Source organism: Rhopalosiphum maidis, chromosome 3, assembly GCF_003676215.2.
Source record: "Rhopalosiphum maidis isolate BTI-1 chromosome 3, ASM367621v3, whole genome shotgun sequence".
Lineage (NCBI taxonomy): Eukaryota > Metazoa > Arthropoda > Insecta > Hemiptera > Aphididae > Rhopalosiphum > Rhopalosiphum maidis.
The window spans coordinates 67,921,794-68,065,972 of NC_040879.1; the positions used below are offsets into that span (position 1 = coordinate 67,921,794).

The window sequence follows — 144,179 nt, forward strand, 5'->3', positions numbered from 1 at the left end:
GACATTGAATCGTATATGATGATTATTGTATAGCAATATCGATAATGCATAATAATATAAAACGTGATAACACATTAAAATCGGACAATAAAAACTGATTTAAAAATTATTTTCCAGTTAAAAGTTTTACAGCCGTTATAAACCATTCGACGATACACCGATATCGACTTGTAAGTCATAGGTGAAACTAGACCTCTAAAACGTGGGGTACTAAAACTGTTGACAGTTTACCAATCGATGGTATTTCACTTAAATAATACTTGTTAGGTATAAAAAAAACAAGGGGTGCTAAAGACCTTTTTGTAACCCCCCAGTTGCGCCACTGTTGTAAGTTATATGTTATATTGTTAGCAACAAGTAGTTTAACATACCAAATTACACAATAATATGTACTTGTAATAGAATATTAACTATCTTAAGAAACGAATAGGTGCTTTTCTTTTCACTCAGAATCAAAACTCAAAACATTCATTATGGTGACTTATCAACGACCGGGTATACTTGATATACCAACAACACAGCAAATTTCCTAACTTCATTTATTTATTTCTACTGTTTATATTAAACATTTGAACAGGTAGGTAATCCATGAAAGTATAAATCGCATAAATCAGAAAAACAGCATTAATAGACTAAAATATACTTAATTTTTTTTTACACATTTAACTCCGCAGTAGCACGAATCAAGTTCGTATCTCATTTAGATTGTCTAAGGTTATAAGGTGATCTGATAATTTAGAATAAAATACAACGTACAAGTGTTTTTATTGCGTGTAGTGGGTTAGCTGTATACTTAATAATTGCAAAAATGCAGTCACAGACAAAATATATACACAATAAATTGCTGTTGACAATATAGTTGCGTATAAAAGAATCTCATCCAAATTACAATTGAAAATTATTTCTTGTGATAACACATAGCAATACATAATATAAAATGTACATATTATATTATGTATAATATATGTTTATCTTCTTAAACGTGTAGGTACATCTTTTTTTTTATTATTACATGTTTATTATAATAATAATAATGTTAAAATAATACACAGTGCGTTTTAACATAATTAACAACGGCAATTAATAAGACGTGCATCACATGTACATGTACTACTTTATTAAAAAAAAAAACTCCGTAAAGTTGCGCAATTTTTTGATGTCTGGAATGCATCGATAAGTCGACACCTGGATAAGTCCGAAATTATTGAATTTCGACTCGACGAGGTTTCACTGTACTACCTCCTACCCAGGGCCGCATTTAAGATTTTGGCGCCCGGTACAAATTAAATCGTACACCGCCCCTCCCTCTAGGGCATAATAGGGAGATATGTTTGGGTATTTGCCCCCCCCCCCCATGAAAATATAAAATATACACTTTAATATAATTACTTTCAAATTTTATAAAACAGGAATAATTTATAATTTATTGAAACAAAAAAAAATATTTATTTTAACATTTCATGATAGTAATAAAATAACTTTATTAGTACCTACTAAATATATATCATATATTATTATGTGTATGTATAAACTATAAACTAATTCTATGTTATATGTGTATTTAAAAATAATACTTAGTAGATTTATACTTATAAAGATATAATTAGGTATAATTCAAGAAATATCCAAAATATTTTTTTTTTTTATTTATTTACATTTCGCAGGCCACGCGTACATCGCGACGTCGCGATTTCCACCGAATATTTTGTGCGACGAATCCTCTTAAATCGTTTCGAGACGTGCGGCGGAAATCGCACGCGGCAGGTGCCGGACGAATTATCACCGTCGTATAGTATTGTTACATAAAACCATCATATACGCACCTGCCCACGACAATAATATAATAGCAATCACATTATATCGTATACGTCATATTATATTGCACATGTGGACGTGCGATCGACCGCGGTCGTGTTCGTTTGTTCGCCGTACAATAATATCGAACGTGAGTCGCCGTACCTTCCCGTCATACATAACATCACTATAATAATTATTATTATCGTACCCGCACACAGCTGTATAATAACATGTGCGTACGCGAGCGCGCGCGTGTAGGTCGAAATCGTTTCCTACTTTTTGTCTCGTATTATTTATTTATTATTATTATTATTATTATTTTCATCTCGCCGCTGCGGCGACCGTGTGAATCCGGTGATCACATTAAATATTACTATCATCGTCGTCGACAGCCACCGCCGCCGATGCAGAAACACGACCGCGACGACGACGATGCGTGCGTTGCACGGGGACCAGCGTATGCAATTTGACTACAACGCGAAGGGAAAGGGAGCTTCGGTGGCCGTGAGCGACGAGCGGATCCGCGTATAGTGTGGCACCCGGTAAACGAACCGATACTCCACAGGCTGCAGTCATTGTTCGGTGCCCGTTGGCTCTATCTGTCCTGTTCTGGTCAAACGCTAACTGCGATAATAACATATCGATACACACGCATTGTGTGTGTGTGTGTGTGTGTATATATATATATATATATTTACATATATTTACGATTTATATCACGTGTGCGTGCGTATATTTTTTTCATTAAATTTTAACGCAATACCGCACACGATATTATAGATTTTTTTACAGACCGGAACCGGGCCGGGCACCTGCAGACGACGGACGAAACGACGTTTTCCTGTGAAATTTCGTGCGTTTTTGATTTTTTTGATTTTCCGTTTCGCTCGCATTTATATTGTCATTATTGTTATTGTTCTCGCGAAGACTGTAAACTACGCGCGCGATACGCTAATATTAGTATTATTATATCCGCCGTTATTCGCCGCCCGTTTTCGTCTGTATGTACATACAGCACGACGTCGAAGTCCGGACAACAGCGTGAGTGTACACACACGATATTATCATCACCAGCTGTACAATATTATACGCTTTTATGTACGTAACAACAATTAATTTTTGTCCAGGAATTTTTCTCTCATTGCGCTTTCTGTGCACGCAGAAACGCCGTGTTTGTACTTAACCGCGGGGTTCGGTGTAGAACCGCGAACCGATGTGTCCTCCTGTTATATTACATTATATCGTTATAGACAGTCGTATTCATTCGTCATATCGTAATATAATGTATATATTGTGCTTAAACGCGTGATATCGATTATTATACGTTTTATTATTGTCCGCACAAAAGTCACAGTCACAATTATTATGATATACTACACTCGTCTTCCTATATGTTGAGTCATAAATTATGCGTCTAATCATCAGCGTGATTACATAGTTACGGTGTACGTAAATCGGCTAAGGAATAAACCGAAAGAAAATATCAATGTCTGTATTGAAATTTTTTTTTCTTATTACATAAATATACTGACTAAGTGCGTTACATTTGTAAAATAAAAAACAGAAATGTATAAATGTCAAAATCGTAATGTGATTTGTTCGTTACCGAGTCGAATGACTTAATATTGGTAATTTAAAAATCAACCTATAATTATTTTTTAACTCAATGTAGTCCACGTTTCAATTTTCAATCAAAACCGTTTAGAGAACTAGATTTTAGTGAATTATTGCATTTCTTCGTTTACATATACTATGTATACTATGTATTGTTTTTGTTTTATGGTAGATTTCTTAAACGTTATATATCTATTTTTACACCTACGTAATCTTTATTAAAACCACTTAGTTTTTTTTTTTCATATATATTTTAATACAACGGTATATTCAGTAGGCAATTAACTTAAATTAATTATGCGTATGTCCTTACAATTAATCATAAATATTATACATTTTTACGTAATATATAACTAAGGCATTATATGAACTCAATATATTTATGTACTTAATACGTATACAATATTTTAAAGTATTAAAAATAGGTTTATTAAAATTCGATAATATTTTAACAATGTTTAAATTTAAATCTTTAATTTGCTTTATTTTTTTTTTTTTTTTTTTATAAAATCTGCTAATAAACGTATGATGTTACGTCTCGTGCAAATTTAAAAAAATTAGTAATTACATTAACTATAAGTCTGATAGACTGAATTTATTGAAACCGACGATAATAATAATAATAATAATAATTAAAAAAAACTATTAATTCATATTTTTTTAATATAGTTGTCAACGAGATTTATTATTTCTCCTCTCTCTACGATCGCCGACGTAGGTAATGAACGAAAGTAGTATTCTTGCGGTTCGCCTTGTAATATAAAATGTATTTTACATTAAACCGTTCCGTTCGCAATACATAAACGACCAATTATTTAATCATAAAAAAAATGTATTATCACCCGCGAGCTTTATCGTCTGTGTCAATTTTTTGTTACAGATCTTTGTGACAGCATATAGAAAATAATGGTACGAAGTTAGATTGTGCATCGGGATATCGGATATCTCAATTGACTCATTTACTGTTCATTCGCTATTTTATTCGCCACCACTGCACAAGCCAGACGGAGGCGGACGATATGGATCAAAATCAGCGGAATTATTACAAAACCAACATAGCTGCTCTGAATTTGACCGCAGCACTGGTGAAAAGTGAGCCGCTCAACGAAAAAGAGGATGACGCGAAATGGCCTTGTCTCGAAACGGCCAGTGGCAAAGGCTTATCCACGGAGACGTCTTCCACAACCTCCAGAGGCGAAACGTCCAATACGTCTAATCACAAAAGGAAACCGCTGTGTACCATAGGTATGTGTTATATTATATTGTTATTAAAAACATAAAACCGTATAGATAATAATATATATTATAATAAATGTTCGACGAGCGCGAAAAGATTATTCCACTCAGCGATATGTAATAATCCGAAAAAATATTTATTTATTAATTGTCATATTAATGATTATTATATTACTGTGGCAGACCATAATTTATAATAATATTATACCAGCTGTATTGCTATAATTTAATCTTTTAAAACTTTTTTTTAAAAACAATGATGATTACGGTTTATTGTCATCCGACCGGAGTTCTCTTAAACCGTCCAAACTTTAATTTTCAGATAATACTTTTATACGTCAAATCAATTATTAAGTCAGGTAAATGATTAGTTGTAAATTTTGAAAAAAATTAACTGTAAATATATTATTGGTCACAAAAATCGTATACGATGTTATTTTTATTATTAGTCTTAAATATCAGATTTGTATAATATCTAAGTGTCTATATTCTTCATGATATTTCGGAGCAGTCGTATTTCGTCGTTAGATGATTTTATTTAAACGTCTAAAGTCATATTATTATTATCTAATGAGTTAGAGATTATCTTTTTTTTCAAATTAAAAAAAAAATATATTATTATATTATTTACATAATAATACATTTTTTTTAATATTTTATCACTCATAATGTACTTTAGCGATTTTTATGGTGAAACAAGCCTTATATACTTTAAGTGACTAATACCTTATAATTTAAATAAATATCTGTGTACCTATGGTTAAAATAACCTAACCATCTTTTGTACCTTCAGTTTCGACATACATCAAGGTTGTATGGTGTTCTTTAAACCACGTCATATTTAAAAAGACCACAGAGGGTAAAATTATGGTTTAATAAAATTTCTATTTTAACCCAATTTCGAACTTACGTCATACAAATTAATTTAAAATGAACGTTATTTGAATTGTATTTTAATGAGTATAGTAATAGAGTAGGTCTGCAAATATTGGAAAATTCTAAGACTTATTATGTGTATTTATTATATTTTTTAAGGTGTTATACATACATAAAATATATATGATAGATAGTATCTACATTAACTAAAACTAATTTTTTACTCAACACTAATTCCAACATTATTTTACATTTGAATTCTGGTAATTAGATTAAATTAATTAGTTTTTGACCTAGTCTACTAAAATAAAAATCAATTAAAAAAATTAAATAAACTATTATTTTGACTAAATTTCTCTGGGGAAACAAACAACAAACTTATGCTAAAATACTATTTAACGACGTGATTATTTTCCACATCACCGTTTTGCACTTTTTATTTGGCTATTTGGAAACACAATAATTATAGTTGAGAAAGGTCAACATAGTAGATCGCAAAAAAACATCGTTTACTATTAAGTAATACTTTAAAGTTATAATAATAATAATAATAATACGATTTTTATATATTATTTAGTCATACTATTTTGCATTTCACATTTTGCAAAAACCTACTACTATGGGTGATAGGAATTTTTCACCAATCTTTAAAAGAAGCGGTCAGCCTTGGTAATCGGTTTGTTTTTAGTATTGCGTATGCGATAGAAATTGAAACTAAATCAACCTTGCATCCCACCGGTTCCCAAACAAGCCGAATTAACAATTGCAACTTGTTTATTGGGTTAAATGAAATCGCTAACATATGGGAATTAAAATGATAGATATATTAGACAACGAATAGAAATTATAGAGTTGACGATACTCTATAGAAAGCTATAACTGCAGCAATTATCCACCTGGTGATTTATTCACTGTACGCAATCGTAATTACTAATTGTTTAGAAATATACATATTTTAAATTGTATTTTTATAGTTATGGACTCGCACAAATATAACATAGTTATTTAAGTAATTAAATAATGCAACAATATTTTATTGAATTATATTATAGTCAAATCTTCAGTTTCATTTTCAGTTTACATAACTTAACTTCATGATCACGGCGTAACCTCATTACCTCAATATAATTGATTATTTAAAAAATTTATCTGTATTATGTGAATTGAAATAATGAAAAAGTTTTTGAAAGTAAAACTACGAATAAACTGTATTAAATTCTGGGAAATTGCTAAACTTCTCAGTTAAAAATTGAAATATTTAAATAATAATTATACTTTATAGATGCCCGATAATTAATAAAATTTGGAACATCAATTTAATACACGTATTATGTTACAAAATTTACAAAAATATAGCACTTAAAATAGATTAAATATTTCATTCGTTACTTTGATTGACATTTTTAAATTGTTAATTTGTTTTTAATTTAGAATTGTTATCAACAAAAAAATAATAAACACATTATTCGATATAGTATGTCAAAAAAATTGACAAGATAGGGTAAATATTGAAAATAATTTTTAAAAAAAATATTAGAAATTAAAATAAAGTAATTAATATTATATCCCGATTATCGTATTTAAATACATATACAAAAAACGCGTATACGGCAAAGTACTTAAATGTATATTTACGTTTAGAAAAACAAATCATTTTGAATGTTTTTAAACTCATTAGACACAAAATAGAAAAATATAGCATTAAATATAAACATTTCGTTAAATATTAATGAGATCCTATGAAAATACGATTCGAATGTAAATTTAATGTGTTTGTGTTTCTAAACGCGTACTTTCTGTTCGGGAAAATGCAAAAAAAGTTACATAATTATTATTTTGTAGTTTGATATATTTTGTTGTTACTTTTATCAATGTCAAGGTGAATGCGAACACGATTTCGTCTTGCTAAAGACCAAAATAAAAATTAGGAGGTGTAATCATTGTATTAAATGTTTGTATAATATTACAAGTTCTATGCATTTTATTGAATTGTTGCTAACAAAATAGGTAATGCATTTCCTATAGCTATACGTGTATTGTTATTGTTATTACATATCAAAACTTTGCGTACTATTTAATTATTGTTACTTAAACAATGAACCAAAAAAACTACATTATTCACAGTGTATAAATAGTTAAATTGCTAATGTTTTTTGTACTCATTAACAATTATTATTATAGTTGGAGACGATAAAATGTTAATAATTATAGTCCGTCTCTGATTTTATTATGTGTTGTGTAAATACACGCCACTTACTAGTTTATTGAACTCGAATAAATGAACCGAATGGTTGGCTCCTGTTGATATTTTTGGTGCGAAAGACCATCGTCACTGTTTGCTGTCTGAAGATTTTTTTATTTGAGTAAAATAATCATTAAAATTAATTACCTGCGTTGAAAAGTACAAATATTAAAATACGCACATTGTGTTGTCATACGTGTATAATATACAATATAATATATAATACATTAAAATATAGATATTTATTGCACAGATGTATTATAGTAATTAATTCATAAAATATGCAATTATGAAATACCTACTCGATATTTAAAAAGAAAACAGTGATTTTGCGTACATTTATCAATATAGTGATGGTTTTCTTTAATACTATAAAATGATTTAAACAATTTTTATATTGACAAAAACATGTATAATTTTTTTAGTATTGAAGTAAAAAACTAGTATTTTTTATAATCTATAATATAATGTCTACGTGTTAAATGCAATAGGTACAATGGGATGGGTTTTAAAGACAATAATTCATAATATTTAATGTAAAATTTAACTTGGAGCATCCGAGTGCTGTACACAAGTTGGATGTGTTATACGGTTTTGGTGTTCCAAAGTCACATTTTTTCTTACGCATAACAAATTAAAAATACAAAATAAGAACTAGGAAAGACGTTCTTGCTTATAATTAGTTTCGGTTTCGATTGTACCTAGCCAGTCGTCATTGAGAATAGGTCATTGTAATGAATGTATCCAATTCAATGATAAATTATTGCACACATAAAACGGTCCTGAGCAGAGACGGACACGCCGTATTTATATAACTACTTATTAGTAATTTGTTATTATTATATTAGTAATACAGTAGGTTCAATTAATATTTTTGTTAATCATATCGTACAATCCTACTCATCCTATACAACGATAATTATAACGTTAAATGTATTATTGTTCTTACTTATAAATGAATACCTATTTAAATATTTTTAGAACAGTGTGAATAGGATCGCAATATAGATTGATTGAAATACAACTGAATATTAAATTACAACAAAACTACTTAAATTATTGTAGGAAAAATACCATATAAATCCGTCGACATTTTAACTTCAAATGTCTATAAAAATAAATGTTATGAATGTGTTTTTGAAATTACTGAAAAACAGTACGAATCAAATATACTTGATTTACATTTTGAGATTTAAGTAATAAAAATTAAAAACTTTACGAATTTACAGCTATAAAATGTTTCGCATATTATCATGGTTTATAAAGATTTCGTCGATATTTGAACTTCAAATAACGCTCATTACATTTTTTTTTTTTTTTAATTCTGATGAATGACCATGTACAGCTGCTAATGACGAGGAAAAACATTTTTACTGCTCCAAAAGCCGACGACACACAAACGAGAAAAAAAAAATTATACACATCATCGTATAAGACCAACACGCGTTAATGGCTCGTTCGGTCCACTCAGAATCTTAAACGACGTGTTTTCATTGCCACAACCGTCGTACCTCGTCTCGGGAATTTCGGAGTGGGTATATAACACTGTTATTATACTCGCCGTCCTCCACGTGGATATTGCGCAATCGCTCGCGTCCAACGCCGGTATAAAATATAATATCGCCTAGAAAACCATAACGAGTGATTCCGGGTATTTCCAGAACCGCATCCGAGTAGAGATCCGCGCGACACCACCCACATCGTGCGCAACACACATGTCATCGTATCACATGGCGCACAACGATAATATTATACGTCGTTACAATAATAATAATAATAATAATAATATATACGGCGGGGCCCAGGATGCGATGACGTTGGCGGTTTTCGAAGTTTTCACGAATATTTATTTTTTTCATCGCGCGCCGCAGCCAATATATCCCGCCCGCGGCAGACTCGTCGCCGTATATACCTGTACAATAGTATGGCAGTGTTGTAGGTATACACGATCTCACTTGTCTGTCTTGTCACGTGTCCGCCGGGCCGACCCGAATTTCAATGGACTCTCCCGTGGCGTGCGGTTAGGCTGGCGCGCGGTGACTAAGTTCACGGATCTACTCGAGTGCGTCAATGGGACCTTTTCTATATAATGTATTATATTATTATTATATTGTATATGTGCGCGGGACGTTCGCCGAATGCTTAATGCGCCTCCTCCTCCGCCGCCGTTGCCCGTTTTCGTTTTAACGTTGACCAACTGTTGACCTTGCGGGCGACGACGACGACGACGACGACGACGAATAACGACGTGTGTACTTAAACACTTTAACGCTACCGCGGATCCCGCCGACCGGGGAAGTCAACGTCGTCTCGACCGTCTGCTGCGGCGCGTGAGCGGCCACCGCCGCCGCCGTCGTCGTCGGTTCACCATGTACGTACGTGTATTATGATACTATAGGTACACCGGCTGTATTATCTATACACGCCTACTGCAGCCGGAACAGATACTATAGACCGGTCGTATACCCAAAACACTGTAGTGTTGACTATATGACGCGGTTCGACGGGACCGACGGTTATATTACGCGTTAGTTATCGAAGCTGTGTTGGTGCATTAGTCGTACCTCTTTTTTTTTTTTTTTTAAAAGAGAATTAAGGATTCGACGACAAAGGTTATTAGCCCGTGATACGATTATACATGGTAATATTTTTTTTACAATTTTTTAATTAGTCTTGCGGTACTTAGAAATTCAATTATTTTCAGGGCTTGGTCTTCATCGAGTGCTTCCGCTACGTTGGGTGGCGTGTTCAGGTGTATCGTGTGCGTTCCTCCAGTATGGGTTTGATGGTTAGAGTTTGGTCGCATGTGCCGCATATTGGTTGAGGATTTTTGTTGATTAAGTATGAGTGTGTTAGGAAGGGTACGTCCGATTCTGATGCGAGTGTTTGCGGTGTCTTGACGATCTGTTGAAATAGGTAGGGGTGTACCATATTTTGATTGTTTTTTTAATTTCTTTAAGTTTGTTGGATGGCGGTATTGCAGAATTCCAGTGGTTTTGCCAGGATGCAAGAATTTTTTTTTTTTTTATTGAACTTTTTACGTCGTTTGAGGGGACGTTATTTATTGTAGGATTTGGGATGTTTTTCGTTGCAAAATCGGCATATTTGTCTGCCTTCTCATTTCCTGCGATGCCAAAATGGAATGGTACCCACACGAATTCAATATTTTTTTTAATTCGGATTAGTTTAGCTTGGATGATGTTATTTTATTTTTTGTGGATGGGATTTTGAGAGCTAATAAGGTGCTTAGGGAGTCACTGATTATTAGTATATCCTTTGATTGAAGTGTATTGGCAAGTTTTATAGCTTTATGGATTGAGTAATTTTCGGCAGAGAAAATGCTGGTTATTATTGGAAATTTGTGTTGAATGATTGTGTTCTCTTTAATTACAGCAAAACCTACTCCATAATCAGATTTGGATGCATCCAAATATCTCTTTCTAAAGGCTTTCGTTCGACGAATCCTAAAAATGTTAAAGAAAAGTACCTATATATTGCAGGACTTTACAGTTCTTTCGAAGTTTTAGACAGTTTGAAACTCGTTTTTTACTGGTTTCGAATTATATACAGCTTTTATAATCATTCGATAACGGTACATTATCACCGTATATATTGAAAACGTACCTAAAATAAGTTCAGAAAAAATAATCCAAAATGTGTGTACGGATTTCTGTTAGTCCCGGATAATTATTTGTTAAGCGATGACCCATTTGACCGGTACCCTATCTTTCTACATAGTTGCACATCAGGAAATCAAAAACAAAACGCGAAGAGTCGTATTTAATTACCTAATTGACTTGTTGGCAGTATCTAAACATAATTTTAATTATCTATTACGACGATGTTATCTTATTCGATGGAATTCAGGAAAAATTACCTATCAATAATATGGAAATAATAATTATTATAATTATAGGTATATACATTAAAAAAAAAATCGATAAATTAATACTTGATAGATTAATTATTTATTATATATAATATAATAAATATCTAATAAAAACATGAGTAATTTTTTAAATATATAGGTATATATATATTGTAGGTACATCATCATTCATAATAAATTTAAACAAACAAAACAAAACCATAAAACACAAGTAATTACTAGAAGGGTACATAAAAAATCCATTACAAAAATATTTAATTTAATTTTGTTTTTAAAGATTTTTGACAGATTCAATTACAGTCTTTTCAAAATCGACATTTATTTATAATTAATGTTTCAGTATTTAAATTATGCTTTTCATATTCAGTCATTTCAGTTTTATACAAAGTAGATTGGGTTTTCCTCTCGAACAAACAGTATATGCCATACTTGTAAATAATACTGTTTTGATTTTACTTCTAATAACATGTAGCTGTTGGAACTGCGGAGGTGCAATGGTAAAATTTCCATCCATATATTAAGTGTTAACTTCAGTTAAATTTTGAAGACAAGCGTCAATGAAAAATATTATTATTCTTTCATTAGAATTATTAGGACCATTATTATAAAGTAAGAATCAATTCGATGACCGTCAAGCTCACTCGCTAGCTGCACGGCATTCGCCTATAATAACATAATATAAATATAATTTTAAAAAGAAGTATCAAATAGATATTAAATCAAAAATACAAATACACGAGACTTATAAATCCGGGTTACACGAACGGTTTTATTAAATTAATGGAATAATTTATGTACAATAATTTTCAAAATAATGACGTAAACAAATACGCTAGAAAAATTACTAAACCTTGAAATTAGCCGAAAAACCTATCAATATATAGTATATTATGGTAATATAATCATTTAACTTAAATACCTTCTATTATTAATTCATTCAGTTGCGTGGGACTACATCATCGCAGATCGCAGATATAAAAACGATAGATAAATATCAGTCTGGCAGACGATTATACGCGAAGTATAACTTAATAAGCTAACAGAGCTAAAATAATATAACTAATGGATGAAACCTACGCATTGAAAAATATTAGGAAGTATCAAGTTTGTAATTATAAAGGTACAATATATATATATATATATATACAACGGAAACAAGCTGTATTCTTTTTACTGCAGTATATTGCAATCATTTATAATAGGTGTACATTCAGTATTAAACATACTAACTTATATAGTACTCATGTGTCCCAAAAATTGTTATTGTTTTTTCTGTTTATTCTGTTTTCGGTATTATTTCCGCTTTCCACGAGTATTTTTTATATTGGATATTTTTATCGCCGATTACCTATTCGACGTGACGTCTTAATTTTAAAATTCCGAAGTTCAGCTTTTTAATAATTTCTATAGTCAAACGATGGTCGAACACACTTTACCGAATTAAATTACATTCCGATTTACAATGGATCGGTAAAACGAAATTTATAAATATTTGAAAATAATTTAAGCAAGACATGCGTGTACTACTCCATGGGTTTCAATTATGCGCAAGACATATAGCGGATGACTGTTTTATTGAGTGTTAACGTTTAAATGTTTAAAATATACGTAGCGATATTCATAAATTAGTGTTTGAACAATATCGTTTTATTTTTATTAATAATATTTTATTATAATTTGTTGAGTGTTGACATATTTTTATATTTACACGTTACCGTAAATACAATACATAATATATATGAAGTACCTATTTATCATCCGCACACCACATATAGGTATCACTGGATTGATGCATCATATATTAACATATTATTATTAAACACCACTAACCGCAAACCGTTGTTTTCATCTCACGTATTACCCGAACAAAAGCTAACAATCTTTGATGCCATCATCATATCTATAAAATAAACTTAATTATAAATTACAAAATTCTCATCGGTTAACGTCATACGTGCTTAGTGCTTAATATATAATATGTATATACATGTACCTATGTAGTCTTAAAATGTATACATTATGTACGTGTGTATTACCAAAGATGTTTTTCTCTTAAATTATAATTTATATTATTGTTCGCTACCTGTGACGTATCTAAGGAAATATTGAAATTTATTGATGTACATGCAAATTGAAGGTCACGAGGACGAGGGTTATGTCTTTAGCGTACAGGATATACATTGATTTCTTGATTAACACATTTTCAGAAAAACTTTAATAATTAATACAAAACTGCGATTTCAAAGTAAATGTATTTTTTTTATATGTCTATAATAAGGCTATAAAATACATATCATATATTTTTCTTATTTAAACACTAGGTTAGTACCCAATATATTTCATTTTTAACGTTATTTATACATATAGTATGATAATATAGTAGCTACGGTTCAGTCACCGAGGCCGAGTTTGTATTCATGATCAATAAAAAAAAAAAAATTTAATTAATTTCATGTCTTAAGAATATTGTAAATGGAGTGGATCGCACTATAGTTAGTTATAGAACGTCTATTTTTAGTGTTCTACTGCAGCTGCTACTCATTATGATTTATTATTATGCTTAAATTAAAAAAAAAAAAAATCACTGACAAAGTTTGTTACACGATTTCCATTATTCCATCATTACAAATCAAAGAGCTACTTCATTACATAGTTTTTTAATGGTAAATATCTAATATTATTTGCTGTAAATTTTGATTTTTGAACCATTCGAATAATATGATATTTTAGTCGCCTAATAAGCCGTTTTCCTGGTTCGAAATCGTTCCATATCATTTATAATAATACTCGTCATGACGTGTAATGCCGGAATAGAAAAAAACGGCCCACCGGGATTTCAATTCGTCTATTGGTATTTCGTGAGTGGTGTGTGATAAAAATAAACGTTAGTCTTTAAATATCACTGCAAAAAAAAAAAAAGTCTCATGCTGGCAGATCCGGTAACTTTGATGGTTAATTAATGTCACCATACATATTATAAAGCAGTAACGAAACTATAATTTTTTTTTTTTTTTTATGAAAAGCTTCTGTAAAAAAATATCTCGTTGTGCATCGTCGCAACTATTTGTGTGCTTAGTAGTAAATGAAATATGGTTAAAAATACGATACCGAGACGCGAGGTGCACTAAACATACCTAGCACAATGTCGTAGATAATTCGACACGCCCGGCAAACGATTGGTAACGGAAAAAACCCTGCGTTTACGACCGCTTACCAGCAATAAGCTCCGTCAATGCCGCGTACAACCCATAAGCCTAATAAGTCTTGGAGAATCGGCATGATATAACGTTTATCGATAAGACATATTATCTACTAGGTTGGTGACATATAATATACTTCGATCACCTCTACTCGTAGGTATACCATTCGTTCTCTACTGCGGTAGAACACGTAGAATATTGATTATTCGAATCATTCCTATTCGACTAATTAAAGAGAAACAATAAGGACAAAGGTTTAATTGATATGAAATCGATTTTTTTTCTCACGGAAATACAATATAAATTAATATTTAACTATGATGTACGTAACACGGCCAGAAGGTTGAATTTTCCAGTGTGTGTATTGGAATATTTAATTAATTCAAACGTCGTTTTGAAGAACACGCGCGCGCACGTCATAGGTTTTGGCCGGTATAATATATATATAGGAAGGTTGAAATTAAACAAGTGCAATCAATTTCTAAAGTATCTATAGTTTTGGATTAAAACGAACTTTTAAATTCACAAAACGCAACACATGGTTGATTATCGCATGTATAGATTTGAGAACCTATAAAAAAAAAAAAAGAATAAATAAAAAACACTATTAATATTTACACGCACAGATTATGCGTTTTATCATATTATTGAGTTATAACTAGTAATTTATTACAATCATTGATTTTCACGTAATAATGCGTAGGTATTATCCATCATCCTCGTTTTATATATATTAATATACCTATTTATGACGTGATGTCGCAATATATTTTCCAGTAGACGTTTTGTGTGTACGCGGTGTACCTACTACTGTTAAGGACGACGTTTTTACTATAAATGCAATATGCAAATAAATGAATACTACACCATTGCCAAAGTACGTGATTTTAATATTTTTCAGCGTACCGATAATTTTTTTTCATAAATTGCATCCTAGAAACTTCTATCATGCACGATATATATGGTTTACCTTCGTCTATACAAGACCATCAAACTTGTCTAACGATTTTAGCTGGATTTTTTTTCCTACTTTGCATTCGAAACTATTGCTAGCAATCTAACGTTTATTTTAAATAAATTCGATAGGAGTAAACACTATATGGACAATCTGGCTTGCATTCCTCTCCGAGTGTCAATGGACACGCTATATCTATGTATAAGTAGATTCTCACACTTCGCCGCCGTCTGATTTATCGGTCTGTAAATGTATTGTAAACTAGTCGTTTAAACATATACACTATTTTATTTACAAGAATGGACAGCAGTGTTCCATTATAAAGTAAATAAATAATAATTTCGTTGATAACACTACTTAATATAGTTTCATCGTTACGAATATATACATTTATCCGTAATATAGGTGTCTACATATCGGATTACGTTTTTAAATCAATTTATTTCGTTTAGTTTTAAAATATGTGCGTGCAATAAAAAAATAATAAAATCTATAAGCTCATCTCGAACAGAGTTCTGTTGAATAGTTTCTGTTCTCGGAGCGGGTAAATAATTATACGTTTACTTTATAATATTTTATATGGCATATTGATGGGTATCTCATATTGAAACGTATGTACCTACTAGCAACTAAATATATACGGCTAGAAAAATACACGGATATATACTATTAGGCGATAAGTCCGTGATTCGATAGAATACACAACCATATAATAATATTCAACTCTGTGAATAGGCAGTCGAGTGCAATCCTATAGACATTCTATATAGTATATGTCCTAGACAAGGTTACAACACACACACGCGCATATATAATATGTATATTGCATTATATACTCGCGGTGGTCTTATACGATGTTTCCGATTGAGTGTTCGTCTTAACCAATTGAAATGGAATGGGTACATAGAGGTAAAAACATCACACGCGCGCGAGATGGGCACGCATTACGCGTTAAGTTTACACACAAGAGGCATCTAACACGTCCTCAGCACGATTTTGCGTTCCCGGTTTTGGTCCGATAGTGATTCGTATTACAATAGTGCGTGCGCGACTATGAAATATTGGCACGTCCTTGCGCCATACATATTAGCCGGTGCCTATACGTTATATACACTTATACATATGTATCGTACATTATATGTACCTATTGTACTTGTACACACACACGTACATTTATATATATATATATATTATTCATATATGAAATAAAATAAAATATTTGAATTCTTCCTTTTTCCTATGTACTTGTGTGGTTCAGTGTCTGCCGCGCGTGTTGTACGATTATTATTATATTTATCTGCGTGGCGAAAATATAATTAAAAACTATGACCGTTAGCCGAAAAATAGTAAAAGTTCCTGTTCTTTTATTGTATGATTTATGATTTATGTTGTTATTATTGTTGTCGTCCGTTGTTGTTGTCGTCGTTATATGTATTATATATATATATATATATATAAATATGTATAATGTAATCATTCAGTGTATAAAAAAAGGTTAAGGCCGTGGAGGTCTCGCACATGTACATGGATAGAGAAGCCTATTCCATAATAATGCTCTATAGATCTTTTAAGATGTGTGCGATTTGTTCATGACCTTAACATTTTGACACTACGCGTTTGGGTTTTGGCGTTGGAAATTTGAGCGTCGTCATTGACAACATGTGTCTAAAATCGGTGGGGTCTAATGAAAAAAAAAAAAAAGAAAACTAATATAATTTATTTTAATGCCTTTTAATTATGATTGCACCTATTAGATCCGTGTTAATCATATGTGTGTTTTCTTGTATTTAATCACGGCCAATCGCAGTAAACAGCCAAAGTCTTTATGAAGACCGCATACACAGACCGCGCCATCCTTATAATAATATACCATAATTCATATTAGTAGCTAAACGACGACGACTGTACTATATAATACACAACTGTCGACCGTATTATATATAAATAAACTTTAAACGATACACATAGCTGCGATACGAATACGAATATAGTCGGCCCTTGACCGACTGATGGATCGATCGACTAAAAGGCCATAAGTACTTAATTAATTGCAGATGCACCGTATTATCGTATTATATCGCGCATACAAATATCGATGTCCGTATTAAAATATCAGCCTTGGGCGTAATAACGATATTATTACTCCTCAAAATCACTGTACATCTGTATAGAAGTCAAGATCTCTGATCGGAACAAATATAGTTTTGATTATAATATTACCTCTGACGTTGTGGCCGTGCATCTGTATTCAAATCACCAACAGGTTGTTGTTATCGTCGTCGTCTATTTGCAGATGTTATCGTCAAGAAAACCTAATATATATATATATATATATACATATATTATTATATCATATTGTACAATAATAATTAATATTCAGTTCATATTTCGACACCTATATATTGTACGACAACACGGCATTGTAAGTACATGTCCCGCAATGGCGATGCCACCAATTTTCAATTCACTGTTAAGTGATAATTAATACGATTCGAAAAAAAAGTCCGCGTGGGTACACAAATCAATAGTGTTTATTGAGCTTATTCAGATAAAATGCATTTATTTTTTACATAGCGTACTCATCGAATTTGCAGTATTCGGTACCTATTTAGGTGCTTACATACCATATACATATAATGTTATACTTGTAAATAGTTATAATTTAAGTATAAAAAATAATACGAACGATGAAGTATAATATGAGCGACTCCACGAACTTTGTCTGAGGGTTATTCGACAAAGAAGACATTTTCTTAAATGTCCTCGATTGCAACACTCTTGCTCAAGTTTTGCATAACAGCGGCTTATTGATTAATTAATAATTAGATATTAAATAGGTAATAATTATTACGTACTTACACGTTGTAACCGATTAGGATACTGTTCACTACGTTACTCGGCACATATCGTGATCGTAGTTAAGTCTTTCGAATGCTTCGCGAAATAAGTATAATTTGTTAAATTAAAAAAGGGTTTTTTTTTTTTATTATATTATTTATTGTGCGCACATATTATGTATATACATATGGTTTGATGCGACCATTGCGGCGAATGAGTCTATTTACTTTTCTAATATAATTAATCTCTGTGTATTGATTAGCAAACAAATGATATCAGTCATGATGCATACACTTTTTTCCAATACACATTGTCACAAGAATCGGTCTTGTTGACCAATTAGTCGTAATGTATATATACTAATGTTTATACGCTTAATGCACCCGATCAAAGTCGATCGTTTTCAACTAAGGTCAATGCAATTTAAAATAACTCGGTGTAAAAATTCGACCGAAATGTTTATCGTTTACCCCTCACTCTTTTCGTGTACAATGTTCTATTACGCGTGGTTATTTCTTTTGTTGACTATGACTATGTACATTCCATTCATAAAAAATGAATAAGTGCGTACACAGGTAGTATTATTGGTTGTCAAATAGAAATAATCTACCTAATGCATTTACGTATCCACAACAACGTTTTAAAAATCTATATTTTATTCGAATTTATTTCCTGAATAAAAACAAGTACCTAATAGAAACATCAGGTATCTATTACATATTTACAATTGACTTTAAATCGTGATATTTCTTATAGCTTAATTTTGTACAATATTGGAGGTACAATAAAAGTTTTTAATAATTAAACATACAATATCTTATAGTATGATTGATTTGTAAAGTGCATTATAAGCATCTAGTCATAATTCAAACAATTTCGGTACAATTATTTTTTTTTAAATACAATTATCCATGTACAGTAGTTATAACTGTATAGGATTGTGGACAAATTAGATACTGGTAGACGTATATTATTTACTTAAACGTTTTTCTCGCATTTCAAAAACTCTAATTTAAAAACCTATTTAAGAATTAATACTATTTATAATTTCTATTACAGCCGCAATATATAATTTTAATTTTTACTGATTTAGTATTATGGTATTTCCTCTTTCGTTTTATAAAGTTTCAAATGTCAAGTTTAAACAAGTTTTTTAATCTCAGCCTAACCTCTTTATTTTCTAGAGTTTTGGAATGAATGAAATCTGGTTAGGCCTGCTGTTTTAGAAATGCATGTGATGCAATAGCAAATATACATAAATTTAAAATATATCTTGAAAACGGATTCATAGCTATATCCCATTTCCCAGGACCACCCGGAGTTAACGAATTATAGGGCAATAAAAATAAATAATGCATTATATTATTATAATCATCGGTTAACCTTTCTACGTTTTACTAACCGAACGCGTTTTATTTCCCAACACACTTTTAGGATACGGAAATGATTATTTTTAGGCCTAAGGTCAACGCGTAAATAATAATTACGTCAAGACGGTGCTTAATTTGTTATGCAAAGTTGCTGCGGCAATCAAAAGGGCTACAAAAATCCATTTAAATCCTAATCCCAAATAAGATAATTACCTATATATATATCATTAAAAATTATGTAAATTGAAAAACATTTGGCAACAGACGTTAAATTATACCTTTGAGAAGTCGTCGATCACATTTTTTGGTATTACCGCCTTCAGTGTTCAACAATTATACCTATTATAGACTATAGTTATCTCAACATTGAATTAGCACTTACTTAAATTATTCGTCTATATTAGTTTAGGATTTAATAACAATTGAAAACTTCAATTTAAGGTAAAAAATCATGGAAATGCAGTATACAAAAAATAATTTTGCCCAAAAGTGTATTTATAATGAAATAATGACTGAAAAAACAATGATATTCAATAAGGACTATTTAAATAAAATTCGATTTATTGCTAAAATTGGTCTACCTAGTAAAATTTTATTTTAATAATTGTTTTTTAATGAAAGTTTTAAAATATTGTAATACTGGAAACACAATTTATACTGAATTTATAAGCGAGTGTCTTTTATATGAGATATATATATATATATATATAAGTATTCAACTATTGAAGTATTGGGTACCTAATTGTTTATTTAGTGCATAAAAAAAAAAAAACGAAGAATTCACTTTACTTCATACCAGATTTTTAGTATACATCATTGTCATTGATTCAGTCGTAGATTATGAATATAAATCATTGTATTCAATTTAAAATATTCTGAACAGAGCTTTAGTAGTTTAGTGTAATATACATAACAATAAATTAATGTTAGTACCTATGTGTTTAGTTTTCAATATGTTTAACATTGTATACTATCATAACAACAAAATAAAAAATAAATAATAAATTTAGCAAGTAAAATCCTCAAAATTTAAAATTTATTTTTATAATTCGCAAATGGTGAGCCGAAGCAGTTTTTAAGTCTTCAATATTGAAATGAGTAGCAAACAATGAATTAAGTGTGATAAAAAGCTTTTAATCGTAATATTTATACTATTAAGTTTAAAAAAAAATAGATTAAAAGAAGCTTAGAAAAGCCATATATGTATATTTGCTTCAGATCTGAAAATTGTTCAACATGCCACTACAAGTATCCCAAACTTTGAAAAAAAAATTGAAATCACCTAATATAATTTTAAATTATATATTCCGGTTTCAGTTTATACCTTAGAATACAAGAGTAATTTGTGTTATACATTACGGAGAAATAACAATACTCGAATATTAGACGAAATTGTGTTTATACCATTTTCCTGTTATTGCTCAATTGTTTTTTCTTTACGCACTTTTCTAGATTACCAAAAATGACCTAACCATTTAAAGTGTCAATTTGATCAAAAATTGCTGCTTTGAAATCGATAATACTTCAAGTACCGAAGGGATCAAATCTTTTGGTTAAAAAATTGTTTTCCTAAAAATTGAAAATAAAGACCATTGTAAAACTACTATAGCTCCCTCGCTCAGCTCAGAATCTAAAGTAAAAAATAATTTATAATTATGTATGTATCAAACTAAGTTTTTGCACTCTGTTTCGTGTTTCGGACAAAATATCATAGAATTTGATTAAAAAATGTAACTAACTGAATTATGTCGTAACATAATATCACGTGGTGTCTTAAAAACGTATCAAATCGTCAATATAGTTCGGTTTCTTGTATTATTTATACTGATCACCTATTATATGTGAGTATGAAAACACACCTTAAGTACGTCGTTTTTTTCTCAATAGGAATAATTTTTTCAGTTCTAACATTACATAAATTTAAGACATAATTACTATAATAATATCTATATATTTTTTTTTCGTGGAATCGAAAACGTCTGACCCCACTGGCCATATTATCAAAATTTTAATTAAAGACGAACTTTCCATCTAGAATATAAAAATGTGCATATTATTCTGCTGGCAATCCTGTAGGCCGGATTTTTGACATTTAAATGTTTCAAATAAAAATATGCTAATAAACGAGTTATGAACATGTTATCCCAATAACCAACATAATTGACCGCCGTAGATGTAGACATGCCGCATATTATTCAAGTTTCGTACTACTATATTAATATATAATATAATAAACGCGCCTATATAATATGATGACCGTCTGTATACTGCAACGTGTGCTCGCGTGTTTAGCCTTGACTCTTTGTGCATGTGCATAGTAAAAACCAGCGTCGTTCGAACCTTGCGAAGTGTTGCTTTGTAGATCGTATTTCGGTTATTATTGTTATTTTTTTTTTTCGTGACATATATTTTTCGAACGTTTCCTTATTCGTTTTTAGGACCGACGAAATAGAGCATATTATGAATAAAATAATGATATCGAAATCAATACAAACGTTTCTCATTAGGTTTTTCAAAAAACTCCATATCATTAAATTTAATGATAGTTTCATTAACCATGACCTTTGCAATTGTGTATAGCTATATTATATGTTTCACGCGCATTAAAAATGTATTTTTAAAATAATTTTGCTTGTTAGTTTTTCAACAAAAATATAATAATTCGTGAACAGTATTAATTTTTATCGTGCATGCCAAAATTATTACGAATTATTTCAATTATTATTTAAATTCATGATGCGTTTCAATAGGTACAATACTGTAGTCTATACGTTTTTATTAGGATCACGTTTTTTTTTTTTATTGTGATTTACACGAGTAGTTTTTAGTTGTAAATTATATTTTAACTATATTTTGTTCAATTTTTTTTCATTTTTTTAATGGTTTTACAATTACGTGTATTGTATGCAATTATTTTTTCCGGTCATAAATTTACTAAAAAATTATCATAACATAATTCTTCAATAAAATAGATACAGATGGAACTTTAAAGTGTCGTTTTTTAAATTACATATTAGTAGTAGTATTTACCTATACAATTAGAAATGATTATTGAATTTTTATTTCAATTATTATTATTATAAATTATAATACACTTATCCTGCAATTATAATATATGGATTTAAATTTTTTTTATTTATTTGAATAAACTCTTTAAATTTTTTTTTCTTATATATAGTTAACAATTTTAATTTCAACCAAAATGCAATAAGCACATTTCATTATTCTTATAAAATCATTAAGTTTATGTACTTATTTATATATATATATATGTATATACCGTACCTATCCATAATAATATAATGAAATATAATAATTTGAAGAATAATTTTATCTAGTCCCCACACTTTACTTATTTTTAGTATTTTTATAATAATTTACGAGCCAAATATTATTCGAAAACACATATTTTAAAATATTTATATTTTATAGGGATAAAAATCGTAAAAAATATTACATTATTACATTATTAGGTCAAGGTATACATTTTAAATTTGAATATATAATTAAATATAGAATAACCATTGAAGATAAATATTTTATAAACTATAAATAAACCTACGGATGAACAAACAAATAAAACAACAAATACAACAACTTTTAATGATCCGAAAAACAATAGGCAAAGAAGATTTTTTTGAATTTATTTTATTTTTGTTGATTCAATTTTTTTCAATAATAATTTAATCGCAATAAAGTCAATCGCGTGCGTGTCTTACGATTAAAAGTGTGGTCGTACTGTGCGCCAGACATTTATTCAAAGAAAGTGCCACTGGTTTTTACGGGGAGAAAAAGTAATTCACCTTGATTCGGGTCTATGCACTGCTGCAAAACGTGTATGCTATTTCGTTATTAGATCATATAGGTTAAGGGCAATCAGATTCAGGTGAACTCACGATAGCTAGTGGTTTTAATGTAGCTATAAAAACAACAAAGACAATATTTTTTCTTTGAGCAGAAATAAGCAATACAAAAAATTGCTCTTCATTACAATACATTGACGAGTGAAGCATCACGCGCGCGATTTTAAAATGATCGAAACAAATCGTGCGACGATGAATTCAAGTATCCATTATACTTTGAATATAATTATAGGATACAATGCCCCTTTCTAAGAATTTCAAGATTTATTTCGAAAACAACTCATTGAACTTACACGCTGATATTTAGGCTTGACTCAACAATACGTTGGTTAAGGGGCAATAGAAGTAGGTACCTACCTATTAGGTATGTTTTAATAAAAACACTAATTTTTTCAGTTAAATTAAAAAAAAAAAAAATACATTCTTAATATTGAATCGTATAATAGACATAAAATAATATATCTTCATAATAAAGACATACTTTTTCAATAAAATGAATTACAAACACTATTGTTTCCGAGGAGTCAAATTAACATTGATATTTGAAAATATAGATGTGCCAATAAAATAAAAGCTCTCTGCAAACGCCAAAACTCTGCTCTGCCGATGTTATAACCTCTAACGTTACTATTACTACACCTATCATAAAATAATATTCAAGTTTTTTTTTTTTTTTATGAATGGGAATAACTGATGTTTTTGAGTCACACAATCACATCAGTAAAGTGTACAATGAATATATTGTGTATCGTACCTATATAGGTATAAATGTTTAGATTTTTGGTTTACATAATGTTCGGGTAATGGGCATATATTATTCGTGTACAATATTTAATTGCAAATGTGTGCGCATTAGTCGATTAGATACTATACTTTATTGACGATGACTAAAACACATAACACGGTATACCTGCCTTTACAAATACAATACACGTACATTGCAAAAGAAATCAAATTTGTGTGACTAAACGGGCTACGATTCGGAATTGATTGAATGGCTAATTATTTAAGTGCCGTCTTTCCTGATTTCGTCATCTTAGTTGGTCACTTATTTATCGTTGTTGATATTTTGGAATATAATATTATAATCTCGCGGAGAATAACGTTAATTATATAGTTTTAATTATATTATCAAACGAATTAAATTATCTGGTGCTAAGTTCCATGTATATTATGGACTATATATAACATTTTTGTTAGTATTTATCATGCATAATTAATCGATATAATATAATCGTTTTAGAAACTTCAATTACTATGCATAACGCATCAAATTTAAAAGCTATATGGGTAATTATTGTTTATATTTTACTATAATAGACTCTTAAACATTAGCGTTCCTATAATATAAGCCACTGCATGAGTAATGACTATGCATAGAGTGTATTTGTATGTATATTAGTTTACATACATACAAATTTGTATATGTTTTAATATAAATAATATAATATTCGAATAGTCATTTTATTTTTGACAATATCTATCGAGTCGTCTGTAATAAGCTTGAGAAATGGTTTTTGAAATCAAATATTTTTTTAAATTCGAATAATGACCTAGGTATAACACCGACGTGAGTCTAAAAATCATTATAAAACGTGACCGATTGAGGATGCCCCATTCTGCACCTCACCTCGCTGTGTCGTGCCTACCACGGTTTAAGATTTCCATATAATATATAATACAATTCAAAACTTTACAATACTAAACATGCTAAATTCAACGGTGTTTCTTTGAAAGTAAAATCAACTAGGTATAATCTTTGAAATCATAATTACTTGCTATGTTCACAGCTTAAGTTGTTAAAATTAGTAATGTCGTTTAACACGGTTTCGACCTTATTTTATTGATTTGAAAGAACGTGAGAACATTATAATAATAAAGCTTATAAATATTGAAATAGTTAATCAAAAATCGATAACACAATTGTTATTAAACATCATATTTGCTGTATCATTTAGGAGTGCCAGCATTATCATTAAGATAATTATATTTGACGCATTACTTAGAATTGCAAAACTATCTTGAACCTAAATTACAACACATATACAGTCTTAGTCTTTACCACAATAGTTATCTTATCTTTTTAACACGAGGGAAAGTCTCAATACATAATTGCATCATATTAAATAATAGTGTAATATTGATGTAGGTATTTATCATGTACGTATACATTTCAGTTTCTATGGACAAATTAATTTATCTGATTAAAACATAATAATTTGGAAATACATATTTGGAAAATTGCTCAAATTCTGCATTAATTTGCTTGGTGTTTCGTTAGTTTATACATAAGAAAATCCATGTCCACTAAGCGCATCAATTTGTTAAAAAACAAATTTTATAGTATGATCATTAATTTTTTTATTCGTTAAAAATGTATATTTACGTACAAATTTTAAGGTAAATAAAATCAATATATTTTCAAGAAACTAATAATTTTAGTATTATCTTGGTTTTGCGTGGGTGCGATTTAAATTATTATTTATTACTTATAAACTCATTAAAATCATAAGATGTAAGAAAGAAACATAATATCCTGGTGTATCTTCACAATAAACTACGCATAAAATAAATAATCAACAATTTAATATGATGTTCCTAAAATTTCCCCGCATATTTTGATTCAAAAATCGTGCTCACGTGATATCCTTATCGTGTCTACTTGATATTTTGTTTATTAATAACACAGTAATAGTGTGTTATTAAACTTGTAATCATTACGATTGAAGGTGAGATTGGATGACCTTTAACTTTACAAACGACGAAATAACGATTAAAAAAATATTTAACAATAACACCCACGCCAAAATGTGTGATTAATTGACGGCTCGTGTGTAAAAACTTCCTTTAATAGTTTAACACTCTCTTGGAACAGGAACTAGTCATTATCCAGGACATTTTGAAGGGACCTACTAATATCCAAAGATAAAACTGGGAATTAAATACGTCAACTGTTTTTTAAATACATTTTATCTAAATTTCAAAATTCGTTAAACGTTAATTTTAACGTACAACTTTTTTTTTTTACAAATAATTTTTATTGGAAAAATAACTATCTTTGTACAAGTTGTTTATAATATTATTAAATTAGATACGTATCTACATATCAATCATAATATTATCAGTAGGAAGTATATCGGATTTTTTAAATAAAAAAATTAGGATCTGATAATAGATAAAATGCACGCTATGATTATAACAATGAATAATGATTAATGCAAAAATATGAAGTTATACATCAATTATATTAATTAATTTAATGAGTAATGACATAATACAACTAATATGAATTCATATTTATTACCTATCCCAAAATTATATCCAACTAGAAGATACTAATTTCAAACGTAATTTGCAAAAAGAACGAACTTGTTTAACGATCCATATGATTCATTAGAAATTACTATCAATAATGAAGAGTACTTAGTACCCCCCCCCACTACAATCGAGCACTACGCAGCAAATATTATAACGATTTTATACAATTACCAGTATATTTTGTTCATCTCTTTTTGGAATACTCCATCAAGTTGGTCAACTGGTCAAGGGCACTTAACATATTATGCTATTTTTTTTTTTTTCATAAAACTCCGTTAAATTTCCATTTCACTAAGCAACTGGAAATTATTACATCATAGCACTGCCGTTGACCCCGAGCATTACTTACCTATAATAGATTATTATTACAAGACACTGTAACTTGAAGTTCGACATAATCGAATATGTTTATAAACTTGACATAGTTTACAGAACTAAAAACTAAATTTCAATTTATTGTTTTATGTATAAAATATAAAAACACAATTTATTGTCATAAACTTATAGTAATATATAAGTGTTAATTTTTATGTGTCTGTTAGAAAACGACTAATTCATATTTAAAATAATGTACCTTACTTATTAAATCGTGCTTTCATCGACTTACATTATAAGTAAATAAAAAACATTACCAATCAGTAAGACTCTTTTATGCCGTTTGCTGATGTACGACATGATATGTAAATCATAACTCAAATTCCTACCGATTCCTTGTTAACTGATAAAATATTACCAATAGATATAATATATTTATTAATGTATTTTTACATATTTTGTTAATGTAATTATTTTGTAAAACTACCTTTTCAAGCGTAAATAAATGTACCTATATAATAATAATAAAACCATAACACGATTACACACCAAAACTTATATACAAAATAGTATACATTAATTATACTATAATAGGTTATACTAGAACTTTATAATATAATTATTATTATTACTTAAATAACGCAATAACATTGCAAATTGTGATTTATCAATCATCTGCATGTTACTGTTTTACTGCAATTTCTTACCAACCCACATTATAGATAAAATACAGTCAAACATTTAAATAGAATTATATGAAATTTAAATTTCATGAATTGTTGTATTTATATAATATATTTTAACTTAGTTACACAATATACAGCAGTTAGCAAAAAATAACTTTTTTAAAAAATATATATATTATTCTCAGTACATATTGTGAAAAATTAATTATAATATTTAGTATGTTGTACGTAGGTATATGATACATAAATAATTTGCCACGCTATCGTGTTGAGATTTTATCATGTAAAAATGGAAAAGTGTGCAATCGTGATGCACCACTCTTAATGGTTGCATAAAGAACCTCAGCAGACCTAAGCTTCCGCTCGAGCTAGTATTTATATTAAATACAATATTTGTCATTATTTTTAAAACACTTTATAATCGATTGAAAATATTAGTGATATTCGCATGACAGTTATTAATTAATAATGGTTAAAAAAATAGACAAAGATATTTTTGGATGTTATAATAATAATTTCAGTTACTGAAAGGAGCTTTTACTAATTACTATTTACTAACATTTATTAATAAAAAACATAATTCAAGTAGCACAATTTTCCTTCGACTTGGATTGATATTATTGATTTCACTCTAAAGTCCATGCAAAGTCTTTATGCTTAATATTTTCAGATTTATTTCCCTTTATTTGTTTATTTCTCAGTGTTATAGAGTTTTTTTTTTATTAGTTTTATTAGTTTTTTTTTTTTTTGCATTTATTCTAAACCATCTATCCTGAGAATAGTCTTTATTTGTAACTTATTCAAAACTATGAAGTTTCGCCATAATCCAATAATAATAATATTGTAATCAGTTCAAAAGTTCAAATTCCAAGCCATCGGTGATAATTGAAAACGTTTTTACATACGATTATATAACTTTCGTGAAGTCTATAATTTATAGACGACCCATTTCAATATTGTATACGTATTATAATAGTCGACATTAAATTGATGAATCATTAGTGTACGGCGGCCAACGGCTACGGGTTAACCATTAGGCCGGTCTATACATATAGGCACCGCGTATAATATAATGTCGTGTAGGAGCGCCCGTAATCCATCTCAATTGCAGGGGATTTTAAAATAGGAATCGTCTTGTGAAAAATAATTAAGAAACGTCGACACATATGTTAGCCCAAGGGCAAATCACAGGCTGAATATAATTTTTTATTTTTTTTTTCTAATAGTGCTTATAAGTTAAAATAATAATAGGTTCATACACGTATAAATATTTTAATTACATACGTTTTACGCGTTTGTAATGCTTATAATAATATCGTTAAAATGGCGGATACTGACATAATATTATCTAATAATAATATCGTGTAAGTACTGAAAAAGTTAAGATTTCTTAAAAAAAAAATAACTATTCTAATCCGTTGATGAGGTTTTTTTTTGTGAAAATATTTATTCTATTAAATATTCAATGTTACTTAATAATAGGTAATTTGTCCATCTAAAAGTCACCTATAATTATATAATATGCTCACTATCTTACTAACCGTCCTATCATTATACATTTTTCCCGATACGAGAAACTTAACATGATTTAAAATTTGTATTTATTTTTTTATAAGCCTCAAAACATTTTTTCTTTAAGTATCGTTATTATTTTTATTATCAATTTGGTTTTTTACCGTAGATTTTTGTTGGAGAGTATAATACGAGACATAGGTGTAACGTGTAACAAGAACCACATTTTTGGAGGCCTGTAACACTTATACTTAGTATTTTTTATATTTTGTAATGTGTATAAAAATCGTTCTTTACCCCTACGAGTTCGTACAAAATATAAACTTAAATTAACAAGTATTTATATATAATAATATTTTAATCAAAAAACTGTCTGTCTTATAAATTATTTATTTCCAAAATAATATTTTCATTCTTTAATAAGTAAAGTTAACACCATCTCTTTTGATATTGAAAATAATCAAAATTGAAGTCTTATTTCAGAAATTCTTATCCGATTTTTTTAGTTATTTGACTCCCTCTCTAGAGCTTCACATAAAAAACTCCTAAATATGTCATAACTAAATATTGGAAATTAATTATTAGTTTTTTGATTAGTTGAAGGAATATGTTGCATTACGTATTATTGATGAGATATTTTTTTTTTTTATATTTATCTGTAGTTTTTGGAAAATTTTTAGGTAATTAGTGCAAAGTAACTGTGAATCTACAAAAAAAAACTTAATTTATAAATCTAGCTCGACTTTTAAACGCAATAATTTGTTTGGCACTGGCGCATACAGTACATATATATATATATATAATGAATTACTAAAAATAGAAATTGTAAATTTTTTATTTAACTAATATTCTAAATTGATTAATCGTTCATAAACCGAAAGAATTTTTGATTGAAAACATGGAGATATTAATTATTAATATTTATAGTAAAAAATATAACCTAAATTTACGCATAATGTTGCAATAGAAAAACTAAAAATAACTACAAAAAACGAATTGAAATATGACATAAAATAATTTTAGTCGCCAACGCTCGTTTATTGTAAATAACGTTTTTCATTGATTAATTCGTATAGATAAATAAAGTTCATATTTTATTAATAAATTTCACATTTCACATTACTTTTTATGAAAATATTAATGAAACGACCAAAATATGACCAAAAAAAGGTAGTACAGTTCTTTAAGTTGGAAAATTATAGTATGTAGTCCCGATTAAGATCAATATATATCTGATTTCAGATATTATTATAATATAATAACACTTATTATAAATTGTGTTCTCTTGTTTTGGAAGATTAGAGTTCATTTTTACAAATCGTGAATCAAAATAAAAAAAAAACCCGATTGCCTATACTTATTTTATAAACAATAAATTTAAATTAACGTACCATACTCCTATGCGGATTATGTTATATTATATGATAATGTTGAATGTACATTTTATTCAATGAAATAAAATATTATTACACTCGTTTGGGCAACTAAGTACAAAATATGATAAATCTCATAAAAAAGTACATAATAATATTAAATAATATTAACTGCCTTATACTTTCGTATAAATATATAGTTGTGCAAAAGAAAAATATGTTTTTCAAGTAATTTTCAACTATGATTTTATCTTTTTTTTATTATTATTATTACCTACGTAATATTTACATTCTATTTATTATTTACAAATAAATACGTAATACTAAGGTAAATACGATAACATGTAACTATATATTTTTAAAACATGACGACGTGATAGAACCGATGATAGAAGACGTCATCGTTCATTGACAAATGGCATAACTTAAACAGATTAATTACCAACATTTGTCATTAAAATTGTTCTAATGCACATAAATTAGTTTAATTTGTTATAATTTACATAATGTAATGGTTTATGTTACACAATAGAATTGTAGACAGCAAATCAAACCTTGATAACGTGGAATTTTTGCAATTATTTTTATTATTATTAGTATAAATGAATAATAATTACAATTTATTTTCAATATTTTTTTTCATTTAAACAAAAGAGTTTATTTTACAATCTGTAATATTAATGTACAATAATTAAATTTGGTAACAAAAATAACAACATGAATAACGTAAGAAGGGAGGCCCACCAGTGTGGAAATCTTTATTGTCGATCTTATACATAAAAAGGTACAAAAAGTAGTTTCGATTATACGTAAATAAATGATGAGAATAATTAAATTTGGAAAGCACTTCACAGGAGTATCACCTGATTCTCGTTACTCCGGACAAAAAGTTCCTTTTAACTATCTAATAATAAATAATCAGGATCAATTCGAAATTTTCAATAATACGAATTTGTTCATTTACTTTAAACTTGAAAATTCCGAGTAAACCAAATGCGAAGTATAATAATATGTATACATCACTTGTAAAATATTTAATTTACATATATAAATTAGCGTATATTAGCTATAATATGTTTATTTTTATAAATAACAAAAATGACAATAAAACAAAATATTTATAAAATATTCACTTTTATGAAAAAACTTAAAGCGTATTTCTATTTGATTCTTAATTTAAAAAATAATATAGAAGAATTAAGTAACTTAAACATAATATGCATTTCAATAAAATATAAAAATGTCGACATTTATATTAATTTTTTAAAACAATATAGTGACTTGTATTTGACTTTATAAAGTACCTAATAGTTATATGTCCGAGAGTATAATCCGAGCTTTTTTAGTTAGATGACAAAAATATTATTGTTAAAATTATTTGTTGGGTTATACACGCAGTTTTCTCTCCGACTGCAACCGCACATATCTTAAAAGAAATGTCAATGACTTTTATTAACAGAACACGTGTTTTCGTTTTACTAATATTAAAATATTTATTTTGTTTTCAGGAAACTCGTTCTACATATTCTCAGCATTAGTGTTGTTCCTCGTGGGTAGTATTACAATAGTATACACACCATTTAACATATTAATGAATGAGGTAAGTACTTATTAGTTATTTTGTAATATTTTAGAATATTAGATAAATACACGCATTGCCTATATAGTCATATAAGTAGACACTAATTGTAAACATACCAAACCAAAATATTAATTTATTGCTTACGCAAAAAAAATATTACTGATATATTATCTTTAACAATATTTGGTCACATAATATTGATTTTTGCACTAAATACTCGACGTATTGATGTTTAACAACACCATGTTTGTATTTTAAAGAAAATAAATTACTAATTTATAGATTATTTTGGAAGGTCATTTTTAGTTTTTTTTTCACATAAACGTAAAAATATTATTTATGGAAAAAGCAATAATTATTTACATGGTGAATATGGATATTTAGTGAGCATCTATTGCGATTATCGATGGAATAAAATTAAAAATTAAAAAAATACACTATTATAACGCAATGAGGATTCAAAAGACTATTTTATTTTACAAGTACATTAACACATACATTATACTTCTCACAAAAATTGAAAATCCACAAACTTAGTTACAATTAAAGAGTCTGAGATATGTCATCATTTTTATAACATTTTGAATACAGCAGAGTAGCCAATAACTAATAATATCACGGGGAAAGATATTTAAAAAATAAACTTAGTGCAAATTTATGATTTATATTTATTTCTATAAACAGTATAATGGTGGGCCACTTATTAGATTATTTTATTATGTTAACTTTGTGGAAAACACGAATAAACCGATACCTATAACGTGAGAACATTAAAAATTTGATTATTTTATAGTTTTCCAGTACTGACCACAAAATACTCTATTTTGAATAATAACTATAGAATTGAAAAGCAATGTGATGATCGGCGCTAACTGAAACAAAAAATTGTCTAAAAAAAAATTCAAATTTATAATTAAGAATATAAAATTTCCAATGATTTCTAAATAAATTTTTATAATATTCCTCACTTATATACATATAGTGCTCCACTAGTATATTTCTTCCGTGGATTGTATATTTATATCTGAGGTTTTGGCGTACCACGCATTAATTTAAGTAGCGTGCTTTTTTTAGGAACACCACAATTAACAATATTTTCTTGTTATTCGATCTTCCGACAACCATTTTCACTATTTTAATGGACGTACATTAATTTCGTATTCGAAGAATACGCCCATAGGAGATTAGAAACGTGTAGGATCTTAATCAGTTTGATATTTATATTATTTACTATACGTATATATATATAAACACTACCGCTATATATTATATTATACGAAAATCCGACTCAGCTGGTGTCCACTTCGGGATACGCTGCAGCAGACAGCGTGGCGTGTTCAGAATATATTGCATGCACTTTAATGTGATACACGTCCCGTGTGAATCAAACCGTAATAAAATATGCATTTAAATAAATGGATACGACAGTCGACATAAGGCCTACAAGACACGTTAACAGCCCACTGATAATCCATCGAAGATGTCTTGAATACATCATAGTAACCGAATATTTTTCTTTTCTACTATACACTATCTGTACATAATTTTTTATTTTTTTTATCCAAAGAAAACCTGTATTGCCCACGGGTGTGTTGTTAATTCAGTACTGCTATTATAATACTACTATATCTATACCACCGCCAATACTATTACCTTTTACTACTTTATTATATATATATATATATATATATTGTATATAGTTATACGACTACTACAACTCCAACTCCTGCTGTATTAGATCGGCTGAACTGGAATATCATTCAGCCGTTATAATAATATTATACAATTGTGCAACTCATTTTAATGACAAACGCATTATACACACGTATATATATATATATATATACATATATAATATGTATACACACGATACGCACAGACATAGCGACGTTTGGCTCTTTTAGGCGTACACTTTACTATATATAGTATAATATATAGTGCATGCGTACACTGTAGGTATAGCCTTGTTAAATTTGATTTAATTTTTTTTTTCTATTGTTTTTTAATTGTCGGTGTATACTGTGTGTACATATTATATATACCTACTCTTACTACAATATACTCTTATATATGTCTGCCAATAAAACGTTATTCTCATAGTGATAAAATGAACGTCTTAATAATATTTTTATTGTAAGACAATTCAATGTATTTATATACACGCAGTAGTTAACAACAATCATTTGTTAATCGTGTCGCTAGCTGTTCATCGCACAATATAATGATATAATACATTAAATCAACTAAAACAACTTTATTATTATTTTTTTTTTTTTTGTGTGTTGTATAAATAATTTCCGCAGTCTTAGGTCCGTACTTCGTAACGATAATATATCACTATACCACATACCATACAACACGATCTATATACGCGTGTACCGAAAGTCAACGAACTTGCCAAACTACATTAAAAGGCATTTCGTGTTAAACTCCACTATAATAACTACTCCAATTCACTCATACAAATTATGTAATTCGTCATCAGTTTGTCCTGTGTCGGAATACAAAACATTTACCTAAGGTTACAATAGATATTGTTCCAAGGACATTTATGCACAGTTTGATAATTCAAAGTTTATCTTAAAGTCTATTCTGATTAGTCAGAAAAATCACCTTTAGTCATTCGATTGAATTGTATTTATTTCAATCATGTATTCGTGTGGTTATAAATAATACATGCGATTACTACTGTAAATACTAAAAAATTATCATGGTAATAATGTCTACAAAAAAAACATATCAAATGGTTTACAAAATAATTTTTATAATTGTACGGCAAAAAATTCATCTTTTATACGTCATAAATAGTTTTGAAATTTATACGGTAGTATATTTACATGTATCTATATATTATTATAATTTTAAAATCAAAATATAGCGACCTGTATTAAATAACAAAGTTACTAAAAACAGTATAAGGTATGTAAAATAAAATCAATTAATAATTAATTTTTTACTAAATCATTAATACTGCTATAATAGTGAAAAACGCATTTAATTATTATTAACTTGGAACATTTATTTTATAGACATAGATACATCTGTACGATTTTTTAATCATTTCCTATATTACATATATTACGTTTATAGGTATAACTAATTTAGTGTGTTAGTATAGCTAGTTGGGCTAAATATATTCACCCACTTATTTGATTTGAAAACAATAACAATTTGAATTATTTAAATTAACATTAATGTAGTAAAAATTATATTATATTAAATTAATAATTATCATTGTAACTAGAATGAACACACTTCATGAATCTTATTCTGAAACTATTAAATATTCATCGCAATGTACTAAAACTTTTCAAACACGTGGTAAAATACATATGTATAAAAAACACCACAATTTGTCTTCTTTTTATTATTATTTAAGGTAATCCTCGACAGTAGTGGTTATTTTCTACTGGAAGAGATTTTTAGAGATAATTAGATTATATTCATTAGAGTTTGTTGAGTAAATTATCAGAAATTATGGATTTTATAGTGGCAAATAGTGATGAATTGGGTCAACGATTCTAGAAGTTTTAAATGTTTTCTAACATGAGCACATTCGTATATATAAAAAATATTTTGAATGAAATATTGAAATAATTATTTATGAATCTCTCCTGAAAAACGTCTACATTGGAACGTACTCTTAAAACCAAAATAATTCTTATTAACGATTTAATAATCGTACCTAACTTATGTAAATATTTTTAATTTTATTCTGACAATTTATATTAAAAAAGCTTTTACGTAAACTCTATTACTTAAAATTATAAATAGTAGCTACAAAGAAACTATTATTTTTACAATTTATTATTAATTTGAGCTTGCTGTATGTGGGTTCATTATTTTTTTATGACGATACTTTTATATTATAAATATGTTTTCTATTGGTATATATGCAATCTACGGTCAATATATTACTTTACTTTATTTTTTTTTTTTGATTTCTTAGAGACTGAAGATGGTTCGTGGTCTGCCAGCATATGAATGGTGGAAGAATCCTCCCGATGAAGTTTTGCTTAGAGTGTACCTATTTAATGTAACAAACAGTGAGCGATTTGAAAACGGAATCGATAGTAAACTAGAGTTAAACGAAATCGGCCCAATAGTATTCAGGTAAGCAATAATATCTATAAGAAAATGATTCAATTTTACAATTGATAACAAATGTAGGTAGAATATTTTTTAATTTTTTTATCGAGAAAGAAAGAAAATTTGAAATTTTCAAAATAACAATGATTGAAACAATAATATCGTATAGATATACGTCGTATATCATGCATGTATGAATATTTTAGTGTCAAACATAATAATACGCATGTCAAATCAAAACTAAACGATTCTCGTATTTCGGTTTATGTATTTTAAATCGAATTATTCAAATGAAACTAATAAAATAAAATCGAATAAGTGTGATATTATATTGTGTTAACATTTAAAAAGCTTACGATTAATAAATATAATAACATGGTCTTACGACATTAGTCGAATTACGCATCTTCTAATAAATTAGTACCTACATTTTATTGTTTTCTATATTTCAATATGTATGATTCGTAAAAATAACGAACACGGACAATCAGCTGATTAAAATAATTATTAATCAATAGAATCATACTGCAGCTGTACTATAGTAATAAATAATTAATTGTATGACTTCGAACCATTGTGGTGTAGCAGTGCACTGACCAGTGACCACTTTACAATAATTGATTTACTTGCATAATATTTTCGGGCGTCTAATAGATTTGTTTGTCTAGCTGCCGTCTAACGACATTTTAACGATACGGAATTAATAATTTGTACCTACACATTGTAACAGCAATAAGCAATACACGAGCAGTCAAAATATTAAAATCAACGGTATTGTGTACAGTATATACCGACAATTTATAAAACAAATAACAATCGATAGTAAAACAAATGTTAATACTATACAAACGTCTACGAGTCGTAGCGTTTTACCCACGAAGACAATGCAGTGGTAATATTCAAAGTCAAATAGACATCTTATTACTCTATTGGCGCAGCCACGCAGGTATCTTTATTGGCACTATTAGGTAGGTACTTGTACCTACACGCTGTCATTGAACGTATTTAGTAGATACTAAATAATAATGAATATAAATATATTCTTTTTTTTTTTTTCTATTACTATTAGTATTTATATTCATCGTAGGTTTGAAAACAAATAAAATATTGAATGTAAACTCAAATTTCTTTTGAACAGCTTTATTTTTTATTTATAGACCTGAAGCCCTTGAACAATGTTAAAACGTGTATAGGTACCTATCTATGTATTGGCAAACAAATAACAATACCCAGGTATATACATTAGGCATAACGAATTTTTAGTTTTAGTTTTCTGTTTTTTTTTTTTTTTTTTTACAATTTAGGCCGCTGTCGATATATTTTTTGAATTTATTTATCTTTATTATCAATTTTCTATTTATCGAGATCTATTAGTAAACAGTTATATAGGTGTATCTCAAAAGATACTTCAACCGTGTAAAATAAAACACACACACAGTTGAAATACAAACACTATTACTGTTTTGTTCTATAACGACTGCATCACATGACCGCCGATGAATGTCTTTCCGACTTAATAAATTTGTTTCTTATATTATGTATTAATGCCTTAAACCAATCTTACAAACACTGTTGTAATACATTTATACTCGTGCATAAATATAACCTACGAATGCATACTGATATTTAATAATATTATTAACATTTTCGCAGGGCTTTATTATTGTTATTTTTTTTTCATTAAGATCTTCATTGAATTATTAATTAGTCATTAAAATACTAGCTATCTCCGTACACTTCGTTTCCCGTACAAAAACATCATTACATCCATGTTAGATTTAGTTGTCTAATGCGTTTAGAACATTTAAGTTAAAAAAAACATTTAAATTAACATTTAGTGTAATAATAACACGTGTGAATAAACAATATTTTTGGTTTACTCATTTAGTTCATTTCCGACATATCAACTTTATAAATAGCTGTTCCGTCCAGCGTTGCTTTTTTTGACCATTTAACAGTATCGTTTTTTTACAATTATTTTATTTTTTTGAACGACCCAAATTTGATTTCATTTTTATTCTGGACCAAAAACCAAAGACTCATAAGACTTATTCAATAGAGTGAACTAAAAACAATGAAAAAGTACTGTACTGTTATACTACATCAACTATTCACTAAAATACTAATTTCTAATAATAAGCTAATAATTGGTAAAAAAAATTATCTTTGTGTGTGTATTTGCCGATTATTTAAAAAATGAATAATTCGATTTTTCATAAGCTTGTAGAATTAAAAATAAGCTTAAAACCTGCTCCACGTTGAACTCTTTCATTTCAAAAAAAAATCAAGATAATCGAATAAGTAGTTTCGGGGAACACGTGTTGCAAAGATTTATATTTTCACATAATATATGTATTATATATTACCGACAATTTTGATAATTTAAGCAATAATAATAACCCCTAGCAAATAATAACAATTTTTTATACGGTAAGGAAATCATATCATTGGTTAGGAATTGTGATCATTTCCGTAGTTTATTGGCCAATTTTAATTTTAAATGAAGAATACAATTTTAAAGTATAATAAAAATCAAACATGCATTTTTTTATGCATATTTTCACATCCTAAGGTGTAAAAAATATATACGAATGCTATTTTAATGGCTGCAGGTAACTGATTATTATCGTATATTTATAAATTAATTTTTTAATCACACTCATGATATACGAGATACAATAACAAATACATAATTAATTTAAACAATTATTTTCGAAATAAATTATGTTCGCATTTATTTATTTTTTAAACGTCGACGGACTAGTTCTGTGTACGCCGTTTTATATAATTTGCGCATTTGGCACGATATAATCAACTATCTTTACAATAATAAAAATTGTTTAAATTGTTTAAATTGTTGATGCGTTAGTTATAGTTAGTTTGGTATGTGTCGAAGTAGAATATTTTGATTTCCGATAAGTGTTAACACAATTATATAATTGTGTATGTGCGTGTATACGTGCACGTGTAACCGTTAAATGTATATTCCTATCTAAAAATGATTTGTTGCTAATTCATTATTTATACACTGACGTTTACAGGATATTTTTTATGTGATTTGCTTCCAGAGAATTATTACGACACAGCGATGTTAGATTCAACGACAACGGCACAATGACTTATGTGGCCACAAGAACAGCCGTGTTCTTGCCAGAAATGACAAACATCAGTTTGGACGCTAATTTAATACTACCCAACTTTGCCGCGTTGGTACGTAATGAACATATGAAAAACTGATAACGTGTAACGTGTAATATTATTGTAATAACAATAAGCATAATTGCTTACATCGAATATTACAGCTAATTATAATTACGTCGGTCACATCGGATGCGAAGCTTCGTATAACCATCAATAAACACAATATTCAGAAACAAAACGAAAATTCTTTATAAATTAATTATAAAATAATATCACAGTTTATGTTAATTCGAAATAATGATTGTAATAATGTCACACGAAATGAATCAAATTAAATCAGTAGTATTTTGTGTTAGTTACGAGGCTTAGTATAAATACTATACTATTATTATTATTATTATTATTATTATATTGTCAGTTCGGAGGTTACAGTTCAAAATTGAACACAATATCAACAAGAGCATCAGCTTCCTATATTAATGTATGAGTTTCCAACAGGATAATATTGATTTATTTTTTATGATTGATAACAAATAAAATAAAACACTCATATTTTTTTTTTATCTTTAAAAATGCTTAGTTTGTAATACGATATAGGTAATACTTGAAAATTAAATTATTATTAAATTTTTTATTATTATTAATCTAATTATTTTAACATAATATGTTTATGTTGTAACAATATATTTTAAATTAATTAATACAAATTAATACTTCGCAATATACTTTTCATTCGTAATTTAATACTTACTTCTGAAGTGTAAAAACATTATTTTTCCAAAAATATGGTTAAGATATTCCATATTTTAATAGTCAATAACACAAGTAGTATAAATATCAATGATTTTAAAAACTATATAATAGATGATTTTCAACTTAGTATTCTATTTCAAAATTACAAGAACCTTGGATCTCCGAGCCAATAATATTTTTCTGTAGAAAACCTTAATGAGTCATAATTTTAATTTTAGAGAAAAATCTTAGCACATTTTGATTTATTCTCAAATGTAACGTTTATATTAATATTATAATGATGATTTTAACTATCTTATTTATCTTAATTAATATGAATAATGCATTTTATAAATTAAATTTCAATGATTTGTATTTTTAAGTTTATAAATATATTCATACAGAAAAGTTTTTTGCGTTACCTAATTAATCCAATTTAATACGATTAGGCATTAAATACATATATTATAAAACAGCAATTATTTTTCAGGCAAGCATAACTACTTTTATAATTCTATTTAAAAATTCTAACTCTATAATAAATATAATATTTTAATAACGTTTTGTGTTTAAAAAAAATAAGTATTAAATTATTATCTAATAAAAATTAAATAATTTCCTTATAACTTTGTATTGGTTGCTTGATTAATAGTTTTAAAAACTAAATATTAAAAAAAAAAAAATTTTTGAGTTTGAGTTTGATAGAGTGAATAATATTCATAACTTATAAGGGTCAACTACCTTTGACAATTGACAATTACATAAATACATAATATTATTATATTACATTATATTATATTTAATGTTTTATTTTTACACATATGTACTTAATATTAAATTAACAAAAAATGTTTGTGTATTGCGTTTATACTAATGATTATGACACGTTTACCATATATTCATTTCTTTTTTTTTACACAGGGAATGGCATCATATTTATGGGATGCTTCTTATTTTACTAAATATGGTTTCAAATTAATGATGGACATGTTGGACACGAAAATGTTTATCAAGACATCTATTAATGACTGTTTATGGAATTTAACTGACCCGTTAGTCCAAAAAGCAAAAACCATGATGCCCGGTTTAGTTCCTGAAGAGAATATGGGTATATTATACCAGGTAATTAATTTATCAAAATTTTCAATTAATACTTTCAAAAAAACCAAAATAAATTGGTGCATTCAATAAATGATATTTAAATTATATAATAGAATGATATACACTATTATATGTTTTATAATTATATTCGCGGTACCAACATGATTACATGAATAATAACTAAAACAAAAGCGTAACATTTTATAAATTTATATTTATAATTTTTAGTAGTATAGATAGTAAGTACCTATTTTTTTCATTTTTTTTAAAAAAAGATTTAATGTCCTTACATACTAAGTTAGATGTTAAAAACTTCTATATTCTTAAATGTTTTTAGATTTATAACAAATTTACGGATGAAGTTACCGTATTCATGGGTCCGGAAAACGGGCGAAGGTTTTTTACAGTAGATAAGTACCACGGTAAATCTAATCTTGGAATTTGGGATGATCCTAAGTGCGACAGTGTACAAGGTTCTTCTGAAGGTGTAACGTACCATCAGTTTGTATCGAAAAATGACACATTGAAGTACCTGAGAAAAACCATGTGCCGAGTGACACCACTAAAATATAAAAGTACGTGCTGAAAATCTTAACACGTTTACTTGGTAGTCAATAGTTTTAAAATTAATATATATATATTTTTTTTTTAGACGAGGTGACCAAATCGGGCATGACAATGTACAAGTTTATTCTCCCGAATAATGTATTTTCTCATCCACAAACCGATCCAAGCCTAGAAGACTGTTTTCATAATCCAAAATCAACTCCACTTCTTTCTGGACTCTCTGACGTATCACCGTGTTATTATGGTATGCAATTAAAAATATTATATTAAAATCAAACAAAAAAATAAAATTATAAATTCTCGCATTATATTCTCATAATAAATAATTTATCGTTAAATGGACACGCATACTGTACTTATCAAATAAATAAAATTATTTGTTGATAATCATTTTTATTAGCCATATTTAACAGCGCAGCTTGCTTTGGGTCTTAACAAGTAAGTTATAACTATAATCCCATTCTCTGGTGTTGAAACAGCGAATGAATTCACTCATCCGGGGCTTGGCAATATTATTCACGGTTTAATTTCGTCATGAAACTTCTCATTAAATGAATCAAAACACCATGTGAGCCTTAACAATAAATTTTTGATTATTGTGTGTTGTCATAGCCACAGAAAAAAATTAATTATATACATATATATATGTATAAATATTAATTAAAATATTCAATTTTGAATATTTAGAGTATATTATAGCTACGGTATGTAATGTGAAATGCAGAGTAATACTGATTACAATAAACAATAATTATTATTTCTATAAATATTCTATCTTACCTACTGATTTTCATCATACCATTATACAAGCACCAATAGTATATGTAATTTTACTGGCTTTCATTTTTAGCACACTGCACACTAATTACATAAATTAATCAACAGGCGTGGATAATAGTGTTTAGTAGAAAGACGTAAAATTAAAAATTATAAACTTTGACACTGTAACGTTGTTTGTAAGGGTATAGTGTCGAATTAGTTATTATTTTTTATTTGATAAATGATTTTAACGATAAGTCACAATAATTGACATTTATAGTTTTTTTTAACCATTATTATTGCTAATTTACATTGTATTATGCAATATCTTCATGATTTCAAAAGGGTGAGTAAATTTCAAAATAATCATACCTTAATAATATATTGTATAGATTGATCAATAATTTCTCTTTTTCAATTACATTTGTTACTTTTATATAAATATATGTTCAAAATTATTCAAACATTTTAAACGGTAAAATTGTTTAACTATCAAAATATACCTATTATTTATACGTAGGGTAAATATTTGTTAAAAATAAAATTAAAAACGTAGGAAAAAAATTAAATTTAAAGCTATATTTTACTGCAATGAAAGTAAATTTATATAATAATTATAATTTTTAATTTATCGTTCCATTTTAAAATATTCCAAAATACAATATATTATTAAGTATCTGTTGGAATCATGACAATTTGAATGAATGTTAAATTATATATTTTTACGGTTATTTTAAATTAGTTTTGATTAAATCTAACTCCATCTAGCTTTAGATTAATTCTAATCCGTGTTTTAAATTAAACAAAATTAACTTAGCAAATAATTTCATAACACAAACTGAAATTTTGTATAGCTTAATATTATAAAAATTATAAAATATAGCTACAATAAAATGACAAAAAATACGCTTACCTTAAATTTGAAAAACACAAATATTTGTTTAAAAAACGTGGAAATATTTTTTATTTTGCAGATTTCCCTATTGCAGCTTCATTTCCTCACTTCCTCAATGGCGATCAAGCACTACTAAAATCATTATCAGGATTAAAACCTAATGAAGCAAATCATGGCTCGTACTTAATCGTCGAACCGGTATGTACCTAGAATCTAGACTTAACAATTTTTTTTTTTATATTAAAATCAAGACTTAAATCTCAGTACAAAATATATTTTGAAATAGTTGACAGGAGTTCCAGTCGAAAGTAGAGCTCGTAGCCAAAGCAATCTAGTCATGCATCCCACTAGTGGATTTTCAAACATCGATAAATTCAGTAATATGACAATACCAATGTTTTGGGCTGAATATGTAAGTAATCTGATGTCATTCTGTAACAATACCATATAGGTTTTATGACTTAAAATACATAAATATATTATGATACATGGATAATAATAATTGTTATAGAAAATCATTAGGCCGTCTTGTTCTGTAATATTTTGCACACACAAATTTAAATGTTTTAATGGTTTTTAATATATTTTCTGGTAATCTCCTTTCCACAGAACTATTTTTATTTAAATAGATGGATAGTTTAAATTATTAATATTCAAATTGTTCAATATTATACTCTCATAGAACTCAATCATTATTGAAATATCTCTACAAATAGGGCAATTTTTTTTTACATCAAATGCTATATTTAAAACACTATAACTTAAAAAATAAATTATTATACATTGTTCATTGAAATACTTGTAGTAAGTAATAAGTAAAATATTTGTAATGAAAGTACTTTTTTTTCTTTTGATATTCTATTGTAGATATTTGGCTTATAAATATACCTATGTTACACATTTTTAAATGTTTTTTAACCCAATTTTCATCATTAATTTTTGCATTTTTTTTTTCAATTTGTATTCGCTTTTAGACATACTATAAATAGTAATAAAAAATGTTTATTTAAATGTTATTTATTATTATAATATATAGATATATAAGACTCATTAAAATAAAAATTATTATTTTTCAGAATCAAGTGGGTTTACCTTGGTACATTACAACTCTAATGTATTTTACTGTTATCGTTTTGCCGTACACACAATCGATCGGGAGCATCCTCATGATGATAGCCGGTTTGGCAATGATCGGAAAATCGATATTTGATGCAGTATTTGGTTATAAAAAACCTCTATACTCGTATAGTTCTTTGGATCTCTTGCCGTCAATTAGTTAATACGTTTTATAGACACCTATCAACAAAGACAATATCAAAATTTTATTTTTATATAATTTATTTATACACATAGTTTTAAGTATTTAAATTTTATTTCTTATCATTTTATGTTCATCATATTTTGTCAACCGTGTTTACTCATAAATATGTTCTGACAATTTGTTATACCTAATAAATATCATCTTTTTCACCATAAACATAATATTGTATGTTATTAAAATAATTTTATTATACAGGTACCTATATTAAGTAAACATACATAATTTTGATAATATATAATTATAATGCATCATAAAATATTAAATATACATTAAACAACAATATTAGAGAGGGTTGATTACAATAATTATTTTGTCTATATTTAAAGTAATTTCTGATTTGAGGTAAGTAACTTTACTTAGGTACATTAAATAACTTTTTTGTATTTATTGATTATGACAATGCATTCTAAAGATTACTGTAATTTCTAATATCTTTTGATAAACGGTCACCGATAGGCTACAACGAATAGGAACATTGTTGGAAACAAATTAACTAGGTAATCATAGATGATCTATTTGATTTAATAGAAATTTGGTCAATCAGAAATAAAAACTCGAGATACGGCATAAAAATAAAATAATACGTTACCTACTGATCTGTAATGATCAGTCTTAGGGCTGTGTGATTATTTTTAATGAATGATATACAACCAAATTTCACAACGACGCATTTTGTATGGGTAACGAAGTGCACGGGGTTTTGCTAGTTATAATATTATTAATATTATATTATTATGCTTCATTAAAAAGTTTGAAAATGAATCCTACCAAGTTGTACTTGAAGTACTTTAATAACATTGAAAATACGTGGTCACAATTTTTTTTAAGCTTTTTAAAGTTCTATAATTTTGATGAAATTGGACATTTCAATGAAAAATAACGATTTTTTGAAAGATTTTAGTTATTATATTGTAAGTAAAATAATATTAATCGTATTAGTGTATTACTATAATAGAAAAATAAATTACCAACAATAATATAAACAAATTATAAAATATTTTTAGAAATAAAAAGACTGTCGCCTTTTCCACTCAAAAACGTTTTTTATATAGACACAATTAATAATATGTCGTTGAATTTTTACAAATTTAACACATCCATCCCAGTGACATAGGTAGGTAATAAAGAGGTGCACACGAAATTTACAGCTGAGACACTTTTCGTAACTTTATTTAAAAAATATATTTTAACTAATTAAACAATGGTATAATATTTACAAGTTTTGTAAAACATATTGTTTATGAAAATTTACAGAGTGGTGATTTTAGTGGTATTAAAATATATTGTATAAACTATAAATATAAAAATATATACGCCTACAATAACAATGTATTATACTAGGTAATATATCAAATTACACCGTATAATAAAATAGATTCAGCCAAAATTTTTTTTGACTTATTTATTGTTCAAATACCAAATCTTATTTCGCATATTTTATGGGTTAGGGTATATAAATGCATGTTTTAATGACTTTTTGTAGAAATGCTTTTTTTGTTCTATTCTATTTCTAGTCAGGTATTTAACGTATATTATCGACTATTGTAGGTGCTATCGAAGTCGAGATTGAATTAATTTACTGATATCAACTCGTACATAACGTGCGAATGACAAAAATCGTTTGATAATCGTTTTTAGTTTGGTGCGATCCATATTGATGACCAATGTGCGTTGTGCGTGTGTTCGAGTATTATTCTTATTCGCGTTGATTTTTTTGTTTAATCATACAAATAATGAAAAATTAAAATGAACAAATAAGAATAAAAGTTAAATTTTAATAGTTTTATTTTTGAATATTTTTGAAAAATGAGAATACATTTTTAAGCATATTTTGTCAGTTTTTAGTGCATACATGCATGTATATTTTATAGTTTTTAAGTGCATTAAATTCACAGCCTTGATTATAAGTTATTATAGTTGTTTAAACAAATAATTATTGTTATACTTTTATAGAACTATAAATTATTAAATTATTAATAATATGTAATAAGTGTATAGTGTATACCAATATAACTTATTCAACACCTCTTAATTATAATATTATTGCTTTACTTAGGAACGTTTTTATAATAATAATCATAGAAACACCGTAATAATGAACTGGCTTAAACAATTAAAAGTTTAACAGGCAACCAAAAATGCATCTATATCATAGTATTCAAACAAAAATACTTAAATAATTCAAATTTCAAACCAAATTTCAAAATAATTGAAATCAATTAGGAAGCATACATTTTAGACGTAAGAACTACATCAACAATGACTACACATGAAAACCTGCTCGAAAATGTATTACAATCTACACAGAAATTTAACTGCGGCTCATCAATTATTACATTATTACCTTCAATTTTATTTTTTTATTATTTTTGGCGTTTATCCGAAACTTATATAATAGCATACATGAATCCAATTCAAAGACCACGCCGTCTGCACAGAGTTCCAAAAAATACATGGTGGAAATTCTGGCTGAAGGTACTTATTATATAATCATAGTTGAAATAAAATTGTATAATCGAATTGTATCATACATATTTTTTATGATTAAAAAAGCGCTAGTAGTAAGTAATAACTATATTTTATTAAAAAAATAATAAGACAATTCACAAGTGTAGTAACGATTTGTAAGGGATTCAATGTAGGCAATTTTATTACCAGTCAATAATTATAAGAATGATAATAATTATACAAATTATAAAAATTATTTAAAATAATGGGTTAGGTAGTATTTAATATTATTACCACGTTTACTCGTTATATAATCCAAAATGTGTTCAAGAATAAAATATAGTTAATATAATTAGGTAGTATACCTAGTTATGTAGAATGCTCGTATATTTTTGAGTATCTTGATAGAACTGTTTAAATAATTTTGTGTAAATTATTTCGATTTATTTTTATGTATTTCATGTATAACGTAAAACAATACACATACAAATATAGTTATAAATAAATATACAACTTAAATAAAATTTTAAATATTGTAAAACGTAACTGTTGAAAATAATATAACAGAGAACAATGTACTTAGTTATAATGTTATGATCTAATAAATAGCTAATATTAAGGAATTTTCTATTAAAATACAAAATTGTTTTACATTTAAAATTATTTTACATTTGTTATGCGAGTGTCATTTGTATTAATTATTTAAATACTTTACAGATAATACTTACTTCAATGCTAGTATGGAGTGGTAGTCAATGTTGGTCAGATGGATTAATACTTGTGCTTAAAAATTACACGTTAGTTTTTCTTACAATGGTACGTAGTTATTCGTTTTTATTATGTAATAATAATAATAATAATATGTTATTATGTAGAAATCAAATACAGTGGAACCTCGATAACTCAAACCCTCTATAAGTCAAATTTTTGAAAACTTGAATTTTATTTTCGCCCCCAACCGATTCGAGTTATCGAAGTTCCACTGTATATTATTCATTACATTTTTAATTAGAACCCAACGATAATGTATGGTTTTCAATTTAATAATATTATTACCAATGATACTTGAACACATAATGCATTTTTCATTCGTGTAGATAAACAATTGCTTAGAACCGCACTATGAAATGAACCAAACTGCTTTGGAATTACTGGAATGTATTTGTAATTTAATCGTTTGTTATTCTGTTGTGGCTTTTATACGCTGGTGTTACATCTATGTTGATAATAACTATCAATACACAAGAAGGAGATCGAGAATACGCCGAATATACAACTGGTAGTTACAATCACGTATTATATTATTTATAAAATTCATAAATAGCTTTTTAGTTTTGCAGGACTTTAACGTTAGGCTTATAATAAACGTATAGTATTAATATTTCTGAACTTAAAGAAATTATTAAAATATAAAACCCATTTAAAAAGTTTTTTAATATTTAAAATATAACATGATTGATCTTAACTGTGTAGGTATTAATTTCTAAAATTAAAACTCGACCTTTTATATTAAAATTATTAAATTGAAAAAAGTTAACACTCACCATAAAGATAAATAGGTAATGCAACTGATGAATAATATACTTGTGGATTGTTGTATAAATTAGACAACAATATAATTCCAAACACTATACAAGAACAATATAATTAATAGGTATACCTTATTAGTATGGTTCGGAAATAATTGTAAAGTTCCATATTGTTCTATATAGTCTCGATTTAAAGCAAACCAAGCTCAAGAAATCTGAACTACACAATAATTTAAAATTTAAAATTTAAAAACTCATATTTTGCATATTTTAGGGGGAAAGTGCATACTTCATTAATTTTCAAACACGTATTAAGCATATTTTTAATATTTTCTAAATTGAACGATTTTTTTTTTGCTGAACATACGTACTCGTATTTTAAATAATATTTAATATTTAACTCAATATACATATATTATTTGTTAACATTAATTTGGCGAAATGCATTTAATCTATATGACTTATATGCTAATATGCCTAAAATATTATCTTATCATTGATAAGTCGTCGACTTAACTTCATAGGTGAAATTAGATATTTTTATAGTTAGGCTAAAATATTTTAAAAATTGCCCCACTTCCTCATCAAAAAAATATTAGAAATTCAAATTTGTATATGTATATTTTTTTTTGTTTGTGTTAATTTATACAATTAGTACTCGGGGCTTATATTTTTGTTTAAATATTAAATATACTTAGATATTAGTAATTTTATTTTATATTATAGTTATCTCTCTTTTTCTCCATTGGTTCAAGTTTTTAATTTAAACACCAAACAACTATAAATACAAATCTTGTGAACTGTTCCTTTCTTTTGCTGCGTCTCTATCTTCTTTTTGTGATTTCTTTAAACATGCTAGGTCTCTGAATTGCATTTGAAATACATAATATTGTATAATGAATTTTCCATTCATTGATTTCACTATCAAAAACCGGTCCATATTTTTTTTAGCACTTTTTTCTCAAATATTCTAGCCTTAGAACTGTACAGGAAAATAAATAATAGAGACAATCCTATAAGATAATAATTTTTATAATTATGTTTAACAATTTTTATTTATTAAGTCAAATGCCTAAAAATGTACTAAAAAGTAAAGATAATAGGTTTTTGTATAATCCCTTGCATCTGCTTTATACATACATCCATAATACTGAGTATTGACTAATATATAACATATATTTTTTTTTTGATTATACGACACGTTATATAAATTGTATTTTATTTATTTTTTGAAGTAAATATAAAATGTTTGAAGTTTCTTATATAGTTACAATAATGAATAAATTCAAAATATTTTTTTTTATTATTATTATTTAGGCGTACGCTGATTCCTGGGAGAGAAACAAGCGAACTAGGAGAAGATGGTTATTTGTTAATGCAAACTATTATACCTACAGAATCCCAACAACATTCAGAGTTGATAGAAAATAACAATCCGAAAAAATTGAAAATTACTCAAAGTTGTCAAATGTCTACGAAATACAAATCAATTATTCCAAAAGTAATTGTGAGACGTAAATCCATATAAATATAATAAGTATATATATGTATATATACTATATTTCAATGATAATTTAATACATAATCAAAGTACTACTATAATTATTTAAATTATAATTGTATCTATATTTTATTTTCTCCGCTATGATAAAACGTGTTATCTAGCTATATTACTATTATTTTTTTCGTATAATAAAGAAGTGTGTTTAATAATTCTATTACACATTTTATTCAAGTTGGCAGATATTGTCTTACTAGTAGCGCAGTTTATCATTTTAATTTAAACATTTTTACGCACATTGCAAAAACACCAGACATGCATTACACTCGTGCACTCTACGTGCAGGATTGCTAGCTATAGTTGCGTCCCAAAGATATAGAAATTACAATAAGTGCCAAACAAATATTGTATTCGGGATATACGCATTTAAGGATTTTAAGAGCGTCGGAGCACAAAATAGTACTCGAATCCAGTTGGATTTCATAATGCTTATTTTCACTACCTATACGCCCCCTAACTAATTTAGGACACATTATTAAATATTTATGTTGCAACTAGCAAGTATATTTTATTCATTGATAAACAATATGTCAATACGAATGTACATTATAATTGTATAAGTTACATTACACAAATACACGTAATATATAGCCAATAAAGGTACCTATAATAGGCAACAGTTATATCCTTATAACTTACATAAATATAATAATAGTTAAAATAAAATATATATTAATTAATATCAAATAAATAATATAGATTAATATTCTGAAAATAATATAAATAAATCATCAATAAAATATTATACGAACAATATTTATGTCAAAACATTATAGATTAATTTTAATTTATTTCCTTGTTTTAACTCGAACTTATTCACACTGTTTTACTATAAGGTGATGGACAGGTGGAATTGACTCAAAGTCTCAAAAGTTAATAGCAATAATATAACATGCTATAAATAATAAATATAAGTAGGTATATGTTATTATATACTATACTATGATGACTATAGTAATTACTAATAATATAGTAAAATGACTAAAATATAATGTTTTTTGGAGGGGGGATGTAATCAACTTACTGCAATGCTATTAATAAAATCAATTAACTTAATAGCAATATAAAAAAGCATATCATTTTATATACGTTCTATAGCGATTAGTGATATAATACCTAAGCTGAAAGATTCCGCTCAAATTTTTTTTCTTGTAAGTACAATGATTTATGTATGATTAGATTCAAATCTAACTAATTAAAGTGACCTCAATGACCAGCTACACTTGAGTAAGTACTCGACACTTAACTGTATGGCAGTTCAGTTACTTAAATACTTGTCTACTTATTTTTTACTTGAATACTATTCTATATATACTTAAGAAATAGATGTTGTTATTTATGTATTATAAAAACCTACGAATTATTTTTATTGAACAGCATATTATAAAGATTAAACGTGTTAGATAAGAAAACCTAACCGATTAAAGCTTTCGTAATAAAATGTATCAATTATTAATTATTTACTATTGTGTATAATAAAATAATGAAAAATTAAAATTAAATTAACATTTATACAGACGGGAATACGGAGTACCTGCTTATTAAAAATGTGAAATAAAGTAAGAAATATTAAGCTAAAAATTTTAAAATGAAAGAAATAAAGTAATGTAATCGTATTATTGAATAAGTAATTCAATCATGAGTAATTTAATGTATCTAATATAATTATCTACTGTTAAGGCGTGCAATCGATGTAAAATAAATATAATTAATAATATATCTGATCGATCATTGATAATTGTATTCTTATAATGGTTCATGCGAGCGAGTGATATACTTTTATTTCTCATCTTTTACTTCTATTTGTGCTCTGTGATGTAGATGAATGTTTTGTGAATATTATATTATACATAGACGCATAGTATCATCATTTATATTTTATAGCGTGTTATTGATATTTATTTTTTGTTAGATAATTATTAATTGGTGTTGGTGGTATTTTATGCATGATTTGACGATTTGACATATAACTTAATGTGTAGTAGCCAGTATATACTATATAGGTAAACTGTCATACAGTCATACATATACTGATTAATGTTATTTGTGGATAACGATTGACTGCCGTGATTATTTAGTTAGTGATTTTTGTTATAATCGTGTTAAACTATTCTGTTTTTTTAATAAATTGTTAAATATTACAAATTATTTTAATTTATTAATAAAAAAGGAGCAGAAAAAAAAATAAAAGTAAAACAAAGTGATGTAAAAATGAGAATATGTAGGTAATACCTATAAATACTTTTTATTTCTAATAAAAGTATTCAAATAATTATTGAAGTATTCGAACACGTATTCTGAATAATAAACCTAAACAATCAGTTATTTGAAAATATAATTAAAAATTTTCGAGATATATCTATTTTGAATTAAATATTGATCGTTATGTCAGGTAGTTAGTTTTCCCTCATATTACATATTTAGTTACCTATTTATGTACTTATATAATTCATTTTCCCTCTCTGTTTTATGTGATGTATATGCAACTTCTCGGAGAGATATAATGATTAATAATTAAACCATGTGACTTCTATGTAAAGTCACACAAATATTATCTCAGAGATTTTTTTATCGCGAGTTCTTTGGGACTTCAAAAATTGTTTATAATCATGTGTAGTCTATTTAACGGTACATAGAGGTTCAAATGTTATTTAATGTATTTTATATCATCTGGTGACTTCGCATGGATGTGAACCTCGCGTTATTGCACATAGTATGATTTCTATGAGATGTTACAGTGGAAATAACATGTACATCCTTTATTTGAAATCCCTTGGATATGAATATTGATTACAAATTTTTAATAATTATTGTTACGTTCATAAGACATTACCTGAATATTATATTTGAGAAGTTAAATTTTATTAATTTAGAATATCTTAGATACGTATTATAGATGTTTATTGCTAGGTTGCATTTAAGATTATAAATTGATCATCTCTACGAAGTAATGTTACTCCCATTGCACAGTGGATTGTAGATACTTCTTTGTAAAAGTGCACATCAACAAATCTAAAAAAAAATGGCATTTAAAATATTATAGGAATAGGATTCGTGTTAAATAAATAAATTATATAAAATAGTTGTTACTTTATACAATTCACTTTACGGTTTGCGTACTTGACGAATACTTCTATAATTTACTAGGAACTACGAGTATGTATATAAATATAATGATTATAGAAAATCAATGGTAGGTAGTACACTAGTATGTAGAAAGCATGAAATAAATTGTGATATTTAATATTTATGATAGGTACTACAATAAATTACATATACAAATTATAAAATAAATTATAATCATTATTTATGATTAATGATTATAGAGCGACAAAGCGTGCATTTTTATGCAATTTCATATGTTTTTCCTTTTCATGTTTTTGGAATTTTGTCAGTAATCTTTACGAATCATAATGGGTAGTTTGAAGTTACTGGCCAATTTTTTTTTTTTTTGCATATTTCCGGATATTTTATGATTTTTGCATATTTTTACGAAATTCAAAATGTATTGCATTGAATTAAAATTAAATTAAAAAAAAAGATTGTATCAAGCAAAAAAATAATTTAAAGTTCTAGGTATAATTTGAAGATTGAAGATGCCAATGTTGTCAATGAATTAACATTTTATGTACTATGTACACTCATTTGAAATATTTAGTGATAGCAGTAAAAATAAATTACCTATATAAAAACTTAAAATATGACATAACATATTTAAAACATTTCAACAATAAATTGACGAATTATAAGAAAAATTTAAACTATTACTATTGAGTTATATATATAGTTACTTCAAATATGTGCCAATCACTTGGGTTGATGTCGAACGATCATTCTCATCTGTATTTATTTAAAAATATATCGACAGAAGACATTACAGCTTCACTGAAGAAAAATTAGCAATAGATAATATTATGTTTATATTCATTTTAATAATAAATAAAATATAAAAAAAAATATTAATTTTTAAATTTATGATACCTTTTTTACAATATATTTAAATATAAGTATCAATATTAATATTTTTATTAATATCATAAACATTTGTCATATAAATAATAAAAATTTTCTTGCACATTTCTTGCATATTTTTACGATTTTGAGTTTTGACTGCATATTAGCATATTATAGGTACATGGCATATATTGATTGTTTTTAGTGCATAAAAATCCGCTATCTATTCATGAATCATAAACACTACCTATATATAGATGTATATTACATTTCAGTTTTCATCATGATGACAATTCATAATAACATTATTAAATTGGTACTTACACAATAATAAGTGCTTTACATCACCGTTTACCTCCATACCATATAAATTGATAAGCTATTCTGCAATATGATAAAATTGATAATGGTTATCATTCAAAGATAACTTAAAAAAACTTTTGTCAATACTAAAGAGTCGGTTATGTAGGTAATTAATTAATGTTATAGTCTCGCTACGATCTATTTTTTTAAAGTATGTTTTCCGTTAAATGTCCAAAACTATATTTATTTAGTCTTAAAACCAAATAATCCCACATCGAATGAATACGACAATATTTATAAAATTTCAATGACTCAGTGGACAACAGAAGGTGAGCTTGAAATTAATTTTTAATCTACCGTGGGCGTATTTAATTTACAAATTATGAAAAGTGTTAAGCTCAACAGACTCCAGACAATCATAGTGTTGATATTATTTTTTATTCACTTAAGTACTGATACCCTGTGTACATTTTAATTTGACACAAATAAACGATATTGTTTTCTAATCAATCTGTTGTTGGTGAAGCATACTTTAATACCTAATTTATTTGTTTACAACTGTTTTAGGTATGGTGAATTGTATACATTGGAATGAAAATAATGATGTTAAAATCAGAAACCATCCGTTCACAAGAATGGGTGCCTTTTGTTACTCAACAAGTATTTACGTTGAATATTCAATTGAACACCCAGAGTTTTTATCAGTAGTTTTTAATTTTTTAGCAAAGACTCAGAAATTTAATTCAAATTAATGGTTACAATCTTTGTGATGATCCTGAGTATACAGCTAATAAATCTTCATTTTATTACACATTACATTTAACAACAATGTGTGCTCCTTTGTATACTAGCGAAAAAGTGTGCGGTCGTAATCCAAAATGGACAAAAATAGATATTTGTAGTTCAATTGGATCTGCTAAAGGTATTTAAATACTTAATTATATTAAACTATTACGTTTTGTTTTTTTTTTATTAAAATTATAACTAAAATATGTACCTATATATTATATAATACCTACATATTTGTTCAATGTTAAAAAATTGAAACTTACAATTAACATTGATTTATATTCCACAATTTTGTTTTAAAAAATTCCATATTTTTATATTTAATCTAATTTAATTTAAGCATTTGATTATCGTACATATTTAGGTGCAATATAATTTCATTAAAAAAAATTTTGCTTAAATGAACATTTGTCTTAAATAAAAAACTATAATTTTCAATTATGATTCATAAAAACTGATTCAAACATAATATATAAGTTAAGAAATTTAGTCAGCAGCGACCACTTTTTGTCAGGCAGTGGTCAGACAACACCTGTTTGTTTGTCCTTACCGGGCCAACCATCTTTAAGTCTACCGTGTATAAAAGCCACACCCCTACACAATATTCAGCAGCCGACTATGTTTCTTAACTTGAATAAAGTATTGTATTTTAATTGTCCAACTTTGGCTATATTTATATAGAATATTTTATCATCACTTAAAAAATGTAATCAAATTTTCTGATTTATAAGTAACTAAAATAATTATAGAAACAAATTAATATACTTGTTTGAAAAAATGTAATTAACTTAAAGTATGTTAATTATAAACCTACCTATAATTTAATATCTGTACTATAAATTAAAGTAGCACACAATTAAAAAAAAAAAATTAAAAAAATATTATACAATATACTATTAAAATGTTCACTATAGATGACTCAAAATGGCTTCAATTGACATTGTTTGCATATACTGAATGATTTCAATTGATGTTATGCACCTTATTTTATTAAATATTCTATAATGTAATCAGTGCTATGTTTGAGCTATTAAATTGTACTAGCGTATCCCAGTGTTATTTAATAAATTCATGCACTTTGTATATTCATTTTAAACTTTTAATACATTTTTTTAAAGCCTTGATTTGTTTAGCACTATAATAATTATACTCAAATATGATATATACTAACATTTTAAATAATGTATGGATACGTCTGTTTGAATGACATGCATATATAATGCTGTTTAGGATAGCATATTATATTATTAGTCCAAATATATTATGTCCTTTTATTTATTGTACATTAGTATCCAAGTTATTGCTAAATAATGTTTAAAGTATTCGCCATATTTTCAAAAAAATACTTTTACTCGTTAGATCTCAAACAACACATCATTAAAAAAAAAAAAAATTAGAACGATATATACAAATCACCCATATTATAATTATTTATTATTATTATGATAATATTTTTTTTATATAAATCTGTTGGTCAGTCTATATCCTTTATTTTTTTCAAGTGGTATGGCTGATATCTTAAGTCTTAACTACAGAATTTAAAATAGAATAAAATACTAATTTTCCAATACTGTTCTCTTATTCAAGACTATGGCTATTAGCATGACTTCCACAATCTTAATGATATTCTTAATTCGCGTTCTAATGCCACAATTTACAATTATCTATATTACCTATATTATTAGTTTGTGTTACGTAGTTAGTAATGTTCTGTTTTGCTCATATTATATTTACTTGCTAAAAGTAGATTGTTTGTATTCTCATTCTGATTTTTCGATTTTTAGGATCATATTAATCACATCTGTTGTATTCAGTTAAAATATATCTGTTTATTTTATTTTATAACTAAATAATAATATTATGGATATTAAGACTGAAGAAAAATCAGTAAGGCATAAGAACGTAGTATTTTACATACCCAAAGAAAATACAAGAACTTTGAAAAGCCAACTTCTATAATATGATACAAAAACTTATTTTGAATTCGTTTTTGTACCAACAAAAATATTTTCATAGACTGGAGTAACTGTTTTTGGAAAGTTTGTGTTCTCATTATTGATTCAAAAATCAAGAAAAAATTATTAAGATAGACAAAAGCTTATTTTTTAAACCCAAAATTAATGTAGGCTAAATAATTCTGTAACAATGGATTTTTGGAGGATTAAATCATGAAACTAAAGAATGTTTTTGGTTCAGGTTCCTGATCAAATTAGGTTTGGATCCTTGGCTCTCCTAGGTGTGATAGCCCCCCTCCCATGGACTCCGGGATGTTTATTTTCGACAACTGATAAAATACATTGTCTAGCCAATAGTGTTTCAGCTGTACCTGATTTTATCGGTCCCTCCGTAAATATATTCTGGATCCGTGCCTGGATCAAACCTTATCTACTTTCCTCAATGCAATATTGTTAAATATAAAAAGTGGAACAATAATTTATTCAAATTATTCGTAGGTATACAACACAAACAAACTTGAAAAAGTGAGTGTTCAGAAAAATAGCAAACATAACAGCACAGCCCTTTATCGCTTAAAATTATATTTAACTGATTTTGTGGGAGACAGAATGTAAAAGAATTTATATTTATTAAGTTTAAAAAAATCTAAATCCAATTTTCTTCAATAAATAATTACTAATGAATTGTTTATTATTGTTGTTAAACTTTTTCTTACATTTAACATCTTATACATATTAAAAAAATTCACAAAGTAGACATGATTTGTTAATATAAATTATATTAATATATATTATTATTATTAATTATAAAATTAATCATAAAATCATAAATTTTAGCAGTCTTAGATAACAGAATAGTGATGTTTTCCTAAACAAGGTAGTCCCGTGTAACAAAAAGTACCCATTGCATATTGCATACTTATAAAATTAATGAAATGTTTGTGTACATATTTTTTACAAATATTGTTATGAGTATATGTTCCAATACACCCATGATTGTACTATGTAATTTAACAATTTTAGTTATTTAAATAAATCTTTTCTGTGTGTTAATATTTTTTCAAGAGAGAATTCAAATTAATTATTTTAATATGTACATTTGATGTTAGTATTCATAATATTATGTTAATTTAACGTTATTTGAACTATGTAGTATATTAAAATAACTTTGTAACTTTACAGCTGTTGTTATACGATTGTGGAGAACTACAGATGACCAAACCAAAGTTTTGTTTGTTTGGGGAATTGAACTTAGTGGTCTTTTGTATATAACCCCAATGTCATTAGATCCAAAAATGTTTCATTCTAATTCTTTAGTATTTTGTATGACTGGAGGAAATTATACTGCTCCACATTGCATTGCTGAAGATCAGCCTACTTTAGCTCGAATCACTCATCTTACTTTACCTTCAAAAGATGTAAGAATAAGTGGTACACTTTTACAACTGACAAGGTACTATTCAATATCAGTTAACAATTTATCAATTTTAATCTGTATCATACTTGTTATAGGATGCATAATATCCAACGAATTACTAGTAAACAAAGAGAAGCAGCTACTTTATTAAAAGAAAAAGTAGTTCAAGGTGAAATAGGTTTGAATGAAAATCGAACAGGAAGACATCAAAGTGCTACAATACGTAGATTGATGAACAAAGAAATTACCCAGAAACCATCTCGTCAAAGTATTTTATGTAGACGAAAAGAAATTGAATTGGTAAAATTTAGAGTATTGTTGCTATGCCAAGAAAAATCTCGTAAAATTGTCCTTCTTCGTAATAAAACTCAAACTAGTAAAACATTTTATGATGCAAATTTTATAAAAAGTAAGTTCAGTTCAATTAATATTTTTATAAGTATTTATTAAAATGCTTATTATAAAGTAATGAGTCCATATAATATGTATTATTTGGATTGATTTATTCAAAACTTTTAAATGATACATTATTAAAGATTAACAGTTTTTTAAAGTCTTAAATTGCTTCAATTTTCTTATAAAAAATGTTTAAACATTTTATACAATATTTTTCTGTTAAACTAAAAGAAATTAGATAACAAAATATATTATACTTATGTCGCACCAACTAAGTGAAATAACTATTTTCATAAATTGAACATCTGCTTCAAGCCATATAAAACAATATTTTACTCATCACTCCCCACCAAACTGATTCATGGTTAGTCATCCTGTTTATGGTTTGTATCTTTTATAATAATAACAATAATTATATAATATTATGCATTTTTTTTATACACTTTTTCACGTGAACATTTAATAATATCATGCAATTATTATACCAGCACACATAACATAATAGTGCCTTTATAATATAATAAGTAGGCTTAGAATATTTATAATTTTGCATATTTTTTTTAGGTTGTCCAATAGCTCTTATATATTATTCTTTTATAAAAATGTGTTTTGTGATATCTATATTAAAATATCAAAATTTTATTTTTCATATAATTACATATTATACCATTTTTTATTTATAAGTGCATTATTTGTGTTTTTCTGTTTTTAAGTGCATATTTGACATTTTTTGATGCAAAATACTGAAAAATACAATAATTTTATTAACCAAATCTGAAATAAGTTTTATTATCTGTATTTTACTAAGTGTTTTACATAATTATTACTATGTAAAATACATACGTATTAGCACCAAATAGACAAAGATTTACAACAGGTTATTTAAAACAAACAATAATTATTCAATGCAACTTTTTTTTTTAAATATATTTTTTTTATTTTATTAATTTTTTTATAGTAAATAAGAAAATTCAAAAACTGTAATAGACTAAAAAACACATAAAATAATACCGACCCAATTTGTTTATATTCTATTAATGATTAAATATGTCTGTATTTATTGCATTCATTTTTGTCCATATTTCTTTTTTTTTTTAATATATATTTTTAAAAATTTTCAAGCACATTTAACTGTTTTTTAGTGCATAAGTGCATAAATATTCATACATTTTTTAGTGCATAAACGTCCTAACCCTAAATAATAAGCTAATATATAAGGCTAAAGGTATTAAAGTGTAAATTGTATTGCTAAATAAAAATAATTTAAGTATTTGTATAATGAAAAGTAGATAATTAGCTAAGACAAATCATTGGAACCTATGTGAAAAAAAATTAATAATAGTATAATAAATATAATATTTTACTGAGTTATAATAAGTAAATAGATGCCACTAAATGTATACAAGAATAAAATATTTATTATATTTTAATCACATTATTATTACATTTTTAGATTTAATGGTTTACGTACCTATGATGACTTTTTTTCTTGTTGAGCATCATAATAATACATTGTGGATTTCTAATTGGTCTTCCTGGATACTTGGTTCCACAAACTTAAACAGTCATTAAAAAATGTTTGTAATTTGGAAACATTTGTTCTTCTCATAGTTGTTTATCAAAAAGGATTGTTTTATTTTTTAGTTTTTTTGTAGTCCATACAGAAACTACACACAATTCTCATTTGTCCTTGTACTTAATAATGGTACTTATATTTTATTTTAAAACTTCCAATACTCCTATCTTTATTTATAGACCAAAAATCAATTTTTTATTTAATAAGGTGCCATATTAGCAGTAAAGTATTAACATTTTATTTCAACCAGTTCATCGTTATCAGTAAACCATCTGAAGTAGATCCTAAAAATAAATTTTCTGCATCTATAAAAATATCACAGTCACAATTATATGAGTATTTATTCTTAAAATATCATATTTTTTAAATAGTACAAACATTATTTAATATTTAAGAACTGTTTCAATGAATAAATATTAAATACAAATTATACAAAGTAAATCATATAACTTATTCGTTCGGTTCAGCCAGTTCAAGTAATTTGAAGTTAATAGTTATTAAATTGAATTACTGGGTTGATAGTTTATATATTTTGATCATAAGATCTGCTTTTAATATTTTACTGTTGTTGATTTTCAACAATTAACTATTGATAAATAAATTACAAAAACTAAAAATGTTAGCTATGTATAAAACGTTAAATAATTTATAATTAATATTTATTTATTACATCTACCCAGTTGATTTCAAATATTAAATAATGACTGTATGTGCTACTTAAAATTTATGGTATTGCAAAAATACTGGTCATATATTTTGTTATTTATTTGTAAATTTTTTTTTTTTGGTGAATATAATGTTTGTTTAAGAATGTATGATGATAAAATCAACAAATAGTAAACCGATTTGAATTTTATTAAAAATAAGAAAATAATAATTCTATTGTAATTTTGTATGTGGTGAAATATATGAGTAGTTTATCACTATTAATTATACAAAACTTATATCAACTAATATGTTTAAACATTATTTTTTATTATGTTATAAATAGATAGCAAGCTGATTGAAATGAACGAAACACTTTGCATTAATATCCATCAGCTAAAACAATTGAGCAATACATCTAACTCGATTGATACACTATCAGCACTAAATAGTCAACTCATTTATCGAAAAAAACAACTTGTTTCAGAACTTAACTTTATATATCCTATAACTGAGGTAAAAAACTAATCACTATAAAATATATACAAGATATAAAATTTAAATTATAATAAAATTGATATATTAATCTCATAAAAAAAGAAAGTTCTTATGTAAACAAAAATAATTTTTAAAGTTATAGTATTCTTACGTATCATAATGTATATTATAGTAAGTTACGCTTAATGTGATCACTGGTTTATAGAATAAACCGTTTATTGGAATCAAAATTGAAAATTCTAAACCAGGTCTTATGTTACTAATGTTAAATTAACCTTTTATTAGAATCACCAAGTACTGGATAATTGAATCATTTTTAAGAACATTCTTATCGTTTTAATGGTATTTCAAACATTCACTATAAAAAAAACAAGAATTTTTTTGAATAAGTTAAAAGGAGCTATTCAAAAATACGTCAAAAATGATACTTTTCAGTTGTTTCAAAAATTATAGGTACAATGTATAGGTCCATACATTATTGTTTATTTAAAAATCATATATTATATTAATTGAATAGAGATTTTAATTGCTGGCTAATATGAAAATGAAATTAGTAGATTCTCAAGTACAATAAAAAGTAAATAGTTTCTTTACTTTATTTTAATTTAATTTTAAACATATATATAAATATACTCTGATTAATAGACAAAAAATTGTTTATGGAATTAACCGGTTAATATAACCTACATTATCTGAACCAATGTGATCACATTAAACGAAACTCACTATATTTATTTTTGTTTTATTCTGAGTAGTGAAAATAATTTAAAAATTATTATTATAAGAAAAATTTAATTTTTAACTAGATAATAGCTTGTCATTTTTTGCGATTTTAACAAATTTAGTCAAAATCCTAACATTAAATGCTATATATTATGCTTAAATACTCATTTATTTTTAATATTTTTATACAGATCCAAGATAAACTTATGTGAAATTATGTATTAAATTCTTAAGAACTTTGACCTAGCTAATATTTTTTATCGATATTTATAAAAAATTAAAATTTGATATGCCTATAAATAGCTCATAATGAGTTAATTAAAATTTTATCATATAATAAAAATGATGATATAAATAATATTGTTAATTATTTAGAGATAAAAATGATTTGATTCTAATCATGTTTATATAATAACAAAAATGAACTATCAAAATATTTATTTATATAATAATTTATACTTTTTATATAAATAATTTTTCTTTCGAGATTGTTTTTCAATTGGAATGTTCTTTTAACTATATACATTTTTATATATTGTGTATTTTAAATAGTTTAATACAAAACTTACATTTACTAAAATATTGTAGAATCTTTAATTTTAATAAATTATATTTTTATTTAGGTATAAAAAGGTAATACTTCAGTATAATTAGTATCTCATATTTTGTTATTATTATTATTGTATTGAACTTAGATTCAGGGACAAGAACCTTTTGCCACTAGCTCTATTTTATTAATTATTTACATTTTATATTAAATATGTAAAAAAATATAATAATACAATTTTTTGATTAATCTTGAATTAGGGACAATTAATTTTGTTATTTATTCTGTTGGACTGCCGATCGATTATTATCTATTTTTTTAACACTAAAAACTTTATCAATAAATAATTATTACTTAATTACTTAATGTTTATTTAATTTGTGTTGTTTATGATACTGAACAAATAATTAATTTTTTTGTTTTTTTAAATAATCCAGGTCAACGAAAATATTTCAATATGTGATGTTCATCTTCCAAACTCAGAAAACTTTGATGGCTGCAATGATATTCAATTGAGTATTGGTCTGGGTTATGTTGCCCATTTAATTCTTATGATTTCCTACTTTTTAAATATTCCTTTAAGATATCCAATTAACCACGTTGGATCACGTAGTAAAATTATCGATCATATTTCATTAGATATACAAGATAGAGAACGATTGTAAGTTTAAAAATAAAATATGTGTATTTTTTTAAACTAATTATCTTGTTTTCAGGTTTCCTTTGTTTGGTCGAACTAAAGCTCGATTAGAATTTAACTATGCCGTTTATTTGCTAAATAAAAATATTGCCCAACTTCGTTGGTATAATGGTTATAGTACTAATGACTTGCGTACAACTTTGTACAATTGTTTAGTTATGTTGCAACCACAATCAAGTTTGTACGTTTACATTTTTTTCTTCTGCTATAAGAACATAAGGTGTACCTAATTTAAGCTAATCTAATTGAACATATTCTTAACTAATAAATATATTTTATATTGATACATAATAATAACTAAGAACCATTAAGAAATATTATAGTTTCTTTATTTCTTATATAAATGTTAAAAGAACTTTTTATTCACATGTGTTATCTTAGTCTAATGTGCATATAACATAGCAGATCTATTACCAGATTAGTGGTCCCTATTACACATGTAAATGTATCATTAAATAAAGGTTTATATATTTTTATAAAGTATATAAATATTAAAAATATAATCTATTTTGTTCTGATATTTAAAAAAAAATTTATAATTTATATTATTATTTCTACAATAATTTATTTTAGATTTTTAAAGGTTAAATAATTCTTTTTTTGGACGAAATAAGTTTGTCAATTAAATTAGTCTAATTTTCTAATCAAGTATTTAGCAATCAAATAATGTACATATAACTGTACTCAGTGGTGGTCAAGTGATTTTTTTCACGAGGGGGAAGGATATGGCTGATTTTATAATATAATATATACTACTTAATCATTAAAATATAATTTATGGTTATGTCTTATATCAATTTTTAAATTAAGGTAAATTAGTACTTTATTTATAACAAGTGAGGAGTGTGTTGTTATTGAATATTCACAATCATCGAGTGGGGTAATTCCCATATATTTTGTATAAGCAATAAAGCAACTAAATATTAATTATAACAGCCTTGTTTCTAGAATGAGTTTAGAATCCAAATAATAATATAATATGTTTATGATCATAGTCATTGTTTTGAGAAAAAAAAAATAAAATTTAGTACATTAACATTATAGTACAATAAATACACAAATTTAATTGTTATAAATATTAAAGAAAAAAAGTCATGGTGGATCTATCCCCCTCATCCTTCCCCCGTTTGACCACCACTGACTGTATTTGATAGGATACCTCAACCAAGTGTCAGTAAGTGGACTCTCTTTTCGTTATTTTCTTCATTCAATATAATGGTTTTATCAAAAACGAGCATCTTTGTTAGTTCTTAATATATATTTAATAATATTGCTTAATAAATATAATTTTAATTTGTGGAACATTAACTACATGAATCAATTACACGTGTTTATTAAATACATAGACTTCATGAATACGTGTATTTAAAGAACGCGTTTAAAATTGTTACCTCTATACCAGATTCTTCACTTTATATATAATTAATATTATAGTAAATTGACCTATTATTTGTAGAGAAGAAATAATTTGTTTCATACTTTTATTTTAAAATGAGTTAAATTTGAAAAATGAATTATTTATGTATTAATAACTCATTTTAAAATAAAAAATATAGGAAAAAAATGTATATTCTTTTTATAAATGATATGTAGATTTGCACCAATATTAACTATAAATAAACTGTATTATGATTTGATATCTAGATTTTCTATGTAATGCATGCATATTATGGAGACAACACAAAAGAAAATAAGTGTATAATGTTCTAAAAATTTAAAAATTAAATTAGTTACATCAAAGTATAACTTTACTAATTTTTCTAATCATTTAAATCATATTTTATTAAAATCAACAGTTTATATAAGTGAATGACTACACAAATTTCCTGTTGTATGATTGATTATTAAAATTTATTTATTTTTGTATGAAAAATAAAATATAATATCTTATATTTATTAAAAAGGACGCTATACTCGCATGTGTTGTCTCTGTCTTACTAACGTACATCATAACAAATTTTCGTTCAGAAAAATACATTTTATGATGTTAGCTTTAATATTAGAGTAAATTTACCTATTATCAAATTTAAAGGTAAGAATATTATCGAGGCAATAACATATTGCTTTTATTGATATTATCATTTTAAAGTGAGTTATGAACATTTTAAAGTTGTAATAGTTTATATAGCTATAACTCATTTTAAAATAATAATGTCAATAAAAACATATGTCATTGTCTAGATAATATTCTTACATTTAAATTTTATAATAGATAAATTTACTCTAATATTAAAGCTAACATCATAAAATGTATTCTTCTGAACGAAAATTTGTTATGATGTACGTTATTAAGACAGAGACAACATATGCGGGTATAGCGTCCTCTTAATTTAACAGATATTAAGAATTCATAACCATATTTAATGCACACATTTACTACATTAATTTATGACAATCTTAATTTTTGATCATTGTAAATTGTATTAATCTACATATCTAATCCAATTATTATTTAGATTAAAACTACAAACCTCAAAATTCACATCTTCAAATTCTTCATTAGAATCTTCTTTAAACATACCACCAAGATCTTCCCGAGATGTTTATAAAGAAGATACTAGTAGTTCAGATGATTCAAAAATAAAAGGAATACCTCACTCTTCATCAGATCCGTCACTAGCTGAGGATAAAACTCAAGCATTTAATGATTTTAACTCATCATAACATGTATTGAATATTACTCAATTTATATTGGCCAATGTTACCGACTGTTAAATTAATTAAACATTTTAAGACTGGTCTGTTTGATTTCTAAGTAATTTTTAATTCATTATTCTTATTACCGTTTATTATAATAGTTATAAATATTTCATTATTATTTATTTATAACCAATTTGAATGCTATTACTATTATTTATGGGTATTCAACGTTTATTAGTTTTTTATAATATACTTACACAAATATTTAACAATGTAAAAATATATTTTATATCATTATTTAATATGTATGTTATTACTTATTTGCTATTTGTAATATAAAGTAGCTTACAAGTTTTTTATCAACTATTTGTAAAAAAGTTTTGAAAATGTTAAAATAATATAACAGTAAGATATAAATTATTTTAGGTACCTATTTCTATTTATTCAATAAATTATGTGGAGAATACAATGTTTGATAATATAATCTAGGTAAAATCTCTAGCCTTTTTTAATGGAAGGCCAAATCTAAAAAATGTGTTTTGACATCACAAGGTAGAATAGTTTAAGATAGCTTGAAAGGTAATAAAATTTAAGAAAGATAAAAATTATTTTATAATTCATTAACTGTTATACCTTTATAAGTTTAGAAAATAAAAAAATAATTGTATGTTTCATTATTTAATAAGAATTTTTAAATTGCTCATATTATAACAATTGAAAACAATTGATAAATTCAAACGAATATAATATTTTCTAAGTGTCAGATAGCTTGACAGACACATTTGAAAAAAATTGCGTAGGTTGGAAATTCCTGGTCTAGGTTATAGAATTCTTGTAATTAATATCATATATTATACTTAAAATTAATTTTATTTTTTTTTTATTATTTTGATACAAAATTATCAAACAATTAATTATTTCCATGTATAGTTATGCTCAATGTACATGAACAAAATTCTCATGTCAATTTTTCAATTCAAATTAATTTACTTGTATACTTAACATGAACATTAGCAGCTAATTCATAATAATCTAAATCAATTTAATCTTAATTTTAAATGATGTAGCACTAGAAAACTAATAATTTTTATTAGTCTTATGCTTTGCTTTACATAAAAAAAATTCTTACTTATTTCCAATAAAACATTAAACAAGAAATAAATAAAAATCAAGAGCTTACTTATTGACTCACTTTTGAACAGATTTTTCCAACTTTATATTTAATTCAATTTGGCTTAAGCATTTAAGACATTAACTACAAAAATATTGTTTTAAAAAAAATATGCCGAACTCGTTTATAAACCAAGCATAGTTTAAAATTAAAATATAAAATACCAACAAAAAGCCTTAGTTAAAATTTAACTTTTTATTTCATTTTATAAATGGAATAATTCTTTGGTTGTAATGATTACATTTTGAATATGTGTAGTTATCCCCTATAAATTGTTTATTCTTACCATGTTAACATTTGTATGAATTAATTTTTTTATTTACAATATATAATTTAATAAATATCTAAACAATTTTTGTTTTTTAAATTAATGTGCATATTAATTTTTGTTTTTATAATAAAATACTTGGGTAAGTATTATAGACTTAATTTCAATATACTAAACAAATTGTGAATATGGTTATATACTTTATTCATATACTAAATAAACATTTAAATTCGGTGATTAAACAATGACAGCATATTAAAATATAAACATTATTGTTGTTATAGATTTATCTTTAAATATACATTCTAATCTAGTGCCAGTTCCACGTATTCCTATTAATAACAGATTTTGGAAACAATATATTAAATATACCAGCTTTTTGACAAAAAAAAATATGTTGTAGGGCCTACAATGTAGGCCATATGGAAAATTAATTTTTTTGCAAAAAGACTAAACTCTTTGCAATGGGGTAGCAAATTGGCGATCTACTTATTATTTTTCCAAAGAGCCTGCTGTTTTTCAAGCTTATTGCATACAGACTAACAGCAGTTAGGCCTTTTAGGAACTATAATCATTTTATGGTAAAAACTATTTTAATTATTTTATTTTAAAGGTTATTGATAATAACACAGTACAATATATGTAACATGTAACATTATTATTTATAACTTGTTATTTATTACTTATTACTTATTAATTGTGTACAGTTGTTGACTATTGAATTACTAGTTTTATCATATGTTACTAACAGAAAAAAAAATATATGTAACATTATTATTTGGACGGACGTTGTGAGAAATATGTCAAGTCAAAAATGCTAAATTTTCAGGAAAATTTCTTAATTTATATTTTTAATTTGTTAGAATAGTTATTTCAATCTCATAGACATAGTAATTTTCAGATTTAAAATTAACTTAAATCATTTTAAGACTTTTGTAAGTGACTTGACATTAATGAAACAAACAATAACTGACTTGACATCTTCTGTACATATAATTTAGCTGTAATAATTAGCCACAAATTAGGTTTTATAAAAGTCAAAGCTATCATACTATGTTGATCAATACATACAATTTTTTTTCCTAGTTAGGTTCTTAGAACCTAATTGGTTTATTAACAACTTTGAAAAGAACAGTTTTATAAAATATTACCTACACAAGAAAACCAAAAAATAAATCTATAATAAATTAAAAACTGTAACTATTTCAATGTTTTAGAAATGGATGTATTATAATAAAAGAATAATACCTCAAAAAATGGTATTTGAGAAGCTGCTATTTCAGAAACGGCATCAAATATTGTAGCTATTGTTAGTGGTTGTTTAACTGCGTCAGTTTTATTTTTATAATAATTAGTAACTTCATTGTTAAATTTATTCATAGCTGTTACATTTACAAAATTATGCACTCGTCAGTATTAACCCATTTGTTGAAAAACACTCGATTTAGTAACTTAAAATATCCACCTACATACAGCATGCCAAAATAATGTGCAGTGAAAAGTTATAATCTAATCTATTGATTAGGCATTATATTATAGATTCTATCATTTATTAAGTATACATTGTCAATCCGTATCTAATCCTAAATATCCTACGTAGTACAGAACAGTGTTATTATCAATAACCCTTAAAATAAACAAGAATTGTTTTCCAAATAAAACATTATAAATATTTATAAAAAATTCAATGTGTTTGTCTCTCTACTTTTAACTATTGTAAATTCAAACGTTAATACAACACCTTAAATGATAAGAACTAGTAAAACATGAAAAAGCTATAGACAATAAAAAAAATATATAAATATATATTATGTTTTACAAAAGTTTTTAACATTTAAATTAAGCATATTCTTACCAAATGGTTAAATTCTTGACAATTTTGTAAACTCAGTATTTAAAGTTTTTGAAAATTACATTAATAACATTAACCATTGAATGTATCAAGGAGCGTCAAATCATGAATTTAAGGTAAGATAAAATAAAATATATGTATGAATAGTTTTACAAAATAAACATTGTACTTACTGTTAAAAGCTTAATTGTATTTGTAATAAACTAGTAGCATACAACTTATAGCTGTTGTAAATCTAAATACTAATACAACTACTATAAAGTTATATATTACTAAAACATGAAAAAGATATAGAAAATAAAAAAATATATAAATATAAATTATGTTTTACAATAGTTTTGAACAATTATATTAAACATATTTTCCCAAATGAATGAAATTTCATAATTTAGTAAAAAGGGTACAAAAAACTTTTAAAAATTAATCTAGAAAATGACAGGTGAATATATCAAGGAGAACAAAATCCTGAATTATAGATAAAAAAAAATAAAATATATACATAGGTGCAGCAAGGAAGGTGCTAGGCGGAGCACTTACACCACTAGCATTACATAAAATTAAATGAAATTAAAAAAACTGAATGGTATTAAAACAATTTTAAATTGCAAAACTATCTACATTATATTCTATTAATAATTTAACAATTATAATTATTATCATTATAATTACGTATATAAGCATTAAATAAAATCAAAATTAACATAAATCTATTTGCACGATGCTCCCCAATGAAAAACTCCTGGCAGCGCCTATGAATATACCCAAGAAAAAATTCACAAAATAAACTTTGTGCTAACTGATAAAAACTTGATTGTGTTTGTTACAATCTAGTAGCAAACTACAAAGACCTGTTGTAAATTAAATACAAATACAACAGTTATAAGGCTATGACTACTAAACCATGAGAAAATATAGCTAAAAAAGAAAATTTTAAAAATATAAATTAAGTTTTACAAGAAATTTTAAGAATTTTTTTAAAACATATTTTTCCTATATCAAAGAAAATTTCCAAACAATATTAATATACAACTAATTTTAGGTAAATTGATCATTACTCATTTAGGACGAGTTTTGAAATTTAAAAACTACACTTACATTAAACACTTGATTGTGTTTGCCACAATCTAGTAGCCTATGACACATAACTGTTGTAAATTAAATACTAATACAACAGTAATAAGGGTATAACTACTAAACCATGAGAAAATATAGCTAAAAAAGAAATTATAAAAATATAAATTATGTTTTACATTAGATTTTAATATTTTTTTAAAACATATTTTACCCATATCAAACAAAATTTTCAAAAAAAATTAATATACAAATAATTTTAGGTAAATAGATCATTAACTCATGTAGGAAATGGTTGAAAAATTAAAAACTACACTTATCACAAAAATTTGATTGTGTGTGCCACAATCTAGTAGCATATGTCTTATAACTGTTGTAATTTCAAATATTAATACAAAAATTATAAGGCAATGATAACTAAACCATGAAAAAATATAGCTAAAAAGTAAATTAAAAAAATATAACTTATGCTTTACAATAATATTTAAGTATTTTTTTAAAACATATTTTTCCTTTATAAAAGAAAAATTTCTAAAACTATTAATATACAACTAATTTTAGGTAAATTGATCGTTAACTAATTTAGGAAGAGTTTTAAAAATTAAAAACTACACTAACCACTAAAAACTTGATTGTGTTTGTCACAATCTAGTAGCCTATGACTTATAACTGTTGTAATTTCAAATACTAATACATCAGTAATAAATCAATGACTACTAAACCATGAACAAATATATCTAAAAAAGGAAATTTTAATGATATAAATTATGTTTTACAAGAATTTTTAAGAATTTTTTAAAACATATTTTTCCCAAATAAAAGAAAATTTTCAAAAAAAATTTATATTCAACTAGTTTTAGGTAAATTGATCATTAACTCATGTAGGAAGAGGTTTAAAAATTAAAAAATACACTTACTGCTAAAAGCTTGATTGTGTTTGTCACAATCTAGTAGCATATGACTTATAACTGTTGTAATTTCAAATACAAATACAACAGTAATAAAGCAAAGACTACTAAACCATGAGAAAATATAGCTAAAAAAGGAATGTTTAATAATATAAATTATGTTTTAGAATAGATTTTAAGATTTTTTTTAAAATATATTTTTGACTTATAAAAGAAAATATTCCATAATCAGTATTAAATAATTACTTTTAAATAAATTGATCATTAACTCAAGTAGAAAGAAGTTTAAAAATTAAAAACTATACTTACCACTAGAAACTTGATTGTGTTTGCCAGAATCTAGTAGCCAATGACTTATAACTGTTGTAATTTCAAATACTAATACATCAGTAATAAATCAATGACTACTAAACCATGAAAAAATATAGCTAAAAAAGGAATGTTTAATAATATAAATTATGTTTTAGAATAGATTTTAAGATTTTTTTTAAAACATGTTTATGACTTATAAAAGAAAATATTCCATAATCAGTATTATATAATTAATTTTACATAATTTTATCATAAACTCATGTAGGAAGAGGTTTAAAAATTAAAAACTACACTTACCACTAAGAACTTGATTGTGTTTGTCACAACCTAGTAGCCTATCACTTATAGCTGTTGTAATTTCAAATACTAATATAACAGTAATAAGGATAGGACTACTAACCCATGAAAAAATATAGCTAAAAAATGAAATAGTAATAATATAAATTATGTTTTAAATTAGATATTAATATTTTTTTTAAAACATATTTTACCCATATCAAAGAAAAATTTCAAAAACTATTAATATACAACTAATTTTAGGTAAATTAATCATTAACTAATTTAGGAAGAGTTTTGAAAGTTAAAAACTACACTTACTGCAAAAAGCTTGATTGTGTTTGTCACAATCTAGTAGCATACATCCTATAACTGTTGTAAATTCAAATACTAGTACAACAGTAATAAGGCAATGACTACTAAACCATGAAAAAATATAGCTAAAAAGTAAATTATTTAAATATAAATTATGTTTTAAATTAGATATTAATATTTTTTTTAAAACATATTTTACCCATATCAAAGAAAATATTCAAAAAAAATTAATATTCAACTAATTTTAGGTAAATTGATCATTAACTAATTTAAGAAAGTTTTAAAATTTAAAAACTACACTTACCGCTAAAAACTTGATTGTGTTTGCCACAATCTAGTAGCCTTTGACTTATAACTGTTGTAATTTCAAATACTAATACAACACTAATAAATCAAGAACTACTAAACCATGAAAAAATATAGCTAAAAAAGGAATGTTTAATAATATAAATTATGTTATACAAGTATTTTTAAGGATTTTTTTAAAACATAATTTTCTCTTATAAAAGAAAATTATCAAAAAAAATTATATATACAAATAATTTTAGGTAAATTGATCATTAACTCATGTAGGAAGAGGTTTAAAATTAAAAAATACACTTACTGCTAAAAGCTTGATTGTGTTTGTCACAATATAGTAGCCTATGACTTATAACTGTTGTAATTTCAAATACTAATACATCAGTAATAAATCAATGACTACTAAACCATGAAAAAATATAGCTAAAAAAGAAAATTATAAAAATATAAATTATGTTTAACAATAGATTTTAATATTTTTTTAAAACATATTTTACCTATATCAAAGAAAATTTTCAAAAAAATTAATATTCAACTAGTTTTAGGTAAATTGATCATTAGCTAATTTAGGAAGAGTTTTAAAACTTAAAAACTACACTTACTGCAAAAAACTTGATTGTGTTTGTCACAATCTAGAAGCATATGATCTATAACTGTTGTAATTTCAAATACTAATACAACAGTAATAAGGCAATGACTACTAAACCATGAGAAAATATATCTAAATAAGGAAATTATTTAAATATAAGTTATGTTTTACATTAGATATTAATATTTTTTTTAAAACATATTTTTCCCAAAAAAAAGAAAATTTTCCAATAACAGTATTATATTACTAATTTTACATAAATTGATCATTAGCTCATGTAGGAGGAGGTTTAAAAATTAAAAACTACACTCACCACTAAAATTTTGATTGTGTTTGCCACAATCTAGTAGCCTATGAAATATAACTGTTATAATTTCAAATACTAATACAACAGTCATAAATCAAGGACTACTAAACCATGAAAAAATATAGCTAAAAAAGGAAATTTTAATAATATAAATTATGTTTAACAATAGATATTAATATTTTTTTAAAAACATATTTTTCCTTTATACAAGAAAATTTTCAAAAAAAATTAATATACAAGTAATTTTAGGTAAATTTATCATTAAATTATGTAGGAAGAGGTTGAAAAATCAAAAACTACACTTACCTTAAAAATTTGATTGTGTTTGTCACAATCTAGTAGCCTATGACTTATAACTGTTGTCATTTCAAATACTAATACAACAGTAATAATGCAAAGACTACTAAACCATGAAAAAATATATCTAAAAAAGGAAATCTTAATAATATAAATTATGTTATACAAGTATTTTTAAGGATTTTTTTAAAACATAATTTTTTCTTATAAAAGAAAATTATTAAAAAAAATTATATATACAAATAATTTTAGGTAAATTGATCATAAACTCATGTAGGAAGAGGTTTAAAATTAAAAAATACACTTATCACTAAAAACTTGATTGTGTTTGTCACAATCTAGTAGCCTATGACTTATAACTGTTGTAATTTCAAATACTAATACAACAGTAATAAATCAAGAACTACTACACCATGAAAAAATATAGCTAAAAAAGGAAATTATAATAATATAAATTATGTTTTACAATAGATTTTAAAATTATTTTTAAAACATATTTTTCCCATATAAAAGAAAAATTTCAAAAACTATTAATATACAACTAATTTTATGTAAATTGATCGTTAAATAATTTTGGAAGAGTTTTAAAAATTAAAAACTACACTTACCACTAAGAACTTGATTGTGTTTGTCACAACCTAGTAGCCTATCACTTATAGCTGTTGTAATTTCAAATACTAATATAACAGTAATAAGGATAGGACTACTAACCCATGAAAAAATATAGCTAAAAAATGAAATAGTAATAATATAAATTATGTTTTAAATTAGATATTAATATTTTTTTTAAAACATATTTTACCCATATCAAAGAAAAATTTCAAAAACTATTAATATACAACTAATTTTAGGTAAATTAATCATTAACTAATTTAGGAAGAGTTTTGAAAGTTAAAAACTACACTTACTGCAAAAAGCTTGATTGTGTTTGTCACAATCTAGTAGCATACATCCTATAACTGTTGTAAATTCAAATACTAGTACAACAGTAATAAGGCAATGACTACTAAACCATGAAAAAATATAGCTAAAAAGTAAATTATTTAAATATAAATTATGTTTTAAATTAGATATTAATATTTTTTTTAAAACATATTTTACCCATATCAAAGAAAATATTCAAAAAAAATTAATATTCAACTAATTTTAGGTAAATTGATCATTAACTAATTTAAGAAAGTTTTAAAATTTAAAAACTACACTTACCGCTAAAAACTTGATTGTGTTTGCCACAATCTAGTAGCCTTTGACTTATAACTGTTGTAATTTCAAATACTAATACAACACTAATAAATCAAGAACTACTAAACCATGAAAAAATATAGCTAAAAAAGGAATGTTTAATAATATAAATTATGTTATACAAGTATTTTTAAGGATTTTTTTAAAACATAATTTTCTCTTATAAAAGAAAATTATCAAAAAAAATTATATATACAAATAATTTTAGGTAAATTGATCATTAACTCATGTAGGAAGAGGTTTAAAATTAAAAAATACACTTACTGCTAAAAGCTTGATTGTGTTTGTCACAATATAGTAGCCTATGACTTATAACTGTTGTAATTTCAAATACTAATACATCAGTAATAAATCAATGACTACTAAACCATGAAAAAATATAGCTAAAAAAGAAAATTATAAAAATATAAATTATGTTTAACAATAGATTTTAATATTTTTTTAAAACATATTTTACCTATATCAAAGAAAATTTTCAAAAAAATTAATATTCAACTAGTTTTAGGTAAATTGATCATTAGCTAATTTAGGAAGAGTTTTAAAACTTAAAAACTACACTTACTGCAAAAAACTTGATTGTGTTTGTCACAATCTAGAAGCATATGATCTATAACTGTTGTAATTTCAAATACTAATACAACAGTAATAAGGCAATGACTACTAAACCATGAGAAAATATATCTAAATAAGGAAATTATTTAAATATAAGTTATGTTTTACATTAGATATTAATATTTTTTTTAAAACATATTTTTCCCAAAAAAAAGAAAATTTTCCAATAACAGTATTATATTACTAATTTTACATAAATTGATCATTAACTAATTTAGGAAGAGTTTTGAAAGTTAAAAACTACACTTACTGCAAAAAACTTGATTCTGATTGCCACAACCTAGTAGCCTATCACTTATAGCTGTTGTAATTTCAAATACTAATACAACAGTTATAAGGATAGGACTACTTAACCATGAAAAAATATACCTAAAAAAGGAAGTTTTAATAATATAAATTATGTTTTAGAATAGATTTTAAGATTTTTTTTAAAACATATTTTTGACTTATAAAAGAAAATATTCCATAATCAGTATTATATAATTACTTTTATATAAATTGATCATTAACTCAAGTAGAAAGAAGTTTAAAAATTAAAAACTATACTTACCACTAGAAACTTGATTGTGTTTGCCACAATCTAGTAGCCAATGACTTATAACTGTTGTAATTTCAAATACTAATACATCAGTAATAAATCAATGACTACTAAACCATGAAAAAATATAGCTAAAAAAGGAATGTTTAATAATATAAATTATGTTATACAAGTATTTGTAAGGATTTTTTTAAAACATAATTTTCTCTTATAAAAGAAAATTATTAAAAAAAATTATATATACAAATAATTTTAGGTAAATTGATCATTAACTCATGTAGGAAGAGGTTTAAAATTAAAAAATACACTTATCACTAAAAACTTGATTGTGTTTGTCACAATCTAGTAGCCTATGACTTATAACTGTTGTAATTTCAAATACTAATACAACAATAATAAATCAAGAACTACTAAACCATGAGAAAATATATCTAAATAAGGAAATTATTTAAATATAAATTATGTTTTACATTAGATATTAATATTTTTTTTAAAACTTATTTTTCCAACAAAAAAGAAAATCTTCCAATAACAGTATTATATAACTAATTTTACATAAATTGATCATTAGCTCATGTAGGAGGAGGTTTAAAAATTAAAAACTACATATACCACTAAAATTTTGATTGTGTTTTTCACAATCTAGTAGCCTATGAAATATATCCGTTATAATTTCAAATACTAATTCATAAATCAAGGACTACTTAACCATGAAAAAATATAACTAAAAAAGGATATTATAATAATATAAATTATGTTTAACAATAGATATTAATATTTTTTTCAAAACATATTTTACCCATATCAAAGAAAAATTTCATAAACTATTAATATACAACTAATTTTAGGTAAATTGATCATTAACTAATTTAGGAAGAGTTTTGAAAGTTAAAAACTACACTTACTGCAAAAAGCTTGATTGTGTTTGTCACAATCTAGTAGCATACATCCTATAACTGTTGTAAATTCAAATACTAGTACAACAGTAATAAGGCAATGACTACTAAACCATGAGAAAATATATCTAAATAAGGAAATTATTTAAATATAAGTTATGTTTTACATTAGATATTAATATTTTTTTTAAAACATATTTTTCCCAAAAAAAAGAAAATTTTCCAATAACAGTATTATATTACTAATTTTACATAAATTGATCATTAGCTCATGTAGGAGGAGGTTTAAAAATTAAAAACTACACTCACCACTAAAATTTTGATTGTGTTTGCCACAATCTAGTAGCCTATGAAATATAACTGTTATAATTTCAAATACTAATACAACAGTCATAAATCAAGGACTACTAAACCATGAAAAAATATAGCTAAAAAAGGAAATTTTAATAATATAAATTATGTTTAACAATAGATATTAATATTTTTTTAAAAACATATTTTTCCTTTATACAAGAAAATTTTCAAAAAAAATTAATATACAAGTAATTTTAGGTAAATTTATCATTAAATTATGTAGGAAGAGGTTGAAAAATTAAAAAATACACTTACTGCTAAAAGCTTGATTGTGTTTGTCACAATATAGTAGCCTATGACTTATAACTGTTGTAATTTCAAATACTAATACAACAGTAATAAATCAAGAACTACTACACCATGAAAAAATATAGCTAAAAAAGAAAATTATAAAAATATAAATTATGTTTAACAATAGATTTTAATATTTTTTTTAAAACATATTTTTGACTTATAAAAGAAAATATTCCATAATCAGTATTATATAATTACTTTTATATAAATTGATCATTAACTCAAGTAGAAAGAAGTTTAAAAATTAAAAACTATACTTACCACTAGAAACTTGATTGTGTTTGCCACAATCTAGTAGCCAATGACTTATAACTGTTGTAATTTCAAATACTAATACATCAGTAATAAATCAATGACTACTAAACCATGAAAAAATATAGCTAAAAAAGAAAATTATAAAAATATAAATTATGTTTAACAATAGATTTTAATATTTTTTTAAAACATATTTTACCTATATCAAAGAAAATTTTCAAAAAAATTAATATTCAACTAGTTTTAGGTAAATTGATCATTAGCTAATTTAGGAAGAGTTTTAAAACTTAAAAACTACACTTACTGCAAAAAACTTGATTGTGTTTGTCACAATCTAGAAGCATATGACTTATAACTGTTGTAATTTCAAATACTAATACAACAGTAATAAGGCAATGACTACTAAACCATGAGAAAATATATCTAAATAAGGAAATTATTTAAATATAAGTTATGTTTTACATTAGATATTAATATTTTTTTTAAAACATATTTTTCCCAAAAAAAAGAAAATTTTCCAATAACAGTATTATATTACTAATTTTACATAAATTGATCATTAGCTCATGTAGGAGGAGGTTTAAAAATTAAAAACTACACTCACCACTAAAATTTTGATTGTGTTTGCCACAATCTAGTAGCCTATGAAATATAACTGTTATAATTTCAAATACTAATACAACAGTCATAAATCAAGGACTACTAAACCATGAAAAAATATAGCTAAAAAAGGAAATTTTAATAATATAAATTATGTTTAACAATAGATATTAATATTTTTTTAAAAACATATTTTTCCTTTATACAAGAAAATTTTCAAAAAAAATTAATATACAAGTAATTTTAGGTAAATTTATCATTAAATTATGTAGGAAGAGGTTGAAAAATCAAAAACTACACTTACCTTAAAAATTTGATTGTGTTTGTCACAATCTAGTAGCCTATGACTTATAACTGTTGTCATTTCAAATACTAATACAACAGTAATAATGCAAAGACTACTAAACCATGAAAAAATATATCTAAAAAAGGAAATCTTAATAATATAAATTATGTTATACAAGTATTTTAAAATTTTTTTTAAAACATATTTTTCCCATATAAAAGAAAAATTTCAAAAACTATTAATATACAACTAATTTTATGTAAATTGATCGTTAAATAATTTTGGAAGAGTTTTAAAAATTAAAAACTACACTTACCACTAAAAACTTGATTGTGTTTGTCACAATCTAGTAGCCTATGACTTATAACTGTTGTAATTTCAAATACTAATACAACAGTAATAAGGCAATGACTACTAAACCATGAGAAATATATCTAAATAAGGAAATTATTTAAATATAAATTATGTTTTACATTAGATATTAATATTTTTTTTAAAACATATTTTTCCCACAAAAAAGAAAATTTTCCAATAACAGTATTGTATAACTAATTTTAAGTAAATTGATCATTAACTAATTTAGGAAGAGTTTTGAAAGTTAAAAACTACACTTACTGCAAAAAACTTGATTGTGTTTGCCACAATCTAGTAGCCTATGAAATATATCTGTTATAATTTCAAATACTAATACAACAGTCATAAAACAAGGACTACTAAACCATGAAAAAATATAGCTAAAAAAGGATATTATAATAATATAAATTATGTTTAACAATAGATATTAATATTTTTTTTAAAACATTTTACCCATATCAAAGAAAATTTTCAAAAAAAATTAATATTCAACTAACTTTAGGTAAATTGTTCATTAACTAATTTAAGAAGAGTTTTTAAATTTAAAAACTACACTTACCACTAAAAACTTGATTCTGTTTGCTACAATCTAGTAGCCTATGACTTATAACTGTTGTAATTTCTAATAATAATACAACAGTAATAAATCAAGAACTACTAAACCATGAAAAAATATAGCTAAAAAAGGAAATTATAAAAATATAAATTATGTTTAATAATACATTTTAGTATTTTTTTTAAAACATATTTTACCTATATCAAAGAAAATTTTCAAAAAAATTAATATTCAACTAGTTTTAGGTAAATTGATCGTTAACTCATGTAGGAAGAGTTTTAAAACTTAAAAACTACACTTACTGCAAAAACTTGATTGTGTTTGTCACAATCTAGAAGCATATGACTTATAACTGTTGTAATTTCAAATACTAATACAACAGTAATAATGCAAAGACTACTAAACCATGAAAAAATATATCTAAAAAAGGAAATCTTAATAATATAAATTATGTTATACAAGTATTTTTAAGGATTTTTTTAAAACATAATTTTCTCTTATAAAAGAAAATTATTAAAAAAAATTATATATACAAATAATTTTAGGTAAATTGATCATAAACTCATGTAGGAAGAGGTTTAAAATTAAAAAATACACTTATCACTAAAAACTTGATTGTGTTTGTCACAATCTTGTAGCCTATGACTTATAACTGTTGTAATTTCAAATACTAATACAACAGTTATAAATCAAGAACTACTACACCATGAAAAAATATAGCTAAAAAAGGAAATTATAATAATATAAATTATGTTTTACAATAGATTTTAAAATTTTTTTTAAAACATATTTTTCCCATATAAAAGAAAAATTTCAAAAACTATTAATATACAACTAATTTTATGTAAATTGATCGTTAAATAATTTTGGAAGAGTTTTAAAAATTAAAAACTACACTTACCACTAAAAACTTGATTGTGTTTGTCACAATCTAGTAGCATACAACCTATAACTGTTGTAAATTCAAATACTAATACAACAGTAATAAGGGTATGACTACTAAACCATGAAATAATATAGCTAAAAAGTAAATTAAAAAAATATAATTTATGTTTTTCAAGAATTTTTTGGATATTTTTTTAAAACATATTTTACCCATATCAAAGAAAATTTTCAAAAAAAATTAATATACAAATAATTTTAGGTAAATTGATCATTACTCATTTAGGATGAGTTTTAAAAATTAAAAACTACACTTACTGATAAAAACTTGATTGTGTTTGCCACAATCTAGAAGCCTATGACTTAAAACTGTTGTAATTTCAATTACTAATACAACAGTAATAAGGCAATGACTACTAAACCATGAGAAAATATATCCAAATAAGGAAATTATTTAAATATAAATTATGTTTTACATTAGATATTAATATTTTTTTTAAAACATATTTTTCCCACAAAAAAGAAAATTTTCCAATAACAGTATTGTATAACTAATTTTACATAAATTGATCATTAGCTCATGTAGGAGGAGGATTAAAAATTAAAAACTACATATACCACTAAAATTTTGATTGTGTTTGTCACAATCTAGTAGCCTATGAATTATATCTGTTATAATTTCAAATACTAATACAACAGTCATAAATCAAGGACTACTTAACCATGAAAAAATATAGCTAAAAAAGGAAATTTTAATAATATAAATTATGTTTAACAATAGATATTAATATTTTTTTAAAAACATATTTTTCCTTTATACAAGAAAATTTTCAAAAAAAATTAATATACAAGTAATTTTAGGTAAATTTATCATTAAATTATGTAGGAAGAGGTTGAAAAATCAAAAACTACACTTCCCTTAAAAATTTGATTGTGTTTGTCACAATCTAGTAGCCTATGACTTATAACTGTTGTCATTTCAAATACTAATACAACAGTAATAATGCAAAGACTACTAAACCATGAAAAAATATATCTAAAAAAGGAAATCTTAATAATATAAATTATGTTATACAAGTATTTTTAAGGATTTTTTTAAAACATAATTTTCTCTTATAAAAGAAAATTATTAAAAAAAATTATATATACAAATAATTTTAGGTAAATTGATCATAAACTCATGTAGGAAGAGGTTTAAATTTAAAAACTACACTTACCACTAAAAACTTGATTCTGTTTGCTACAATCTAGTAGCCTATGACTTATAACTGTTGTAATTTCTAATAATAATACAACAGTAATAAATCAAGAACTACTAAACCATGAAAAAATATAGCTAAAAAAGGAAATTATAAAAATATAAATTATGTTTAATAATACATTTTAGTATTTTTTTTAAAACATATTTTACCTATATCAAAGAAAATTTTCAAAAAAATTAATATTCAACTAGTTTTAGGTAAATTGATCGTTAACTCGTGTAGGAAGAGTTTTAAAACTTAAAAACTACACTTACTGCAAAAACTTGATTGTGTTTGTCACAATCTAGTAGCATACAACCTATAACTGTTGTAAATTCAAATACTAATACAACAGTAATAAGGGTATGACTACTAAACCATGAAATAATATAGCTAAAAAGTAAATTAAAAAAATATAATTTATGTTTTTCAAGAATTTTTTGGATATTTTTTTAAAACATATTTTACCCATATCAAAGAAAATTTTCAAAAAAAATTAATATACAAATAATTTTAGGTAAATTGATCATTACTCATTTAGGATGAGTTTTAAAAATTAAAAACTACACTTACTGATAAAAACTTGATTGTGTTTGCCACAATCTAGAAGCCTATGACTTAAAACTGTTGTAATTTCAATTACTAATACAACAGTAATAAGGCAATGACTACTAAACCATGAGAAAATATATCCAAATAAGGAAATTATTTAAATATAAATTATGTTTTACATTAGATATTAATATTTTTTTTAAAACATATTTTTCCCACAAAAAAGAAAATTTTCCAATAACAGTATTGTATAACTAATTTTACATAAATTGATCATTAGCTCATGTAGGAGGAGGATTAAAAATTAAAAACTACATATACCACTAAAATTTTGATTGTGTTTGTCACAATCTAGTAGCCTATGAATTATATCTGTTATAATTTCAAATACTAATACAACAGTCATAAATCAAGGACTACTTAACCATGAAAAAATATAGCTAAAAAAGGATATTATAATAATATAAATTATATTTAACAATAGATATTAATATTTTTTTCAAAACATATTTTACCCATATCAAAGAAAAATTTCAAAAACTATTAATATACAACTAATTTTAGGTAAATCGATCATTAACTAATTTAGGAAGAGTTTTGAAAGTTAAAAACTACACTTACTGCAAAAAACTTGATTGTGTTTGCCACAATCTAGTAGCCTATGAAATATATCTGTTATAATTTCAAATACTAATACAACAGTCATAAATCAAGGACTACTAAACCATGAAAAAATATAGCTAAAAAAGGATATTATAATAATATAAATTATGTTTAACAATAGATATTAATATTTTTTTTAAAACATTTTACCCATATCAAAGAAAATTTTCAAAAAAAATTAATATTCAACTAACTTTAGGTAAATTGTTCATTAACTAATTTAAGAAGAGTTTTTAAATTTAAAAACTACACTTACTGCAAAAACTTGATTGTGTTTGTCACAATCTAGAAGCATATGACTTATAACTGTTGTAATTTCAAATACTAATACAACAGTAATAAGGCAATGACTACTAAAGCATGAGAAAATATATCTAAATAAGGAAATTATTTAAATATAAATTATGTTTTACATTAGATATTAATATTTTTTTAAAACATATTTTTCCCACAAAAAATAAAATTTTCCAATAACAGTATTGTATAACTAATTTTACATAAATTAATCATTAGCTCATGTAGGAGGAGGTTTAAAAATTAAAAACTACACTTACTGCAAAAAACTTGATTGTGTTTGCCACAATCTAATAGCCTATGACTTATATCTGTTATAATTTCAAATACTAATACAACAGTCATAAATCAAGGACTACTAAACCATGAAAAAATATAGCTAAAAAAGGATATTATAATAATATAAATTATGTTTAACAATAGATAATAATATTTTTTTCAAAACATATTTTACCCATATCAAAGAAAAATTTCAAAAACTATTAATATACAACTAATTTTAGGTAAATTGATCATTAACTAATTTAGGAAGAGTTTTGAAAGTTAAAAACTACACTTACTGCAAAAAACTTGATTGTGTTTGCCACAATCTAGTAGCCTATGAAATATATCTGTTATAAATTCAAATACTAATACAACAGTCATAAATCAAGGACAACTAAACCATGAAAAAATATAGCTAAAAAAGGAATGTTTAATAATATAAATTATGTTTTACAATAGATATTAATATTTTTTTTAAAACATATTTTTCCCACAAAAAAGAAAATTTTCCAATAACAGTATTGTATAACTAATTTTAGGTAAATTGATCATTAACTAATTTAGGAAGAGTTTTGAATGTTAAAAACTACACTTACTGCAAAAAACTTGATTCTGTTTGCCACAATCTAGTAGCCTATGACTTATAACTGTTGTAATTTCAAATAATAATACAACAGTAATAAGGCAATGACTACTAAACCATGAAAAAGTTTATCTAAAAAAGGAAAATTTAATAACATAAATTATGTTATACATGTATTTTTGAGTATTTTTATAAAACATAATTTTCTCTTATAAAAGAAAATTTTCAAAAAAAATTAATATACAAGTAATTTTAGGTAAATTTATCATTAAATTATGTAGGAAGAGGTTGAAAAATCAAAAACTACACTTACCACTAAAAACTTGATTGTATTTGTCACAATCTAGTAGCCTATCACTTATAGCTGTTGAAATTTCAAATACTTATACAACAGTAATAAGGATAGGACTACTAAACCATGAAAAAATATAGCTAAAAAGGAAGTTTTAATAATATAAATTATGTTTTACATTAGATACTAATATTTTTTTTATAACATATTTTTCCCTTATAAAAGAAAAATTTCAAAAACTATTAATATACAACTAATCTTAGGTAAATTGATCATTAACTAATTTTGGAAGAGTTTTGAAAGTTAAAAACTACACTTACTGCAAAAAATTTGATTGTGTTTGCCACAATCTAGTAGCCTATGACTTATAACTGTTGTAATTTCAATTACTAATACAACAGTAATAAGGCAATGACTACTAAACCATGAAAAAATATATCTAAAAAAGGAAATCTTAATAATATAAATTATGTTATACAAGTATTTTTAAGTATTATTTTAAAACATATTTTTCCCTTATAAAAGAAAAATTTCAAAAACTATTAATATACAACTAATCTTAGATAAATTGATCATTAAATTATGTAGGAAGAGGTTGAAAAATCAAAAACTACACTTACCACTAAAAACTTGATTGTGTTTGTCACAATCTAGTAGCCTATGAAATATAACTGTTATAATTTCAAATACTAATACAACAGTCATAAATCAAGGACTACTAAACCATGAAAAAATATAGCTAAAAAAGGATATTATTATAATATAAATTATGATTAACAATAGATATTAATATTTTTTTTAAAACATATTATTCCTTTATAAAAGAAAATTTTCAAAAAAAATTAATATTCAACTAATTTTAGGTAAATTGATCGTTAACTCGTGTAGGAAGAGGTTGAAAAATTAAAAACTACACTTACCACTAAAAACTTGATTGTGTTTGTCACAATCTAGTAGCCTATCACTTATAGCTGTTGTAATTTCAAATACTAATACAACAGTAATAAGGATAGGACTACTAAACCATGAAAAAATATAGCTAAAAAGGAAGTTTTAATAATATAAATTATGTTTTACATTAGATATTAATAGATTTTTTAAAACATATTTTTCCCACAAAAAAGAAAATTTTCCAATTACAGTATTATGTAACTAATATTACATAAATTGATCATTAGCTCATGTAGGAGGAGGTTTAAAAAATAAAAACTACACTTACCACTAAAAAGTTGATTGTGTTTGCCACAATGTAGTAGCCTTTGACTTATAACTGTTGTAATTTCAAATAATAATACAACAGTAATAAATCAAGAACTACTAAACCATGAAAAAATATAGCTAAAAAGGAAGTTTTAATAATATAAATTATGTTTAACAATAGATATTAATATTTTTTTAAAAACATATTTTTCCTTTATAAAAGAAAAATTTCAAAAACTATTAATATACAACTAATCTTAGGTAAATTGATCATTAACTAATTTTGGAAGAGTTTTGAAAGTTAAAAACTACACTTACTGCAAAAAACTTGATTGTGTTTGGCACAATCTAGTAGCCTATGAAATATAACTGTTATAATTTCAAATACTAATACAACAGTCATAAATCAAGGACTACTAAACCATGAAAAAATATAGCTAAAAAAGGATATTATTATAATATAAATTATGTTTAACAATAGATATTAATATTTTTTTTAAAACATATTTTTCCTTTATAAAAGAAAATTTTCAAAAAAAATTAATATTCAACTAATTTTAGGTAAATTGATCGTTAACTCGTGTAGGAAGAGGTTGAAAAATTAAAAACTACACTTACCACTAAAAACTTGATTGTGTTTGTCACAATCTAGTAGCCTATCACTTATAGCTGTTGTAATTTCAAATACTAATACAACAGTAATAAGGATAGGACTACTAAACCATGAAAAAATATAGCTAAAAAAGGATATTATAATAATATAAATTATGTTTAACAATAGATATTAATATTTTTTTCAAAACATATTTTACCCATATCAAAGAAAAATTTCAAAAACTATTAATATACAACTAATTTTAGGTAAATTGATCATTAACTAATTTAGGAAGAGTTTTGAAAGTTAAAAACTACACTTACTGCAAAAAACTTGATTGTGTTTGCCACAATCTAGTAGCCTATGAAATATATCTGTTATAAATTCAAATACTAATACAACAGTCATAAATCAAGGACAACTAAACCATGAAAAAATATAGCTAAAAAAGGAATGTTTAATAATATAAATTATGTTTTACAATAGATATTAATATTTTTTTTAAAACATATTTTTCCCACAAAAAAGAAAATTTTCCAATAACAGTATTGTATAACTAATTTTAGGTAAATTGATCATTAACTAATTTAGGAAGAGTTTTGAATGTTAAAAACTACACTTACTGCAAAAAACTTGATTCTGTTTGCCACAATCTAGTAGCCTATGACTTATAACTGTTGTAATTTCAAATAATAATACAACAGTAATAAGGCAATGACTACTAAACCATGAAAAAGTTTATCTAAAAAAGGAAAATTTAATAACATAAATTATGTTATACATGTATTTTTGAGTATTTTTATAAAACATAATTTTCTCTTATAAAAGAAAATTTTCAAAAAAAATTAATATACAAGTAATTTTAGGTAAATTTATCATTAAATTATGTAGGAAGAGGTTGAAAAATCAAAAACTACACTTACCACTAAAAACTTGATTGTGTTTGTCACAATCTAGTAGCCTATCACTTATAGCTGTTGAAATTTCAAATACTTATACAACAGTAATAAGGATAGGACTACTAAACCATGAAAAAATATAGCTAAAAAGGAAGTTTTAATAATATAAATTATGTTTTACATTAGATACTAATATTTTTTTTATAACATATTTTTCCCTTATAAAAGAAAAATTTCAAAAACTATTAATATACAACTAATCTTAGGTAAATTGATCATTAACTAATTTTGGAAGAGTTTTGAAAGTTAAAAACTACACTTACTGCAAAAAATTTGATTGTGTTTGCCACAATCTAGTAGCCTATGACTTATAACTGTTGTAATTTCAATTACTAATACAACAGTAATAAGGCAATGACTACTAAACCATGAAAAAATATATCTAAAAAAGGAAATCTTAATAATATAAATTATGTTATACAAGTATTTTTAAGTATTATTTTAAAACATATTTTTCCCTTATAAAAGAAAAATTTCAAAAACTATTAATATACAACTAATCTTAGATAAATTGATCATTAAATTATGTAGGAAGAGGTTGAAAAATCAAAAACTACACTTACCACTAAAAACTTGATTGTGTTTGTCACAATCTAGTAGCCTATGAAATATAACTGTTATAATTTCAAATACTAATACAACAGTCATAAATCAAGGACTACTAAACCATGAAAAAATATAGCTAAAAAAGGATATTATTATAATATAAATTATGATTAACAATAGATATTAATATTTTTTTTAAAACATATTATTCCTTTATAAAAGAAAATTTTCAAAAAAAATTAATATTCAACTAATTTTAGGTAAATTGATCGTTAACTCGTGTAGGAAGAGGTTGAAAAATTAAAAACTACACTTACCACTAAAAACTTGATTGTGTTTGTCACAATCTAGTAGCCTATCACTTATAGCTGTTGTAATTTCAAATACTAATACAACAGTAATAAGGATAGGACTACTAAACCATGAAAAAATATAGCTAAAAAGGAAGTTTTAATAATATAAATTATGTTTTACATTAGATATTAATAGATTTTTTAAAACATATTTTTCCCACAAAAAAGAAAATTTTCCAATTACAGTATTATGTAACTAATATTACATAAATTGATCATTAGCTCATGTAGGAGGAGGTTTAAAAAATAAAAACTACACTTACCACTAAAAAGTTGATTGTGTTTGCCACAATGTAGTAGCCTTTGACTTATAACTGTTGTAATTTCAAATAATAATACAACAGTAATAAATCAAGAACTACTAAACCATGAAAAAATATAGCTAAAAAGGAAGTTTTAATAATATAAATTATGTTTAACAATAGATATTAATATTTTTTTAAAAACATATTTTTCCTTTATAAAAGAAAAATTTCAAAAACTATTAATATACAACTAATCTTAGGTAAATTGATCATTAACTAATTTTGGAAGAGTTTTGAAAGTTAAAAACTACACTTACTGCAAAAAACTTGATTGTGTTTGGCACAATCTAGTAGCCTATGAAATATAACTGTTATAATTTCAAATACTAATACAACAGTCATAAATCAAGGACTACTAAACCATGAAAAAATATAGCTAAAAAAGGATATTATTATAATATAAATTATGTTTAACAATAGATATTAATATTTTTTTTAAAACATATTTTTCCTTTATAAAAGAAAATTTTCAAAAAAAATTAATATTCAACTAATTTTAGGTAAATTGATCGTTAACTCGTGTAGGAAGAGGTTGAAAAATTAAAAACTACACTTACCACTAAAAACTTGATTGTGTTTGTCACAATCTAGTAGCCTATCACTTATAGCTGTTGTAATTTCAAATACTAATACAACAGTAATAAGGATAGGACTACTAAACCATGAAAAAATATAGCTAAAAAGGAAGTTTTAATAATATAAATTATGTTTTACATTAGATATTAATAGTTTTTTTAAAACATATTTTTCCCACAAAAAAGAAAATTTTCCAATTACAGTATTATGTAACTAATATTGCATAAATTGATCATTAGCTCATGTAGGAGGAGGTTTAAAAAATAAAAACTACACTTACCACTAAAAAGTTGATTGTGTTTGCCACAATGTAGTAGCCTTTGACTTATAACTGTTGTAATTTCAAATAATAATACAACAGTAATAAATCAAGAACTACTAAACCATGAAAAAATATAGCTAAAAAGGAAGTTTTAATAATATTAATTATGTTTTACATTAGATATTAATATTTTTTTTAAAACATATTTTTCCTTTATAAAAGAAAAATTTCAAAAACTTTTAATATACAACTAATCTCAGGTAAATTGATCATTAAATTATGTAGGAAGAGGTTGAAAAATCAAAAACTACACTTACCACTAAAAACTTGATTGTGTTTGCCACAATCTAGTAGCCTATGACTTATAACTGTTGTCATTTCAAATACTAATACAACAGTTATAATGCAAAGACTACTAAACCATGAAAAGATATATCTAAAAAAGGAAATCTTAATAATATAAATTATGTTTAACAATAGATATTAATATTTTTTTAAAAACATATTTTTCCTTTATAAAAGAAGAATTTCAAAAACTATTAATATACAACTAATTTTAGGTAAATTGATCATTAACTAATTTAGGAAGAGTTATGAAAGTTAAAAACTACACTTACTGCAAAAAATTTGATTGTGTTTGCCACAATCTAGTAGCCTATGACTTATAACTGTTGTAATTTCAATTACTAATACAACAGTAATAAGGCAATGACTACTAAACCATGAAAAAGTTTATCTAAAAAAGGAAAATTTAATAACATAAATTATGTTATACATGTATTTTTGAGTATTTTTTTAAAACATAATTTTCTCTTATAAAAGAAAATTTTCAAAAAAAATTAATATACAAGTAATTTTAGGTAAATTTATCATTAAATTATGTAGGAAGAGGTTGAAAAATCAAAAACTACACTTACCACTAAAAACTTGATTGTGTTTGTCACAATCTAGTAGCCTATCACTTATAGCTGTTGTAATTTCAAATACTAATACAACAGTAATAAGGATAGGACTACTAAACCATGAAAAAATATAGCTAAAAAGGAAGTTTTAATAATATAAATTATGTTTTACATTAGATATTAATAGTTTTTTTAAAACATATTTTTCCCACAAAAAAGAAAATTTTCCAATTACAGTATTATGTAACTAATATTACATAAATTGATCATTAGCTCATGTAGGAGGAGGTTTAAAAATTAAAAACTACACTTACCACTAAAAAGTTGATTGTGTTTGCCACAATGTAGTAGCCCTTGACTTATAACTGTTGTAATTTCAAATACTAATACAACAGTTATATAGCAAGGACTACTAAACCATGAGAAAATGTATCTAAAAAAGGAAATTATTTAAATATAAATTATGTTATACAAGTATTTTTAAGTATTTTTTTAAAATATATATTTCGTTTATAAAAGAAAATTTTCAAAAAAAATTAATATTCAACTAATTTTAGGTAAATTGATCGTTAACTCATGTAGGAAGAGGTTGAAAAATTAAAAACTACACTTACCACTATAAACTTGATTGTGTTTGCCACAATCTAGTAGCCTATGACATATAACTGTTGCAATTTTAAATAGTTATACAACATTAATAAGGCAATGACTACTAAACCATCAGAAAATATAGCTAAAAAAGGAAATTATAACAATATAAATTATGTTTTACAATAGATTTTAATATTTTTTTTAAAACATATTTTTCCCATATCGAATAAAATTTTCAAAAAAAATTAATATACAACTAGTTTCAGGTAAATTGATCATTAACTAATTTAGGAAGTGTTTTAAAAGTTAAAAACTACACTTACTGCAAAAAACTTGATTGTGTTTGTCACAATCTAGAAGCATATGACTTATAACTGTTGTAATTTCAAATACTAATACAACAGTAATAAGGCAATGACTACTAAAGCATGAGAAAATATATCTAAATAAGGAAATTATTTAAATATAAATTATGTTTTACATTAGATATTAATATTTTTTTTAAAACATATTTTTCCCACAAAAAAGAAATTTTTCCAATAACAGTATTATATTACTAATTTTACATAAATTGATCATTAGCTCATGTAGGAGGAGGTTTAAAAATTAAAAACTACACTTACCACTAAAATTTTGATTGTGTTTGTCACAATCTAGTAGCCTATGAAATATAACTGTTATAATTTCAAATACTAATACAACAGTCATAAATCAAGGACTACTAAACCATGAAAAAATATAGCTAAAAAATGAAATTATAATAATATAAATTATGTTTAACAATAGATATTAATATTTTTTTAAAAACATATTTTTCCTTTATAAAAGAAGAATTTCAAAAACTATTAATATACAACTAATTTTAGGTAAATAGATCATTAACTAATTTAGGAAGAGTTATGAAAGTTAAAAACTACACTTACTGCAAAAAATTTGATTGTGTTTGCCACAATCTAGTAGCCTATGACTTATAACTGTTGTAATTTCAATTACTAATACAACAGTAATAAGGCAATGACTACTAAACCATGAAAAAGTTTATCTAAAAAAGGAAAATTTAATAACATAAATTATGTTATACATGTATTTTTGAGTATTTTTTTAAAACATAATTTTCTCTTATAAAAGAAAATTTTCAAAAAAAATTAATATACAAGTAATTTTAGGTAAATTTATCATTAAATTATGTAGGAAGAGGTTGAAAAATCAAAAACTACACTTACCACTAAAAACTTGATTGTGTTTGTCACAATCTAGTAGCCTATCACTTATAGCTGTTGTAATTTCAAATACTAATACAACAGTAATAAGGATAGGACTACTAAACCATGAAAAAATATAGCTAAAAAGGAAGTTTTAATAATATAAATTATGTTTTACATTAGATATTAATAGTTTTTTTAAAACATATTTTTCCCACAAAAAAGAAAATTTTCCAATTACAGTATTATGTAACTAATATTACATAAATTCATCATTAGCTCATGTAGGAGGAGGTTTAAAAATTAAAAACTACACTTACTGCAAAAAATTTGATTGTGTTTGCCACAATGTAGTAGCCCTTGACTTATAACTGTTGTAATTTCAAATACTAATACAACAGTTATATAGCAAGGACTACTAAACCATGAGAAAATGTATCTAAAAATGGAAATTATTTAAATATAAATTATGTTATACAAGTATTTTTAAGTATTTTTTTAAAATATAATTTTCTTTTATAAAAGAAAATTTTCAAAAAAAATTAATATTCAACTAATTTTAGGTAAATTGATCGTTAACTCATGTAGGAAGAGGTTGAAAAATTAAAAACTACTCTTACCACTATAAACTTGATTGTGTTTGCCACAATCTAGTAGCCTATGAAATATAACTGTTATAATTTCAAATACTAATACAACAGTCATAAATCAAGGACTACTAAACCATGAAAAAATATAGCTAAAAAAGGAAATTATAATAATATAAATTATGTTTAACAATAGATATTAATATTTTTTTAAAAACATATTTTTCCTTTATAAAAGAAAAATTTCAAAAACTATTAATATACAACTAATTTTAGGTAAATTGATCATTAACTAATTTAGGAAGAGTTATGAAAGTTAAAAACTACACTTACTGCAAAAAATTTGATTGTGTTTGCCACAATCTAGTAGCCTATGACTTATAACTGTTGTAATTTCAATTACTAATACAACAGTAATAAGGCAATGACTACTAAACCATGAAAAAGTTTATCTAAAAAAGGAAAATTTGATAACATAAATTATGTTATACATGTATTTTTGAGTATTTTTTTAAAACATAATTTTCTCTTATAAAAGAAAATTTTCAAAAAAAATTAATATACAAGTAATTTTAGGTAAATTTATCATTAAATTATGTAGGAAGAGGTTGAAAAATCAAAAACTACACTTACCACTAAAAACTTGATTGTGTTTGTCACAATCTAGTAGCCTATCACTTATAGCTGTTGTAATTTCAAATACTAATACAACAGTAATAAGGATAGGACTACTAAACCATGAAAAAATATAGCTAAAAAGGAAATTTTAATAATATAAATTATGTTTTACATTAGATATTAATATTTTTTTTAAAACATATTTTTCCCACAAAAAAGAAAATTTTCCAATAACAGTATTATATTACTAATTTTACATAAATTGATCATTAGCTCATGTAGGAGGAGGTTTAAAAATTAAAAACTACACTTACCACTAAAATTTTGATTGTGTTTGCCACAATGTAGTAGCCCTTGACTTATAACTGTTGTAATTTCAAATACTAATACAACAGTTATATAGCAAGGACTACTAAACCATGAGAAAATGTATCTAAAAATGGAAATTATTTAAATATAAATTATGTTATACAAGTATTTTTAAGTATTTTTTTAAAATATAATTTTCTTTTATAAAAGAAAATTTTCAAAAAAAATTAATATTCAACTAATTTTAGGTAAATTGATCGTTAACTCATGTAGGAAGAGGTTGAAAAATTAAAAACTACTCTTACCACTAAAATTTTGATTGTGTTTGTCACAATCTAGTAGCCTATGACTTATAACTGTTGTAATTTCAATTACTAATACAACAGTAATAAGGCAATGACTACTAAACCATGAAAAAGTTTATCTAAAAAAGGAAAATTTAATAACATAAATTATGTTATACATGTATTTTTGAGTATTTTTTTAAAATATAATTTTCTCTTATAAAAGAAAATTTTCAAAAAAAATTAATATACAAGTAATTTTCGGTAAATTTATCATTAAATTATGTAGGAAGAGGTTGAAAAATCAAAAACTACACTTACCACTAAAAACTTGATTGTGTTTGCCACAATCTAGTAGCCTATGACTTATAACTGTTGTCATTTCAAATACTAATACAACAGTTATAATGCAAAGACTACTAAACCATGAAAAAATATATCTAAAAAAGGAAATCTTAATAATATAAATTATGTTATACAAGTATTTTTAAGTATTATTTTAAAACATATTTTTCCCTTATAAAAGAAAAATTTCAAAAAAATTAATATACAAGTAATTTTAGGTAAATTTATCATTAAATTATGTAGGAAGAGGTTGAAAAATCAAAAACTACACTTACCACTAAAAACTTGATTGTGTTTGTCACAATCTAGTAGCCTATCACTTATAGCTGTTGAAATTTCAAATACTTGCACAACAGTAATAAGGATAGGACTACTAAACCATGAAAAAATATAGCTAAAAAGGAGGTTTTAATAATATAAATTATGTTTTACATTAGATATTAATATTTTTTTTATAACATATTTTTCCTGTATAAAAGAAAAATTTCAAAAACTATTAATATACAACTAATCTTAGGTAAATTGATCATTAACTAATTTTGGAAGAGTTTTGAAAGTTAAAAACTACACTTACTGCAAAAAACTTGAATGTGTTTGGCACAATCTAGTAGCCTATGAAATATAACTGTTATAATTTCAAATACTAATACAACAGTCATAAATCAAGGACTACTAAACCATGAAAAAATATGGCTAAAAAAGGAAATTATAACAATATAAATTATGTTTTACAATAGATTTTAATATTTTTTTTTAAACATATTTTTCCCATATCGAATAAAATTTTCAAAAAAAATTAATATACAACTAGTTTCAGGTAAATTGATCATTAACTAATTTAGGAAGTGTTTTAAAAGTTAAAAACTACACTTACTGCAAAAAACTTGATTGTGTTTGTCACAATCTAGAAGCATATGACTTATAACTGTTGTAATTTCAAATACTAATACAACAGTAATAAGGCAATGACTACTAAAGCATGAGAAAATATATCTAAATAAGGAAATTATTTAAATATAAATTATGTATTACATTAGATATTAATATTTTTTTTAAAACATATTTTTCCCACAAAAAAGAAATTTTTCCAATAACAGTATTATATTACTAATTTTACATAAATTGATCATTAGCTCATGTAGGAGGAGGTTTAAAAATTAAAAACTACACTTACCACTAAAATTTTGATTGTGTTTGTCACAATCTAGTAGCCTATGAAATATAACTGTTATAATTTCAAATACTAATACAACAGTCATAAATCAAGGACTACTAAACCATGAAAAAATATAGCTAAAAAAGGAAATTATAATAATATAAATTATGTTTAACAATAGATATTAATATTTTTTTAAAAACATATTTTTCCTTTATAAAAGAAGAATTTCAAAAACTATTAATATACAACTAATTTTAGGTAAATTGATCATTAACTAATTTAGGAAGAGTTATGAAAGTTAAAAACTACACTTACTGCAAAAAATTTGATTGTGTTTGCCACAATCTAGTAGCCTATGACTTATAACTGTTGTAATTTCAATTACTAATACAACAGTAATAAGGCAATGACTACTAAACCATGAAAAAGTTTATCTAAAAAAGGAAAATTTAATAACATAAATTATGTTATACATGTATTTTTGAGTATTTTTTTAAAACATAATTTTCTCTTATAAAAGAAAATTTTCAAAAAAAATTAATATACAAGTAATTTTAGGTAAATTTATCATTAAATTATGTAGGAAGAGGTTGAAAAATCAAAAACTACACTTACCACTAAAAATTTGATTGTGTTTGTCACAATCTAGTAGCCTATCACTTATAGCTGTTGTAATTTCAAATACTAATACAACAGTAATAAGGATAGGACTACTAAACCATGAAAAAATATAGCTAAAAAGGAAGTTTTAATAATATAAATTATGTTTTACATTAGATATTAATAGTTTTTTTAAAACATATTTTTCCCACAAAAAAGAAAATTTTCCAATTACAGTATTATGTAACTAATATTACATAAATTCATCATTAGCTCATGTAGGAGGAGGTTTAAAAATTAAAAACTACACTTACTGCAAAAAATTTGATTGTGTTTGCCACAATCTAGTAGCCTATGACTTATAACTGTTGTAATTTCAATTACTAATACCACAGTAATAAGGCAATGACTACTAAACCATGAGAAAATGTATCTAAAAATGGAAATTATTTAAATATAAATTATGTTATACAAGTATTTTTAAGTATTTTTTTAAAATATAATTTTCGTTTATAAAAGAAAATTTTCAAAAAAAATTAATATTCAACTAATTTTAGGTAAATTGATCGTTAACTCATGTAGGAAGAGGTTGAAAAATTAAAAACTACACTTACCACTATAAACTTGATTGTGTTTGCCACAATCTAGTAGCCTATGAAATATAACTGTTATAATTTCAAATACTAATACAACAGTCATAAATCAAGGACTACTAAACCATGAAAAAATATAGCTAAAAAAGGAAATTATAATAATATAAATTATGTTTAACAATAGATATTAATATTTTTTTAAAAACATATTTTTCCTTTATAAAAGAAAAATTTCAAAAACTATTAATATACAACTAATTTTAGGTAAATTGATCATTAACTAATTTAGGAAGAGTTATGAAAGTTAAAAACTACACTTACTGCAAAAAATTTGATTGTGTTTGCCACAATCTAGTAGCCTATGACTTATAACTGTTGTAATTTCAATTACTAATACAACAGTAATAAGGCAATGACTACTAAACCATGAAAAAGTTTATCTAAAAAAGGAAAATTTGATAACATAAATTATGTTATACATGTATTTTTGAGTATTTTTTTAAAACATAATTTTCTCTTATAAAAGAAAATTTTCAAAAAAAATTAATATACAAGTAATTTTAGGTAAATTTATCATTAAATTATGTAGGAAGAGGTTGAAAAATCAAAAACTATACTTACCACTAAAAACTTGATTGTGTTTGTCACAATCTAGTAGCCTATCACTTATAGCTGTTGAAATTTCAAATACTTATACAACAGTAATAAGGATAGGACTACTAAACCATGAAAAAATATAGCTAAAAAGGAAGTTTTAATAATATAAATTATGTTTTACATTAGATATTAATATTTTTTTTATAACATATTTTTCCCGTATAAAAGAAAAATTTCAAAAACTATTAATATACAACTAATCTTAGGTAAATTGATCATTAACTAATTTTGGAAGAGTTTTGAAAGTTAAAAACTACACTTACTGCAAAAAACTTGAATGTGTTTGGCACAATCTAGTAGCCTATGAAATATAACTGTTATAATTTCAAATACTAATACAACAGTCATAAATCAAGGACTACTAAACCATGAAAAAATATGGCTAAAAAAGGAAATTATAACAATATAAATTATGTTTTACAATAGATTTTAATATTTTTTTTAAAACATATTTTTCCCATATCGAATAAAATTTTCAAAAAAAATTAATATACAACTAGTTTCAGGTAAATTGATCATTAACTAATTTAGGAAGTGTTTTAAAAGTTAAAAACTACACTTACTGCAAAAAACTTGATTGTGTTTGTCACAATCTAGAAGCATATGACTTATAACTGTTGTAATTTCAAATACTAATACAACAGTAATAAGGCAATGACTACTAAAGCATGAGAAAATATATCTAAATAAGGAAATTATTTAAATATAAATTATGTTTTACATTAGATATTAATATTTTTTTTAAAACATATTTTTCCCACAAAAAAGAAATTTTTCCAATAACAGTATTATGTAACTAATATTACATAAATTCATCATTAGCTCATGTAGGAGGAGGTTTAAAAATTAAAAACTACACTTACTGCAAAAAATTTGATTGTGTTTGCCACAATCTAGTAGCCTATGACTTATAACTGTTGTAATTTCAATTACTATTACCACAGTAATAAGGCAATGACTACTAAACCATGAGAAAATGTATCTAAAAATGGAAATTATTTAAATATAAATTATGTTATACAAGTATTTTTAAGTATTTTTTTAAAATATAATTTTCGTTTATAAAAGAAAATTTTCAAAAAAAATTAATATTCAACTAATTTTAGGTAAATTGATCGTTAACTCATGTAGGAAGAGGTTGAAAAATTAAAAACTACACTTACCACTATAAACTTGATTGTGTTTGCCACAATCTAGTAGCCTATGAAATATAACTGTTATAATTTCAAATACTAATACAACAGTCATAAATCAAGGACTACTAAACCATGAAAAAATATAGCTAAAAAAGGAAATTATAATAATATAAATTATGTTTAACAATAGATATTAATATTTTTTTAAAAACATATTTTTCCTTTATAAAAGAAAAATTTCAAAAACTATTAATATACAACTAATTTTAGGTAAATTGATCATTAACTAATTTAGGAAGAGTTATGAAAGTTAAAAACTACACTTACTGCAAAAAATTTGATTGTGTTTGCCACAATCTAGTAGCCTATGACTTATAACTGTTGTAATTTCAATTACTAATACAACAGTAATAAGGCAATGACTACTAAACCATGAAAAAGTTTATCTAAAAAAGGAAAATTTGATAACATAAATTATGTTATACATGTATTTTTGAGTATTTTTTTAAAACATAATTTTCTCTTATAAAAGAAAATTTTCAAAAAAAATTAATATACAAGTAATTTTAGGTAAATTTATCATTAAATTATGTAGGAAGAGGTTGAAAAATCAAAAACTACACTTACCACTAAAAACTTGATTGTGTTTGTCACAATCTAGTAGCCTATCACTTATAGCTGTTGTAATTTCAAATACTAATACAACAGTAATAAGGATAGGACTACTAAACCATGAAAAAATATAGCTAAAAAGGAAATTTTAATAATATAAATTATGTTTTACATTAGATATTAATATTTTTTTTAAAACATATTTTTCCCACAAAAAAGAAAATTTTCCAATAACAGTATTATATTACTAATTTTACATAAATTGATCATTAGCTCATGTAGGAGGAGGTTTAAAAATTAAAAACTACACTTACCACTAAAATTTTGATTGTGTTTGCCACAATGTAGTAGCCCTTGACTTATAACTGTTGTAATTTCAAATACTAATACAACTACTATAAAGTAGTTTACTACTAAATCATGTATCAGGTATAGACAATAAAAAAAAATATAAACATAAATTATGTGCTACAATAATTTTTATGAATTTTTTTAAACATATTTTCCCAAATGAAAGAAAATTTTTATATTTCAGTTAATTGGTTATTTAACATTTTTGAAAAATCATTATTAATTTTACTGGTGAATATATCAAGGAGCATTAAATTCTGAATTTTAGATAAAAAAAAATAAAATATTTTTATGAATAATATAGAATTGAAAAATATAAAATGTATTAAATATATAAATAAAATTAATAAATATTTAAATATAATCATATAAATTATGTTTTACAATATTTTTTAATAATTATATTAAATATAATCTTTTACAATTTTCCAAAATTTAGAAAATTTGATATTTAATGTATTTGGAAATTCATTTTTAAAAATTTCAGTTGAATATATCAAATTTAATTTTCTATAATATAATAAAAATATATGTATGAATAGTTTTACAAAATAAAAAATTGTACTTACAATAAAAAACTTGATTGTTTGTCACAAGCTAGTAGTTCTATACTTATAATTATTGTAATTTCAAACACTAATGAAACAGCTATACATATACAACCTACTAAATTATGAAAAAGCTATCGCAATAATTAAATTTATAAGTTTTTAATGTTTTTGAATATTACTTTTTAGAGTGACAGGTTAATGTATTAAGGAGCAAGAAATTGTGAATTATTGGTAAAATAAAATAAAATGTATATATGAATAATTTTACAAATTAAACTGGGTACTTACTGTTAAAAACTTGATTTTGTTTGTCACAGTGTAGTAGCATACTATTTATAACTTTTGTAAATTCAAATACTTTTACAAAAGTGATAAAATTATATAGTCTTCAACCATGTAAAAGATATATTCAATAAAAATATATGAAATCAAATTATTTCTTATAATGTTATTTAATCTTTATATTAGGTATATATTATTCCTACGACGATGTAAATTTCATATGATTGGTAGTATTAGTATTTAATATATCCATAAAGTAATTTATTAATTTGATAACTGTAAGCACCAAAGAGTATAAAACCATGAATCATAGGTAGTATACAATTTATATTAAATAAGAATAGTTTATGAAAGTAAATATTATACTTAGTGTTAAAATTTTGATCTTGTTTGTCACAATCTAATAGGTTACTGCTTATTTTTGCTGTTAATTGCATTAATATTAGTTGTTTTTTATAAAGATTTTTATTATTTATACTATACATATATTTCTATATAAATATAGATTATCAAATATTAATAACTTTGGTACTTTTTTTTTTTGTCATAAATTAATGTATTAATGCAACAACCTTGAAATACCAAAGAATACTAATATGTGAATCATAGGTATTTTTAAATTTAATATACATATTTATTTCTTTAATAATGAAAGTTTATACTTTTTTAAACTTGATTGTGATTGTCAATGATTAGTAGCCAGGTACTTAAAGTATTTATAAGTGTAAATATTAATACAGTACCTCTAAATACCAATCTACTAAACTGCAAAATAGATATAGCTAATAAAAAAATAGTAGGTAAATGATTTTTATCAAATTTTCATAATGATGTTTAATATTTATATATTACATACCAGATAGTATTCTTTTTAAAATGTAGATTGTCAAAATTTAGTAACTTTGGCATTTTAAGTTGTAAATTTATTTATTAATACATCAACTTGAAATTCCAAAGAGGACTAAACCATGAATTATAAAATGTTAATAAAAAATAAATAAATAAAAGCTTAGTATTAATTACATAATTGTGTTTATTATTATTTTTAAATCTCATAAAAGTGTTTGTAATTTTTAAATAATTGTCATAATCTAGTATTTCAGAAATTTATTGTTAATGTTATTTTATTTATTCAGAGATTTAACTTTAATATTCTGAATGTAGTATACCATAAACTCATATAAAAATCATTTTTAAATAAGATTCAAATGATTTATAGTTAATTTAGAATTACCCATATAATATATTTATTTTTACATACTTTATTGAATATTGTTAAAATACACTAAATGTTGTACTTATAGTTATATCAAGTTTGAATATTAATATAAAAAGTTATTACTAACCATTACACCATGAAGTATGAAATGTTAATAAAATTTAAATCAATATACTTATAAATTACAATTGCATATAATATTTATACAATTCTAATTATTCTTATTAAATTGTATATTATCAAAATATTTTAAATCAACATTAAAAGTCTTGATTTAAATATTATTACAGCAATCCATAGAACTAATTTTTTAAATCATGATATATACATTGCTAATAAGAAAAAATGTAAAAGATTTATTTTAATAAATCAAATTATTTAATTATTTAATTTAATTTTAATAATGGTTTTTAAACCATTGCGTATACTTTTTAGATTTTATATAATGCTTAATTTTCTTATTAAAATGGGATTTTTAAGTTTATATAAGTATGTACTTTTAAAGGGTTTACAAACTTAGTTTTAGAATACAAATATATAGTTCTTTTATAATTCAATAATTAATCAAGAATATACTAAATTTTACTAAATAATGAATTATTTACTGTTACAATATACACGCTTCAATCTTTATGATTTTACTTACTACTTAATTTTTTTTTTTTTATCTCGATGTATTGGTATACGATCATAATCTATGTAATTCTCAATCGCGATAATTATAATAAGTACTTATATTATAGTTTTTAATTAATTAAAAATCTCATTTTGATTATTTAGCATTTGAAATATCAATTTTCAATAATAAAAATAATAATAGAAACATAAATTGTATACTACCTTATGATTTTATTTGAGTATATAGTTCCACAGTTGAAGTCTCTTCACAAAATAATCGTTTTGTGCTGCTCCAAACACGACGACACACTGACCCTTGGATAGTACAGGTAGTTGTTCTTTGCGTTTCCCATATCGAAAGTCACTGTGTATTCAGAGGGGATGATGTGTAGCACCTATTGTATTGTTGCCCATCTGTTGATTTCACAAAAATTCCTTTGATATATATTTAAACTGAATTCAAATAGGTCTGTAGGTATATATATATATTTTTACCGAACTGTATATTTTATATCGTATAAGTATAACTGTATAAGTATGTCCAATTATTGTTATATTTGTATAATATATTATACTCTATTAAAATTTTTAATATACGGGTATAAATTTATATTTGGCGTGTTTTTGAAATAGGTTTTGTTATTATTATTATTATTGCAGATGTGATATGTAATTATAATCACTAATTTAATTTAAAATCACTCGTATTATTTTTTTAGTGTACAAACATGCTTAAACTAAATAAATATATTTTTTTAGTGAATTTGGACAATTTCTCATCAGGACTGTTTTCGATGGAGTAGTACATTTTTCCTGGTACGTTGTGGACATATTTTTTTAAAAATGTATTGTGATAGAAATTTTTTGGTTTGTTCTAATGTGTAATAAAATTGATTTAAAAATATTTCAATAAATATAGTTATCTATATCTTACTAGTTAGTAATATAGATAATTATACAGATTATATTCATCACTCTTGCAACGTAGGTATACTCTTTATTATATACTACACTTAATAACCATACCAGCAATTATTATCAAATATTGAAAATAACCCATTTATATGAGCTATTAGCTTATAGATAACACCATCGCCCACGCAAAATATATTTGCAACCATATCACCTTGGATATACGTTTTTGGACTCGCCACTTTTGGTAGCCATATTTTCATTTTTCCGTTATACATATATCTAAGTGCCTAGCTATCTTATAGTTGTTCCAAAAATCACCCTGTATAATAATTTAAAGTACATTTTTCAATACCTGTACAAAGCAACCAGTTTTTATTAATAGTACCTATATTGTGTGATTGAATGGGCAGTCCGAAGTAAGCTATTTCAGTCATAAGCGACGTTTATGGAATTCAAGCCTCTGCATGGTTAGGTCGTCTTCGAAAACACATCTATCGATATTTATGGCCATCATCCATTATGTACCTTCCTACAATTTCAATTGTACATATATATTTTGGTATTTAATTTACGTATGGAACTAATATGGCTTCTTTTATTAAATGTCCTTTTTTTTAAAAAAAATATATTCACAACAACGGCGTACATTAGAGAAGGTATCTAATGTGTAGAAACTAAATAAAAAAGATTCAGAGAAGTAAAATCCGACGTTAATATAATGAAGACCCACGCGGCGTGATTTCCGGTTTGCCGAAATTGAATTATATAGAGTATAATAATATATTAAAATGTTATCTTCTCTCGGAATTTATCGACAATGTGGACTCTTGCAGACACATTTAAAAATCTTATTTTTCACGTGTTTAATGTGAAAAAACACTATAATGAAATTGACAGACGATATATAAAGGGACGCCAAGGTTGTCATTTATCATCCATATGTGACCATTGTTAATGGCAACAGGTTTTAAATGCACAGATATTTTTTTACACAGAATGTCGTAAATTCGACTGCTAAGCAAAAACAGATTTATTTTTCTTTTAAATTTTCTACAAAATTCGATTTGTATTTTTAGGAAATCTCCATTTTAGGTTCGGACCCGATTTGCTGACTAGGTATTCGTTTTGCCGACGCGAAAACCAGTGCCTGGTAAAAATGGAAAAAGACCCTATTTAAATACAAAAACAATTGTATTATTTAACAAACATATTTTGAGTTCGACCCTTTTGGCACAAAAAATGAAAACTATTGTACCTATAGTAAATTAGAAGAAATATTATCATTTTCAAAAGAAATATATAGGTAACATTTATACTGTTGAATGTGACACGGTACGCAACGGTCGCCGGTACAAAGTACCGCTATGAGTCAACGACCGATCTGCGCCTTACCAGCCGCCACCACGAGCAACGACGATGCGATACTGTCGACTCACCCATCCCCCTCCCCTGCACGCCGCAAAGATACAGGGCTGGACGGTAAGACAAGTCGGTGCGGACGAGTACCTCTTGCGCGGTAAGACGTTACCTGATTACGGCGACAACATACGTCATCGTAAGACCGCGTAAAGCACAATGGTGTTATTTTTTTTTATGTCGTCAACACCTGACAATGAAATTTGCGTACCGTTGTTTATCACCATTAAAAATACATCGCAGTGGCGTGCTCAGCTTTTTTGAAAGGGAGGAATATTCATTTTTGACTTAGTTTTTTTTTGAAATTAAATTTTTTTTCATGTAGATAATAAAACATTACGAAAAAATCCAAAACCCCCCCCCCCTATATAACACCCTGATACCACCGTGAGCACGCCACTGACACATCGTACTAATAGCGAAAATCGTGTTTTTCTTGTCTAACATGACCGGCTCACCGTGTATTCACCGAGCACCTATCGGCTATCGCCGTAGCCGTGTCAAATGACATATAATTATATATTTTTCCTAATAACGTTTCAAATTATTATTTTAGACAACAAATTGGTATGGTTTGTAAACTCGTAAGGTTAGGTATAATGGTATATGGTTGGGTTTTGATTTGAACAATGTTCATTATATATTAGTCCAGTCATTTAAGCTCCAAAATTGGTGATTTGAGGAATTAAATCGGAAAGTTTTGATACTTTGCTAAAAGTTTGGTTATAGGCCCTTGATTAACCGAAAAAAGTCGCCATCCTTCAGAGGTCCGGAAGTGTCCGCCATCTTGGATTTTATGCGTGATTTTTCAGCTTTTTTAAATTATCTTTTAAAATACTTATTTTATCTCAAAAAACCTTAATACTCAAAACAAATATGGTTTTATTATTTTTTTTGTAGTTTGAATAGATTAAGAGAAAAATGTATCCATGTGTTATAATATTAGACGCGGCGAGCTATAATACTATATATAGGCTGCAAGTTGGCGCCGGGTGAGTCCTAACGTGTCGCAGAAAGTACTAATATTAAATGACACAAAATGTACGAACCTTGTTGACACTGTATTTACAAAAATTAATAGGTATTATTCTTATTTTTTTTTTTTTGTTGTGTGTCACAAAGTATGAACAATTTTAATAATAGTGTGTCGCCATAATATAAAGATTAAGAAACACTGCACTAGGAAACGCAATATTTACCTACGTTTTTTTTATATATATATTCACATATTAATATATTACAAATAAACATTATTATTGATATACACTAGGTATATAATAAATGATTTAAATACTATAATCACATTATTTGTCCACTGCATATTATTTAGTAAAATATAAATATTATTATAAAAGTAAAATTAAAACCACGATGACGATACTGCCCGGGCATCGACTATTCCTTGCACTATTGAATTATTTATAGTTTGGATAATTATTATAGTTTTTACTATTTATGGTTTATATTATAACCGAAATTCGTAATAGACTAAACAAAATTAAAAGCTAATATTAATATATAATTAGTAAAAAAATTCGAAAGTTTGGGAATGGACTGCAACCAATATGTTGAACAGCATGTGGCTGCAGAAAACAAGGATTGAAGTGTTCTGCTGCATGTTATACATGTTCTGGCCTATCATGTTTAAATTGTTAACAGAAAACTATTGAAAACGAGTCTGATGATAATACAAATGATGACGAGGATGAAATAATATATGGTCCATCATCCAAACGTAAAAATGAATTATTTAATGTATTATAATAATAATATATATATATATATTATATTATTATAATATGAATAATGAATTAGAATAATAATATTAATTGTAAAAAAAAATGTAAATAAATCAATTTGCATTAAAAATATTGTATTAATTCTGTAAAAAATACTCAATACACCTATATGTCCTATACGTATATAATAATGTTATAAAATAATATTTTCATTTTACTAAATAATATGCAGTGGCGCGGTGCACATAATATGATTATAATATAGTGTATATCAATAATAATGTTTATCTGTAATATGTTAATATATATATATGTTAATATATATAAAAAAAACGTAAATATTGCGTTGTCTAGTGGAAACGAGTGCAGCGCGTCGCTAACTTGCAGCTTACATATAGTATTATAGCTCATCGCGTCTAATATTATATAACACATGGACAAATTTTGCTCTTAATCTATTCAAGCTACAAAAAAAAAACAATAAGACCATATTTGTTCAGAATTTTTCAGCTACATTTTTGTATGTATGGAAGTATTTTTGAAATAAAATTAATATTTTCAAAAAGATAATTTAAAGAAACTGAAAAATCGCACATAAAATCAAAGATGGCGGACACTTCCGGACCTCGGAGGGATGGCAACTTTTTTATGGTTAATCTATATACAAACTTTTTGTAAAGTATCAAAACTTTCCGATTTAATTCCTCAAAAAATCGTTAAGTGACTGGACTATATAAATAATTTGAAATAATAAAAAAATATTTTTAAGTTTAATTAATTTTGAACTAAATGTTTAAATATAATGTGTGTGTTGGATGTCGGCTATAATCGGTACGTTACGGCAATTTTTTTTGAAGTGAAACTTCTTTACAGAGGGTACACAAAATAAGACGACGGTCGGGCACGGTCGGCATCACAGTCGGTCGTCACGGTTATTATTATTATTATTTTATTAGTTACAAATAAATAATAAAAAATTACTTATTATAATAAATTATAAAACTAATTTCATAATCTATTGAAAATAAAATTGTAAAGTGAGTTATTTTTATTTTATTCCAATACATATTTAATATCAGTTGCATGCGACTGAAGAAGTTTCACTCCATCAACGCGTACTTGTTACACGCACAGTTCTTTTAAATTTAAATTTTATTTTCATTGGTGTATTATTGTAGTCAACACAATGAAAAACGTTTTGGAAAAAATCCAAAACTTTAAAAAAATGATTGATAAACGAGATAATGAAAGTTGATGAATAGTCGCGTGACGACATACAACCGACGACTGAGCAGCCGTCCATGTATTACGTGTAAAAGTAGTTAGATTTACATAATGTTTTTATTAGCTTAAAATAGTATTTCAGAATTTTTTATTAATAATCCTAAGTATATTTATGTGCTTAAGACGATGGTGTGATTCAAAATTAATTATATCTCGTTGTTACAAACATGTTATAAATTATAATTTAGTAAAATTATTGAGTTCGTGACTCGCGTTGTTGGTTGGCCGTGCCAACTAAATTTTACGAAATTGACTATAATAGTTTTATTTACTTTAAAAAAACTAGAAAGTATATTAAAATTGTAATCATACCAGTGTCATAAAAACAAAAAACACTTAAGGTTACATAAAAAAAAAAATTAAAAATATTATATTTTACGATTAAAATCGTTGTGTTAATCTAATCACTTGCACGTAAAACATACGCCGTTGTTCCGACTTCAGCTATATCACGTCAGTACATCACACGCATATTTCATTGAATAATTAGTATTTAAGTGTGAGACCCATACCATATTTCTTAGATAATGACATACTTTATATCTAAGCAAACTTGTCTTTAGTTTTGTGATGTCCTTTAATTGAATTTAGATGAAAGTAAAGCTTACGAATTAAAACAAGATTTCTCACATACATTTAGTCTTTTTTCTTTAAAATTCTAATTACAGTTTTATATTTTATACCTATGGCTAGGTCGAAAAGATTAAAAATGTTTATCAAAATTCACGTTTATTACGTGTAACAATTTATAAATATTAAAAATATACATACGTAGAATTTTTTTTTATACGCTTATTAAGTGCAAATTTTAATAAGATTCGGAAATCCATAATATTTTGCAAATTAAGTTAAAAATATGTAACATTTTAAACTTAATTTAAGGTTATTCATATGTTAGTATTACAGTGTTTTAAAAATATTCTTAAGTAAATAAGCATAATTTTCTTATAAAATGTGAACTTGAAATTTTAAATTTTAACGAAATTAAATATAAAAATTAGATTTTATTGAGGACGAAGGCATTAATTGTAAATTTATTGTTAGTTAATCCGGTTAATTTAAAATACTACTGATAATTTTCTATCATAATTATACGTCAAAATTATTAATTTCTAATCTAGATATGAATTTTGAAGTGTACCTACGATAATATTTAAAAATAAAACGTAAGTATCAACGGGAAAACAGCTCAACTTCGTAAACCTACACTTTTTCAGTTAGATAAGAGAGTATTGATTTTGTGACTCTAATATAAAATTAGTTCTTACATATGCATAAAAAAAGTTACATTTTTTAATTTTTTGATATATGAAATGAACTTTGTGCTTGGAAAGAAATATTTTCGAACATTCAGAAAAAATGCAATTTGCATATGAAATATATATTCTAAACCCATAGGTTTATTATTCATTAACCTAATGGTTTATTTTAACCATGAGATGGCAAGAACAGCGCTTAATGACTATTAGTACCTAAATAAAATCATAATTTATACTTATATATTTTATACTTTGTACACAGCATAAAGTGTATTTATTACGTATATTTGATGTTATTTAGCTGCCATTGATTTTATTTTTATTTTTATAATAGATTAATAAGTGTTAATGAATTGTAATAACAGTATATAAATATTAATATTATTAAAAAATATAAAGTAAAATTTAATTTAAATTAAAATTTTATAATTTTATAGATAGGTTGGGAGAATGAGAATCTATAATAATCTTTATGATGCCTCAATAAAATTATTCTTATACATATAATAGACCTATGTACGTAAGTAGGATCCGTTTTTATGTAACATTATCATACTGTAGTATGTAATCAATTTAAATCATATATTTAATTTTAGCTGTTGTTTATTTAAAACTGTGACATTTTGCTTGTATGTATGAATAATACGAATAATGTTATATATTCATTCCAGTAACAAATTATTATGTAATTTAAAAACTTGATAACGAAAAAATATATTTATTTTTGTAGACCCATTGGAACATGAAACTTTTAAGAATATCGTCATATTGATCGATATCGTCGCTTTAAGCTTTGACGTGAATGGTTGCCATCACTTTCCACCCCACAGTAAAAGTTTAGTTTTATGATGCTGTCAATTTGGCAACTCGACCACCGACCCAGTATTCGGCCGTATTGATCGTAAGTTTCCATGGATACGCCATACGCCCCGATTTACCCCTCGACATATTCCATTTCCTCGCCGTCATCGTAGTTCACCGGGTTATGGATTCAGTGCACCGCTAGCTACTCACCCGACCCACTACTGCCTGGTGCCGTTTTCCCGACTGCGCTGGCGCGAGATTTCTGCAGATTTCCCCGGCCAAAGCTGGTGCCCGTTATCGAGTTATTCTCAAGAACGCTCCCAGACAGCTCAGACGTCGCAGTTCGTTTTCAAACCTTCAGTCCAAGATGTCTAACACTAAAGACCCGTGCCTAGAAGGGGAAACTATCGAAGATACACAACGTCCCGCTGACGACATCGATTGGTCGCAATTTCACGACATGTTTCTAAACATCGAGCAGCGTTTGCCGAATTTCGATCATATGTTAATGGCCATGAATAATTACGCATACCAGAGGTGAGTTTATCATCACGATTATTATACGATAACTAGTCTTATTATAACTGAATACTGATATGATTTATGAATATGATTTATTATTATAATATGATCCGGTATTATTTACGATCGTCTTACGTTTTACAATTTCAATAATGTGCGCTACAATAAAATACATCATACCCCCCCAACCCTCCGTCACTCGCTCTGTGCGTTTCACGACTGCTCAACCCTCCCTCTCCCCTTCACCATCAGCACCCCTCACGAACACTCACACACACACACACACACACACACACACACACACACACACACACACACACACACACACACACACACACACACACCCACACACAGACATCCTGACCCACCAACCGCACGATAATGTATTATATTATATTCTTGTTGTATACCGGTTTCTGGCCGTAGTCATTATTTGAATAACGTGTTCGATTTATTTTCACGTCTTGTACTAACATTGTCGTTTTTCGAAAGCGGCGCCAATCGAGTATATTGTCCGTATGAACCGTACACAATATTTAATATATTTTTCATCGTATTTGTCCTCTACCCATGTACTCGTGTTTTGTTGTATAATGCTCTTTCATATACATTTTATACATTATTATACACCATATGTTACACATACGCAGGCGTGGACTGGCTGGAGTGTAGGGGTGTTATAGCATCCCATGCCCTTCTAATGCTTTGGCCTTTTATCTAAATAGTTGACCTATAAATTGTAACAACTATCATATTTTTACGGTCTTGGGATTAAACCAAAAATTAAATGTTCTATTACATTTCCCATAAAATCATAAATTGATGCCTTTAATAAATATTACATCCCTTACTTTTATATCACAATTCACTCCTGCATATACGTATTATACACAAGGAAATAAATACGATAATTTAATCTAAATTAGTTTTATTGGATATATTATATTGCTATTTTTTCAGTGGTGTAGTGACATTTTTAATGAGCGTAAATTAAGTTAAGATTTAAATTTTCTGACATCATTGTCTATTAATAAATTATTTCAGGCAATATCAGATGAAATGAATGATGACTTATTGTCATGTAACCTCATTTGTTCATAATGTCGGGTTTACCACCACCCCTACCACATCCATCCTACACTACTCGATCGACCACGGCCACACGGCCCTTTATTTTTTCTCCCCCTTCACCCCTTCAGAACTACCTCACCATAACTCAGTTATTTATTGATCCACCGCCCTGAGCATTTACAACTAATATTACTTGTGTACAAATTTATATGTTTCTTTAATATTGTACATCAATTAAAATAATAGAAATCGTAAATAAAATCATTTATTTTTTCATACCTAGTTGGATTTTTGTATTTAATTAAGTTTTAAGATGATTTAGTTATCATAATTTTTTATTACTTTTATCGATTGATTTTATTCCCGGCGTTGTCACATCATGTAAGTCGTTATTGGTGATGAGCCTTATTAGTTTTTCGATATTTACTATAAAATCTATTTTTATGATTGTTTTTACAAATGTTTCAAATGAGTTGTAATACTATTATTGAGTTATTATGAATTTGTAATTTTCTTTAGACCTAAGCACAATTTTTTTTTCAAATTTGTTAAAATGGTTGAAATAAATGATAATTATTATTATAATAAATACCTACATTGAAAATTGATTAGCGTATATGTTTTATCCGTGCTGTTGTGATTTATTTTGTATAGATTGTTAGTAAACTTATGTAACTATGTGTATTATACAGCAACTAGTTATTCAATTAACAATTGATAGCATTTTTTATACAGTTTATAAGCACGGCATATGAAATACTTGTACTTATAAGTACATATATACTAAACTAATACATTTATATTTCTGGCGATTTTTGCGAATTTTTATAATCCTATAGTTTGCCAATACAATAATATCAGCCCTGCTATATACATGAGAGAAAACATACATATACGTATATATATTAAATATTATGATACACGAGTATATCGTATAATTATAAGAGTGTTTGGCTTGATACATGTACATACATTATTTATATAAATATAGGTTTAAAAGGAGACAACAAATTTGTATTGACTACATAGTACTATTGATTATAAATAATAATAATAATAATAATAATATATAATCAATGATAGAACATACTACCTGTTTCCCTCTGTATAGACGGGTTACGGGCATGTCCATTACCGAACTACCTGCCACTTTGTCTATCGCTAGCTTGTTTATTACGACCCTTATCCCGTTTTCACAACACCGTTTATTGATTCCACCCACTACCATCACGCAAAAGGTCATTCAAAATTAATTGTATATTAATTGTATTTTAATTTAGCATAGAGTATAGACGATTGACTTTGAAATTGTATGATGTAATTTGAAAATGTAGCGCGGGCCAAATAAAAAAGGTTTGCGGGCTGAATGCGTCCCGCGGACCGCCAGTTGCCCACTCCTGGAGTACACCAAGTTTAATACTTAAATTCTTCATTATTATCCTCGAGAAAAATATGTCTTTTTAAAGATTAGCTCGTAAAATATTTTTTCCCATAAAGCAGACCGGATTTTCAGTGTCAGAGAAGTACCAATACTGTTCTGATATTGGAATACATACACATGTGTTTTAAAAAAAATCACGCAACAAGTACGCGCGCGGATGAAGTGAAACTTCTTTCAGTCAGGCAACTGATACTAGGTGTGTATTAATTGTAATAAAATAAAAATAACACACTTTACAATTTTATTTTCAATAGAACTGTATTTTTTTAAATTTTATTTACTATATGTATAAGTGCGGTTCATGACGGCGGTCCGTGACGGTCCGACCATAATGTCGACCGAGCACGACCATCGTCTTTTTTTTGTACCCTCTGTAAAGAAGTTTCACTTCAAAAACTTATTTGAATTAAATTAGAATTTAAATTGTATGATCGTAGGTACGCCTATTATAAATGCGTTTTAAATTATTATCAATTTTAAATTTTCATATTAAGTCGATTCAATTATTAATAATACATTGTATACAATATATTTATTATTTAAAGAATCTCGATATTTACTTATATAGTTTGAAAATAAAAAAAACGTCGCTTTTTGAAAAAAATTTTATTTAATAAAATAGAAACACTGTTTTAAAAAAATACCTAATGGCTAATGATATATAAACATATTTTAAACTCATTATGAAACCTTTAGGAATCAACTACATTATTATGCTTAATTAAGTGGGATGATTTATCAATAAAGTAATGTATGGTATTATAATGACAATATGTGCGTGCGTGCGTGTGTGACAAAATGAAGAACAATCGCGTTGAACATTATGTATGTATTTTAACGTTTGCGATATTGCATAATTTCAAGTTCGCGAACAGTCAACGCTATCTTTGGAAAAAAAATAACCCAAAATCCAATATTAAATAGCTAACCAACCATCGTTAGGTTTATAAATTTAACTTTTACGGCGTCTACCGTCTTGACCGGACCTTTCACAAAGGGAGGAGAGTATGCGTGCAAGCCACACAGGCAGTCGTTATCGTCAATCGGCGTGTGACCCGTGTGACAAAAAATAATATTCGAGCGTCCATCACCAAATTAAAAAATGATTTTATATAATATTTATTCCTTTAATATGTTTCACTCATTCTCTTCGTCAGATATTGTTGAACTAGGTGTATTTATTGAAACTATTTTATATACTTCAACACAAAAATATGCTCTAACGGCACCTGTAAATAAATCACAAAATTTGCTAAGAAGCCCTGCAAATCGATTTGTATAATTTTAAACTATAATTTGTATTTAAGTTCAAATCCGACGAAATAACATATTTTAAGTATAAATAACGATATTCATTATTATGTTAGTAGTATGAAATAGCCGGTTCAAACTCCCCCACCTCGCTTCACCACCCGCCAACCATAGACGCGCCACCGCACCACCACCTCTACCCACCTACAGACGTATATCGGTCCACCGTGTCGCCACGTCCAGCCTACCCGCGGCACCTATTAGTCTTATCAGCTATGCCACCGCCGCCGATGGGCACTATCAGCTACGTCACGCCTCGTCCCATGGCGTGCAAGCCTACGTCATCACACCTATATACTTATATATATATATATATATATATATTATTTTAATTTGTATTAATAATAATAATATTAATATTTCTTTGCAATGTCTTCGCAATGCCTTCGAACTGTATGTGCATCCAGCGCAGTTTTTGTCAGACATTATACGAGTTAGGAGTATCTACATACATGTTAACCTCCGTACTACAGCGTATTATTTACGTTTTAAATACAATTACTTTGAACGCTCTATTACAAACACGAATTTATTAAAACGTAACGTCGATTGTCGGACACTAGTGCGGTCGGTACAAGGAGAACTCGGTTCCAGAATATCCCGAGTATTCAACCTTTCTTCTATCGAGGCTCGAGACGTTTGATTCGCACCCGCCTCGATCATATCAAGATAAATATTTGCTAGTCGAATGCTGTTTCACTTATACCGGGACGGGTGACTTGGTTAAATGTTTCTACTGCGGGTTACTGTTGACGAAATGGCGGGAAAATGACGAAATATGGAAACAACACGCCATGCACAATCCCGATTGCGTTTATGTAATATTAATTATTATATAAGGGCGTACAATTTATTGAAAATGTTAAAAATGAAGTCAATATTAATAGTGCAATTCATAAAAGTGAATGTAAAACATGTTTGTCGGGTAACATATATTATTTACCAAGTGCTCATTATAGTGTATGATTCTAACTATAATATAATATGTATATTTTTTGAATAAATAACAATTTTATAAATAATTAAACGCATTATAGTATCTGACCCGGGATCCTGGTAATTGTCAGAGATATTAATGTATTTATGTATGTATGTATGTGTGTAAGTAGGTATGTATGTATATAGGTATATACATAAATAGATATATGACACAGGGTGGCGCGAGCGAGCTAGGGTCATGCGTCATAAGCGGAGCGGGGGAGACTATGTGTATATGTATGTAGTTAGATAGGTATGTATGTATATATGTATGTGTGTATGTATGTATGTATGTATATATGTATGTGTGTATGTATGTATATACGTATGTATGTATATAGGTATGTGTATATGTATGTATGTATGTATGTATGTATGTATGTATAAATGTATATAGGTGTGATGACGTAGACTTGCATGCCCTGGGAATCGGCGGCGGTGGCGTATCTGATAAGACTACATGAGGTGCCACGGGTTGGCTGGTGGTGGGTACAGGTGGTGGGTACAGGTGGTGGTGCGGTGGCGCAGTATATGGCTGTGGGGGGCGTAGAGGTGGTGACGCGGTGGCGCGTTTATGTTGAGCGGGTGGTGAAGCGGGGGGACTCTGAACCGGCTATTTCATACTACTTATGTTATAATTCAATTTTAATTAGATACATATGAGACTTTTACGTGTATAATAATTTTTTTTACGCTAAATTAAAATTTAAATACTATTTTTTCGGTAAAAATTTATTGAATTTACTGTATTGCGAATAATAAAATAAATAAGTATAATAACCATATCAAAAAATATGACATAAAATATACATATTAAAATGATTACCTATATGTTATTATGTTATAGCAGTGTTTATCAACCTTTTTATGCTTACGACACATTTCTTATAACCATACATTTTAGATGGAACACTACAGTAATGAAGTACAGTAGAATCTCGGTAATTCGGCCGTTCGATAATCCGATACGTCCAGTAATCCGACTATATTAACCTACACGTACCAATATGTATTTGTATATAAATTTACTATCGTAAACGATAAAACGTTAGATAATATTTTGTCAATAATTAATAAATAATTTTTAATTTTTTAATAAGTAAAAATGCGTTTTTATGTGGACCCTCAATATTCTGTTTAATCTAATAATATAGTATAACCATGTTTATTTTTTTTAGATTTTCAAGTCTAAGACAATCAAATGATTTGACTGAATTTTGTGGGGTGATTAAAAAAGGTGTTTTTGATTGGTATGCAAGTAATATCAATAATGAAATTAGGTAAGTTTAAACTTGCATTTACTACTTTACAAGAATTTATATTTTACTACTCTGTGTTTTTTATTTCAAAAAATAAATATCATAATCAATTAAACAATATTAATATCATAGATACTAAAAAATACAATAAATACTTAATTAAATAATTATTGATTATATGAATTATTTTATGCTAGTATAAGAATATAAACTCAGTACGCAGTTGTTTTTTATAATAATAGTTATGTAAAATTAGTAATAGATGTACATTTTTTTTAAAGTAGAGTACCGGATTTTGTGGATTTGACAAATCAAGTTTTTGATAATGACATATTAATGAGAGTTGACAAGAAACTAGTTACTAATACAATTAGTAAAGGTACTAACACGGATATTAATAAAGACATTAGTAACATTACAAACTCAAGTGCTAATACAGATACTTGTAATAGTACAAACACAAGTACTAATATATGTTCTCATGCAAGTGCTAGTACGTGTTCTTATAAAAGAGCTAGAACAAGTCTAAATACTTATTCAGTGATGACGCCAAATAACAAACATTCGTAAGGAATGATTTACTTAATTAATTTTTATCTTATACTTTTTAATAAATTTTTAAATTTTTTTAATTATAGTAAAAGTGAATTAGAAGCTTTACCACAGTTAACTAAGACAAATGGTGATACTGATCAACATTTTAAAATAATAATGCCGAATATAACTGTTGATAATATTTTTACAAGGTAAGTTCTAATATTTCTAATTTAAATCTATAAACGGTGGTAATTATAATAAACTATTGTAATAACGTATATAAAAAAAAAAAAGAAATATAAAAGTGTAAGTGTAATAAGTACGTGCGGATGAAGTGAAACTTCCTTCAGTCATGCAACTGATATTAGGTGTGCATTGTAATAAAATAAAAATAACACACTTTACAATTTTATTTTCAATAGAATTGTTTTTTTTTTTTAATTTTATAATTTATTATAATATGTAATTTTTTATTATTTATTTGTAACTAATAAAATAATAATAATAATTAATTAAACCTAACCGTGATGGCCCGACCATGATGCCGACCGTGCCCGACTGTCGTTTTTTTTTTATATACCCTCTATAAAGAAGTTTCACTTCAATAATTAAAATTACTACACTTAAAAGCGCTGAAGAATAAAATCATCCACCAGATATTAATATTTAATTTACGCAACTACTTTACTCCTGATTTCGAAGTCGTGTATTCGAAAATATGATCAAGTACATCATATATAGCAGTGGTCGGCAACCTTTTTGGACTCACGAGCCACATTCACGAATTAAAAAAATGTCACGGGCCGGACAAAAATAAAAATTGTATGTTCTTAAATTAGTTATTATGAAAATAATAATACTGTCCAAAACTTAAAAATAATGAAATGTATAAAAAAAAATTCGTCGTTCTAAAATTTAAAGCGGATTGTATACAATAGTCGTGGCGCAGGCCGCCAGTTGCCGAACACTGGTGTGTATATGTAGAATAGATATATAAATTATAATAAAACTATAAAAATATATTATAATCATGCACCTTACCTAACTCGTAGCTGAAAAAAATAATTCTCTGAACACGTGAATCCAAATAAATACAACACTTGTTGAATAAAGTGGTCCAGTAGTCGCTCGTAAGAACCGACGCGGTGTTGAGAGTTGTTGCTAATGTGACTGGTGCGCATAAACTAACGACAATACGATACGGTCATGCCGGCCAGGGTGGCTGACGGCTTCATAAAAGGACTCTGTGTTTCCAAGAAACTACCTACTTTATCCTTGGTGGCGGCAGAGACCTTTATTCGGCTATATCTTGTCTCTGGCGACAGAGTCTTGCGCTTCATTGTCACAAATTCGTTCGAGTTTCTTATACGTGACCTTACAATGTAAACCGTCCCTTTCATAGCGGACAAAAGATTTATGTTGATATTAACTGCAGTATCTGTGTGCGACAACTCGATAGTTATTTATTTATTTTATTTAAACTGCTATACAGTGAACTATAGCAATAAGGTTATATGGTGGGCAATTGAATATGGTACTTTATATATATATATATATATATATATATAATATTAACGGTATTCTTTGTACAGTTTAATGTATTTGCGTTGTTAATTTTCAGTTGAATATCTATATTATTAGGTATTTAAAATAATGTTATAGTTTTTGATCAAAAAATAATTTCCAAGTATAATTATTACATTAGATACATTTTTTCTACGTTTATTGTTTGCGCCGCCGCCGATAGTACCGTTATATCAGACTCATTGAAAGGTAGGCTGAATTCACGAGTGTTTGTCAATTGCGCCGATTTTTCTAGACTAGGTACCTGAAATTCTTTTGCGCTGGTGGATTTATCCCAAACTAAAAAGGTATACATCTTTTGCGCCAGTAAATTTATCACAATTTAATTTGGTGTATATCGATTGCGCCAGGAAAATATAATATAATATATAGTTAATGAGTTATACGTATTTAAAGTTTAGTAGCGGAGTAGCAGGCAAACAATTTGATACTGTGTAAAAAAATGTTTTCAAAAACATGAATACTTTTTGAAATAATGAGTGTTTTATGATAAAACAATCGGCCTGTATAATATTACTATACTACTATATTAGATATTTTATTTTAATTAAAAAGTACACAATAAATTAAATTAAATTATTAAGTCTTAAATACAATCAAACATATAAAACATAGTGTGATTTCAAAAATATAAAAAATTAAAATATTAAAATACATATTCTAAAAGAAATTGTCAAAAAAGAAATTTAATTTCTTGTAGTAGTGACTTGTATGTAGATAGATATTTTACACAGTATCACCGGCGCAATTAATGGATAATCTTTTTTCGACCTCAATATCGGCCAGCGCAGTTGATGTATAACCTTTTTGAATCCCATCATTTTTTTTCCTTACCTGTGATTTCTGATACAAGTGACATATGTCCGAATTCACAGACTTCGCCGGCCGACCACACACACACATTAATTGACAATTGTTATTTTTATTTGTATAATATTTATTGTGAATTATTTTATTATAAAATATGTAGGTTACGGCGATGCGCCATCGGCCGCCGCCAACTCGCGGGTGCGCGGATAATTAACACGGCCGCCGTAATTCGTCAGTCGCTTTTTCGTATCGTACGCTGTCGCATCACATTTCGAAATTATTAACTGAATCAAGCGAAGTCGTTAATCGCCAAGCACGAATCGCCAGTGTTTTTTGATTATATATAGCAAGGCGCGAATCACCTAACCCTTATTATATTATATAACCTACATTGAATGAGCGCGAATCGCCACTCTCTATCTTACAAATTATATTGGCGCTAATCGCCGGCAGTTGTATTATATTTTATAGGCGCGAATCGCCGTTAACTATATTATATCTCATATAGGCGCAAATCGCTGTATTTCATTATTACATTTTTTTTTTTGCCGCTAATCGCCGCATTATATTATTTAGAGCACAGACAATTTGTGAATTTTTCCTAAATTATTATTTTATTTATATTTTTTAAGATTGCGTCAATTTGCAATTTTATTATACATTATTATTAATACTTAGCTGTTTAATATTATTATTTATTATTGGTTGTACCGAACCGGCAACTATTATATTATTATTTTACCTGTTGGACCCAAAGGGGTTGTAGTTACCTTTATTATTACTATACCACATATATTTTTATTAACTGCATTTGAGTTACCATCAATTTAATTAGAGTTACCTATTGTCCTTAGTTTTTAAGATTACACACTCAGTGGCGGTTTATCCTAAAAATGGGCTTGTGTGCAGAATTAAAAAGGTTCCCTCTTACATCTTTTTATTCTAAATAATATAGATATACATAAATTTATATTTTATAACAATGATAAACTAACATCAAATTGAGAAAATTAGAACCATTTGAAATTGAAAACAATTTTTACTTTTTCATACATAACTGTATTTATTTAATTTTTTTTTTTTTGTTTTGTTTTGTGGAACGTTGAGCAATAATGGTCCCCCCAAGCCGAGGGCCCGTGACATTTGCACACATCGCACACATGTATGACACGCCACTGTTACATACTCACACACAAATATACACACATACACAGTATATACCACCCACACACTAGCACTCGCAGGTTTTGCTCGGCGACCCTGTTCATCTCCTGCTGAGTACTATACACACATATACGTATTTACACAGGCGGTGGGTGTGTAAGTGCAGCGCACGAAGTAGCTAGGTGCGTAACCGGACGCGCGTATTAATACCTCACGATCCCGGCCCGTACATTTATATCTAAATTGAAGTTATTATAGTTAATCTTAATTTTAATTATAGTTATTCCTGATATACAACCTTAGATCGCATATTCGTATACTATGGATAGAGCCACAGCGTGTTATTTTGCTGCCGATATTAGCGACGCGCCTCCGAATGAGGTGATCGATGTGCGTATGCGTGATGCAACTCATCGCATAACTATCCACCGATACAATGGACAATTTAATTTTTTTGTGGATAAATATGCGAGAAGTTGCGTTCCGTTTGCATACCTATCGTGAGTATTGGTTTATTATCCGGTCCTAATAGTTGTATAGTTGTATTATGCTCTGCGTAATTGTATATTCGTTGGGAAGTAAACAGTAACTCTTTCTAATACAACATATTATGTTTGCACGCGTGTCAATAGTTAGTGGTGTTGTTTTATTATTAAACATGGAATTTATATCATGTATAATGCATTTGATGTATTATGTGTTTAATTTATTTTTCGAATTGTGTCTGCTTTCTTAAAGGTTAGATTATTTACAACTGCATTTTACCTAAATCTTACATTTGTTTCATTTACTTATAAATTATAATTATTAGCTGAATGCCAAGTATGGCAGTGGCGTAGCTAGGATTTTTTTCGGGGGGGGGACTGATCAATTTTTTCAAATACAAGATTTTCGTAACGATTTTTATAGATCATTCAAAATTAAAATAATTTTTAAATTTTCTTAATATTTCGTGGGGAGGGGGGGGGGTTGCAGCCCCCTCAACCTCCCGGCTACCACAGTTTATCTTTGAAAAACATTTATTTTCGGAATGATTATGGATCTTTGGCATTTTGAACATTGAGATATTTATTTTAATATATTGAAATCTATTTTGTTTGTTAATTATTCTTATAATATATATTATAAACATTCTCTTAAGAGGACGTCGCACCCACATGTGTCGTCTCTGTCTTACACACATACGACATAGGTAAAATTCGTTTACGTAGTCTAAGTATAACTCGTTTAATTTTGGTTCTAGAGTAAATACACCTATTATAAAATTAAAAGATGACAATATTTTAGAGGGCAAGACGTTGAGTTTTTTCAGAAAATTAAAATTTTGAAAATTTAAAGATAATTTAAATATTTTAAAATTTTTACTAATTCTAAACGGTTATAATTAACGTTATATTGAAAATAATGGAAAAAACTTATCGTTTTGCCCTCTAAAATATTGTCATATTTTAATTTTATAATAGGTATATTTACTCTAGAATCAAATTTGAGCGGGTTAAACTTAGACTGCGTAAATGCATTTTACGTATGTCGTACGTGTGTAAGACGGAGACAACTCATGCGGCGGATGCGACGTCCTCTTAACGTACCAAAAATTGCTTTTTGTAATTTTTGCCGTTTTTATACTGAAACCCAAGTAAACAATTTTGTTCTAAGCAACCCTATATATCGAATATTAAACTTTTGTAATAAGTTAAATTTTAAAGGACATATTTTTTGCAGATGATAAAGCGAAATTAAAATATATTATAACTTTAATTATAACATAATGTCATAATAGTACCTATCATTATATTTTAAAATGTTGCCCTTTGCGGGCGTAAATTATTTTAACATATAATAAATAATAATATATAATTATAATATTTTTATGAATCATTTAAGATTTCATTAATGTTTTTTTCTTATAAATAACATATCATAATATAATAATATTAAATAAGTTAATTATAACTATAGTAACATTTGTAAAATGTACTAGATCATATAATAGAATACGTGACCTCTTCGAAGATCAGTAGGAAGGTAATTGCGTAAATTTAGTATTCATATCTGGTAGATGGTTTTATTCTTCAGTGCTTTTAATTTTAGGGAAGAATCCCCCAGATCTGGACATTTTATTAATGCTGAAAATAACCTTTAGCTCATATTGATTTTATATTGATTTTATATCCATTTTTAAGTTATTACAAAGTGGCGCCTAACGTAGGGTTCGAGATCAGCGACGCTCAAAATGCGATCAATTTTCATCTGTCGATCGAATCAGCGTGAAACTCCTCGTATTTTTAATTTAAAAAAATTCAATAAAAATAGCAATACATAATGAGTAATCAAAGGCAAACCAATATTTAAACAATAAAATATTCGATTTTTATTGGCCAAAACGAATTCATAGCTATAGAGCAGCGGTCCTCATTAGGATTTTAGAAAGGGTCAAATGTAATTTTTGAAAATTACTCACGAGTCACATACATTTTTAATGATAATAATTAAAAATATAAAAATAATAAGATAAGATAAAAAGCGACGTTTATCTTATTTATTGTTTATTGAATTTTGGATTTTAGAATGTACAATTTAATTTTACTGCGGGCCGCTTTAAATTTGTTAAAGAGCCGCGTAGTGAAGACCACTGCCATAGAGTATAGATGTTTAAAAACGAAGCTATAAACATTTCCTGAGTCTTGAGGAATATAAAATTTGATGGAAATTGGTTTAGTAGTTTCCAAGTATATTCAAACGTACATTAATTTTTCTATAATAATAGATATATACATTGATGTACCGATCCATTAGAGTTGTGACTTGCGAGGATTAAACTATATTTTTTTATACAAGTTTAGGGTTTTTTTTTAGTTTGAATTTATTTCGATAAGAGGACTTTACAGTTTACATTAATGTTTTAAATTTTTATATTATTTTATTTTTCAAGTTACCAATGTTCAATAATAACATTATACTTAATAATAGAAAAATTTTTAATGTGATTATTATTCTGCTTTTCATAAAAATTTATATAAAAACATTAAAACTGTATAGTACGTAACCGTTTCCAAAAATTATACATTAATATTTATTTTAATGTTTCAGAAAAAGACTTACTATCAATCATGATTTGTATCTTGGAAATGATTATGAACGACATTGGTGGAAACAAACAAATAATAAAATTATTTTAAATGTAAAAATATATTTTGTTTTAAATTTAACTCTATACTACTATTATTAAAAATCAACTTAAAATGTAATTAAAACATATGGAAGGGTCTTAGATAAAATTTAATAAATCGTCAAATTGACAATTAATTATGAATATTATCTAATGCTTTTAGCTTGAAAAATGAAAGGTTTGAGAAGAAAGAATATTAAAATAGTAGAACCTCAAGAGCTTAATTCTTAGATATTTTTAATAAATTCTTAAATATATTGGTGATAACTGATACTAGTGATACTATATTGCTATTTAAAAATTACAAATAATATATATATATATATATATATATATATATATATATATATATATATATACATTATGCATAGTTTGTTTAGAATTTCTAGAACTGTTTCCAAACATACGATATGATCGTGTTTACATGTTTTTTTACTCTCTATGATTTCAGTAAGTATACTACAGGTGAGGAGAATTTTTCAGATCTTTCAAATGATCTTACATACATTTTTAATCAGTTCTCTAATCCTAATAACTAGGTTATGTAGAAAAAAATGTTTATGCTTTACAAATACAAATATTTATAATTAAACAAAATATTATTTTGATCATCCATTAATTTACATACTCAAAATTTAAATGACAAATCGAATATAGTCTGAATAAATAGGATTTTATGATTCTGAGACACCTTAGCTTTAAATACTAGGTCCGCTGATTATTTTCGTTATTGTGTATAAATTAGAAAATTAATATAGAATTATATTATACAATTATTACATTACATATTTATGCCTTTCATTAAGCCTTTAATAATATCATACTTAAACTCAACTCAATAAATATTATACTACTATAGTCTATATTATACTCTCTAATCTATACTAATACAAATGCTCATTAATATATAGACACTTAATACTTATAAGTTATAACCAATATAGGAAATATGAAATATAATATATTTTTTATTATTATTATTTTGTATTTTTATTTATTTGTAAATAAATTTCTCTTTATACGTAGGGCGTAACATATATTATAGACTATAATAGATTACAGTTAATAAAAAATATAAAAGATAAATATTTGTAAATAGTTATAGATAGTAAATACATAGCTACAGCAGTTTTTTTTGTGTTATTGTTAGGTGGATATATCTGACTTAGTTGACTGTATTCCAAATATCAAAGTTGTGGTAACCATAACTGGTTTTAAGATTAAAATAAAACGTTCCGATAAGTGGACTGTTCTTGTATCAAATAAGTTTGTGAAAGCTATCAACAAATGCAAATGGGTAATCAATAAACTCATGCATGTCAAAGTAAGCTATTTTAAACAACTAATAATTTCAACATATAACTATAAATGATTATTTTATCCTTATTAGTTAACTATTAATAAAAGGGAAAATGAATACTGGAGTAATTGCCTTGTTACTGAAACAAAAGAACTAGATACATTAAATTTTAAAAATCAATCTTCTAATGTGTGCAATTCATCTAAAATTGAGTCACAGAAATTAAAAATCAGTTCAACGAAAAAAGAATGTCTGGCATCTTTAACAAAATTTCTCCGAAACGTGAGTATAATTAAAATTAATTTTATCTATATTAATCTGTCATTTGTAGTATATTGTATGTTGAAACTACCGTAGAAATTTAATATTAGGTAAAGGAATAAGGTTTAATATTAGTAGATTAAGTTACTAGAAACAATATAAAATCCGCAATAATTATGAAGTCATAGTCGTATAATTCGATGACCTATATTGAATGTTCAACAGAATGTTATTTTAAAGAAAATTTTTATTTCATAGTACTTTGACATTTTTTAGTCTATAGCCAAAAATTAATCAGCCTTATAACATATATTTTATATTTTAAATTCCTGGGGAAGTATGGTTATTTTACTTACACGTACATGCAACGACGTTTTTTCGATATTATTGTAATAATTTCAAATGCTTTAAAAGTTTCTGATTTAATTAAAAAAATATATTTTTATATTAAACAACGTGTCTACAAAAAATTACAATTTATATAATTTATGTTACAATTCTTATATTTGAAACTTTAAACATTAGTTCAACTTGTTTTAAAATATGAAATAACATATTTACTTTAATGGGAACCCATTAAATTATCACTCAAATATTTGTTACATAATGAATAATCTTTTTTTAATAGGAATATGGCATGGATAATTTCGATACATTTATAAAAGGAATAGTTCAACCTACAGTAACCAATCCTGCTCAGACTGTAGATAAATTGCAAGATCCTACTATAACTTTGAAGTTGTCTGTTAATCCAAATACAGATAAGTCCCTGAACTCTGATTCTGAAGGTCCACCGAATACAGAATTATCTTCTATGGACACTGAAGTTCCACTAACATTAGCAGAGTCATCTAACTCTGAAGTCACTCAAATTCAGTCAGAACCTTCAATAGATTTAGAATCTGTTAAATCCTTTTCACATCATTAATAATAATAACAATATTTATAAGAAGCATTACCTCAAGCTTAGTGACAAAATTATAAAGTATAATGTATATAAAGTGTTAAGTTTCCAAGAAAAGCATTTTAGACAAAAATGTATAATTCATAAATTTTTAAAATTGCGTATACTTAGTTTATTATAAGCAAAATAGTTGAAATTATAATTCATCAATATTTGAAATTTAATTATGATTATAGGTAAAACTTAAAAATAATTATTTTATATTTATTTTAAGACGAAATACTATTGGTTTTTAATTGTTTGATTAAATGTAATCACTACTTATTAACGATAAATTATAACTTATAATGACACATAAAACTAATATATGCCTATATTTCAAAATAAAGTATTGAGTTAAAAACTTAAAAATCATAAATGTTTAATTTCCCAAATGAGTAGGAGTTCTTGGAGAACTTAATACTGTTTCACTTTTCATCAAATTCCAATTAGAGGTATAATGTTAAACATTTTTATAAAATTATTATGAAGAAAATTTTGAAAATGCAAACTTAACATTTATATATAACATGCAAAAACAAATTTAATTAACTAACATAATATGTTTTTATAAATGTAATAAACTGATTAAAAATAAAAAAAAAAGTAAATAAAAATGATTGACTAAAATCGCATATTTCACATTTTCTGATTAATAAATAAAAAATATGAATGATAAAAAAATTAGTATCTACCTATGGATAACTCAATAAATTGTTAATAAAATATATTATATTAAAGTTTATTCTTATTAGTGTCATTAATAAATAATTGCAATGGGTTCAGCTTTCATTAAAAAAGACAGGAAGAACTATTGACAATCTATTGGATGAATGAAGATAAATCTATTAAAACGTATACGAGTAACTAGTCAAAAACACGAAATGCAAAACATTAATGTAAGGAACAATATAATATTTTTACAATTTCAATCTTAAAAATGTCTTATAATAATTTGGTTTTGTTGAATTGTTATAGGTAAAAATTTAAAAAAATGTTACTTTTCCGTCGAAAATCATTCAAGATTGTCAGTTTGTCAGAAATCACAGTTGTAAACCAATGCAATAGTCTATATTGCTAGAGCAGCGGACATTTCATCTTTATGTAAATATATTTCAATTTTCTTTAATACTACATAATATATATTATACACATTCAGTATCTATACTCTCCATTACCCAAGCAAATATAATATTTTTGCGATTCCACTTGAGAAGTTTTGTTACGTAATCACCGACATATGTTCGGTATCAGAATTAACATTTTATGAATATTATTTATTATTGATCATGCATTTAAAAATTGGCTAAAGCAGTAGAAACTTGTAGATCGGTAGAAAGCATGAAAGCATGATAAAAATATAAACAATTTGTAATGAACAAATTGTTAAAAATTTGAGGCCTCGTAAAAACTGTTAGAAATGTATGTCTACTTAATTACACTTTATCAACCAATAAAAATGTATATTGTTATATTATTTACTTGCTGTCCACTTCGTTGCCCCTAAAAATTACGACCTCTAATATACTTAATACATGAATGTTCAAGAGTAAAAAAAAATAATAATACTCGAAATATAAAACCGACGAATATGACATCTGCAAGGCTCTTGTTTAACGGACTTAACTGGCATTGCGGACATTGCCGCCCCTGGTCCGCCGCATGACAACGCCAACTGGTGCAATAACGCTAATAATTCGTTTTCGCTTAGCGTCCTTTTTGGCTTTTTTTCGTATGATCTGAATCCTAAGGGTTGTAGTGTGATGTTGAATAGCTACAAACCTTAGTCACAAATCGGCCTATCAAGTTTTTAAAGACTTTTTAAAGTAGTTACAGAGATTCTAGGTCGTTTGAATATCGAAAAAATTATCAAACTCTTCAGTTTTCTTAAGTTATATTATTAGTTCCTATACGTTTTTATATTCATAAAATCATAACTAGTGTTGCGAATTTAATGTGTGTGCATGGTGTGTTGTGCTATATATCGTATACAAAAATAATTTTATCGTTATTCGTTTGTCGTTTGGTGTTATTTATAAGTCATATTATAGTCATTATACGAAATATTACATGCTTGTATGTTTAACAGATTAAGGTATATTATATAAAAACATGAATGTTTTTTTTCTTTTTATAAATAAATTATGGATGTAGACTGTTGGTCCAAAATATGGTCTGTTTGAGCGTATGCATCAACATTAATAGAAAAACAATTTCACCCGCCCAAACAGTACAAATGATAGTCGCCCAAACGGACTATTATTTTTTTGGTCAAAATTATTACCTTTGCCTAAAGGTTAGGTTATCGTATATTTATAATAATATTGTACATATTATTCTTTTGATCTCAAATTGGTGACCCACGTCTCTGTTTGATAAATCTTCAATAATGATAATAGGTAAATGCTTTTTTACTAAGCATTTATTTCTAAATAAAGTTTTTTGTAATATTTTTGTATTGCTTCTTATTACATTAGCATGCTTTCCGTGTTTCAAATTTTTGACCGAGATAAAAGTTAACTGTATTTAACCTTAATAGCTAAAGGCGTCGTATTTGTTGAATTATTATTATATTTTATTATTACGGTATACCTTGTATTGTAATATTTATCAATTTTTTTTAAGTACACATCTTTTAATATTTATTTGTATTATGAATGTTTATATAATTTATTATTATAATTCATTATTTAATGTTTTTATTATCAAAAACAGTACAGATTAGGAACTAACTAAATATTTTAATTGCACGTTAATTTAAGAAATAATAAGTTAAATAGTGTACTAATTACTGATATCTTATACTAGAAACATAATTATTAGGTACACGTCTTATTATAAAAATTATTAATTAAATGGGCTATTAAAAAATAATATCGTAGGTCTTTTTTTTTTTATTTCTAATTTCAGAAAATAAGAAATTTTATATTATATAAAAATATCTTGTGTGATATTCAACTATATACATTATATACATCATTAAATATGTTATTATTATTTTTGATACCTATATAATATGTATATCTTAATATAATACCTATACATGATATATAAATTTGTATATGTTTTTTTTTTTTTAATATACTGACGATTTGTTTAAATACATAATAAAAATCCGTTTTATAGGTATTATTTTATAATATCTGATTTTGTACAAATTTAATTTATTTTTATAATTATTCGTTCGGGCAAACTTATTCGTGGAAATTAAACACTCTAAACAACATATACAAAAGCATTTCATATCATTCCAAATCTGTAAATGGGAAGTACCTACTTAATTGGTTTCACAGAGCATCAGAGCATGAGGCTAAGCCATCAACAACTTACTATTGGAAACGTTTGAAGAATACTCAGCAAATCTTGTTTGTCGTATAACATGAATAACATAACGATGTAACTACTGTTGGTGGGTTTTCTGCAGTAAAGAAGAATATATACAATATGGTAATGCGTTAATGTACTTAATAAATTAAATAATAACTTTTCGTAAAACTGTTTTAATCATTTAATATAATATTTAAATATCCTTAGCACGTACTAAACCATTACGAATAATTAATAAATACATGAATTTTAATATTAGCGTTTGGAACTTATTCATGGAGTCGACAATCTCGAATGTCGTTGAGGAAGAGCTATCGACGATCAATTGAAGAATGAAAATAAATCTATTAATGCAAATTCAAAAAAATGTAATATTTTTATAATGTAAATCTTAAATGTCTTATAATAATTCGGTTTTGTTGATTTGTTATAGGTAAAAATTTAAAAAAATTCTACTAATACAGAACTTTTCCATCGCAAATCATTAATAATATCACTTTTACCCTGTGCCCTGGAAATTGCCTTCACATAACCTTGTAATGCAATTATTTTTCATACAAGAGAAGTCTCATATACCTACCTTAGTCTACCATTTGACAAAACTCACTTGGGGCCCCTGCTTCAAAAACAAACACAAACATTTGAACAGCTAAATGAATTACAAATCATAAATGAACATTTCATATAGTCTAATTTTGTACAAAAGTCTAGTGTAACTTATTTAGTGGTATCTTACTTTGGAGCTTACCAAACTAGTAAGCCCCAGAACCATTCAAGCTTTTCAAGCTATCTGCCTACGAATGCCAATGCCTTTGGTACGTTCCAATATCACAACGATCTACTTAACCCTACCATAAGATAAACAACTGTTACATACTATTCGCGCCTTCTCTATCAAACAGAATATCATATGTCAATAGCCTTAATGCTCAGCTGCATTCCAACTGTAAACTGGAAAATACAGTCAAACGCCTTAAACGTGAATGAACCAGAAGGACTACAGATTTTCTAAATGCATAACACGTATTTCCCTTACACACAATTTAATTTATTCATGTTAAACTGCTTCTAATGTTAAATTCCTTAACGTATTTTCCCTCACATTTATATTATATAGCTTACTTATTGTAAATTAATTTAAATAAAAACAAAGTAGGTATTATATTATAGGAAAAAAAAGAAAATAAGTTCACGATTTTCCCGATTTAAACTTTTTTTTTGTATGAAAATATTCTGGCATTAAATAGATTTGATTTTTATATTTATTTTAATTTTTCTCCCGTTCTTTTGGCTACGCCGTTGTGTATTTTAATAGCCGATTTAATTTAGTTTTAATGACAAATTTATTGTATAAACCTTTTTAATGTTTATAAATAAGTTAAAATAGTTGTATATCTTAAAATTGTTTTTCTTCTTTCTATTTATGTAAAAGTACCTAATAATTAAAATTGTATAAAATAATTTATTTTAAACCATTTATGTTTTTACAATAATATATAAAATATTAGCCAATTCATTATAAATTTTATTATAATTTTTGAAATATTATTATGTATTACTGGTATAAACTGGGTGATTACTTTATGGAATTACACTTATTATTATTTAAATATCTATTAACGTTATTGAAAATATTTATTTACATTGTTTCCAATTGAAATAAAACAACATATTTTTTAGTTAATTGATTTTGAAATACCTAATGAGTAGGGCTGGGATTTCGATGCACTTTGCATTTTTTTTTTAATCTTTCTGTATGATGCTCGTTTTGTTACAAATATGTTTTAGGTATTTTTAAATTAGAATAAGACATTTAACTTTGCATTTTTTGACAATTTTTTACTTTTAAGTCATTTTTCTCATTTTAGGTGTTTTTTAAAGTTATTTTTGGCGTATTTAAAATTATAGATTATAGATTTATAATATAAAATATTTATATGCTATCAATATATGAAAACCCAAATTACCTATTTCTTATCTACAGTTCTTAAATATTAAATTTATATTGTATATATTCTTAAACAGCGTAGCGATCTACTAGAGCAATAAAATCGATAACGACGTCCGACGACACATCACACCAGGTCACATCGTTTAGTGCGAGGTTTATCGTTTAATAGTAAAGTTGAATTTAAATTATTTTATAATGCCGAAAGTAAAATGTTCGACGGCAAGTCGACTGCGTGCATTTGTTGTTGTGTAAGGTATGCAATGTAAAAGTCGCTGCTGAAATATTTATGTACATTTAATGTAATTTTTTTTAATTTTAATTTATTTTAAATACATTTTTTTCAATGCATTTTTTGAGTTTTTTAAATCATTTTTGCATTTTTTTAAAGTCATTTTTCGCGATTTTTAAGGACATTGAAATCCCAGCCCTACTAACGAGTATTGAGTATTATTCGATAAAAGAATCACCATACTATCGTTTATCATGATTTTACGCAGAACCATACCTAATGAAATAACTATAATAGAGTATTATAAATTTATAACTAAAATTTATGTCGATGATTTCGATTTCACCGTTGTCCACAGTTACATTTGATCATTAGGTATATTATCGTTTTCTACACATCTAGACACGAATAATAATCTAACAACTCTAAACGTAACTGTGATCAGTAGCGTAAATTGGGCGGTACAAGTTTATATCTTATATGTATTTTGGCACCACCAAAAGATTATAAAATATGTGTGTAATTTTTATTTTCCAAAATCTATATTTGTTCATTAAACAAGTATGAGAAGTATACGTTGTATACAATTATTGTTATTGTTGTATAAATGTATTTTTTTATATTAATAAGTAGGGCACGGATGTTGTAGAACTAAAAAACTAGGAAAATTAATTGCAGTATTACACTAAAAAATACCAAATAATGCACTAAAAAATAACAGCGTTTTGTTATAAATGTTTTAAATTTACTGGGGCGCAACTAGAAAAACATTTCGGGGGGGGGGGGTTCACATTAATTCAATATATATAAATAACTACATAAGATAAGTAGGTACATAGGTTATTATACTAGGCCTTGAGAAATTTTGAGAGTGGTTACAACTCCTTAACTCCCCCCCCTCTGGTTGCGCTACTGTATATTACAACTTTATTAGACATCATAAAATCATGTCATCACCATCATAGCATTATATTATATATCATTGCGTTGCACTATAAGTGCTTAATTTAAATTTTCAAAATCAAACCCTCATAGATTTGGAGCTAATAATATGTATTTATGTCTCGAAAAACTTCGTTCCACGTCGGTTATTGATGTAAGTGGAACGTATTTAAAATAAGGTTAATTGATTATTGGCGAGTCTTCGGGTAAACGTAAACCATCGAACACTTTTCCTTGTCCACTCAGTATATCATTGATTTTAATAATAGTTTTATATTCAGTATTCATTTCAGGGTGGCTGAAAAACAAATTATACAATATATCGCATAATTTTAAAATAGTCACATTTCATAAATTATTTTTGTATTGTATTAAATACCTACAAACTTGAAATTATCTTTATTTTATAAGATAATATAGATGTTACGACGATTGAAAGTCGACTATAACCAAAAAAGTTGTATAAATATGTAAATTCTATAAAATTGCGATAAAAATCCAAAAATTGTCAAACTTACAAAAAAATGCACTTAAAACTTTTAGATTTTGGTTTGTATTTACATGACACGCATTTAAAACGTACTTAGCAATAAATTGAAAAAGAAGAAAAAAGTTGTAAATGCAACAACATCCGTGTCCTACTATAAGGCAGGTAGAATTAGGTGAACAATTTTCCGGCGATACACGCATCATGACTTGAAGACGGAGTTAGGAAATTTTAATAGAATAAATACTTCAGACTTCAGTATCTGGCTAATTTGAAACAATAATAGAATACATAAGAGAAAACGATACTCAAGAAAATTGTCCATTATAACGGAGTCATTAAAAATATTCTTAACCATACCAACCAACACAGCAAGTTGTGAACGATCAACCATACCTACATTACGATACGTAATTACATAAATAATAACTACAATCAAAATTAAAGCTAACAATAATATAGGTATTTAAGAATACAAATAAATAATAAGCAATTATAATTGATCAACATAAAAATATACAATTACAGAAAGGTGAATGGTGAAGACGTGAAGTGGTAATTATAGGTGAGATATATCCATTTTATAAATTTTTAACTACAAAATAATTTGGAAATTTTCGTGATTTTATCAAAATATGAACTGTGTTTATAATTTTTATGCTATTTTACTGATAAGCTGATAAAAAAAAATATAAATTAAAAACCAACTAAAAAATAAATAAATAGCATAGCTAAAATATTTTGAAAATAACGCCATGTCTAGTAAATACTAATAAGACCATTCTATTTCTACAGTTATCATTTTTGAACAACAAATGCATAACTTCAAATTTGTTTTAAAAATGTGTTTAGGATAAACAATTGTTTTCCTCATTTGTACTAAATGTTTTCCTAATTATTTAAAAAAATTATAGGAATTTTACCACAAAAGTGTATCTATAACATCTAATTTACTACCAGAAACCACCTGGGAAGTTAGATTAGAGTATTTTATTCTACTATACAACACACAATAATACATGCACATCATTGTAAAATCAATACATTACATCTAGAGTTTTAATGAACTTAGATAAATAACTTAATGTAGATAGAAACAATATCTAAACTATAAAGGTAGTCCATTAGGTTATTGTATATTAGAATTGTTAGCAAAGCAAAATATTTTAACAATTAAACTACTAACCTATCTAACCTTAACTATCTACCTTTTAATGTTTTATGAGTTCTAGCATTCTTTGATCAATAACATTTTGTTTCAATGCATCTCCTATTTCTATACATTATGAATTAAAAATTATTCTCATTTAGACAAATATTATTTAAAATTTATATAATTTAAACATAAAGAATAATTACATTAAATATTTTGACCAATTACTACAATACTATAACTTCTATAAGACTTCTAATAAGTAATCTTGTTGCTTTACTATAATCCTATGAATGATATTATTCTTATTAAGGATTAAGTTTAAAATTGATAGTCGTTGGTACTCACACACTTTATTGGAATAATTTGGAATTATGTGAACAAAATTTGGACACAAGTTGAACTTATATATTATAAGGCTATTTTAATTGTTAGTTGGTTTTGATTCTGTTGTTTATGTAATTTAGAGACTTGTTACAGTGTGTGTTCAAATATTTTAAAAATTGCAACTAAAGAGTAAAATATAAAAAGTTAATATTTAAAATAAAAATATTTTTGTATGATGAGTGATAAACATTGCATGGTACATGGAAAACAACAGAAAGTTACACTAATTAGAACCATATACTTAGAAAGTGTAAATACAAATAATTATTTATATCAAAATCTTGTCAAATATTAATACCATTCAATTTTTATAAACTGTTTTCATTTGGTTCTAAACTAGTACTCCTGTATACAGACCTCTATTCAGCGCCAAATTGGTAAGTATCAGCCTACCGAGTTTTAGATGACGTTTGATTACAGCTATAACTACTGTACAATTTAAATAATTTAATTCAATCATCTTTTTAACTAATATTTGTACTAATTAATTACTAAAAAAAAAAAAAAATACAACCTAACATTCAAAACCATCTATATTTTGAGCAGGTCACCGAGTTTTACTCGGTAACTTGCCAGGCCATCTTCTCTCTATCTATAGTTAACTATAGATATCTATATCTCTATAGTTAACTTAAATTAGCTTATAATAATAAATTGTAACTATAGTTACTTTTAAATAATATAATACATCATAGTATTTTAAGTATTCTATTAGTTTTTATCTGGTAAGTACAATATATTTAACTAACTTATTATCTTATCATTTTTATATTACTTATTACCCAGTTCTCGTTGTATAGTTTTTTTCTTCATTTAATATACCAACACTAGTAATTTATTTTTAAATATGTTTTTCCTGTGTTATTAATTATAAGAACTACATAGGAATATGTACCTAATTAATTTCTAATTTTATTAAATTTAAAAAAAATTAATAATAATTTACCAAAAGCAGGTTAATGCAATTAATATGTAATTCTCTAATATTTTTTTGTTAAATATATAAACGTGTATCAATTTTATAATAGTATACTTTTTGAAAATCATACCTTATTATCTAACTTAAGTTAATTTGTACAGAAAAATGATGCATGGATTATATACATTTAATTTGATTGAAATTATTAATATTACTAAATTGACTCTTCAGTATAAATAATTATACAAAAATACACTATTTAAAGTCAAAAATAAAGACTACATTGATTCTGCTTGCAAATTTTAAAATTTAAACAACATGCATAAGGATTATTTTTATGATTTCAAAATAACATTAATAAAATGTCACAAAAATTGTCCATCTAATACCAACCTACTTGAAGTATGAAATATTGGTGATGAAATTGCTTAATACAATACTATAGAGGATAAAATTACTAAGAATATATATATAATACAACAAAGCTGTTATAAACAAAGCCAACATACTATTAATCACAATATTGTACTTTGTTAAAAACTTTTAATATATTTTACTTGTACAAACAATATTTAATATTATATTAATAATGATAAGATTATTTGAATAAAATAAAGAGAAATGTTTAAAATAGTGAAAAAAAAAATCTTAAAAATAAATAATATATACTTCTATATAAAATAGAAAACTTAGCCTAAGACTAAAAACATAATTGTTTTTTATACATATAATATAAATTTGTGTATCGAAAAATGTATAAAAAAAAATGTATGATAAATATAAAATTAATAACAATGTATAAAGGAGTAGACGAAAAGATACTAAAAAACTAATTTTTTTTCGATTCTTAAGTATTTTGTTAGAATGGGAAAATGTTTGCAATATTATTTATCATTAAAGCTGATGTATATTTTTAAGATTACAAATTATTATTAATATTTATTTAGTTTAAAATATGTTGTCATTATTTTGTACTTAATAGGATTAGGACTTTTATTTTATAGTTGTATATTGTCTCATTTCCACAGTGCTAAAATTGCCAAGAAGAAAATCTTTTGTCGAAATAGGTGAATGTATTTTAATTAGTCTAATATGACAATTATTTCCATTTTGATGATTTTTTAAAATTGCAATTTGTAATAAATGAGTTTTCAATGATAAACTATGGACATCCTTGATCTTTATTCTTATCCAACTATATGGTTCACACAGTTCGACTAATTCAACTTCTTGTAAGTCATTAAAATTTTTACCTGCACGAACTGATATGATACTTGGTGTATAGCTTTCATCAATTCTATGGTCAACATATATATATACATCACTCACAATAGTCTTACGTCTAAACTGAATATTAACTAAATGTGGAAGTTGACCACATGACTGCCAGTATGTTTCTATATTTTCATCTCTTAATTGGTTAACGCCAAAACCTAAAAAAAAAAAAAATGATTTTGGTTTGTGATGAACGTAGTTAATTTATTTATTTATTTAAATATATTTATACATTAACCAATCATTGGTATTGTGTGATTCTCATTGCTATTATTTCAAAAGCCATCAGTTTAAATACCTATAATAACCATTATAGGTTATTATTTTATAATAACCTATTATACCAATAATAATTTATTGTGTTGTCTGTGTTTTACAAACTTGAAAAATTTTTGTTCAGAAAAACCAATTTTGTGTGTTTAGCTTAAATGCAGTGAAATGATCTATTATCAAACTTAAATTTAAGAACATTGTTTTTGTTCTATCACAGTGTTTTATGTATTTTAATTTTTAAGCAAGTTATGAGTATGTAAATATTAATATGTAGAAAATGCTCATAATTCAGTTAAAAATTTAATTTTCATAAAATACTGGCAAGAGAATACAAATAATATTCTTATCTTTAATTTTAATAATAGGTCATTTCACTTTAATATTTAAGCTAAACACACAAATTGGTTTTACTGAATACAAATTTGCTATTTAGTATGTTTGTAAGATGGAGATAACACATGCAGGTTTATCCCCGGCAAATAATATTTTAAATATATTTGCTTTTTATACTGTGATTTTTAATTTTTATTGTTTAAAATTTTATTTTGAACAAAATATTAATATTTTAATATTTATATTGAAAAATGATTAAATTAATTTATGAAAAATGTTAAAAAAAAATAAATATTTTGATTTTGGTTTTAATATTCTATATTTATTGTATAATTAAATAACAATTAACTACTTAGTGATACCAATGAAAAATTAAACAGTTCTAAATTAAATATATATTATGCAAGAATATTTTTTCCATGGTGTCATAGTCGAGGGCAAAAACTTCAATATTATAATCACTAGGGTGCGGATTTATATGTATTATAAATTTAAAAATATATACATATATATTTATTTATTTTTATCCAAAAATGCAATTAAAAATAGAAAATATGTAAAAAAAAAAATGTTTTTATTCTAGAAAAAATTATAAAATAAGTGTATAGGTACGTAATTATAAATTATACAACACTACATTAGATTATTATTTTATTAATTATGAATATATTCAAATTAAGTAATCATTCATTGGAGTTATGACATTTTTTATTGTCAACAAAACAATTGACAATTAAATACGTTTTTAAGTTGTCAAAAGTAAATCGACGTCAATTAGGATACAATATATTTTTTATGTCAACAGAAGTTATAGGATCAAATTTAAAAAACCCTAAATCAGTAAGACTAAATTCAAAAGAAGTTTGCGTATCGCAAGGTTAGTTTAGTTTTATTATCACGTGGTGTGGACTATGGAGAGTTGAAACTCACGATTATTAATAGCATACATACACGGACTGGAGAAGATAAAAACACATAATATAAATGGGCAATACAGTACTAATTTTGTAAATAGTTGAATATTTTACAAACATATGTAATATAAGTAAATTATGTAAAAATATGTAATATGAACCATAGCTTACAATAATCAGATAGTCCTATAACATATTTCTATAAAGGAATCTTTCGAATATTATCATTTGCGACAAATATGTAAATACATACAAAATCTGCACCCTAATAATCACCTTATAATATTACATTATTTAAAATGTAAATAAATACATCTGAATATTTAATATTATTTTGTTCCACATTATAGTATAGATACTGTAGCTAAATTTTGAATATAATAAAAAATCTTCATAATATTGTACTAAAATTAAAAATATCAGTACTTAAACCACATTAAATTAAAAATAATTGGAGTTGTAGAATTTTAATTTTCACATTAAGTATCAAGAAAAATTCAAAAATGAATCAAGTATATCATAGAGTATATCCATCATTAATTACTCATAATTCAATAGAAATCTGTAGCTATAAAAGAAATGATAATTTACTTGGTACACAAATATTTTTATTTGAAAATTATTAATAAAATAGGTAATATACAAATAATTAAAAAATACAATACGCTTGCTTTTAGGATATTGTCAAAATCAAGCCTATTAATAGGCAGATACATTTAGAATTTTGGTGTTTTCTTCGCTCTCCTACTTTATCGTAAATTGATGATGTTAAAAATTTATTATTATACATTTTATAGAGTTAAGGAAAATTAACTAACAATTTATAAAATATAAATCATTTTTCAATTTTGGCAACCCATAGCAACTCAGACATCTCAAATTATTTTTATACAAAATTTGGTTTGTATTCATTGTATATATGCTATGATTAGCATTCAAATACGTTCTAATACTTTCGTGCACAAGATTATGAACAAGTATTAAAAAAAAAAATTGTAAAAATTGTAAAAACCAAACATAGATCTATAAGCCAACAATATGTTCTTTAATTTGTTTGTTGAAAAAGATATTCAGTTCATAAACAAAGATAAAATTATTGATATTTTAATATCTTTCATCAATAAATTTTAAAAACACCAGGCATTATTAGAATAATAATTTATAACAATATTACTGGTGTTTATAACCTACTCTTTATTTTACAACCGAATTTTAGGTGTATCTGCATTTGTAAAACAAAAAAAAAAGTATGTACAATTTTAATTTTTTTTTTGTATACTTTTAAAGTACCTAACACATGCATTTTTAGTTTGTATCGGGCTCGTTGTTTAAAATTACAGCTAGGGCCCTAACAATCGCGAGCCAAACCGACACCGACTGCTAAGTAAAAAATAACAATAATAATAATAATAACCATATTATAATTTATAATGCAGTATAATTTACCGGGTTTACACGAGGACACAGACCATATCGCTAACGAGCCCACTTCGCGTACCAGCCCAGCACGTACGTCTCGCATCGGGTCGATCGTCTCGAAGCAAAACGAGCCACTGGCGTCCCAAGTCGACATTTTTTTTTTTATCAAACCCACACTGCATTACGTTAACCAAAAGCCAAATAACATCATCCCGAGCGAACGAATGGAAACAAAATACACGGTGGACATTAGGTTTTCAGGCAATAACTACTACAGCAAGTCCCAGTTTAACATCGTCTAATTGTAAGCACAACAATCGTTACCCGTAAATGTATATATTAAAATATATCGATCGTTAATAACTTTCTTATCACCGCAAACAGCTGCGCTTCGGAAAGTTACACTTGACTACTTGAGATACCTAATATTGTTATAATATTGTACAATACGCAAGACTCATTGAAAGAGTAAGAATTAATGACACGGGCGATAATTAGTGATTAGTCAATGGGCTAGGGTTACGATGTTTAATGTTTATGATTCGTGACTTACCACGTCGCCGAAACCCAATTTGCCGACTTATTAAAAATAAAACTAAATACAAATTTGTCATGTATAAATGGTTATTAATACATTGACACATTGTCAGTAGATATATTATATAAAAATAAAAGTAGGTTATGATATATTATTATATATAGAGCTAAGGCACCATAAGCGTGCGTACGTGGGAGGCTGCGGAGGCAGCTACCTCCACTGCGAGATTTTCTGCTTCCCAAACATTTTATATTATACAATAATACCTACAAATGTTTGATCCATCGTCCCGTTCACCGACAGTCAGTTGTGCGAAATATCAATTACCTATCATCTCTTACGCCCGCAAAGGGCAAACTTCCATATTAAAAATATTATTTCCTCCTCTACTTTGGCTACACTGTCAATTTCGACAGCGGGCATGTGTCATAGGGTAATATAATATATATATGTTTATAATATTAAACGCCCTTTGGTGTGCGTCACAGACGAGCTGATTCGCTGATTGACCATCATCGATATATAAACATTAAAACACGTATATCGTTACTTGTGCTGATAGAGTCAACATTTCCTCACCGACGTTGAATACAGTTTCTGACAACTTCCACACCACCGCTATGTCCGAAACTGCTAAATTCAACTTATTCGGCTCAGGATCCGAATCCAACGACGGCAATGATGAATACGATATGCAGCTGCAGTCAAAGGTGCGATCATTTGATTATATGAGTAGGGCTAAAAAAATAAGGGTTCACCCTAGTGTAGACATACAAGCGGCACTCACGCGATTAAAATCGATTTCCGCGTATAATGGGGTGGGTATTATTATTGGCAAATATTTTTCACCTCTACGAGCTATGAGATCGGGACAATTTTTAATGCCGGCAAACAAACAATGTTTGTTAATATTGGTCGGTACCCACTAGAAAAGGCTGTATATAGATTTTATCCGGATGAGGGGGTTTGGACTCTGGATTCTTTATAACCACTCAAGGTACTGCATTGTATTAGTTAGGCAGGGTAGGCTATTATATAATAAACGCTCGTTCAGTGTTACAATTACCGGGGTGGCGGGGGCGGGGGCTATATTAAACGTTTAGCATAGCTCAATCATTCAAAATTTTATTACACATTTATAATACAAAATTTATTCATGAACCTTAAATGTTTATATAACACATTGTTTACAAAACATTGACGTAAAAAAAATTGAAAAATCATCCTACGTAACACATCACAATCAGTGACATACATAGGGGGGGGGGTTTAGGGGTTTAAACTCCTCCCGAAATGTATGGTTGGTACGGGCAATGATTTTAATTGTATAAGTAATTGGAATTTAAGAATAGAACTTTTTTTTAACCCCCCCCCCCAGAAATTATTTTCAAGGGCGGTTTTCATTTGGGTGAATGACCCAAAATAACATATCGTTAGGCGAGTTATAAATATATTTATAAAAAAATTTATTTATAGAGACTTAGGAAGTTAGGACTAAAGTTAAAGTTAACTCTAACTGGTATGGTTAAAAATGCATTATATTGTTATTATCTTAACTAATTTTTTTTTTTATTAGCATGGTATCTCACAGTGGCGTGCCCAAGAATTTTCGATGGGGGGGATATGTGTTATAAGAAAAGACCTGATTTAATTCCATTAAAAACACATAAAAACTGTATAATTATACCAACAAATACATAAAAATTTCATAATAAATTACACTGTAAAAATACAAGTTATATAAAAAAACTTTAAATTCTCAATAATAATTAAATTAATTTAAAAAAAAAATTGATGAATGTATTAATTTTTTGAATTAAAGTTAATAATTAAATATATATTTCCAAATTATGTTCATTGAAATTAAATCTTTTATTTTTTTAAATATGTTTGTACAAAGAAAAAATACGTTCTACTTCTACTACACCAATTATTTATCAGAGAAGATTAAAAAAACTCAATAATTTAGGCGTTATATCTAAATAAACATCTGCTTTACCCGATATGACTTCATAATAAGATTTAATAGTTTTATATGTTATATCCTTTATTTTTTTCAATTATATACATATACATACATTTATCTATAGTTTTTTTCCGTTTGGACCAAGAATATTTGTTAAAATATTTTCAGCTTTTCTAAACCTATTCATATTTTAAGTAGCTCACTATTCGATTCTTCCAAGCTTGTAAGATTAATGGATAACTCAGATAAGTGTAATTGTATGAATACTATAAACCACATTTGGCTGCATTATATTGTACAAGTTATTTCAGATTTTTCACATTGATGGGGATTAACATCGTTTTATAAATTTTTAATCACAAATAAAAAAATTTCAAAATTATTTGCATAGAAAATTGTAGCAATAACCATGTTTCCGACCTTGTAATAATAAATTCGGGAATCAGGAGTAAAGGTATACCCGGCATTTCTGTTCTGTATTTATTCACTCTCGATGGTATTACTTTTAAGAAATCTTTGTTTTCCTAAAATAAACGAAATAAGTTACATATGTATTTAGATTTTATGTATTAAAATAATTACCATTGTTAAATAATCTATTTATGTTATAATGAATTTAGTTTAGTTAAGTATTTTGTTCATTAAAATACCATATTTAAAATAAAAATCCAAAAACGTGAAAAATTGCAAAAAATTGCATTATAAGATTAAATAGGCAGAGAATGAGAGAACATTAAATATATAATTATAAAAAAATGTACATATTATAATTTATAATAAATATATAATTTATAAGCAATAACTTATTACTTATAATCAAAAGCAATGGCTTTATAACTAGTAACAACTCTAATATCTAATAATTTGTTTTACGAAAGTCAGCAAAAAAAAGTCAATGGGGGGGATATAATCCCTAACCTCCCCCTCCCCGGGCACGCCACTGGTATTTCATATGCCCATTTGTTTAATAAAATGTATTATAATCTTATATAAATTATCGTAATAATATATTGTATTAAAAATCCTAACTAATTATAATAATTAATAATTACCATGGTGTCTCATGCCCATTTTTTTAAATATAATCGATTATTGTTAATTTTTCGGTTTGATTTTAATGTATAGTTTGGTTTTTCTTTAGTATTTTTACGTAATATATTGATTTTTTGTGTGTTGAAGAATTAATTTTTATAAAGTTATAAATAGTTATCAACAATCAGCCGAAACGATATAATAATAATATTGAGTTGAATACATTGTAGTAAATACGAATATAAAAATAATTGTATAGGTAAGTATGTTACTTTTCTATTATTCCTTGTATAAATCCTTGAATAATTTATAAATTAATTCGCCAAAACGATCGGTTAATTTCTCACCCAAATGATAATGCTCTACTCAGGTAAATTTTAAATTATTCGCCCAAATGAATAACGCCCATTTCAATGTACGCCACTGATCACAATTATAGTATATTTGTGGAAGAGTTTAAAGCGATTTATTACACCAAA

The 144,179-nt window shown here is 25.7% G+C and overlaps 6 protein-coding genes across 7 annotated transcripts in view; 5 read left to right on the plus strand and 1 right to left on the minus strand.

Moving 5' to 3' along the window:
- Positions 1-2,367: 2,367 nt before the first annotated feature.
- LOC113558794 (scavenger receptor class B member 1-like) lies at positions 2,368-45,425 on the plus strand. Of its 2 annotated transcripts, none has more exons than XM_026964342.2 (11): positions 2,368-2,895; positions 4,292-4,656; positions 32,593-32,684; positions 36,616-36,779; positions 39,824-39,965; positions 41,550-41,750; positions 42,067-42,304; positions 42,382-42,540; positions 44,030-44,148; positions 44,237-44,362; positions 45,027-45,425. In XM_026964342.2, exons 2-11 carry the CDS (start codon positions 4,431-4,433, stop codon positions 45,228-45,230), a joined length of 1,671 nt encoding a protein of 556 aa, XP_026820143.1. In that variant the 5' UTR covers positions 2,368-2,895; positions 4,292-4,430; the 3' UTR covers positions 45,231-45,425. The 2 variants fall into 2 exon arrangements, with proteins under 2 accessions (XP_026820143.1, XP_026820144.1); XM_026964343.2 differs by having other exon boundaries at positions 2,368-2,838.
- A 2,105-nt stretch (positions 45,426-47,530) lies between these two features.
- Positions 47,531-50,776, plus strand: LOC113559268. The gene is made up of 4 exons (XM_026964930.1): positions 47,531-47,746; positions 48,437-48,535; positions 48,817-48,998; positions 50,566-50,776. The coding sequence occupies exons 1-4, from the start codon at positions 47,531-47,533 to the stop codon at positions 50,774-50,776; spliced, it is 708 nt and encodes a 235-aa protein (XP_026820731.1).
- Positions 50,777-55,207: 4,431 nt separating this feature from the next.
- On the plus strand, positions 55,208-67,116 carry LOC113556562 (UV radiation resistance associated protein). Its single transcript, XM_026961591.2, has 9 exons — positions 55,208-55,395; positions 55,634-55,726; positions 55,790-55,988; positions 58,993-59,263; positions 59,323-59,636; positions 62,191-62,360; positions 64,050-64,273; positions 64,329-64,493; positions 66,769-67,116. The coding sequence occupies exons 2-9, from the start codon at positions 55,658-55,660 to the stop codon at positions 66,974-66,976; spliced, it is 1,620 nt and encodes a 539-aa protein (XP_026817392.1). The 5' UTR covers positions 55,208-55,395; positions 55,634-55,657; the 3' UTR covers positions 66,977-67,116.
- Positions 67,117-110,572: 43,456 nt separating this feature from the next.
- On the plus strand, positions 110,573-126,540 carry LOC113558078. The gene is made up of 8 exons (XM_026963594.1): positions 110,573-110,742; positions 116,707-116,808; positions 117,072-117,353; positions 117,426-117,533; positions 123,973-124,063; positions 125,202-125,375; positions 125,442-125,633; positions 126,241-126,540. Exons 1-8 carry the CDS (start codon positions 110,573-110,575, stop codon positions 126,538-126,540), a joined length of 1,419 nt encoding a protein of 472 aa, XP_026819395.1.
- Positions 126,541-136,943: 10,403 nt separating this feature from the next.
- On the minus strand, positions 136,944-140,318 carry LOC113557513 (anaphase-promoting complex subunit 10-like). Its single transcript, XM_026963080.1, has 2 exons — positions 140,192-140,318; positions 136,944-137,383 (listed from the first exon to the last, which is right to left on the minus strand). Exons 1-2 carry the CDS (start codon positions 140,316-140,318, stop codon positions 136,944-136,946), a joined length of 567 nt encoding a protein of 188 aa, XP_026818881.1.
- A 1,004-nt stretch (positions 140,319-141,322) lies between these two features.
- LOC113558077 (microprocessor complex subunit DGCR8-like) overlaps positions 141,323-144,179 on the plus strand; it is a 6,870-nt gene continuing 4,013 nt past the window's right edge. The window contains exon 1 of the mRNA XM_026963593.1: positions 141,323-141,412. Coding sequence (XP_026819394.1) covers positions 141,323-141,412 — 90 coding nt within the window. The remainder of the gene's footprint in view (positions 141,413-144,179) is intronic.

Excerpts from the sequence above, each read along its gene's own strand:
- LOC113557513 (XM_026963080.1), bottom strand. The coding sequence starts at position 140,318 with ATGTCGACTTGGGACGCCAGTGGCTCGTTTTGCTTCGAGACGATCGAC. Across the intron at positions 137,384-140,191 it reads TGTGTCCTCGTGTAAACCCG|GTTTTGGCGTTAACCAATTA; the intron begins GTAAATTATACT and ends TTTTTTTTTTAG.
- LOC113558794 (XM_026964342.2), top strand. The coding sequence starts at position 4,431 with ATGGATCAAAATCAGCGGAATTATTACAAAACCAACATAGCTGCTCTG. Across the intron at positions 4,657-32,592 it reads GAAACCGCTGTGTACCATAG|GAAACTCGTTCTACATATTC; the intron begins GTATGTGTTATA and ends TTTTGTTTTCAG. Across the intron at positions 39,966-41,549 it reads TACCCAACTTTGCCGCGTTG|GGAATGGCATCATATTTATG; the intron begins GTACGTAATGAA and ends TTTTTTACACAG.
- LOC113559268 (XM_026964930.1), top strand. The coding sequence starts at position 47,531 with ATGACTACACATGAAAACCTGCTCGAAAATGTATTACAATCTACACAG. Across the intron at positions 48,536-48,816 it reads CGTTAGTTTTTCTTACAATG|ATAAACAATTGCTTAGAACC; the intron begins GTACGTAGTTAT and ends TCATTCGTGTAG. Across the intron at positions 48,999-50,565 it reads ATACGCCGAATATACAACTG|GCGTACGCTGATTCCTGGGA; the intron begins GTAGTTACAATC and ends ATTATTATTTAG.
- LOC113558078 (XM_026963594.1), top strand. The coding sequence starts at position 110,573 with ATGTCTAACACTAAAGACCCGTGCCTAGAAGGGGAAACTATCGAAGAT. Across the intron at positions 124,064-125,201 it reads ATAATAAAATTATTTTAAAT|GTGGATATATCTGACTTAGT; the intron begins GTAAAAATATAT and ends TGTTATTGTTAG. Across the intron at positions 125,634-126,240 it reads TAACAAAATTTCTCCGAAAC|GAATATGGCATGGATAATTT; the intron begins GTGAGTATAATT and ends TTTTTTTAATAG.
- LOC113556562 (XM_026961591.2), top strand. The coding sequence starts at position 55,658 with ATGAAAATAATGATGTTAAAATCAGAAACCATCCGTTCACAAGAATGG. Across the intron at positions 55,989-58,992 it reads TTCAATTGGATCTGCTAAAG|CTGTTGTTATACGATTGTGG; the intron begins GTATTTAAATAC and ends GTAACTTTACAG. Across the intron at positions 64,494-66,768 it reads TTGCAACCACAATCAAGTTT|ATTAAAACTACAAACCTCAA; the intron begins GTACGTTTACAT and ends ATTATTATTTAG.